We start from the raw sequence: 142,996 nt of genomic DNA on the forward strand, positions 1-142,996 counted from the left end.
ATTTCGCAAAAAAAAATTATGGGAAATATTTCAAGCCCATTTATTTCTGGTTTTGAAACGCATCCCTCTGAAACCCAAGGCCAAAGAAAGACTATTTCAAATCAACATCGAGGAGTGCAGGCAGGGAGAAGAGCTGTTTGTGCCAGCACTGTCCTCTGGCTCAAGAACAAATGAGCAAGAAGCCGGCCACAGATGCGCTTGTGCTGAAAGTCAGAAGATTCCTAACCACCACAAGGGACTGTCCCAAGGCAGGGGACAAACGGACACTAAATAATCCAAACTCAAACTGCTGCCAAGACAAAGCACAACTGCTTGCTGGAAGCAAAACAGCAGGCTGCCTGCGGTGAGCAGAGGTCTCACCTGCATTTATCAGACTCAACGAACACCACGAGAGGAGGAGGGAGCTTCCTGAGCAGGATGTTCATGTATCTTTATCTCTGCTGCTGTCAAAGGGCAATAGCTGAGATTGCAGGCTGTCAGAAAGCCTCCCTGCAGGCTATCTCCCGAGGACATCAACAAGCCCGGACAATCACCTTCACTTTCTTGATAAAGGTTTCCAAGCAAGTGAACGCCCAGGGAGCTGTCACCTTCACCAGTTATAAATCATAGAGCCACAGAATCACAGAATGGTTGGTTTGGAAGGGACTTCAAAGCCCATCCAGTCCCATCCCCTGCCATGGGCTGGCTGCCCCCCACCAGATCAGACTGTCCAGGGCCCATCTGTGGCCTTGTGCACCCCCAGGGATGGGGAATCCACAGCTTCTTTGGGCATCAGCTTGCCTGGGGCTGGCTCAATCCCCAGGTACAGCCTGAAGATGCAAAGCCTGCAGCCCCTGTTGGAGTTAATTACATTTTAGATGTAACCTACTGTCCCAGCCTGCAGAAACAAGGCAGACAAGTAGGGGTGACGGGACAGTTACACACTTACTGCCAAATCACTGTCCAAGGACAAGAGCACTTGGGCAAGTCCAAGTTTCATCCAACAAAGAAAACACCCCTCATTTCAATCTCTGTCCCTTCCTGCCCTATGGAAGCCAGTAGAACATGCCATCAAGAGCACTCACGAGTCTTCAGTCTCTACTTCTTTGATCTCCACTTTGGAAAAGCCACTGCACAACAACGCTGGCAGTGCCACAGCAATGCAAGAGGCACCATTCAACTCCCTGTTCGTTCTGGCGAGCAGTTGCTTCTATGAGCACCATGTCCCTGCAGGACATTTAGGTCTTAGTTTGCATCCATACAAACATTCCACTGGAGCAGAACAAAGCCAGGCTGTGTTTGGAGCCAGCCTCCCTGAGGAGGACACACAGAACCATTGGGGGTTGGAGCTCAGTGATCTTTAAGGTCCCCTCCAACTTGATCCATTCTACGCTTCTGCATTGATGCTACTCAGGCTGATAAACTCATTCTGACGAAAGAATCCAGCAGATCAGGCAGTGGTGAGAAGGGATCCTTCTCCCTATCATGAGCTGGGATATCTCCTCCCTGACTGTCTGCAGGGATGGCAGTGAGGCAGAATGTCTGCCCGTCCTGCCCGCCAGCTGGGCTGCCCCGCAAAGCAGTTCCATGTTTGTCTTGGACGACCTCCTGCTGGACCAGTGCTTTCCACTGCGTGGCTCTCCTGCGCTGTCAGAGAGCGGATTTCCTGCTGTTTGATCTATTTTTGCTGCTCGTTGTGCCGAGTGCCTCCTCGTTTCCTCCATCAGGACCAATCTTTCCGCTGTCTCAGTCTGGGTCTTGCTGTGGGAAGAGGGCTAGAGGTCAGGGAGCTGCTCCATCCCTCAATGACCCTGGAGAGGCCACATCCTAGCCCACAGGGACGGCATGTGGACACAGGGTGCCCTCTGCTGCTGCAGCCTCCGATGAAGATGTGGAACAAAGCAACATGCAGCTTTGTAAACCTCAGGACAGGCTGCCAAGTGAGCCTGCTGGCACACTGCTGCTAACCACAGCTCCTGGGGAGCGGGCTGGCAGGGGAAGCCCTAGTGGACATGTCACACCTGGAGGGACACCTCCGTGGTCCCTTAGCAGCCCACACCACAGGAAGGAGCACAGAGCATGGCAGAAATGGGCTGTTTTTCCTGAAACAGTGCAGGGAAGCAGCTGCACAGGGAGGCCTGGTTGCAGGCCAGTACTCCTCACAAGCAGATGGGGTGCAAAATGGACGCCTCGCCCTTCCCAGGCCACCAGCCAGCAGCTGTTCTTGCTGCAGAGGGCCCGCTAGGAGCACAGAGACAGATATTAGTTAACTAAAGGCACGAACAGGTTCTGCACAACACTTTGCAGGCTTGGATGCAGCCTCTGGAGGTTGGTGGGTGCTCATCTTGCTCCCAGAGCACTGCCTGCTCTGCTTTCCTCACAAACCCTCCCATTTCATTTAGGCACAAAGATCCTCAAGGCAGGTTTCAAGAGCACACCACAGGCGTCAAAGTTCATTCCCTGTTAACGAGACTCTCTCTTTCAGAGATAAGGCCTATTGACACCAGAGACCGATGGGGATTTATAGCATTAGCAGCACTCCGTCCCCCAGCAGGGTTACGTGGCACAGGCAACGTCCAGGAGATAGTCATCACCTGCTGTGAGCTGACACTGGCCTCTTCCTGGCTGCACAGCCTGCACGTTCCCTACCTCTGCTACAAGGGAAGGGCTCTGCCAGCCTGAAGTCCAGCTCCTGGCTCCACAAGGGACCACCCAAAATTCAGACTGTATGTCTGAGAGCACTGTCCAGGTGTTTCTTTGCCACGCTTTTATCTCTAGATCTCTCAGCAGGCCCCCACCATTCCCAGTGACCACATCCCTCAGTGTCACATCTCCACAGTTCTGTAACACCTCCAGAGATGGTGACTCCTCCACCACCCTGGGCAGCCTGTGCCAATGCCTCACCACTCTTTCTGAGGATAAATTTTTCCTCCTCCACCCAAATTTCCCCCTTGAGAGAGACCCCTTTCCAACTTCTCAGACATTCCTGCTGCAAAGCCTTCCCTGCTGGGACGTTCCCCCTGGGTGCAAAGCACAGCATTTGGGGCTGGACCCCTTCCCACCTCCATGACCCACACATCCTTTTGCTGACCCTACCTCTATCCCCAGCGTGCTGAGAGTGCACAGCCACTATCTCTGTGTTGTGCTGATCAGGAGACGCCTGGCCAAGAGGAGTGCCCCACTGTGTCTTGTAGTTATCTCACTGTGCTGTAAAGTGCTGGCAACTGAAACGCTGAATCAGGAGTGCACAGCTGGAAGAAACACCTTTGGGTTTCAGCACCAGCATGGACTTGTGCCAATTTGAAGCCTTTGATCAGGGAGCAGAGGACAACCCAGGTAAACGTGACTCAGTGTCCATCTCCTCAGGAATACCTTGACCCCAAACATGCTGCAGTCAGCCAATGGGGAGGCCAAGGGGACCAGCAGCACAGCAGCCAGCAACCCAAAAATAATTTTCTAACACTACCTGGCTTCTTCATCACAATGCCCATGGTGAGATATAGCAGCCAACAGCACTGGCACCCAAAATCTCCCACACTACCGATGTTGTTGTTATCCTAAGGAGTCAGCAGAACTCCTCAGGAGCCTGCCCCAACCACAAGCAGCTCCTGTTTCCCTGAGCTCAGCAGCCCTGCCTGATAAAAGATGCAGTAGAGCAGCTTGGAGAGAAGGAGGAAAAGTGGCTCCAGCATTGGCTCACATCCCATCAGATAGGGCACACAGCCGCACAAAGTCCTGGGGTACAGCCCATGGTGCCCTGTGGCCCCTCTGGGGGACATGAGGTGGGGACAGCAGCTTCATGGTTCCCATTCCCAGGCACATTCCCAGTTTCAGTTTCCCCAGCTGTCCCTATCCACCTGACAGGATGGATTTTTGGGGCATGGCAGGTGAAATGCTGGCAGAAACAGGGTACTCCTGCTCATCCCCACACTCACCGTGCTGCCTGCACGAAGGAGCCAGAGCCACGGAACATCCCTGCAGGCCAGCATCCAGCACTGCCTGAGGCTCTGTGCCGCCTACCGAGGGGGTGACATTGACCCTGTCCCCAGCACTACCAGCAGCACTCGCTAGGCGACAATGCCACCTGCTGCCCGCTGCCGGCCAGGACACCCTGCCACGCAGCCCCGCAGGGGACTGTCTCCATCCCGCATCAGACTCTGTCCCATCCAATCCCCTCCGTGCTGATTTTGAGCCAAATCGATGCCCTGAACTGCCTTAGGGCAAGCCCGTGGCAATCCCAGTGATTCACCCACCGAGTGCCACCAGCCACCTCTAAATCCCTGCCTGGATTTAATCATCTGGAAACAACACGATGCTATTTTTTTAACTAGGAGCCATACCATGAGACACTGATGTATTTTAACCTTTCAAGCACTTACACATTGTTTCTACAGCTTAAGATAAAAGATGTTACCAAAGGGAGGAGAACAGCGATAATTATCTGCAGTTCATAAGTTTAACCTTTAGAGAAGGAATTGGGTTTCCAGCCCTGTTTGTTAAATGCTTTTAAGCTGCACTTTTCTAAGTGGCTGTACACATAATTATAAGCATATTATACTGATAGCTGGCATCCACAAGCACAACCTGAGGCTGATGGTAGCCCCAGAACTCAGGAGTGACAATACCACAGAAGGTCACATCGGAACAGATTGATGAGGTCCCTACAGCCAGACACCAGAGGGATGTGGGTTCTTATTCCCAGCTGCTTACCTGGTGGCAGAGACTGTCCCCAAAGTCAGGCTGAAAGTCAGGGTGACAGGCTTCTGCATGGATCTAGATGGCTTCTTTCCCATCATGGCAGACTATTTCTGAAGGAAACAGCATGGTGATGTTACATCTAGCATTAATTGCTGGAGAATGGTGGGGAGAATGAGTACCAGCCGGATGATGCAAGAGGGGAAGGTGCACAGCAGGAAAGGAAGAACCCCACCATTCAGGGTCATTCAGGGACCACAAAAAGAGCAGCCATCACAAAGAACCAAATGTCTTATCCACGTGCTGCAGGGATGAGGATTTCAGCCCACATTCACTTCCCTTCGAAGCTCCCTGGGGCTCTGTGTCCTGGCTGCTTGCCCTATTCCCTGCCTTACAGCAGAGCAATGCCTCTTCGTCACACTGACAGGCAAAGTCAGTCTCGTTGGCTGTCTGTAATACATCAGGCTGCTGCACCCTGAAGGCATCGCTAGGTGCTGATCCTCCCCTGACAGCCATTCAAATTCATATTTACCCATATGGAGTTGCCACTTGGCATCACAGCCTCCTGAACTGATGAATATGGGTGGGGAGAAGGGGGGGAAGCATCTGATGTGCTGGTTCTGGATGTGATTCTTTTTGTGTTAATTTCAGAAAATACTGTAGTTTGCAGCCAGCAATACCTGCAAAGGAAGCATATTTTAAGTGAGCATTGCAGGAGAGCCATGCAAAACAGATTTCAGCTTCACCCTTGCACACAACTGAGTTAGACTCCCTTGGGGAGAGAACAGAAAAATGCTGCGAGGCCATGCGTCGCCTTCACCACCCCACAAACCACAAGCTGGCAAGAGCAACCCAGTCCACAACTGGGACTGGGATTGACCTCAAGACAGCTGCAATTGGTCAAGAAAAAAAGAAGAGGCATAGAAGCAAAAAAAAAAAAAAAACCAAACAACCCAGCATTGTCGCACCAGCAGAACAACAGCCATGCACAGAGATACCTGACTGGTATTCTATAGATTATGTCAGATGGTTTTGCTGCAAGGTTGTAAACTGTAAGATACAGCTCTGAGATTTTGTGGCATCTTCTTAAATCACTGTTTTCTTGCCCAGGATGCAGGGCTTTGAGGTTGTTTTTTGTTTTTTATAATGTAGATGGCATATTACAAGGCTTTTTTTTTCCCTTGGCTGCATCTTCAGCATAGATCTCTGCTGCAGTTAGAAATCACTCCACAGCATGTTGTTCACAGATCTGAGCAGGGAGGGCAGGTTGCTGCATTTTTCCTTAACTGCAAGTTTATCCCTTATTTCAAAGGCACTAAAGGGAAGGAACCCTCATAAAAATTACCTTTTACAATGCCTAGAGCTCTCCCCAGCCTGACACCCTCCCCGGTGCTGGCAGGACCTAGCTCCCAGCTGGGTGACAGCACTGCCAGAGGACACGTTTTGCAGTCCCCTGCCTCGATGGCACCAACTACAGCCTGGAGACAGCAAAGGAGATGGGCTCCAATCCAGCCCTACATGGGACTTTCTGATGTGCATGGAGAGGGCCAACCGCTGTCCATAGAGATGAAAAAGGGAAAAGCAGTGTTGCTCCACACTGAGAAGCGGTGCTCACCTGCCCTCCTCCCACATCTCCTGCCTTACAGCAGCGTAGGAGCTTTCCTCCAGCACGAGCTCCCAGAGCTGCTTCACATGGCGCAGGGCAGAGCCCGCGGAGCTGCTGGCAAAGCTGCAAAGAGAATGAGTGAAAATATAAGCAAAGCATCAGTCCTCATTCGTTCTGCTGGTGGCACGCTGGGCACTTTCCTGCTGAGCCTGTGGGGCAACTTTCCCACCAGTGCTGTCACAGCTCCCGCATGTCCTCGCTGCTTTCTCATCCTCTTGCTATTTTTATTTCTCTGGAAATGCTCTGGGCAGCCAGGTGACCTTTATTAAGATTGGGGCTTTTTATACTGCATGATTCTGCAATAATACAAAGCTTTTTTTCTTTGCTGAGCCATCCTGGAGAGGCTTCTGCTGCTCACCTGGCATTGCAACATGCGAGTCAAGATGAGAAACAACCACTGGACTTGAAACCTGGCAGAGCATCAGGACCTCTGGAATTAATGATAGTGGCTCTTGCCACCATGTGCTTTGCATGGGGTGGGGAGAACCCTGACTACTAGGTTTAAATCCCACACTGGAATAGGTGTGGAAAACCACATTGAAACCTCCTCTCTCTCTGCTGCCACTAAGCAGTGCTTTGAACAGCTCTCTCACCTACAGCACACCAGGTCCAGTAATTACAAGCAAAATATTTGCACTCTTCACTCTCCTCCTGGGACAGCCCCTTCCCAAAGCACTGAGTGTTTTCACATCAATAAGCTCCTCTCTCAGGCCAAGAACAGGGAGCAGAGGGTTGGAGAAAATGGCTTTTCTCAAGTACCTGGTAGCTGAGGCAATTAAAAGAAAATTAAACTGACATTTCTAACTTGCAGCATAAAAGAGATGTGCAATGGTGAAATAATTAAAAGTTACTGCTGGGAACATCCTGTTCTCACCAGCTTGCTGAGAAGAACAAAAAGGCAAGAAGCAATTTTGGTGCTTCTTCTTTTGATTTATTTATTCCTTCTGTTTTGATAATTAATTATTAGTTATTGCTGTCTCCTCAAAAGCTGGAACCCAAGGGTTTTCCACAGGATAGCAAAGAGACATACTGGTCAATACCTGGTTTACCCAGTCTCACTAGTGACAAAAGCAGCTTTTTGCCAGCTAGGTCCCCTGCCCACAAAGGGCTCCAGAGCCCCATTTTCAGGTTTGCAGCACCTGCCTGCAAGATCTTTCCAGCAACCTGGGAGCAGATCCACAATGGAACTGCAGCCCATCCCATGCTGTCTCTCACCATCCAGCATCACTTACTTCCCAAGTCAGCTGCACCTGGGTATCTTGGGCACAGAAAGAGAACCTCTGGTTGGAAACCAGCTTTGGAGCATCCGTACTTGCTCCTCCACAGAGCTCAGCTGGCCACATACAACAGCGTAAGAAAATTCTTGATGTTTTTCAAGCCAGAACATCCCAGGATTTTAGTCTCGTGCACTCCAAGACTGACTATACCCAGGGTTTAACACTGACCTTCTGGAAGTAAAATATTCACTGTGGTTTTAGAATGAGCATCTCCTTGCCCTACACATAAGCAAGATGAAGATACTTCTGCAGTGTCTGCATGACTCTGCTTCAGCCTGTCCAACCCCCTGCATACAAGTGCTTCTGGGAGGGACCTGGGAATAGTCTGGAAGAATAAGGAAAGCAAATGCTCAAATCACTGCTGGGGGTTGTGGTCATGTTTTATACGTCTGTACCCACTCATCCAGCAAATCTTTACAACACATGACAGAGAAGTCACTATAAACTCTTCCTCAATGGTGCTTCGTGGTGAGAGAAGCAAAAATGCAATTATAGCAATCTGTGTATTTAAAAGGAAGTCAGGTGAAAAGACAGGCAAGCGCACAATGTACCCCAAATTTGCTTCTCCTTCTATGAGTGTGAGCAAAACAAATCAGGCCAGGCTTTTCCTTGCTCAGAGCTGGCTGTCTTCTGTCTCAACAGGGGCAAGAAAGCACATCAGTCTGTGGAGGCATACCCAAAGTGAGAGATGCCCTTGTTTCCAGTCTGCTTCCACTTGACTTAGCAGGTCAGGCCTCAACAACATTGCTGCCAGCATCACACACCCTCTGAGGCCACATCCCAGATTTTTTGCTCTTCTTCGGAGCGGTAAGAAAACCTGCTGCAGAGGTTAGCCGTGGTCCCACCTGGCTGTGCTACAACATTGCAGACACATAAATATATCTGTAAACAACATACAAACGTGCTTGTATTGTGATATTATCATAGCTGCTAAGGACTGGCCAGGCAGGGGGAAGCCTAGCTTTATTTTTCACTCTTGCAGTAATTACTGTGCAACCATTACAAAGTGGATGCCATGTAACACTTGTAGAACTGAGAAGAAAATGATGTACTTAAAATTGAGGATATTATTTGTGTTTACACAGACTCCTCAATCCCCGAGCTATTTTAAAACTGTTGTTGTATCTCAAGTGAATACACTGGGAATAAATACTCTGTCTACAGACCTACTCATGTATGCCATGAGCAGTTTAAAAGAAAGTCTCTTGTGCTTTTAACTCACATGCACTGCAGTGGTGTTGAGCAAGCATTTGTACAGACACACAGCATACAACAGGTGTGCACCTGCATGCATCCAGAAGTGAGAAGGACCTGAGGTCTTGCATCTGTGCTGGCAGCTTGAACAGAAGCAGGCCTGCTTGGGAAGAATCACAATAAAAACACAGTTCTCCTTTCTATTTCCAGTGTGTCATGCTCCACTTCGTATTTCTACATTCCACTGCTCACCAACACCATCAGGTGATGAGAAGAGCCTGCAATTCACTGAGAGAGGGTCAGATGACTTCCAAACCCTTGTATTAAAGCTTGGAAGAAATGATGATCTCCGGGCTAAATTAAGTTGCAATGGATTTCCTGCAGCTTGTGCAGGAGTTTGTGGAAGTTTCTTTGCAGAGGGTTCAACAGGTTTTTCCCAGAAATCATCACACATTTTAATTACTCCCTTCACACATCCGAGCACTCGATATCCAAGTCAACCTTCCAGGCAAGTATCTTTTTAATAAGCTTTCAGTTAAGCCTAGCAGTTTCCATTTCACCAGCCATTTACTTTCCCCATTAAACGGGCCTTTGTTCAAAACACTTTCACCATTATGCTTTTACAGGTACAAATTGCACCGGCTGCTAACCCCAACGAGCAGAATAACTGGATGTTCCTAATTACCACAACTGCCTAAGCAGAACAGTCAAACAGCATAAAGCTGTGCATACTGGTGCAGTTTAATTAGATACCAAACCCCCCTACAGCAAGAGCACAGCATACCAAGGGAAAGCAAGATGCTGAAAAAGGGGAGACTGTGGCTGACAACTCAATATGGGTTTAGAGGAGGGTGTATACTTAATGTGTGACAGCTCCCGGGATGGCTTTGCTCCTTGCTGTCCTCCACCCCTCTGGGTCACTTCAGACTACAACGCAGTCCCTACACAACAGCACCTCTCTCAGCAGGTTATTTACCCACTGTTTCCTTCTAGCCAGAACTCTTTCCATTTGAAGACCTTTCCTTACAGAGATGAAGCAGCCCTCAGATGAGGTCTGTCTCTGAAAAGCCTTTCAGTATTGGCACTCCCTGCAGGGGTAGCTTGGAGAAGTCTCATTCACCGCTTTAGTAAATGTACATGGTACGGAGGGCCTTGGCACAGGTATCTGCATTACATCATTTCAGAGACAGCACAACACATTCCTAAGAACAGGAATGCAGATCTGATCCCTGATCCAGAAACTCCTTTGATGAATCAAATCAAAGCAATCCACTAGTGAGACTGGGAGAATTAGTCTCCTTTCTGCAGTCAAGCTGAAGTGCTGCTGAGGACAGTGGTTCAGCTTGATCTGAGCCAAGGACCTCACATCAAACACTGTACCAAGCATGAATGCAGCACACCTGCTGAGCAGCCATCACCCCAGGAACAGCATCACATTCAGCCCAAGCTCTTACACACAGAGTCTTGGGACTTCACATCTGCACAGAAACACAGGAGAATACAAGCTATTTTTACCTGCAAAAGATGCAGGCGAATGGCACAACCACTACTTTACATTAAATAGTCTGGTAGTAAATGCAAAGGTACATTACCCTGAAGTTTTACTTTCACTCTGCTGCACAGCCTCCTGCTGAAAAGGCAGAATGCATTAGACAGAAACTAGTGAATTCACAGCAGCTGGCAGGGAAAGGAAGCAAAGCTTTCTGACAGAAAGGAAATCTGAGCTGGCACTTAAGGGCAAACTGGATGCTTCTACCACAGTAGTTAACAAGAGGCTATTGTAAGCATCATGATTATGCTTCAAAGTTAAAACCCCATTACCATAACAATGGCAATACATACCTCTTCCAAAGTCACACTCCCATAGAATTTGGCAACATCTACCTGAACATGCAGTCACAGTAGACAGTTTTCTTCACTGATCACCTGCACCTAGATGAAAGTGAAGAGTCTAGCAGCCACTCTGAGTAGCACACAGACATGTCACAGAGCAAAAAACTTGGTTTAGTTTGGAGAAGCTTCCTTAATTCCCAAAAGGTTTAAATGAAGGAGGCTCCCATGCAACAAGCAGCAAAGGTGGCTTAAGCTGGGTGTTTCTCCTGCCCTCTGCATTTTGTGTTCTCCAACATTTGCTACCGCAGTACTCAGTTGGACAGATTTTGAGTGCACGGTTCCATCATAAACATGAATGTATTTAAATTCCTCACCTCAGGAATGTGCACCATCACAGCAAAAACAAAGCTCTTACTAACAGTCCATTAACAAATAACATAATGATGTGTAAGGAACTGGTGCTCCTTTAGATAGAAACATTTATGCAATACAGCTGACAACTGTTGCGTTTATTAAGGAATTGTTTTGTGGGTGGGTTGTTTTTTTGTTTTGTTTTTAAATAACAAACATGATACTTCTCTTCCAAATAAAAATACATAATGGAAAGAAAACCTCAGCAGAATGTAAGAACAGATACACGGATGACTATGGACTGTTCTGACTTAAAGACCTGCAACAACAGATCTCCAAAGCCACTGCCAACCAGTCATCACACTCCAGAGGGCAGAGCCAATTTGTCCAGCGACTAGGACTGCAGAGAAAATTCTCACAGCCCATGCATCCCTGCAAAAAGCTCAAGCAGATGCACCTCCCATTCACACTAGTGACACAATGCTAGCACATGTGAGCTATTTCAGTCTTCACAAGTCTCACGTTTCGTTACTCAGTGGTAATTCAGTAAATTATTCACACAAAGGCAGTTTAAAACCAGCAAAGTGCAAGCTCTACCAGCACAAGTTCCTGTGCTTCCCGCTGCTGGGATGTGAATCTGGGCTGGCTGTAGTGCATGCAGTGGAGTGCTTTTCTCAAGCTTCTTCAGGTAAGAACCTGAGAGCCTACAATCACAAAGAGTTAAGATTTGTCCAACTTGTGCGTGCGCTCGTGCCTCCGTAGGGTACCTGACTCGGTGAAGGAATGCCCACAGTAATCACAAGAGTAGGGCTTCTCTCCGGTGTGGATGCGCTGGTGGCGCTGGAGCGAGGCCAGCCTTGTGAACGTCCCTCCGCACTCCTCACAATAGAAGGGACGCACCCCAGAGTGAGTCTGCTGGTGTCTTTTCAGCCTGAGCAGCTGGACAAACGCCATGCCACATTCCTGACACTTATAGGGCTTCTCCTGCCGGTGGATCACTTTGTGTTTGGAAAGCAGGTTTGGCTTATCGAAACCTTTGCCGCACGTTGGGCAGGCGTAAGGCTTACAGTCTTCTTCCTCAGCCTTGTGGTTGTCTGCACAAGGCTGATCGGTGTACTCAACAGTGTGCTGGTTACGGTGCACTATTGACCATGGGTTCCTAGCCATGCCGTTGCCTAAGATCACCATGGAGCGCTCTATCTTGTGCACATTGCGGAGGTGCCTCCAGACATCAGCCGTGCGAATGAAACCCTTGTCACACTCTGGACACTTGTGTGGCCTGTCACTGTTATGAATGAGCTTGTGCATGCGTAAGTTTGCTGCACGGAAGAACTCTTTGGCACAGACAGGACAGCGGTACGAGTTTTCCACGAGGTGAGTCCTCTTATGCTGCTGCAGCTCACTCGGCCCCTGGAAAGAGGCACCGCACTTCTTGCACCGATAGGACAAAGCCTTCCCAGATGCAGGCTCTGCATCAAACACACCACCAAGAAGGGCATTTTCATTATCACCACGTGCTCTTCTCCGTGATCTCTTGGAGTGTTCAGAGGAACCACGCTGCGAGGTTTTATCTTCGCGCTGCAGGTCCAAGTTGGTACTGGAGGGGACAAATATCCCAGCTGTACTCTCACCTTGTTTCTGGTAATAGGTCTGATAGATTTCTTTGTCTTCACGCTGCAACTCTGTAGAAAGTTCCTGTTTATCTGATGGTCTTGCAGAGTTGCGACAAGGACTGAGCGTCTGTGAGTAATTCATGCCCACCTCCTCCTGGAGGCAAGACTTGTAGCCCACCTCCTTAGTGCTCTTTCTGGAATCATTTGACAGCTCCTCACCTGTATCACAAGTGCTATTTTCAGAGTCCCAGTCCACCTCCGCATCCATCCTCTGATGTGCGTGCTGTGTTTATCAGCAGCTCATTGATGATGTAGATACCGAGAGCGCCATGACTTTTGTGGTAAACCCATCTCATCCTCAGCTCACTTTACAAGCCCTTCCTACAAAATAAAACACGTATTTCATCAGTGATTTTCTGATATTTACAGAAGATAATATTAACACAGTGAAGTTGTTTTAATTATTATTAAAATAAAGGGACAGGCCATTATTTAATGCAGAAGGAGAAAAAAAGTCATCTACGTCGTAGATGCAGATTATATATTCAACATTTAGAATACACACAAACTATGTTGAAAAAGGTTAAATCTTCTGTAGCCTCCTAACTGTAAGCTGTTTAATAACATACATTTTAAACTCACTTAAAGACAAGAAACCTTCAGAGCTCCAAGGTGCAAACAAACACGTTAGACAACATCCTGCATGTATCTCCCCACAAGTCTTCATCCAAAGACTCACAATCATTTTTACCTTGCTAAATCAGAACCAGTTACAAGGTACTGCCTTTCAGTAAGTGGTTAAGGAATGCAACAAGATCAAGGGATGGTGTCAAACTGCCAAACTTGGCAGCAATAGAAGGAAGTACTGGAAGGCCTATGGAAGGAACACACCTGTGCGAAAGGTGGGTTTGGGAAGTTCTGGAACACTTTTGGTCTACCATCCTATCACAGCATTCTCACAATCATCCTGAGGATATCTGGGATACTATCAGCTGGTATCATGCAGAAAAGACAGCATATGGAGCAGCAGCACAGAGAGAAAGGCCTAACAGAGCTGTCCAGAAAGCTTACTAATCATCTTCCTGGCCTTCAGAGCACCACAAGAATCCTCCAGAACTGCAATCTGCAGCAGCTTCAAATTCTCTGGGTAAACAGCCCTTGCTGGTAGAAAACACAAGCAATGGTAACTGGCCTGAAACACTTGTTTGAGTCACAGATTTTCTTCTGAGGAAGCTGCTTTCATTTATGCCATACCAAGGTGTGGATTTGCAAAGGATTTCTAGGTTTGTCCCAGTGGCCTCTGCTGACAGCAGCTCCACAGGGAGCTTTCAATCACCTTGTTTAAAAACACACTGAATTGCTAATCTAACCTCAGAAAGTACATTTTCCCCCATCTCTTGTGTGCTCCTCATACCCCTACTTTCTCCTTAACATCCATTTTTCACATTCCCTTTACTCCCCCTGTTTCTTCAGCTCCTCATGGCTGCTTTTGTCTGGGTAAGACTTCTCTGAATATAAGCACATGTATATCCACTCAAATGCATGTAAGCATGTAAATACAGAATTATTTATGCACATACATGTAAATATAATGCTCATCTATTTAGTTTATGTTTAAGTAGTTATAAAGGCAGTATAGCTACACGCTTTAAATGAAAGGCCCCATTCACATCTCTGAAAGGCCAGTTTCATTTGAAACACAAACTGTGCTTTCTTCTGCTACAAACACAGAAAACAAGCCTGAATTGATCTTTAATCACTGCCTGGAACAGAATGGCTCAAGTCACCCATCAGCATCAACTGTTCTTGCTAGCTTAGTAATGCCTGCATGAAAACAAGACTTACTCCTCACCTCCAGCAAGGCATGAGCACCACCAGCAGCACACCTGCAGCAAATCTGAAATCAGGAGTGAGTGGGGCATTTCACAAGAGCACTATTTCCATCATTGTAATGGCAGCCCTTTGGTACATTGTAAAATTCCATTTGTCTTCTTAAAAGTCACAGGAGGATAGCAGTCTGCAGGCATTTCCAAGCTCCTTTCCTCCATCCCTTACAGCCCATTCACAAGCCACCAATGTGAAGCAAGAACTTTCACCACTTGCCTATCATCATGTTTTAATTTTTTGGAGGCTCTGCAGCCCTCCCTCCTGTCTGTATTCCATGTCAGAACATTTTACTCCCACTGGCCCATTCTTACGATCAGCATCATTACTGTACTATCCAACATGAGGAGTCCAAACTCCAGACCCATGAAGCCCCGCCACAAACCTCCCAAAAGCTTCTCTTCCACAGCCAGCAGCAGTTCCTGACCCAGCTCCCTTAGCTATTATGCATTCATCCCCTACTTACTGTACTGACCAGCACCGTGCTCCCTGCAGTCATAATCACTCTCCAGCATCACCAGGTAATCTTGCAGAGATCACTGCTGCTTTCAATGTTATTCTGCACTCTGGTCAGCCATCTCGTTGTATTTTCTTAACTGAGCTCACAGGTTTCCAAAATGGGTATCTACAATTAACAACAGATACAGAACTCAAAAACAACCAAGAATGTACATTATATGCCATATTTGCATGCTAGTAAGTTTTGCCATCTAGAAAAATCTCATGAAACCAGAAACTATTCTTCTAGGATGCAGGGGCAAGGATAAGAAATCTAACCACTTCCCTCACATTCAAAAAGTCATCTACTTTTGTACACGCAAGTGACAGTTTTATTTCTTTAGGCTAGGCACTTCAAAAAAAAAAAAATAGGCAACTTCCCCTTAATAATGGTTCTTGAATCCATGACAAAGTCACATGCTGCATAACATGGAGAAACTTGCAGAGAAACTGCTGCCATTCCAACTCCTGCAACTAGGAAGACGCTCGTTTTTTCTGAACTTGAAGTCTTAAACATGTCTTACTGTAATGCAGTAGCTGGGCAGCAAAGGCTTTCTTCTACCTAGGCCCAGGAACACAAACTCCCACACCTCCTCCCCATCTCCAAGACAAGCACACAACCCTCGTCTCTGCTCATCAGCGCTCATTTCAACTGGACAAAGGACTTCCCAACTGACATTCATGAGGTTTCACTAGTCAGTGGATCGCCTTGTGTTTGGAAAACAGGTTAATAGGCTTACAAAAACCTTTGTCACATGTTGGACAGATGTATGGCTTACACTTTTTTTTCAGGTTTACGGTCATCTAAGCAGTGCTGATAAACGTTGTTCTCACTGTACTGTGTGCTTGAGACTATGGATTCCTAGCCTAAAATCTTTAACACTCTACCTTATGCATATTTCACAAGTGTCTCCAGGTATCAGCCGTGTAAATGAAACCCATGTAACACTCTGGATGGCTGCATGGCCTGTCACTAGAATTAATTCACAGATTTGCCACGTGAAAGAACTCTTTGACCCAGGCAAGACATCAACGTGGGTTTTCCACAAGGTGAGTTTGCTTGTGTTTCCACAAATGACTTGCATCCTGCAAACAGACATCACACCTATTGGTTCTGTAAGTCAAAGCATCTCCACCTTCCAGGCCCTACTACAAAGAAGTAGAATGCTTTGATTAAAAAGAATGACCACCCTCGCTTACCCCTCCTTGAGGTTCTTCAGAGTAACAGCACCCTAAATGTTCATATTCACAACGCAGGTCTGAAGGTGACAAAATCCCCAGGAGTGGCTGAATCACACTTCCAGTTGTAGGTTTCTAAGGTCAACTCCATCAGTTCTATGAGAATTTCTTCTCAACCTGAAGGTGCAGCAGGAAAGCACCTAGGAGCAGATAGCAGTCCATAATCTCTGATATTTGTTTGGAATTATTCAAGTATTCCTCACCTGGTTTCTATTAATGACAGTTCTCAAACAAGTCCATCTCCAACTTATGGTATCACATAGCACTTACTTGTTAGTAATTGTGGAAACAGGCAGTACGAATTCTCCTCAGATCCTTCATAGTTGGTTTCTTTCACATCAGCTTCCTTAGAAAAGAAACAAGAATTCCATTAAGATGCTAATTTAATTAAAAATACTTTTGAAGCGTTATGACATAGGTATTACTACTAATCATAACGAATAGGTTAGGCTGAAGACCCAGAACAACACTATAAAGTAGACTCTTTTTCCTGCTGTTAGACTGAGATAAGACAGAAGAGGACTTCTGCTTCAGGTAACGCAACCAGCACGTACACACCTCAACACTTACACCCACAGAAATATCAATATGCTCAAACAATTTATGAGCACAATCCTCATACTAGCCTCTTGTTTTCCGTAATGAAGAACAGGCCTATCTGCTAATGTTTCCCTTTAAATCTAAAGCAAAAAGAACAACATGAAAAATGAAATTCAGAGGTCTTATCACATGCATACTGGTCTTCAGACTAATATGCTTGGCTCTACCAAGTTCTTATTTTTATATTTTACTCCTAATAATGAGGTATTTTAAAACACAGCTTGCCTCCTACTTCATATGCGCTATTTATGAGCACACGATTTCATTAAATTCTACATTCCAAGCATTTTCCATCAGCCTTGATATTATTCCAGCACAAATAAATAAGCCCTAATCAAGGGGAAGGAGGCAGATCTCCTACCAAAGCTGATTATAACACATGCAACATGCTCCAACCACAGAAAGGGACAGAGGGCAGTACAAAGTTCTGCAGCACAGTTCAAAGAAGGTTCATGAGGTGATGCTATCCTCTCTCAAATCCCAGGCACCACTCCACTACCTAAAGCCTGCTATTACAAGATGCTTTTCCACAAAGCTCTCTCTTCAGGATCTTCCAGGTCTTTGGGTCCCACTCAGATGGCATCTCACAAACAAGACACCCAGATGAGAAGAGCACACGGAGAAAACAAGCCCTAAGCACAGCCAGTGTGAGGTACTGTTATCAGACCATAGAACGGCTTAGGTTGGAAGGACCTTAATGATCCCCCCACGGGCTGGGGACCAGCTCAGGCTGCCCAGGGCCAATCCACGGCCTGGGGCACCTCCAGGGATGCAACTCTCGCATTATTAGGGCGACTCAGGAACGCCTTTGATAACAGACTCAGACCTACACTGAGCACGAAGGCTTTTCTCTGCGCAGTCCCATAAACCACACGCAGGACGCTTCGAGCCGTGCCCCAGGAAAGTACGCACTCTGCAACTTTGGTGGGTTTGTCGGTCTATTTTTAATATACATACATATTTTACTTTAAAAGAGACCTGCAGGCGCATCCCTGCCCTCAGCTGCTCCACCCGAGCCCAGCTCCCAGGCAGCCTGCAGCCCTTTGTTCCCCGCTGCCCGCCCTCTCCCCCGGCCAGCATGGCCACGCACAGCCGGGGTGCTCTCCCCGCCCTCTGCTCGGCCCGCACACCCCTCCGCCCTCAGCATCCCCTCACCGTGCGCGGACGGCCGGGCCGGGCGCTGTCCCCGGCGGCCTCGGCCCCGCGGGCGGAACGAGGGTAGCGGCACTCAATGTCCGGCCCGGCCGGCGGCCGCCATGTTGTGCCGGGACCATCGGCGGCGAGTGGGCAACGGCCCGCCGTCGCTGTGTGAGCGCCGATGTCCCGCCCTTTTTCTGACGGACCAATCGCCGGGCGCAGATCGCTTGACTGGCAGCGATAGCCACCAATCGCTGCGCAAAGGGGTGGGGGCCGGTCGCTCCTCTTACCACTGTGACTGACACGGCGCTGTCACACCTCCGGAGTGACTGATACTGCCAAAAACAGCCCCCTCACACCTCCTGCGTGACCGACACAACCACAGACCGCCCCGTGACACCCTCATGGGACGGCCACTGACAGGGATCAGCCTCTGTCCCAACCTCAGTGTGAATGGCACAGTCACAGACCAGCCCGTCATCTCCAAAGCGTGACTGAAATCCTGAGATCGATCTCTGTTACTCCCCCAGAGCGGCTGATACAGCCCCAACGTGACTGACACTGCAGGGACCGCCCCTCAGTGTGATTGATCCAGGCATGGACCACCCCCATCACACCCTTCAGTGAGACTGACACAGGCAGAGACCACCCCCAGTGTCACTGAGGCAGGCAGGACCCACCCCATCACCCCCAGTGTGACAGACACAGGCAGAGCCCACCCCATCACACCCCCAGTGTGACAGACACAGGCAGAGCCCACCCCCATCACACCCCCAGTGTGACAGACACAGGCAGAGCCCACCCCATCACACCCCCAGTGTGACTGACACAGGCAGAGACCACCCCCAGTGTCACTGAGGCAGGCAGAGCCCACCCCATCACACCCCCAGTGTGACTGACACAGGCAGAGCCCACCCCATCACACCCCCAGTGTGACTGACACAGGCAGAGACCACCCCCAGTGTGACTGACACAGGCAGAGCCCACCCCCATCACACCCCCAGTGTGACTGACACAGGCAGGGACCAGCCTTGTTCCTCTCTGAGCATCACTGAGCCCTTTAGACAGGTGCCCATCACACACACCTGTCAGGTGCAACAGCCAGAGACCAGCCTCTGCTCCAGTCAGCAGCGTGACTGACACAGCGACCACCCTCGCCCCCAGACCCATCTCACTGCCATGTATCTGACAGAGACGAGCCCTGTACAACCCCTCCAGGCTCACTGACAGTGCTCTTTATCACTCCTGCAAGGCCAGAGAGACCAGCTCTGCATGCAGCCCTTCAGAGTGAATGACACGCAGCTGCAGCTAAACTGCCACCCAGGACAACCATCCCACTGGCACACCAGCCCAAACCTGATGGCAGAAGCACCCCCACCTCTGCCCAACAGGGATCAGGCAACTGTCACAGCCTTTTATAGCCACAATGTCCCCTTCTGAAAAAGCTGGTGGCACAGTCGCTCGGTCAGCCCATGGCCCTCATCACAGCCAAGAAAGCTAGAGAACAGCTGGGGTCACACCAGGCATCAAAAAGCACAACAGGGGATGGCACCACCACGCTCACAGAAAGAGCAGAGTGCTCTTTAACACACATGTAATAACCTAGGATGGCTGGATGCACCATGGACACTCACCACCAGCAACCCCAGAAGCAGTTCCCTCCAACAGGGTCAGCCACGTGCCACGATTTGTGCACAACCACCTGCACTACCCACAGAATGGAGAAATGACGCTGTGAGAGCACTGTGTGTATATGAGCAATCCCTTAAATATACTGGCTGAATGGGAGAAGCCTCCAGATCCAGGACTTTTTGCTAAATCAAATCAGGGGTATGATGCCTGTGCTATGCAGATGAGCTGTCATATTGTCTCCCACACAAGACCGTCTCCAAAGGAACCTACACCTACTGCAAATATCCTGCAGCATATGGACATTTATAGGTCAACCTGGAAAAAGTGAGAATAATGGCTGTCCAAAAAAAGCAGGAGCCCAAATAATTTTCCAGTGTTATTTTGGAAAATGCAGATGAGGAACAGGGTGAATTATGCATACCTGAGAGCCATTAGAAAATGTCAGATTGCCTCTAAAACACATTAGAAGGAAAAATGACTCCAGCTTTCTCGTGCAATAAAGGAATGCAGTAAGTAAATAAGATTCCCTAAGAAAAATCAGTACTGGAGTGGCTTTGAAAATATACTTTAACCATCTGTTGTGGTGCGGATGGAGTCTGAGGCCTCACCCTAGAAGCCAGGAGCACCACAGAGCTGAAACTCAGACACCTTCACTGTAGGAACAACCATGATGTATAACCCAGGATCTCCTTTCATAACAATTTCCGAGCAAACCCAGAATGTTTGTTACCCTTCTCTATATGGAGCTAGAAAAAAAGAATAACTTCTGGTGCCAACTCTGTGAAAACAACACATGTGTCTTGACAGCATAGTGTTAGATGATTTAAAAATGAAGACTGATCAACAATGCAATATTCTGGGATATTCTGCAATACTGTGGGAAAAAGAGAGCTGGCAGCCCCCCAGGTCTGTTTGCATTTCCAAATTCCCCTCTAGTGCATACCTGCTACACGTCCCAGTTGTATGCACCATCCTCAGCCTATTTTTCCCCAGCTTCAGCCTCTGAAAAGAGCTGAACTTCCCGTTGACTAATGTGTCTGCTGGAGAGCCGAGATTTCTATAATTAGCAGCAGAGAGAATTCGGGGAGGAAGGTGGATTTTCTGGGGGGGTAAATTTGGATGTCGCACATTTAAAAACAAAACACTTTACTTAAACATCAGCACATCGGTTCATAATTGTGGAGCAGGGAAGAAGAGCACGTCAGCAGTTGGAGAAACACTGAATTTGCGGGGAAGCGACTGAAGCGTTTGCACAGAAGGGGGCAAATGGAGATAAGACAGGCTGTCTTCTGCTTGCATTCCGCTGTCAGGAAATTTGCACAGCAGAGATTTATCCTTTTTAAAGGAGCATGGAGGAGAAAAGGAAAGCTGTAGAAACACCTGCTTTCCCTTCTCTCCTGTCTGTAGGGTCACAGGTTCATTGGGCCTGATGGTTTACACCAGGATAATCCCACTGGAATCTGCACATCCACTTGCAGGAGTGTGCTGAGATCCATTCTTACAAAGGTTGCAGTGTTCAAGGGGGAGAATCCCTCTGCCTTACGCTGTGAGGATGACCAAGGTGCCCATGTTTGCACATTTTTATGAATGTCTTTCCCTAGAACCGTAGAATCATTAAGGCTGGAAAGACTAAAATCATCTAGTCCAACCACCAACTCGCCACCCTGCCACTAAATCATGTCACTCGATGTGACACCTACTATTCTATGAACACCTCCAGCAGTGGTGACTACACCACTACCCTGTGCAGCCTGTTCCAATGCCTCACCAAAAGTGAGTCAAGATATACCAACTCCTCGGCCAGCTGTTGAGCCAAAAGTGGATGTTTTTTAAACTCCTGCTGTCTGCCATCTTCCATAAAAGAGAAATTTGAAGTTGTAAGGGTCTAGGCACACTTGGGGCAGTAGAGAATCTTCTTCACAATACACTGCCTCCACTGAGCGAGAGGTGAATCTGTGCTGTCTCATGTGTACAAGATGGGCATGGAAGTACTGGCAAGCTTTGTGCAGCATCACAGCTTTCCAGGCTGGATTGCTCCAGCGTAATGCCCTCATACTGCCCACAGCATGCTATCAACAGGACAAAGAGGACACCCAGCTATGTGTGAAATGCACAAGTGTCACAGCAAAACCCTTCTTACCCGTGAAGGGCTGAAGGTCTGGTTTGGTTTGTACTTGGCTGCCATCCCAACTTCAGGTAGAACAAACTCAGCACATCTCCTTATACCTGGGAGGCAGCACAAAACATCCAAAGTAAAGGCATCAATTCTCCATGTGGTGGGGAAGCAAGCCTAGCTTTTAAAACTGTCTGCAAGATGGGAGCAAATGAAATCCTGAATGAGTGCACAAGGGAACAGAACATAATAAAAACGAGACAGGTAATCGCTGACAGATTATCTGGAGACACAGCCTAATACAAAACAAACCAGGAGAGATTGCTTAAAAATATCTGATAAGTGAAGCACTGCTCTGGTGCTGAGTGCAACAGTGTTCTTGATATCTTCATATTTGCTAACTGGAAACTTGCAATTATTCAGATTAAAAAAGCATCACTTACATGAATCTAAGTAGCATTCTTTGCATTATTTTATGCATCTGTCCTATACAGATGCCTCTGTGACTTTGCATGGAAAGAAAACCTTACTTGATGTAAAATAATCCACTTGCCGAGTAAAATTCAAGTTATCCAACATACTTTAGAGCTTTTTTCCTTTTCAGGGAACTGAAACACAAGGTAATGAATCAGAAAACATCTAGAAAAGAGGTCAAAATGGTCAATCTTGCTCAGATGAAGAATCCACTGGTTATCTGCCCTAGATTTAATTAGTGAAAACCACAAGGACTGCCTAGCTCAGCGCAAAGTTTCTGACCTGAGCCAATTTCGTATTTGACAGAATGAAATACCACTTACTTAGAAGAACAAGCTACATAACATCTACTAAGCATGCATGAGCCATCAGAGGGGCAATGGCTGCGCAAAACCAGCCGCATTTGGACGAAATATATTTGAGAGATCCAACCAGCAGGGCACAGCCTGCAGGCACATCGCTTTCAGATACCAGGGCTTCCCCAGAGCACAGTTCTGCCTGCTGCGTCCTTTGGGGTGACTTTGAAACCAAAGGATCACGGGTAACGCAAAGCAGCCAACATAATCAAAGCCACTGTCATATGTAATAAGTTCCAGATTCCCAAACTGCTTATAAATACATGGTAGCCACATAAAAATTAATGACCCATTGATTGCAAACAGCAAACTACAAGGCAGAAACAGCTTTGTTGATGTATCTATTTGCCATTCTCTGCCCATCTTCACACTAAAAATGTTTCTGGTTACGGTTACTGTTAATTGCTTTTTATCTCAGCAGCAGAGCTAAGAGGTTTCAGCTGAGATGGAGTTTCACTCTCTTAGGCAATTACACAACCATCCAGATGCACAGAAAATCCCTGCTTTGTAATCCTGGCAAGGCAGAGTGCAGCAAGGTGTCTCAGGCCTGAAGAGAGGCTTCTGATGTAGAAAAAACACATCTGGTTGACCGAGGAAGCATCCAGGGAGGAAAAAACTGAATTACTCCTCCTCATGCTTCATCTGCCACAGCTCGTAGGTCAAGAACCCAGCCACGATTGCCTGAATTTTAGCTCATCAACAGCAAGACACATGGTATTTTCAGACACACCACGTCTTCCAAAGACGTTCCTCCTAAGGAGGCTTCCTCGTGCGGTGTCATTATCTCCGACAGATTTGCTTTGGAAATTTCCTCTCGAGGCTCCTCCAAGCTGACAAGTGAATTCTCTGCATCGGAAATATTTGTTCAGAGGCTGCCAGGCTCATCAGTCACTTCCCGGAGGAGGAGGCAGTCCAGGGGGGATTCTGCTCTTCCTTCTCCTATTGCCCCTGTAAAATGGCTTCATTGAGTCAACCATGTGCCTGGGCCACTTGTCTCCCCTGCCAGCAGCCACCCACTGACACAAGGAAGGTTATTTTAGTCCTATTTGGGCAGAAGGGAAGAACAAAGGACCTCCCAGCATAGGATGGCTCGACACACACCTTTGGCCTGATGGTAATTCTTCATGAACCGTAGACGTGATTTACGACATCTCCGTAGAGCATCACAGGTGGACAAGGAGAGGATGACCCAATCTCAGGAGGGTGGGTGGCCAAAGGCCTCTGACAGCTCCTGATCTACTTAACGAAAAGCTCCTTCTTACAGTTCTGATTGCTTCCTCATCAGTCATTGTTAACGAAGCACTCAGGTACCTTATCTCTGAATGGCAAGATTCCTCGTGTACCCATAAATCAGCCTCTCTCCAGCAAGAAAGCTCCATTTTCACCTTACTAGCTCTTTCTGAAGGCAAAGGCTCCTCCACATGAAAGAAAAAAAACCCGTCCCATTTTCCTTCTCAGACATGCCATGCTACTCTCTTCCCTTTTATATGTTATTTGTTATTTTTCATACCGCGTTCGCCAATTATTAAAGTGATTTTGCTTAGACAGAGACAAGCAGAGCACAGTGTAGCTTCTTCCTCTTGCTTTTTCATCTCTTGTGTTTTTGTCATATGAGTGGAAATTTCATTTGTTCTCTTTGAAAGATGGCTGAGGACTCATTTGTCATGATTATTCCACTTTTAAGCTTGTGCTGCTCTGCTACACAGCTGAAACCAAGCAAACCAGTGGTGAACATAACAGGTTATGAGAAAAACGGTTGTCAGCTCTTCCTGCCACCAAAGGTACCGTGCTGGATTTTCAGCCTTGCCACTGCTGCTGCGTCTATGGTTTCTAAAGCCAAAAAGATGAAGATTCATTAATTAACAAAAGAAGCTGGCAGATAATTTCATGATTAAGGCACTGGAGTGGGACCTGGGAAAAGTGGGTTGATTTCCCAGTCCTGGGTTGGTTGCTATGTGATCTTATTCAAATCAGCGCGTGGAGATAAATGCTCAACGTTGGCATTGCCTGCTTCCCATTGGCTCCAAGTGCTGTGGGTAGGGGCTGCTGCACATGATTTTTCTCATTATTAACAGCTGAAGTCTCTCCGTTCCACTGGGAGACAAATGGAAATAACCCCCAAACTCTCCTTGCATTTCTTATTACTCAACCGGCCTTCCTTCAAGGTTGTCATTTTTTCCAGAATCTCCTGTGATTGACTAAATAACTGCTTTTAATGTGTTGGGTTTTTTTTTTTTTTCTTTTTTTCCCCTTTCTTCTGTTTCCTAGTGAATGCCTTTACCTTCTGTCTGTTGCAAATGTGAACGGTTTTAATTAGGTGCTGTTGAAATGTCTTTTGCAGCTTGGCATCCTGTTCAATTTCGCTCCTCTCGTTCTCTTTGCAGTTCTGTTCCTTCCCACATTGCTTATGTTTTCTTGTTTGTGGACTCTTCTTTACATGCATAACTCAATCGTGCTGCACTTCAGTTTCATCTCTAATAAGCATAAATAGGGAAGAGGACAGATAAAGCCCATCTCTCCAGATGCTCCTCAAATATTCCTCTTTTCCTATGGCATATCCTTCTAATGTTTGAGGGCTTCCAGTGGGACTCAAGCACAAAACACCTCAGCCACTCAGCTCAATGGATTTGTTGTGCTTTCAATTATCTTCTTAAATGACATCTTTTTTTTTCCCTACAGCTTCACAGAACGTACTAAGCCTTTGAGTAAGGTCCTTAAAAACAGGGAATTTCTCAACTAACTTGTCAAAGAACCATTAAAGCCATTCCTTCATCCCTTCCCATTGCTGTTCTAGAGTTGATGAGCCCTGGAATTCTTGTTTTGCCAACCATTAAATGAGGTCTGGGAGGGTGGATCCTGGCTCCATACCTTCTGGTCACTCAGACGCATTGCACACACGTGAGCTCCCCACGTTGGCCCTGCCTTCCCACCAGGTGCTCAATCACTGCTTCAGGCCATGACTTAGTGTTTCTGCTACATCTACTTACATTCAGGTTGTCTGGGGAAGTCAGTAATTTCTACTAGGCTGTACTCTGCATTCACTTCCAGTTTATAAGAGAAGACAGAGTTTCACTTTTTTACTTCCTGACCTCCAGCAGCAATACTGCAAAAAACATAAGAAGCAGGGATGGAGTGAAGTGTGACAATCTGGCAGCTCACCTCTCCAGCACTAGGACACAGTCAACTCCACGCCAACCCACCCCAGATGGAGGTGCTCCACACAAAAACCTTTTGGAGCCTCTCACACAAGCTGTTCTAGAGTGTATGCTAAACCTTTCGTGACCACGTTTCCTTTCCTCACCCCATTGTGTTCCTACTGCATATGCTCTGCTATCATGCAAGCCTACAGCATCTTCTCCCACCCAAAGCACGTGCAGCGGATGTGAATTTAAAAGCATGCATTCTGCTACCAGATCTCCCTGCTTACAGTCATATTCTCCTCTACGATTGCTGGCTTCAGTCAATCCTTTTAGCAGAGAAGCAGCAGGAAACATGCCCTCTGAGCAGCCTATGTTGGGGCTGAATTCAGCTCCCCCAAGAAAAAGACATCTGAAGAGCCAGGATTAGCAAGCTCCAGACTGTAAGAAAAGGCATGGTAAGATGAATTTTATGATAAGTGATAAACACAGAGCCAATCTTGAACACACTTTGTCCTAATGTTGGCACTGGTCAAAAGACAAAGAACACTGCTTGGCTTTAGAGTGTCCACACCACCCTTGGAGGTGCTCTGAGGAGGGTTTATCCTGTCCTTGGGAAGCACACATATCTTCATGGAAGCCCCAGCATAGCTGGCCAGTGAGAGTTTCTGTTCTAATGCTTCCCAGCACAGGCGAGTCTGTCTTTTCTACTTTGTCTCATCAAAGGAAATGAGGACACACAGCATCCCCAGTGAATGGCACCTCATTCCTCCAGTGCTCCCAGCTCCCTCCCCAGGGGATGCCTGTTGGATTTCATTCCCTTCAGCTCTTAAGCACTTATTGGAAAAGCAGCAGCCAAGCACTGCAAGCTTAGAGATCCGTCCTAGGCTGACTGTAAAAAGGAAATGGGGTAACAAGTGATATTTTAGCTGCAGCAATGAAATCCATGTCCTAAAATTCAATTCTTTTGGCTGTATTTCTTAGGAGGATAGAAAGTCTCAATCTGACCTGTGGCTTGGGTCCTTATTTCACATGTCCTTTCTGCTGCAGGTGCCAAGGCACCAGATGTGGCTCGGGGGATGTGGTAGTTCAGGCAGGAGCAGAAGGCTTTGTGAAACACCTCTCAGCACAGCTTCCTGCTCAATTTTTCAAGCACAGCATTGAGGTGACCTCCAGCATCACCAGGCACATTGTTTACCTGGAGCCACCTCTGACACATTGCAGGTTGCTCATGCTTAAATGAAATAAGAGAAGCCCTGGATAACTTGGTTCTGACAGGTGCCATGACATTTTCTTTCTACTAGAGGAAACCTCAAAGACGTTCATGCTTGATGAGGTCTGACTGCTTCCATGGTTCACGTTTACAAAGGAAATAGGTAAAAATACCCACAACTGGAGGGGAAGAAAAGGAAGCCTTTGTTCTGCAAGTAGTGGAAACCCTTGCTTCAAGAATTAAGGCAGTTAGAATTAGTGGTTGCTTTTCCAAGTCCTAGCCAAACAGCTGCTGTTTGACATTTGTGAGCAAAGTCACCGTACAAAGAGGATGTGTTTGGAAGCAGAGTAGAGCTGCATGCAGGAGGAGAAAACACATGGCTCCTTCCAGCCCGGATTGTGTCACGTACTGCATGTCTGGGTGGTAGAGCTGAAAGCATCACATCTGACATGCTCGCTGGCTGTGGGAAGGCAGCTGGGGCAAGGCAGGTCATAGACTCAGAATCATTAAGGTTGAACGAGATCACTGAGATCATCAAGTCCAACCATCAGCCCATCCCCACCACGCCTACCTAGCATGCCTCTCAGTGCCTCAACCACACAGTCCTTAAACACCTCCAGGGATGGTGTTGTAGAGAGCTGCCAGAAAAATTGGTTGTGTTAATGCCGGCAGCAGGCTCAGCCTGAGCAATTTTGTGGTCAACTCCTGCAAAGGAAAGCTCAAAAGAGGATGCTGGGCAATGTGCACTTAGTTTTCCCTGATCCTAGGTCAAATCAAAAGCTTGTGGTAGATCTGCACAGCATCACTGTTCCGTTTGCATCAGTGGAGATGCAAAGAGCGAATTCTGATCTGTTGAAATGACAAGCTGCCTAGAGAAGTTGTGGGTGCCCCATCTCTGGATGTATTCAAGGCCAGGTCAGATGGTGCTCTGGACAGTGTCATCTGGTGGGTGATCTAGTGGGTGGCAACCCTGTCCAAGGCAGGGGGTTGGAACTGGGTGATCTTTGAGGTCCCTTCCAACCAAAGCTGTTCTATGATTCTAAGGAAGTCAGCCCCAACAGGAGAAGGCAGTTAGCTGTGCCAACATAATGGCAGGGAATCCTTATGGGTGAAGATGACTTGGAGAGATTAATCCAGGGTGGTGCTGGAGATTAAGTGCATGCCACTCAGCTAATGAAAGCTCAGCCTGTGTTTCCAGAGGGGCTTTCAGCAGCATCAGCAATCAGTGCCCCTGCTAAGATGGTGAGAATAATGGGGCAGCTGGAAAATAAGATGCCAGCAAGCAAGAAATGCTCAGCAATGAAGACAGATGACTGCAGGAGAGTCTTAAAATAACACTGACATGCTGGAGAAGAAAGAGATGGAGACGAAGGCAGAAAACCAACCTGTTGGATCAGGTCCCTTCCCCATCACAAGGTAATGTCCCAAGTTGTTTAGCTACAATGAAACGAGCTTGATAGCAGCTTAATTAGAGTAAAAAGTTGGGGAAAATAAATAAATAAAAGATGTAACTTCTTATGCAAATGGAGAGCAAGTAGGTCCTCAAAAATCTTCCCTGGTGAGCAAACAGAGCCTGCTGATCCAGCAAGAAGGAAAGCAAGGAGGAAGGAGTGCCAGGAGCTCCCAACACAACATGGGTTGGACTCCTCTTGGACCACCCACAGTCCATGCATGGTAGCCTCACGCTCCTTCCCCACGCAGCATGCCCAGCTGGCAGTGAGGAACCAGACACCGCCAGCTCCTCGGCTTCATCAATATTTCAATGGATATTGGTTTTTACTGTAAGAGACATCACTTCTTGTTAATTTGAGTGCTAGAATGGCACTGGCAGGCAGAATACTTTGGCTCCAAACAAACCCCGAGGGAAAAAGGGAAATATATTCCTAAGAACAACAATTGGAAAGAATCTAATTCAATAATAGATTTGGTTTGGTATCGTTCTGGCACCAGCAGTCGTCTTCCTGTTATTTTTAGGTTCTGATGACGCCAACAGGTTTGATTTTTTAATTTTTTTAAAAATTGTTGCTGTTAAGCAAAAAAAAAAAAAAAAAAAAAAAAAAATTCCATAGTTTAATCACATTGAATGAAACCGTAATTATTTTTAGAATTTAAGGCTTTGTACATCTAGATCTTTGGCAAAACATGCAGAGGTTTGCCTGAGCCCAGAGAGAAGGATAAGGCTGCTTCTTTGGCTTTTGGAGACGAGGACAGAAAACAAATATGTTTTTCTAGCAAGAGACTAAAAGGGTTTTAGATGAAGCATATTACACAGCCCAAGAGGCAGAATTTATGTTTATAAACACAGAACAAACATCAAAATCATCTCTTTTCATGTGACAGCTCCTTTCATTGTGTTTTATCCTTCCAAGGAATTAGTCACAGAGGTATTTATTTGGGATATTAGCTGCAATAGCTACACAAATAGGCACCAAACATTACGAATGCTTGGCCCCATATTGTTTGTGACTTCCACTAGGTCGTGAAATACTTGATCTGTGAAAAAAAAAGCCTGTTTTGAAGAGAGTTTCCCCATGACTTCCTTTGCTTTGTGCATCACGAAGGCATTGTTTGTGCACTGTGCAGCAGAGCAGGGACTGCAAATCCAAACTAAGCCAGGAGGGCTCCCAGGAGAGACAGGGTAAGGGAAGTACATCAGCATCAGCCCCACTCTTGGAGTGCAGCAATGGAGAAGAGCTGTTCCTCTTGTACCCCAAACCAACCTCAAGCGCAGCCAATAGATGAGGCCTGATGAAGGGTTGCTCACCAAAGGGATACTCACCTCGCTCCAGGTCCAACCCAGCTGATGTCTACGGTTCCCAGAAAGAGGCCAGAGATTTCTTATTCATCAATGGAAATGCCTTCTCTCGTGTTCCATTTCACTCCTATTTTGGGAAAGGGATGAGAACAATCCCATTATTGGTCTTAATGATAAACTTGAGAGGAAGATCGACCGAAAAAACAATGCCAAAACAGAGTGAAGAGCAAACGAGCAAAAGAGCAAAGGGTGGGATCTCTTTGAATGCATCCATCTCTCCCCAGGATACGTTGGCCAAGGGAAGAACAGTGAAGAAACAAACCCATCAACTCCTGAGAGCTCCGTGCCCTCATTCAGTGATGACAACCTCCAGACCAAAAAAGGACTATCATCCAGAGCCACCCAAATTGACAGTGAAACTCTCCCAAAAACCATTTGTGTTGCTGTAGGCTTGGTCATACCCATCATCCTGCGAAGGCTCATGGATACAACGACAGAGGCACACCAAACCCCCACAAATAAAGTAATTTGTACTTTGGGTCAGCACGCTCTGAATCTGCTTGTGGGATTTACTGCCAGGCTTGAGGCATTTTCTGTTCTTGCTCGAGCACTTGGTATGAAGAGACATTGGTTACAAATCTGCTTGCCTATGAGGAATGAGATGCAAACCATAAACTCCTGTTTTGAAGAGTTTGTTCAGCTAAGATGTCACTTCTAGGCTCTGAGTTATACAAGATCTCATTTTTCAAAGGTTAAAAAGAAAGGACTCCTGAACTCTTTCCAGTCTCTTCTTCTTTTTTCCTGTTTTTCTCTCTTTAAAAACAAAAAAATTACAATTACAAAAGGTATTTGCAAAACATATTTTTTTTTCCCGGATAGCTTCTGGCTGCTTTCATGCTGAAATTTGGCAGTCAGCATGCATTTCTTATTCAAGAACAGACATAGATTCTGCACTTTAAAACTTGAGGTGGTTACAGACCCAAGAGATTTTTTTCCCTTTTCAAACCTGCATTAAAAATTGTGCACAACCCTTTTTTTTTCCTCCTCGTTGTTGTTTTTAAAGAAAAAGCTACAAGGACGTGTATTAGCAACAGCCAATTAGCCCCACATTGCCCGGGCAGCTCCTGCAGAAAGTGTTTTTTAATCAATAATAAAATCCTGGGAGATGATGAATTTCTACAGCAGGACATTTTAATAGCGAGGAATGAAATGGCTTCAGATGTAGGATGGGCTTCATACATCTGTTGGGCACCTGATCAAGGACAGCCCTACCTGGGGCTGCACTGTGTGCTTAGGCGCTGGTGATGGTGCTGTAGGGTGAAGGAACTGGGAGAGGGAACAGAGAGCTCCTGGTCTGATCCTGCTTTCACATCTATCCATCGCCTTTCTCCCTGGAGCTACAGGGAGGCACACGCATCTAATTTTACACTTGAAGTGGTAGAAATGGTGGCTGCTCTTTCCGTTTCCCCACAACAAACATCTCTGCAGATTGTAAATCCTACTCCCCCCAGTAGCTGGTTTGATATGCACAGCTTCTTAGTTCTTGCTCGGACCGGTGCCTTTGGGTAGCTTTGAAAAATATGAGAAATTAACATTTGAAAAGGTATTCCCACACACTCTTTGAGCAGGAAACGTGGCTTCCTTCTCCACCCACTTTATCGCTAAGCAGCTTGGAGATGCATAATGGAGACTTTCACGGCTGCTGTGGTTTAAAACCATCAGCCAGGCTGCGATAATCTCTTGAGCGTGTCTTTGCTGAGGGAGAAAACTGGATGGGGAACAGCACCTAGATACCCATGGATTGTCTCTGCCACTGCTGAGGGCTTTCTATAGACCTGTGCTTCATACATCCTTGAGTCCATGTGTGTAACCAAGCTATGGGCAGTTTGAAGCTGCCTCCTGAACAGGCCAGTTTGCTTCCCATTGCTGCCCCTTAGGGCATTATCACATTAACATGCCTGGTTTGGGTCTAGAACCCATGTTAACCCTTGTGCTGACAGGCAGCTTGATTGGAGCTAAGCTGGGGTAGCACAGGGAAGGGACCAGCGAGATCTTGAGACAAAAAGTCCAGGAAAGGGCTGTTATCGAATCATAGGAACTTTAAGGTTGGAAAAGATCACTAAAATCATTACATACAACCATCAATCCATCACCATCAAAGCTTTATGGGCAAAAAGCCAGCAAGTGTTTTAGATGTTCTACCACGCTGAACACAGATGCAAAATTTCAACTATTAGAGCACAAAATCTGTGAGCCAAACCTCTACTGAAGGACACATTTCAATGCAGATATAACCTGGTACCTTCCTGAGAGAAAAAAAACAACAAGAAAAACAGCCCCAGTTTGCCATCCAGGCCTCAGTGTTTCCTTGCCCATTTTCTCATGTGCACCAATCTGCCAAGCCAGATGTACAAATGTTTTGTGTGGGCAAACAGGCACTTGTATGGGCAAACATTGCCCTGATGCGTGCGTTCTCATGGGCATGAAATCAGGCGGCGCACAGAGGCAACAAGCAGCAATGGGGCTGGGGGGGACACGTCACAACCTTGTGTTCCCAGCAAGTTGAACCTTGCTGGCATTGCCACACAGTTGATTAGGAGAAATGCCTTCTCTGAAAGAGCAGAGGTGCACTGGCACAGGCTGCCCAGGGAGGTGATGGGGTCACTGTACCTGGAGGTGTTACAGAACCGTGGGGATGTGGCACTGAGGGACGTTGTTATTGGGCATGGTGGGGGTGGGTTGGGGTAGGACTTGGGGATCCGAGATGTCCTCTCCAACCTTAGTCATTCTATGCTCTCCATAAAAGCCATGCATCGCATCCATGTGGCCTGGTGGTGGAAAAGATGCTCTGCTCATCCAGGTCGTGAATTCCTGCCCTCCCCAGCCTAGGGAAGGGCACAGCCAAGCACCAAAGTGCTATAGCACCCTAATATGACACACATAACGGCTTATCTTCCACCATCTATGAATAACCTTGTACAAGCCATTAAAAACAGGTGTGAAGTAACGCATTTGCTATGCTTTCACAAGCTAATTGGGAGTATTACAACAAATGACTAGGTAATTAACCAGTGTTTCAACTCCAGTAATCACATATTGTAATTCTAGCAGAGCCACAAAGGCTCTAATATCAACTTGGTTTGGGAAGAAAGCAACATTAAGTTACATTCTGAATGACTGTTCTTAAGACAAATACCATTGCCCCAGGAAGAGCAGCGGGAAGGGAGTGCTTTCCATGCTTGGAAGGACCTAGCAATCCCCACATTTCAGCCCTACCACCTACACTGGAGCAGCCCAAGTGTGAGCAGCGTTCAGCTTGGGCTCATCTCAGCCTCCTTTCCCACCAGCAGGGCAGGACTGAGGGATGCCAGCACAGGGATACCTCTGCCAAGGCAGCTGAAGCAGCTCCCCGTGCCCAATCCAAATCTCATCCATCCTTCACTGGTCTCTGTTCTCTCCTTCTTTCCCAAGCAGCGAAGCAAAAGGGAAAACAGGGGCTCTGCTACAAGCAGCACCTGTTTCCATAGAGATTTGCTTAGAAAACATGCGAGGCAGAGATGGAGGTTAGAGAGGAAGGCACCATGGCTTGTCCTTGTGTATCACAGACTCTCGCTCGCTGGCTATCCCACTGCTCCAGTGTGTAAAGATGGAGATGAAGAGTTTCCTTGGCCCTGCAGAAAGCAGGGTTTTCTGATTCTGCCAGCAAACATCGGTGCCTCGGGAGGAGATAAAAGCACGGATGCAATTAGAGTCTCTCCTATTTGCCTTTAATCAGCTCTCCAAAGAAACAGAGGTTTCTTAGAAAATCATTGCAAACTCTTGATTGCTTCCACAGCCTTCCAGAAGAAGGAAAGAATAACCAAGACAAGCAGGGCAGAAAGAAGAGATGGTGGGAAAGGGCAGAGGATGCTGGCCTGGTTTCCATCACCAGTGTGCCACACTGGCTTGAAGTGACCATCCTCAGGGGAGTACATCAGGAGGTGCCATCAAGACACAAAATAGAAAAGAGGGTTTTTTTAAACTATGGGATGGCACCTTGAGAGAAGACAAGGCAGGTCAGGCTGGGAGCTCCTGGACATGAGCAAAGTGGCCACATTGCCACTGACACCACATCTGGGGAGAGAAGTGTCACCCAGGAACCATGGCCATTGGGCTCCTTGTTTGATGGAGCTATTCCTGCCTCTGTGAAATAGGATTTGCTTTCCCCATGCCAAGCTGACTTGCTTTGAGAAACAATTGCCCAGCTGCCCCCCGGCAGCCGTGTCTTTGCAGTCTGGTTGCAGGCTGCTTGGTGTGAAGGAGCAGCTGCCAGGCAGTCATTCCCTCTGACTTTCTCTAGGAGCTGCTCAGCCTTGCTTCCCATTTCTTAGGACAATCTACACAGGCATTTGCAGCCCCGCTGCTCTCCCCACTCCATGCATTTTAACGCAAGGTGAAATCTAAGCCTGCAACGCAGCCTATTGAACCAAAGAAACCAAGCCAGGCTGAGCTTCAAATTAATGGAACAAAACCACTACAAAAATGCAGCCAGCTGGTCCAGCCCCCAGCTCCCCAATCCACTGGTTGGAGCCAGGACAGCTATCATGCTGCCAACCAACAGATTGCCCCAGTGGGTTGGCGGCTCACGGCCATTTAGCGCATCCACTGCTGAGCGCACTGCAAGGCGTGAGTTCCTGCCAGAGCCCTGGAAATGCAAATTAAAGCATGGCACTTCCAGGGAGGTTTCACCACTCCCTGGCTATGGTCCGAGCTGCTTCTCACATCTGTCCCCATGCACTGCAGGAACGTGGTCAAAGGGTTCTTGTGATCAACAGAGGCAGAAGCACAGAGAAACAGGAGCTTGTGGAAAAACACAAATGCCAAACAAGCTCCTCAAGCCCCTGCTTTATATTCAGGCTTTATATATATATCCAGCCATCCATTTGTCAGGAATGGAGGGTGCAGCGTTCTCCATCTGCAACGTCTCCTTATGGCAGCGCTGGCAAAAATCAAATGCTCGTTCTGTTCACAGCTGTGCACATCAACCTGAGAAGTCTGTCCAGCCCTCCCTGCCTCTCATTTCCCAGGTGAAGTCAGACTGTGCTGCTAAGAGAAGGGCCAGAGCCCCGTGATCACTCCTGCTTGCAGGGCGGCCTCCTCCCAGCCACAGCACCCACTGTGCCTCTGCCCTCATTGCAGTTAAGAGGAATGATTGCAGACCATCACTTCTCCACTTCCTTCCCAGGCTGAAACCTGACCCACTCCTACAGCCAGTAATAACATCTCAAAGTTAATTCACTGGAGTTGTACTCATTTGCGGCCAAAAATAGTGCTTAATACTCTTCCCTCAGCACAGAGGCTGGTCTGAGTGGTCAGCCCCACAGGCACAGCACCAACAGCCAGCTAAGCAAGGCAATGAATTGCTTTGTGCAAGGGAAAGCATTAGGGAGCACAGCAACAGCTGACACCCAGCAGAACACCACCCACCCACCCCCAGGAAATGCAGCTTCATTCCCATAACCCCCATGCCTCAGTTTTCCCACCTGTGAGCAGGAACAGCAATGCCACACATCCATCCAAAGAAAACAACCCCACACCTACTCCTTCTCCAGGGAAAAACAGGGAGAGCTGCTCAGGGCTGTTTAAGAGGCTCATGCCATACACCTGCAGTGTATGCTCATCCTGTGCAGCTGGGAGCAGGCACCAAGCCGGGGGCCAGCACTGAGAACCTCTGTATGGGTGGCAGCTCCTTCTCCAGCACAGAAAGGAGACAAAATGCAGAAAGCCTGAGAGCAGCATGCTGTTTTCTCCTGGAAATGTTCTTCTTCTGCAATATCAACACTTTGCAACCCAACCAGCTCTAGGTCTGTGCCCTTTGCATGGCACCCCATTGCACCCCTCTGCTCTCACTCCTGCTGTGAGGTGCAAGACGCTGCTCCCCAAGGGTGAAGAAGGGGGGGTTGCTGATTGGCAGTGCCTCTGCACAGCTCCTGCTGACTTCCAGACGTGCTGCAAGCTGTGAAAGGAGGTGAGATGTGCTGCTGGGGTGTAACATCACATGCCAGAGGAGCTCAAGCTGGGACAGGCTCTCCAAAAATTACATCTGTGTCCATGAAACTCATCCTCTGAAAAAGTATTTTAAACAGTGTGATGGCACTGTGTTTCAAGCTTCTTTTATACCTGAAGTAAATTATCAGGCCGTGTGCAAGGCCACTCTGACACTTCTGCAGCCCAGGCACCAGGCTCTGCCTGCAGCGCTGAGCAGAGGGCTGAACTCCACCAGGAGGTAAAGCCCTTGGATTATTTCCTTCCTCTACTCCTCCCATTTTGGAAAGGCAAAAAAAAACACATCATTCACTATGCTCGTGAAGCAGATCTGTGAAAATCAATCTGCAAATCGCATCATCTATGGCAGATTGCTCCATAAATTGACTGACTGGGTCCCGGGGGGGGGAAGAAACGTGGGAGGGAGCACTCATACAAAGCATCTGGATCAGGTCTGGCTCCAGCAAATTGCTGCACATCCACCACTCTTCTGCTATCCCAGTGGTACCAGTACCTCTGCTGGCAGCATTTTGTCCAAGCCCTCAGTGCAGCTCAGCCAGGAGGATGCCAGCTGGGAAGGGGAGCAATTAATGTGTTATGCATTCATTTATAAGGATTTTGTCACTTCACTGAGGCAATGCAAGCCCATAGGAGAGGTGGCTCCCATCCTCCCTCTCTTCCACTGCCACCTATAATACCCAACTGACCCAAAAAGGGGCTCCCAAAGTGTTTCCTGCAGGCACTGGGTACCAGAGACCAATTCCCAGGTAGCCTGTCGTATTTTGCCTGCTCACGTGGGATCTGGCATAAATACATCAAACGAATGAAAAAAGAGAGGCGCTGAACCAGGTTGGGCAATTCAAAGGAGGAGCAGCAATTGCATGTGCTCGTTGTGGAGGATGCTTACACATGGGTGGGATGCTCACCCACGGAGGCGGGTGCCTGCCCATGAAGGGGGATGCTCACCCACGGAAGAATGCTCACCCAAGGAGCCACCAGCACTGCCATCCTGCTATGCCACGTGGCTCTCAGCATGAGTAAGCGCAGCCCCACTTCAAATCCCACACACATCCTCAACACCCGAAGAGTACGCTTGTAAGTGCCATCGGAGGAACAAAAAGGGAAGGGGGAGACGAGAACCACCCCCGGCATCTCCCCTCCAAGCTGCTTGGGAAAAGCTCACTGCAGCTCACAAAGCACCAGCAACCAGGGCAGTCAGGGACAGGCATGCCATGATGCTCAGAGACATCCCTGCCAGCAGGACAGGGCTTTGGTGCACTGAGAGGTGTACCCTGCTCTTTCCTTTGGCTTTGCAGGGTGGAGGACAGCACCCAGAGGTCACATTTCATTTCCAGTAGTATCTGTGTCCCCACATCCCTGCAAGCAGTAGCACTCCCCAGTTTCCCCACCAGTTCCCAATTTATCCCCTGTCTCCTGAAGCTATTCTCAGCAGGTACAATCTGCATTGCCATTGTTATTCAGATGATGTACAGATAATTTTAACCTTTCTGTTCCATTTGTCAAGGTTTTTTTTTAGCCTCCATGCCTGCCAGGCAGAGCATTGCCTCCCTAGCAGCAGAGGCTCCTGCTTTGCAGCACCAGGTTCCCTTGCTACGGCTGAGCTCGTCTTCCCCTCATTGCTTCGGTTGGGGTAGGCTCACGTTGAGGTGGCCCAGGTGAGCACAGCAGTTGCCCCAATCCTTCCCTGAGCCCTTCTTGGTGCAGCACCCACAATAAAACAAGAGCCCTGCTGCAAAGCCACGCAGCACAGCCATCACCCACAACTAGCCTGCAGCCTGCCGCAGGCTGCTGGCAGCCTGGAAACTTGCTGCGCTCCCAACAGCTCTGTGCAGGAGAAGCACAAGCCCTGACTTCAGCTTCTTCCCTTGACAACTCACCCGGAGGCTTTGGACCAGGCAACAGCACCTGCATGAGAAAGAGCCAAAGCGGGGGGGGGGGGTTCTTTACAACAAGGTTTTATTTTTCTTTCTTTTTGACAAAAAACATGGAAGTTGTACACGGCCGCCCGTCGGCTCGGCTCCACGGTGGGTCTGAGCGAGCACACTGCAGTACAGCATCCCGCCCCCTCCCCCTGCCTCAGCCTGCCCAACACCTTTTTGGGGGGAACCTCCTGTCTCCCCTCCTATGCTCACAACAAACACTGATGGCAGATCTTGAGTCTTGGAGGAGAAAGGAACGTCCAAAAAGCCAGGGAAGAGAGACATTGTGTGGCAGCAACATGAGTCCAGTGACTTCAGAAGAGGGATGCTGCAGTGGTGCATGGGGGCTGTTCCTCACCCCCTTGGTGCAGTCCTTCCCGCAGCCCTGCCAGAATTGGTTTTGATTTTGCAGCCTCTATGGCCCTGCAGTCCCTGTCTGCTGTGGGAGCTGCTATGGGAAAGGCCAGATAGGGGCATTTTTGTGCTGCCCCCTAAAAAAGAAAACCAGGCTGCTTTGCTCATACAAAAGTATCCCACGTGTCAGTAGAACAGGGGTCCTAGGCAGCAAAGCTTGAGTTCAGCCCATCAACGTCTCAGCACCCATTGGTGTGATGCCATGTCCTCGTCCTCTTCTTCTTGGCTCTGCCACCAGCAGTCACAGCAGCACGCACCCCCACCCCCGACCCCAAAAGCTCTGGGTTGCAAAAGCCTGCCTTGTTTAACATGGTTTGCTAGCAAACACTGCAAAGCATCACTATGCATCGACCCCATTCTGGGTCCGAGAAATGCGAATGCCCAAATCCCCAAATCCATCCTTTCACCCAATGAAGACACAAGGAGCTGCCACCTCCCCAGCCCTGGGGCTGCTCCTGGGACACCCTGCTGCATGTGGGAGGAGACAATGCCGGTGCCTAAATTTAGAGGACATACAGCAGCTGCAGCTGTCTGCTCAGAAGGCAAGAGGCTTGCATGGGGCCAGCAGGACTGGTTGGAGGTTTGGTTCCATCAGTGGAACCTATTTCTATGGGCAAGCATTAGCCATTAGAAAAAGGGTTTTGGTTCACAACAGAGCCTGACCTTTTGGAACTGGCAGGATTTGCTCTGGGGGAGCTCTATGAGCAGTCGGGCAGGGGCTGATCTGCACATGCAGGAGCGGGGCTGCGTGTGCCCAAAGCATCTGTCAGTGGGGAGCAGTAGGTTACCGGGTTGCCAGGCCACCACTAAGGCAGAAAATGCGATTCCCACTGCTGTGAATGCCTTGGGGGCATGGGGATGTCCCTGCTTCTCTATTGCATCCAGTGAACCCCGCTGGGGCTTGGTCAGATGACTAAAACAAATCCATGTATGTGTATATCTTTATATATACAGCATATAAATATATATACACACACATACCGTATATACACACACAGGCACACCTAGAGTTCTCCTTATAGAAATACAGCTATATCAATGCGAGGCGGGGTACATTGGCAGCACTGAGCCCCCCCTCCCCCGCTGCTTCCACCCACCCCAGTACAAACCAGTTGGCTTTGGCTTGGCCCCCTGGGAAGGCAGAGCTGCTGCTATCTGCGCTGTGCCCCCAGACCCCACACCTCACCCCTTCCCTGGGCCAGCATGAGACCCTTAGGGAGGGAAACTCAAAGCCAGGGCAGCACAAACCCAAGCGCAGAACCCCCGTGCTGGGATGCTCTGGCCATGGGGAGCACAAAAGCAGCATCACGAGCGCTGCCAGGTCCTGCTCGGGCATCCCCGAGTGCCTCTCACTACAGCTGGGTGCTCTCATTGCCCCCAGCCAGGCCTCTCCACCTCTGGCCAAATACTTCTCTGTGCAGAAAAAAAAAGTGATCGTAATAAATGAAAGTCGACAGGTTTTAATTTTTTTTTTTTTTTTTTTTTTTTTTGCACAAAGACTTTTTTGTTTGTTTGTTTCCCCATTCTGGTCAGTTGGGTTTTCTTCTTCTTCTTCTTCTTCTTCTTCTTCTTTTTTTTGTCGTGTTTTTTGTGTTCATGGTTTTTTTGTTTGTTTGTTTCGTTTTTGTTGTGTTTTTTTTTTTTTTAACTTCCCCCTTTGCGTTTGGTTTTGGTTTCATTTCATTCCCAGGCGTGGCGAAGAGCATGCATTGGAGAGGGCAGGGCGGCGGGGCGGCAGCGGCGGGGACACAGCCTCTAGCACTTGTCATCTTCCTCGGTGTCGCTGAGCACATCTATGCTGGCCCCGCACATCACACCCTGCCCAGCCCCTCGCCTCCGCCTCCGGTAGTGCCCGTTGGGCATCTGCCAGCTGTGCCGCAGTGGTGGGGCTGAGCCAATGGTGTTGGAACGACCCAGGCTGGTGGCCACGGCCGCCTCGAAGGTGAGCGTCTCCTCCTCGCCGCAGTCCGAGGCGTGCGAGTCGTCGTGCAGGGCCAGGTAGGGCTCCGAGATGTAACGCTGCGGGGTGGATGGCCGGCTCGGCTTCCCCGCTGGGGAGCTGGAAGACTCGGTCAGGCCGGCGGCGTTGGGCTCCTTGGAGAGGAGCGGGGACCCCCCTTCGGTCTCGTCGGGAGGTGGTGAGGCGTCTCCGGCGGCGTGCCGCAGCATGGAGGCGTAGGAGAGGAGGGGACGTGGTTTTGGGGGCACCGGTGGGAGCTGGCGGCGGCCTCGCCGGGGTGTGCTGGTGTCCGAGATGGAGGGGATGGAGCTTTCACTCAGGGAGCCCGTTCCCTGCAAAGAGACACGGGGTCTGAGCTCTGCTTGTGGTGGCAACACGCAGAAAGCTTTTTGTGTAACGTGACCAACCAGAGCAGGGCATTGCAAGCTTGCAGTGGGAAGAGCTAAGTGCTCTTTAGCTGCTGTTCTCTTCACTAGTAGCATATCTTTGAGCTACCAGCAACTTTGAGTATCTCCAGCTTGTGTAGCTGGGACTCCTCAGCTTTGGCAGAGAGCAGGTGCTGGTGAAACCAGCTCCAGAGGCACCAGAACCTACTTGGTGACTTCCCCTCTCTTCAAAGACACTGTGAGGCACACCAGGCACTATCAAGCCGCCAATACTATTCTCATTCTCACAGGGGACAAGAGATGCCACCTGTATGGGAACTCTGAGTCAGGGCCTGAACCTCTGATTGATCACCTGAGGCAAGCACTGAGTCATCTGTGGGAGCAAAGGTGAAGGCAATTCAGCTGTGTGACTGGAAGGAGTGAAGCGTGGCTCCATCTCTCCTAGACCCCATTTAAGGGCTGACTGCCACTTGGGAAGGATCTCTGAAGATTGTTCCTTTTGGAATTTTCTACTGCAAGCCTAGGACACGGGTGAGCATTTCATTTATCTTTGATTATCGCTTTCCACCACGATAATCTTTCTAATTAAACAACCTGTAAAATACCATCTTAACCACGCCACTCTGCTAACTGCACATTTGTTGACTATACGCACCACTGGGAGAAGAGCCATTACAAAGCCCCTAGCACGGAATCATAGAACCGTTACGGTTGGAAAAGACCTCTAAGATCACCAAGTCCAACCCCAGCCCACCCCCACCAGTGACCACGTCCCTCAGTGCCACATCTCCACGGTTCTGTAACACCTCCAGGGACAGTGATTCCACCATCAGTGCCCTGCTGGTCTTTCTGAAAATAACCTTTTCTTCGTATTCGACTTGAACCTCCCCTGGCACAACTTGAGGCCATTACTAAGCATCCCTTTGCACTTAAGAAAGATTTTTCCACCCACCTGCCTGTTGGGCGTTTGTGACCTGCCCTCGCTGGGGGACCGGGACTCGCGCCGCCGCTCTGGAGACTCATCGTGTGCCTGGGGACTCCTCTCCTCTGAGTTGCAGCGGGAGATGTCAGGGGACAGCAAGTGCTTGCGCTCTTTGGATCGGCCCCGCTCCCTGCCACCCGAGCGGTGCCCCTCGGACCTGTGGCCTGCAGCAAAGCCCATTGGTCCCTTGCTCCACGTCCCCGTGGTGGCGACAAGGAAGGACAACACCGAGTTGATTTTTAGAGACGGAAGGGGTTCTCATTCACCTGAGTCAGCGTTGAGGCGCCGGGCAGAGAGCTGGAGCGAGGAGTGGTAGCTGCGCCGGCGGGACTTGTAGGTGTTGTCGCTGCTGCGCTCCATGGAGAACTCATCCAGCCAGGAGGTGTTGGTGCGTTTGTCCCGGATGGTGGAAAATGACCGCCGCATCGAGCTGGTGTCCGTCACCACCTGCAACGACCCAGCCAGACGATGATGGGATGCTCCGGCCACAGCTCCACCGCTGCTCCCACCATGAGCTGCTTAGCACCATGAGGTTTAGGAGTGGTCAACCTGGGCACACCCCCCTAAATGATCTCGCCACAAATCAGGGGCAGAAAGAAAGTGAGTCTGGCTGAAGAGCGCTGCTAGCAAAGTACCCAAGCTTAGCTCAAAGCTCTGGGAGCCAGAGGGGGAGCAGCTGCATCCTGCCCATGGTACGGTGATAGTGTGGATACCGAACCACGGCCCCAAGCTGCCACAGCATCCCTCCCACCTTGGGAATGAGACCTGCAGAGCAAATGGGGGCACTGCAGGAAAAATCATGATGAGAGAGCAGTCTCATCCATCTCTCCAGTGCTCCTCACTCAGTGGTTATTTTCTCAGCACTTTCAGACCCCTTGCCTGTCCTCTTTTATCCTCATGTCCCCTTTTCCCTGCACTCAGTCCCTCTCTCCCTGCTCACGCTGCCATTTTATCACTCCTCTTCCTCACTCCTCCTTCTTACCTTCTCCATTCCTTCCAGATTGTGATCTCAAATGCTTTTTGGAAAACATCATCCCCTTGATAGAATCACTGAATGGTTGGGTTGGAAGGGACCTTAAAGCCCTGCCAGCTCCCCCCTGCCATGGGCTGGCTTCCCCCAGCTCAGGCTGCCCAGGGCCCATCCATGGCCTGGGGCACCTCCAGGGATGGGGCACCCACAGCTCTGGGCAGCAGTGCCGGCACCTCCCCACTCTGAGTGAAGAATTTCCTCCTAACATCCCACCTAAATCTCCCCTCTTTTAGTTTAAAGCAATTCCCCCTTGTCCTATCACTATCAGACCATGTAGGAACTCAGTCCCCTTCTGCTTATAAGCTTCCTTCAAGTACTGGAAGACCACAGTGAGGTCTCCCTGGAGCCTTATCATCTCCAGGCTGAACAAGCCCAGCTCCCTCAGCTTAGGAGAGGTCCTCCGGACCTCTGACCATCTTATGAATTTCCTTCCACTTTGCTTTAGCAGCTTTTTGCTTCTCCAGCCTCAGGTCCTTCTCCCGTCTCCTCCCCTCCCTTATTCCCAACCATCTCCCGAACAGTTGAATTCCACGAGGCAAAGCTTCCCTGTGCCAGGCTGTACCAACACCCCTTTGAAGAACCAGACCTGGAGACTTCACAGGGATGCATTGTGAAATCAAACCCCAGAAAACCTTGTGTGTCTCAGTTGAGGCTGAATACAAGACAGAACAACAGAGAAACCAGCCAGACAAACGAGGTGAAATGTGGCCTGTGCTCACCCGGACAGACTGTCCGCAGACACATGCAGACAAGCACGTGTGATGGGACAAGGGGACACAAGGAGAAGGTGTTTCATTCTCTGGGACACATCACTTCGCATCCGAGCAGGGACTCTTTACATCTCAGCCAGTGTCTGAGATGGAGGAAAGGAGGTTGTCCCATCATATCGGTTCCCTGCGGTGTCCCAGCATGATCCTGCTCCAAGAGCAAGTGAGCAATTCCTTTGGCTGCTCTGCACTGCTGGTTCCCATCACACATGGGACAGCAGCTCTCCTCCTTGTGGAGCACCCCAATGGTGCTCTGGGGAGCTGTGGGGCTCAGAAGATTTTATCACCAGTGTTACCTGGTAGGCTTTGCTTGGACCCGGCACCCATGGGAGCTTTGCTTGGTTTTACCTGGGGATCCACAGTGAGACGAGGCATGGAGGAGGCCCTCCCAGAGACAGCGTGGTCCTGAGTGTCCACGGGAAGGTAGCTGCCACGGTTAGAGGGCTGCACTCTTTGAAACTCCCTAACCTCTGGCTCCTGGAAACAAACACACAGCCACGCTCTTGGGATGGGGTCAGGGCACAGTTGGGCACTGCTCCTCATAGAAGACAGGCAGCCTGAGGTGGGTTTTAAGAGGGCCAACAGGGAAGTCTGGGAGAAATCACAGCCTTGTAGCCACTCAAATTGACGTCCATTTTCCAAAGCAGGTGAGCTCAGGTATGGGACTTCAGGCTCACCTCATGTCCAAGTCCACCTCACACCTCATTCCTTCAGTGCTGGCAGTGCAAACATTGCTTGGATCAGCCCAGCCACCTAGGCTTGACTTCCTTTCCCAATCTCTGATTTAGGGGAACAGGGCACAGGACCCCTAAATGTCAGATTTAGGGAGGGTTGGCAGAAGGGACAGGGACTGCACATGTGCGTGGTACACAGCTCACGGAGTGTGACAGAGCACAGGGACACAGACCGGGCTGGAGATGCACAGTGGTACCCAACAGGCACTGTGGCATTGCGTGGCTGCACACACACAGACACGGAGAAAGAAATACGTGTATAGATGCACACACACACACGGACACTACTGCTGGCATGTGTGCAAGGCTGAAGGGGTGCACCCTGTGGTGATGGTTTGGGTCGGGGACACCAGCACTGACAATAACATGGACACGAATCCAAAAACATCAGATACCATCACTCAGCACGGGGTAACCCACTGAAATGAGCGCTCAGGGGGAAAAAAAAGAGCAGCCTGCAAAAAGAAGGATGTTTTACTGCAGAGCATTGGACCGTGCTCGCAGTCCTGTCTGCAAGAGCTGAGGGGCCAGATTCAAACACAACGATGGTCCCACACCTCCCCGCACCCACCAGCATCCTTCTGGGAGCACAGGCAGTGCCCAGCAGGCAGCGTGTGGCTTTACCAGAGACTGGTGCTCCTGGAACTGCCCCTGGGCTGGATCCATGCACGCCAGCTGGAAGATCTCCTGTGGTGAGAGCGGGCTCAGCGAGGGGAACCCGCTCCGGCTGCTCCTGCAATAATGGTCTGGCTTCAGGGTGGGTGGGCACAAATCAGGTGTTGCTGTCACTTGCAACATCCATGGGTCCCCATGCTCAGCCCCGATACAGAGATCCCCAATACAACCACCATGCTCCTTGGAGAGCTAAGGCAGTGCCCATTCCCCCTTCCAGAAACAGAGAAGCTGCAGGAAAACTTCACCACTTGCTGAGGCAATACTCACAGCCCTGTGAGAGTGTCCTGCTGGAGGTAAGGCAGAGCCTTTGCATTGGAGATGATTTCCTGTGGCAAAGAGGATGGCTCCATGCGCTGGAACATGGGTGCGTTTTTCTGAGGGGAAAAAATGAAGAAGCTGAGGCTGCATGAAACACAGTCCAGCTCTTTAACTAGAAAGCATGGGAAGGTGAGGGTACGCTCGTATTCACTGTCAGAGGCTGAGGATGCACGTCTGTAGCCAACAAAACCCAATATGCACCAAGGGATGGGCAGCACCTGTTGAAAGCCAGTGCCTCACGAGCCAAGAGCCCCATGGACATTCTCATTTTGGCTCCCCAGCCAGCTGGGGGCTGGACAGGTGTCAGGTCAGGGTGTGATATGAAGCACGCTGTCTCTGTGAGGTGCTCCAAAAAAACCCATCCTGAGCACCACATGCCCTCCCTGACCCTCACCTGCTCCTCCAGCTGCTGCCTCTGTTTCTTCGCCTTGCTCTGCTTGTAGTAATCCATAATCATCATGGCTGCATATATTTTGCCAACAGTCAGGTCAGAGGCTGAGGGCATGAGAAGAGAAGGAAGAAGGGATGCTTTTGTGTCAATAGAAATAGCAGATCTGAAGGCATCAGCACTGATCTCAGGAAGAGCCCAGCTGTGGGATGCCCTGATCACCCACAAACTTCTCACCACTGAGGCAGTGAAAGAGTTGAACATTTAGATACATGAGAGGAGATGAAATGGATGGAGGTGGCAGGAACCATAACAAACCACAAAAATGCATATCCTCATCACATCAACAGACTAATTGTGCCTGAGAGCAATGAGTTTGGACCAGGTGACCTCCAGAGGTCCTTTCCAACCTCAACCGTTCTGTGATTCTGTGATTCACAATGCTCAGCTTGCCGCTCCTGTATGCTCCAGAATGACTTACAGGAGACCTCCTCTGTGAACTGGGTGTTTCCCCAAAGGGCTCCCATGAGCAAGCCTTATAGCAGCACAAATTCTCTTTCCAGCTCTTCCCCATCCGGGGTATTCCGACTGGTCCCCATCTCCCAGCAGGAAGACGCTGCTGTAGGTGCAATGAGAATTTGGCAGTGGTCATGATCCATACAGACACTCACTTTTTGGCATGGGTACCAACAGGTCGAGCATCTTCTGGGACAGGTGAGGCCAAATGGTCAGGATCTCCTTTTGAAGCTCAGAGTCTAACTGCTGCCAATCTGCACCACCTTGAACAGCAAGGAAAAAAGCAGCCCATGTACATCAAGACTTGGCATCCATCTAATGGCACCACTTCAGTGAGGTTCACTCATAGAGATGAGCAGCGCCCAGCTCTCGGGGCTGGGAGAGCCACGTTCCATCGTGCAGCCTGCTCTCCTGCTCTTGCAGGAAACTTTCCCACCATTCCTTCCATATGTGCCACCATCTCCCATCCCCTGCCCTCCCACTCAAAGCTGCCATCTTCGAGCTCGCCTTGGGTCCGTCTCTGCCGCTCCAATCCTACTCCAGCCCACACACACCTGCTGCTGCCCCACTTTCTTTTTGCTGGGGAGCAGATCATGTGCTGGTGAAAGAGCAGCTCTGCTTGGCTGAAGTCCTTAAAGCAGAGCAGAGCTCTTTGGCCAGCAGTGAAGGGATCCGCTGAGAACCAGACTCAAAGTAAGCCATTAACACACGCCAAACAGAGCCTTGGGTGCCTCTGGGCAAGGGAATTTGGCCAGCTTCAAATCTCTGCTTTATCCAGAAAGGGCTCAAACCTGATGTTTCATGATGCAGGCAGTGCCGGGCTCCTGCTGATCTTGCCTGGGTTGGGCTTTCTGAACTCTTCCCAGGGGACAATTTGAAAGTGGCATGTTTCCGCAGAAAGCTTTTGATCTGATGAATCAGAGTGTTTCCAGCAACAACAACAAAAAAAAAAAACGTTTTTTCTGCTCTGAACATGTTGTGCTCACTGCGAGATAGATTTCTGCTCCTCAGTCTTTGGAGCCAGGCACACGTGATGTGTCTCCCTCCTTGGTTTGTCTTTCTACTTGAGGAGAAATGGGAATTCTCCTTCTCTTTCACACAGTGGATGTCAAGCAGGTTTTGCTCTAGGAGCAGCTTCTAGTGGAAAACTGGCCACCTCTTCCCTACATAAATGCAATCCTGCTCCTTACGAGCGGCAGAAATTTGCTTGCTTGGATCAATCACTTCCATCCACACGCCAGACTCAACCCCAGTTTGGCCATGATGCCAACAGGACTGCTCCAAAACCTGCTCTGCCCATTCCCAACCCCAGTGCCATTACCTTTGGCAATTTTGATGTCCAGGGCGGTGCGTATCAGCGCCATCAGGGTGGAGGTGAAATGGACAGTCATGTCCTCAGCCACGGGCATGTTCATCAGCACCAGTCTCTGCGCAAGAGAGAGAAGAAAACAGCGGACGGAAAACAATATCGAAAAACACATCGACCAGGCTGGAGGAAAATAAATTAAATGTTAAATAAAAGGAAAAAAAATAAATTAAATTAAATTGAAATGAAATAATATAAAAAGCAACAAAGAGTGTCAAAACAGCACAGCCAAAAAAGAAGGGCAAGGATCACCCCCGCCACCCACCCCCCCGGCTCCTTCCACCCCAGGACACCGGCTCACTGCCTTCCAGGGCTCCTCCTGCACCCTAGGAACGGCCCCTGGGCCCCCTCCCCAAAAAAGAGTCTGACAATGGGCCACCTCCCAGCACTTTGTGAATGTCTGACCTGTCAAGGGAACAGCAGGTGCTGGGGAGGGGGAGAGGGGGCTCAAGTCTCCGTTCCTGGGTGGTTTGACTTTCCAACTCTCAACCCTTCCCACCTGGGGAGGGGAGAGGAGGGTCCCTAACCTTCAGGGACTTCGGATTGGCTCAATTCCTCTAGCATGCTACATCCTGGCGCCCCTTTTTGCGTCTTTCAGAGATGAAGTTTGCCAGCACATGCACAGGGTCCGAATTATCCAAGGGTGGGGAAGGGAAGGAGGGGGAGAAAAAAGTGCAGAAGGAAAGAGAGGAGGGCAACCAAGGCAGGTTAGACACGCCATGCTCCTTCCCCACCCTGGGCAGGCGGGGTGCAAACCAAAGTGACCAGATCCACTTTCCAGAGAGTATATTTTGCTTTGCAAACTCCTGGGCTCATCCCTTCCCTGCCAGTCTCTTCCCCCCCAGCCTCTCATGTCTTCTCCCTGCCTTCAACCCTATGGTGGGCATATGCATGTGAAAGCACATAACAAGCGCTGCAGTGTGCTTGCAAGCACACAGACCCCCTCCTTATTTCTGCCAGTGCTGCTGAAAGGACAGCAACCGGCTACCAAGGGAAGGCCCAGCTCTCTCCAGTCTGGGCAGTGCATTGCTTCAGGTCTCATCCTAGCTGTTCCCAACCAACATCCTTCAGGGCTCCCTGGGCATCCTGTAAAGCTCACAGCTGCCTATTGGAGGCACCTGGGTATCCCCATAGCACGAGATGTCCCTGCGATGTCTCAAGCCAATGTGCTGCAGAGATGCTCCTGCAAGATGCACCCTTGCTGCCAACCTGCTTCCCATCTCTGTGAGGTTTAGTTGGCTAGGACAAGGGTGGCTGCAAGCCCAGGGGTTAAACTCCTGGGCTAGATGTCTTAGAGACATGCCACCCTCCTGAAAGTGCTATAGACCCACTCCTCACCTTGTCTCCAGCCCTCCCACCTCCACACTTGCCCTACCGCTGCCCGTCTCCTTGCTTTCCCTCAGGGGTCTTCCACCCCAGAGCTCTCCACGTTTGCAAGTGACAAGGGCAGCAGAGAACCTGCCAGTGTGGCTAGCACCCTTTTGGGCACACCATGGGTTGGAAGCCTCCAGCAAACCCCAGGTCCCCCAGCCCCACCGCCCACCAGCTCCTGCTCGGCTCTAAGCCCCCAGAGAAGGAAGGGTTGATCTACCTTATAGGCCACTTTGGAAGGACATCTCTTGCCGAGGCCTAGCGGTGGTGACATAAGAGTCAGCATTTCATACATCTCAGTGTAATGGATTCGGCCACTGCTCATGGAGGGGGAAGGGGAGGGAGGGAGATGCAGAGAGAGAGGAGGCATTCCCAGAGAGCGGAAAAAACGTACAAACAAAATAGTACAGGAAACAGGAGAGAAAAAACAAACGGACAAACAGGAAAAGAACAGGAAACCCGTTAATCAAGGCAGATCATACACGAGAGACTGTCCTGATGTGGATTTATAGCACTGCTCACACAGACCCAGGAATGCTGGCAGAAAAGCGACTCACCCCGCTCTGCTGCTGGCCTCAAATGCCCACCTCGCCAGCAGCCCGGGAGTCCTCCTCCTGCCTCACCCCCATCCCTATGGCCCTCCAGGAGCCCCCGCCTTGTCCCACAAGGTTCCAGGGCTGTGTGCGAGTGGTATAAATCAGATACACGGCACTCAAGCCATGGGTTATTGGAGGTCGGGTGGTTTGCACCACGGCGACTCAATGTGCTCAGTGGCCTGCGTCGTGTTCTTCCCTCCCGGGGGCCTGTGGGTTGCTTTGTGTGGCCACCTAACCCATAGCCAGAAGGCTGTGTATCCCCATCTCATAAGGTCTATGCAATTGGGAGGCAGCGTCTTGCATAGAAGGCAGTGGGCCAGGGTCACTTGTCAAAGGAAGATGCCCAGTTGCTTCCGTCTGGCTCTGCGGATGGACCGCCTTCCCACCATGCACCAGTGCAAAAGGCATGCTGAATCGGCTGAAAAAATAAAATCAGGAGGAAAAAGTTGTGCATGCCATGCTCCCGCCCTGGCTCTCTCCCGCATGCGGCTGCAAGTTCCACCAGGTTGGAGTTTAAAGAGTCTCAGCAGAGGCAGCTGTTTGGGCCTTCCAACATTGGGGTTCGTTTGGGTTTCCCATGGGGGGCAGCTAGGACAGGCCCCACCTCTCGCTTCTCCTCTTTACCAGGGCCAGTCGAGGGTCACTGTCACCAGAAATTCCCTGTGCCAGGCTCTGCACACCCAGGAGGATGTCTACGTGCATTTCTCAGAGATGATGGGCTTGGCCACCTCTTCTTCCCCTCATGCCAAGCCGTTGACCTGCTCCACTGGGGCGTGGCTGATGGAGAAGAGCAACAGTAGCATGGAGGCCATCACGGCAAGGACAGGAGGAGGATGGAGAGGAACGCAGCTCAGACAGGTGGCTGGGGAGAGAAGGATGCCACTGGGATGCTGGCTGTTTCCCAACCCCAGTGGTGAGAGGAAAAGTGAGGAGGTATCTCCTCTTCTCAAGGGCATCAGCCACTGTGGAAACAGCCCCAGGCCACAGAAGTCCCTGCTAGGTTAGTTCTGATGTTTTTGATATGACCACCTGCAGTGGGCTGCCAGTGGGACAAGCTGTCCTTTTGCGGAACAGACGTATCTAAAAGGCCAGGAGAGAGGATGATAATAATGCAGGGATGAGATGGGCAAGCGAAAATACCCAGATCCAGCAGTCCATAAGCAGCGCCATGGCAGAGCTGGCTGTACACTGACTTGAGGTGCCTGAAGGTGAGATGTCGACTTCAGAATTCACATGCTCAAAAGCTCTGTGCAACAAGGAAGCAAGATAGTGACCTTGAACCCATCCTTCCTGGCAGAGTGGATTTTAGCACTCCCAGCATATGTCACACTTCACCTTTTGTACTGAGAGGAATGGACTCCCATGAAAGCAAGAGTCTGCATCAAAAGCCAGATATTGCACAAGAACTGTGCTGCTCTTACAGACAGGCTGCATACATCGCATCTGCTCAGAGCAGAGATCTTATATCATTTTGCTCAGCACAACTGTGCCCAGAAGCATATCCCCATGAAGCCGAGCACAGGAAGGCATGTAAAATGCTATCCATCTGGACAGGATGGCTCCCAGAGCTGTTTCCAGCATGGGTTGCCAGAAGTAGAAGGAGACGAAGAAAGGCATAGGGAGCAAAGCTGACTGTCAGGGTGCATTCCCAGTGAGGTGCAGTTACAAGACCCGCTCTCCCCAGCACAAGGACAGAGCTTGCTGGATTTCCATGGGAAGGCTTTTTGCATCTTGTGAGCTCACCTATAGATGGCCCAGCAGATAAGCTTCCCTACCATACCATGCTGCACCCCTACACAGCATCTTGAAGTTGCTGGACCACCGTGTCCATAGCATCCTGTCTCCCACTCCATAAACTTCTTTGCCATGTTTCTGCAAGTATTTGTTGTCAAATTGCCTGGTGACGAAAGGCTGCAGGCTTGCTCTCATATATCACCTTTGAAAATGATGACTCTGGATGCCTCCAGGAAGGCGAACCTGTGCACTGTGATGTGTTGGGCAGAATCCCTAAGCTGCAAGATGGTTGACATTTGGGGATCCGGACCATGGCAGCAAAACACAATGACCACGAGGAGTTTCTTTCTTTACCAGTTGTCTTCTTGGAACTGTTCCAGGCCAGCAGGAACCTCAGGAAATCTCTCATGTCCTTGAAATGCCCCGTACACAGGGAGGAGACAATGGTGCACAATGAAGAGAAGGCCAGAAGGATATCTACCCACCACCCCCACTGCTCTGTGCATCCCGCAGAGCCAGCAGAAAGCCCGACAGCTACAAATCTCCCTCCTACAAGGGGTCACGACAGGTACCCCTGCAAGCACCAGATGCTCTGGCTTAGGAGAGCAGAATTTCCCAGGGAAGCCCTGTAGCCAACTGAGAAAGGCCAGAATTTCATCTGCAGGTGCCTTTTGTTTGCAGGACCAAAGCATTTTGCCAGGAATGCAACAGAGAAGTGTGCAAAGACTGTGGACTGTCTCCTTGAAGGGATGAGCTGTCTGAGATTCTTGCAAGAAAACCCTCAACCACATCTTCATAAATGAGCTGACTGAGTGCCTGAGGCTTGTCTAGCTTCCTCTTCTTTGCTTCTGGTCTTAGCCTTCCAGATGTGTGCATCATCCCTATGGGCATCTGCAGAGGGTGACAAAACCACTTCAGGGATGCTGGAGGAAACACAGCAGAGAGGATGCGGAGGAATCTCTTCCCTTGCAGGATAAAGCCTGGGGAGTGCACCTCAGATGCTGTGAGGGATGAGGAGGGAAGACAGAGCTCTGTGATTCATTCTCTTCTTCCACAGACACAGACATGGGTGTTGTGGCACTTCGGAGAAGGCAGCGGTGTGAGGATATGCTCAGTTGCCATTCAGAATCAACCTAAAAGAAGGTGCACAGGTGCACAAGAAAGTCATATTGCTCCTTTGGGCTTACAGCTGAGAAGCTGCCTGGAGCAGAGGGATGGCTGAGCTGCAGGAACCAGGAATGAGCACGGGTGGCTGCTGTCTTTGTGGGCACAGCAGGCTGGGGTGGCCACCACAGAGCCAGCCTGGCCCCAGAAGATCCCTGATGCCACCTTCTTCTGGCAGCTCCAGCAAACAAAGGGCAAGATGAGCACAGCTCCTCCGATCACTGAGATCTGAACTGCATCCTCTGAACATCACGCTTATAGCATGGTGTGTCATGCTCAGCACCATGTCCCCAGGTGTCCTACAGGGAGCGAGGTCACTCTGGTCTCCCAATCCTCCCTCTCCAAAGCAACTGAGCCCCTGACACCCTTCTGCCTTCACCCATCTCTCCATTCCCAGCAGTAAACCACACCTGAGCCCCCAACAGGGGAGAGAAAAAGCCCTGCTCCCACGGATGCTACCTGGAGGAGCCAAGTGGGGGACAGTGGCACATGTCCACTGAGCTGAGGCTCTGAGCTGATGGGGCAAGGGGGATTGGCACAATTTGTCAAAACCCACCCCGGGAGGCTCTGGGCTCCCCGGAGGGGACAGCTGCTGGCTCTGGGAGGCCATGGACCTCTTTAAACTCAAAGGAAAGCAACGTGAGGGTTCCCTTGGGAGGCGCGGTGGTGGCGGAGCGGGGGGAAGGAGGGTGGATGGTGCGTCCCGTGGCCAGGTTGTGGCGGAGGACTGGGAGGCAAACCTTGCACGCCACCCTGTAGGGGCAGTTCTCTCCTAGGCCCAGAGGAGGCGAGATCACCCGTACTAATTTGTACATATCCTTATACGAGATCCTGCCGCTGCAAAGGAAGCACAGGTGGGTTAATAGGACACTGAAAGGGTGGAGAGCTTCACCAGGGGGCTAGGACCAGCTGTGGGGTAAGACCCCCAGGGGTGCATGGCTCTTCTCCTTCTGGCTCTGTCAGACCCAGAGAGGGGGAGCTTGAGCTCCAGCTGCTGCCCTCTCTGTCGTGAGTCAGCTCACACCTCCTCGCCCTGACCCACACTGACCCTGGGTGTCAGTGCTTCTGCACTACTGCACCTACGGTGTAGGCAGTGGGCACCACCCCATCACCCTTCCTCATTGCCATCCTGGCTATCTATAGTTGGTGGGAGAGAGCTGGGGTTTTAGAAGGGAGATATTGGTCGGGTTCTAGCAACCGCAAGCCCTTCTGGTGGAGCTGCATCTCCCACATCAGAACCCTCTGGTCCTTCCCAGAGAGGTTGGCAGCTGAGTCAATTGCATCTCCAGTATCTGGGGAACATGAGACAGGGAGAGATAATGTGACCAGCTGGTGGCCAGTGGCTCTGGCACTGGCACCTAGGTCTCTGGTGGTATGTTCCTGTGCTCTGATCACCAGACCACGCTCTGCCAAGGGTACACATTATTAGAAGCAAACCCTCCCACACACACCCCCCCTTCTTCCCTAAACACAGACCCAGCAGTAGCAGTGGCAGGATACAGCCCATATCCCTCCATCACTGCTGAAATAAGGAAGCAGTCGAGGTGGGGATCTGGCAGGACCGAGAGCAGGGATGCTGAGCTCTTCACCCCGCTTCAGCTCAGAGCCCTTTGGGAAGCAGGACTGTGGGGTGGATGTGCTGAGGTGCAGCGTGCTGCAGCCTCCTGGGCATCCTTAGACAAGCTTGGAGGGAAACCATACAGGGAGGCAAAGAGCAGCATTACCACCTTACCCTGTGCCTTTGCCTCAGGTTTCTCCTTCTCTTGTCCCCATCACTGGCCAGAGCTAAGCCAACCATGTGGGCAAAACCAGTCCCTGAGCCTCCCTAGTGTAAGACTTGTACAGTCTCCCCTGAGACCCTTCCTGAAACATCCCCAGTGTCAGGGTGCAGAGCTGTGCCCCACGCAGGTGGTGGGACCCACTGGGATGTACTCACCTGTTCTTCACCCCACAGTGAGGGTCAGGGCTGCCCCAGTGGGCCCAACACCACCATCTGCTCACAGCCCCTACCCGCCAGCTACATGTCATGACAAAGAGCCTGCTTTGCTCAGAAATCAGAGAGTGGTTTTTGCAGCAACTGCCCTTGGAACCCAAACACCAACATGGGGGTGAGAGTGGCTGGCGTGAAGAAATCCTTTCCCATATCCACAGGCAAGGAACACCACAACAACCAGAGGATGTTTCATCTCATATCTCCTCTGGGTATCTACCCATGCTCACCTTCCCAAAGGCACAACCACCTGCTCACAAGCCAACTCACCTGCCTATGCAATAGCACTGGGCACTGGTGAGAGGCCACGTGGGAGGAACCTGTCCAGCTCTGAATTGAACGGGGCTGGAGACAAATGGTGCAGGAAACTGTGCCAGGAGGTGATATTAGGCTTATAAAACCTCCTGGATTCCCAAGAGATAGATTAGCAGAAGAGGTGATGCTTCCTTAAGGAGCACGTGCATCAGCCAAGGGTCCTGATTTAAGAGCACCCAGGCACAGTGTTGGGACATGGCTCCAAAAAGGGTGTCCCTAGGCTGAGGGAAGAAGGGGCCACACAAGACACCTTCATAGTGTTCTCTGCTCTGCTGAGGGCTGCACGCAGCTCTTGAGATGCTCCACACCATCATGGGAGGAGCAGCACAGAGGTGCTCCAAAGCCAAAGCCTGACCAACCAGTGTGACTCATCCCATTGCCGAGAACAGGGTGCTGCCTACAAACAGGAGCCTTGCTCACTGGGGTTCTCATCAGCAAAGCTATAAGTGCAGGAAAAAAAGTGCATCCATCTCCTGTAGGGTGGGTGCATAAGAGCGAGCCTGTCCCCAGCCTACACAACTCCCTGGTGACCTAGCAGGACCCCAGAAGACATTCAGCATCTCTCCAGGCTGGGGACAAGCCACCCTCCACTCCAACTTGATGGGAGCTGTGGGTGCCGGGGACCAGGCTCTAGAGCCTGACTTGTTCAGAGACCCAGAAGGATGCAGAGAGGGACCTGCCTGTGGCATGGTAGAGGAGGAGAGGGACAGCAGGAACCATGGGTAAACACCATGGCCAACCATGAACATCTTCAGGATATCCCCTAAGGTGCCTGTGCCACCAGGCACCGTAGGAACCAGCTGCTGCCCATGTAATTGTCTGTGAACGAGAGCAGTCCTGCCGGGACCACCCCAGGCATCCCAGCCAGGTGGTTTCCAACAGCAGAAAGCAGAGACACCTACTTAAAACCAGATTGGAGAGAGCTGCTTGGGAGAGTAGGAGCTGGCTACATACCACGCTGCTCTGTCATACTCTGCCCAGATCCGGACAAATTCATCTAGATGGTGAGGTCCCAGGATGGAGGAATCTCGTGTCAGGTACTCAAAATTGTCCATGATGACTGCCACGAACAGGTTGAGCATCTAAGTGAAAAGGAGAAAAGCAGAGAGAAAGGGAAGTGGGGTAAAGGGAGCACAAAAGGAAGTCATGTGAAGATGGAATTAAAGAAGGAATTGAGACAAACAGCAGGTGCTGTTTTAGAGAAGCAGGTGCTCCAAGATTGAAGCTATCTTGGTTATAATGGGATGCAGGGCACAGTGCGCTCTACGTGCTAACCCCAAAGCCTTAGGGAAGGTGCTGGGTGGCTGCGGGGCTGCACCCCAGGGAAGGTGGGATGAAGGCATCCAGGGTGACCCTGTGTCCAGGTGAAGGAACTCACCAGGAACGAGCAGAAGAAGATGAAGGAGACAAAATAGACGTAGGCCAAGTCGGTGCCACAGCGCTCGTTCTCATTCTGCCCGGATGTCGCCGTCGTGTCTGGCTCACAGCCCTTGCCTTCCAGGCAGGAGAGCATGATCTCCTGCCATGCCTCACCGGTGGCACTCCTGCACCAACAAAGCCACGCTCAGCAGCAGGGAAGGATGCAGCGGGGAAGGATGTAGAGCCCTGAACCCCCCAACCTGTAGCTTCTTACCTGAAGAGGAGCATGAGGGAGCCCAGGAAGCTGCGGAAGTTGTTGTGCCGGTTAATGTGGCTTTCCTCATCTAGTTTGATGTTGCCAAAAACCTACAGGGGGGAAAAAGGGTTCAGGCAACACCAGTCCTGCCCCAGACCAGAAAGTCTCCAGGGCCACGAGAGGTGACAAAGCCCCGAATCCAGGCAACATCCTACTAACAACCCACCTCCAAGGCCACGATAGGACGCGGCGAACGTTTGCAAAGTGCCTTAAATTGGAAAAATGTGCTGTTATTACTGTTAAATATTTATTCCACTTTTCCTGAGCCTAAAAATACTCTAACTGCAAGAGTATTTCTTCCCCTGTACGGGTTTTTTGGAATGCGTAATTGTGGAATATTTTCTGCCTCCAGCTATTTTGCTCAAATAACGCCCACAGACTTTACTGCTTGGGGATTTGTTCACAATGATGTTAAAAAAAAAATAATAATAATAAATCCAATACTACCACACGGCAGGGAGGGGGGCTGACTCAGATGGCAGTTGCTTAGCATGGAGAACACCTGGAGCCGGTGCTGAGATGTGTGGGATGGAGAGGCCAAAACCAGCCCAGAAAATCTTGGGGAAGGATGAGACCATACAGCAGTGCTGCCAAGCAGCGAGCGATGCGCTACCTGCTCTGAAATTCTGCTTCACCCCCCTCCCTAACAGCAAGCAGCAGGAGATTGCTTTTGTTATCACAGAGGCTTGCTCATCGGGCAAGCTGAAGATCCTGAGTGCTAATAGAGATGCTTTGTGAGATCCTCAGCACGGGTGTTAGTCACTGTGCTGCTGAGCCAGTGCTGTGAGCACGTGTTGGAGTGAGAGCTGTGCTCATGTGCCTGTGCTGGAGCCTGGGAAGCCCACGTCTCCCCATGCTGTGCAGAACCTCTGCTCTGCTAAGGGTTGCAGGTCCCTGAGCTCGAGATCCCAACCAGTGTGGCCACCACTGTGTGCAAGAATGGGCTGCAGGGGACCGTGTGGCGATGCATCTGTTGGGATGGGAAGCAATGCTCACCACATCCTTCCTACCAGGGAGACAGGGATTGGGTATGATTTTGAAAACCCGTGGAATGAAGAGGGAGAGATTGGGAAGCAGCTGCTGCACATGCTGCCCAGCTGAGTCCCCACATCCCCACACGGGTACAAGCAGGAAGGAAGCAGGGAGCTCAGGGCATGCAGTGATGTGACTCCTAAACAAGCTTTGCTGCACTTGGGACCTTCCTGGGCACCCAGAGCGGTGAAGCAGTGACAGGCTGGCTGCTGTGCAGGGTTGTAACGCTGAGGATGTGTCTCTCCAGCTTCTCTGTGCCCAAGGAAGCATGCTGAGCTGTCTGTGCTCACCTGCATCCCAATGATGGCATAGATGAAGAAAAGCATCGCGATTAGGAGGCAGACATAGGGCAGAGCCTGCAAGAGAAGCACGAGTCATCTCCTTACACAGCTTCAGCTCCAGGGGCATACACCTCTCCAGGCCCATTCACCTCTCCTACGAGCCAAGGAGCAGCATGCCAACACTGAGGCCCAAGAGGAGCCCTGTGTGTGTAGTCCTCACCTTGAAGGACTGCACAAATGTCCACAGCAGGATGCGGATGGTGTAACCCTGGCGCAGCAGCTTGATGAGCCGAGCCGCCCGGAAGAGCTTCAGGAAACTCATGTTGAAGCTGCTGGTGTTCACCAGCTGAGAGGAAAAAGAGGTGAGGGTCAGGGGGGAGGCAGCAGCACCCCGGCCCCCACACCAGGGGCACATGGCACCCAATCTGCCCAGTCACCTTGGTGTCCGTCAGGATGATCTCTGTGATGCTGCCAATGACAGTGATGAAGTCAAAGATATTCCAGGTGTCCCGGAAATAATTCTGTGGGAGGAAGGAGAGGGTTTGAGGCTGGGACAGCGAGTCTTGATTGGTGCTGGGATGCACATAGACCCCTCCAGGCTGGCCTGGCACCAAGAAGCCCAGCCTGACCATGGTCCAGGGTGCTGAGCTTTGACTGCAAGCTGGACTGATCTCTATGGACACACACTCCATGTCCAACAGCAGTGGTGGCAGCTGGCTTGGGAAGCTCAGAAGGTCTCTCTTGACCTTCCAGACAAGATCCAAAGGAGCAATTCCAACCACCAGCTTGCAAGCAGCTCTCAGGATGGGACCCAGAATAGATAGCATTGATCTCACATTATTAACACCTTCCCTCTCTGAATCAGAGAGCTGAAACGTGCTGTCAAAGTCCAAATTAACACCTTTGCTGAGAATGGGATCAGATACTTACCAGAAAGCCAAAAGCAATGATCTTAAGGACACACTCCAAAGAGAACACCATGGTGAAAGCGATGTTCAGGTACTTCAGGGCCAGCTCATAGGTGTATGGAGCAGAGTAGTACTAATGGAGACAGAGAGACATTGCCCTTGGCTGATGTCTGTCCCTGGGAGGACCTGTGATGGCCATGATCCTTGCCCCCGATGCCTCAAGATCACCTCATAGAATCACAGAATGGCTTAGGTTGGAGGGGATCTTAAAGATCTCCTAGTTCCAACCCCCCTGCCATAGGCAGGGTTACCAGACACCACACCTGTCTACCCAGGACCCCATCCAACCTGTCCTTGAATGCCTCCAGAGACAGGGCACCCACAATCTCTGTGGGCAAACTCTTCCAGCGCCTCACCACCCTCTGAGTAAAAAACTTCTGCCTAATATCTAATCTAACACCTCCTTATTCTCTTTCTTCCCCTCTCCACCCCTCTCCCAGGACAGCAGGTCCTGCTTCTGAGGAAGAAGCATCTCACAGAAATAACCCAAATACCCTCTGGTCTCATCCTAACTGATGCTTCTACTCCTCGCCACCCTAACCAAGCCCACCCTGACGTGCTCACCTTCATCATTAGCACCACAGTGTTCAAAGCAATCATGGCCATGATGGTATACTCAAAGGATGGGGAGACCACAAAGTGCCAGACCCGGTACTGGAAGGTGTGCCGGTTCTGGGGCATGTAGCGTGTGAGGGGCTTGGCACTGATGGCAAAGTCAATACAGGCCCTCTGGAAGACAAAAAAGTTACCTGGCTGATGGTAACATAGGGACAGTGGCCAGACTTCTTAACATCTGGGGAGCTCCAGGCTCCCGAACTCCATCTGGTAATGTAGCAATCCCATAGAAACATCCTTCTTCCTCCCTAGACTGTACCTCATTCTTCTCCAGACTGCACTCCTCCATCATTTTGTCTCCCTGCTCTTGGAATGTGATGATGATGAGAGCCACAAAAATGTTGACGAAGAAGAAAGGGAAGACCACAAAATAGACAACGTAAAAAATGGACATCTCCATGCGGTTACTGCGGCTGGGCCCACGGTCCTCCTCCGTCACGTCCACCGAATGCTGCAGCACCCTGTGGGCAGATAGGTGGAGGAAAGCAACGGGAAGTGTGTCCATCAGGACTGCCATCACCCAGCACTTCTCATGGGACCTCCCTTGCATGTCCATCTCCATCCATCCACACTCAATAAGATAAAACTGCTTTAACCAGCTTCACAAGGACAACCCTTCCAAGTGGCTTCAGCTTGTTTCACAGTGCTTTACCCATGTCCTTGATGGAAAATGGATTTTTCAGTGCTTCACACAGAGAAAAAGGTTTCCCAGTCTCTCATGAGCATGGAGAGAGCGCTAGCCCTGTAGTCATTTCTAAAAATGACCTAAAATGAATGTACCTCCATGAGGGAGCAGGGATAATCCATCATTCAATTTCGGATGAAGAAGTTAACCACAGCCATGTCCCCAGTCTCATCTAGGGAATAAAGCTCTTTTGTCCTGACCTAATTTCTCAGCCTTCCTCTCCTTCCCACTGTGCAGCAGTTTCTCTCTCCATCCAGCTGGGATATAGCCAGTTATTAACCCAACTAAGGCAATGGGGTCATGCCCAACCCATCCAAGGGAAGAGGATGAAGCAAATACTCACTGGGGCCAGCCCTCGCCAGTGGAGACTGTGAACAAGGTGAGCAACGCCCAGATTATATTGTCATAGTGAAACTCATGTCGTTTCCACTCCCGGCACTTCACCTCCATCTTGTTCTTCTCATGGTCCACGTAGTTCCCTCTGCAAGGTTGGAAGAGAGCAGTACCTTTGCTAGTGTCAGGCTACAGGAGGGTTGTTCTATACCTGGGGGAGTGCATGTGCTGCAGGGGGGACACCTCTGCTCCTGTGGGGCTGAAGAAATGAGGAGAGGCTCGATGACAGATAGGGGGAGCAGAGACATGGAGAGAGGAGAAAAGAAAGAGTAAGAAGAAAATACTGGGCTCTACATCATTGCACGGGCTGATACAAAGCAATGAGATAGGACTCAGCCCAAGCTGTCCATCCTCAGAAACTACATCCAAGAGCAAGTCATGACCAAGGGCTGTACTGGGAACCCAAAGGCAACATTGCCCAGCACCCTGCCTTTCCCAGAGCTGTCAGCAACACTGGACCCACGGGGCACATACATGCAGTCCTTCTCTGTGTCCTTAGAGCTGTCAGTGCAGTAGAAAAACTTCCCCTTGAAGAGCTGGACAGCAATGACAGCAAAGATGAACATGAAGAGCTTGTAGACAATGAGGATGTTGAAAACGTTCTTGAGGGATGTCACAACGCAGTCGAAGACAGCCTGCAGGAGAGGGCATAGCTCACCATGGGGAACAACAGGGCAGAACCAGAACTTCCTCAATACTACTGCGTGGATGCTTCCCACTCCTGGTAGGGAAATGAGGAAAGAGCTTATCTCTGTCCCAAGCAAAGGGACGTCTGGAAAAAGACACCCAATGTACCCACAGTGATGGATATTTATATCCTCCAATACTTTCTGCAACCAGAGCAGCAGACAGGGACTGTCCCAAAGATGCCATTAGCGCTCAAGACTAATTAGTCAATACTCCTTTTTCAGCATCATCCCAGACAATGAGGCAGACTGAATACCCCTGTCTGCAATAGCAGCAGTTTCCGAAGCCTCAGAAGCTGCGCTCACAGGCCTGTGCTTTGTGGCACAGGGTGTCCAGAAATGAACTAAAGTAAGCCAGTGTCCAACCACTGGTCAGGAGAAAAGGATGAGATGAGAACCTGTGTATCTGGGGTGCCATCCTGGGCTTTATCCATAAGTCAAATACCTCCTTGTGAGGATGGCTCGGGGCTTCCTTGGTCTCTTAGTCCTTTCCAGCTCCATAACCCATAGGCTAAAGCAGGGAAATGCATGATTCTACCTCCACTACACAAATAATCCCTCTATTCAGCTGGGAAATCCCCTTCTGCTGTAACACGAGGACAGTACAACACACAAAAATGGAGTTGTTTGCAAGCTGCTCTGGTGGGAAAGATAATGAACTTTGGATAGAGATCTGAGCTCTCCCAAAGCCAGAGCCATGTACTTTATCAGGAGAGCTGGGCTTTGCAGCCTGGTTCCACACCAGCCCCAGTATCTCTAGCAGAGGAATCAGCTCAGATCTATCCACAGCTGGGCTTGCTTTGAATAACTCTGCACACCCCAATGTGCAGCAGTCTGAAAGGAGCCGTGTTTGAAAACAGGGCTCCTAAAATGCAGCAAGTGCTTGGAAAGCGACTTGTTTATCGCTTGGGAGCAAATTGATGCTAATGCTGGAGGAGGCAGACGTCAAGCCCATGTAGTGTAGTTACCTTGAGCTTCGGCAGCCGCTTGATGGTTTTCAGGGGCCTCAAGACCCGCAGCACACGGAGAGACTTGATGGTCTTGATATCCCGACCCTTGTTGGTCCTGCCACGTGGGAGGGAGGCACAGGCACCCAAAGATGAAACAGAGAGACAATAACATTCCAGCTCCGGGGCTGGATGTTACACCCCCAGCATGAGGAGGAGAACACGGGGCCATGCTCTGCGGTGAGGGCCAACTCTGTGACTCTAATTTATTGAATGTGGTGATCAGTCCCACCCACAATGTGTTTTTTTTTTCTCGACTTCTAACCAAAGCCCATGGGCTGGAGCGCAAGGTAGTGCAGAACAATCCTGGTGAAGTTGGCACAGCTTAAAAACCATCAAAGAAACATCTTACAACAGCAGATACCCTGAACCACACAGCTCTTTTGCAAGGGTTAATGCTACAGGAAGCACATTAATGCGCTTAACCATTAAAAGATGTAAACAAAGCCACTAATTAATACTCTAGAAAGTGACTGTACTAACAGCCCTAGGACTTCCACTTTTAACACGCAGAGCAGCAAGCTCAGATCCCAGGAACTGTGGTTGGGAACACAGCTAAGGGTCAGCACAGATGTCAGACAGACAGACAGACACCTGCCCTCCTCCCATTCCCCCCCATGGACACTCAGACAGCATAGTTACCCCAAAGCATTCCTGTTGGTAATCCAGCCCAAGCCACCGAACAGCGTGAATAGAACAGAAAAGAGAGGAGAGAGAAAGAAAGTAAGGAAAGCATTTTGGGAGCCGTGTGGGATGGCAACAACTTCCAGCAGCACAGCCAGGGTGGGGACCTGAGGCAGGAGGACATCCATCACGTCCACCCATAGGCATGGCTTCTGTCCATGATGCAAGGAAAAGCACAGAGGAGGAGGAGGCAGCTCTGCAGGGTGCTTCTGCCCTTGCACACCAGGTGAGACAGACAGGGCCATGCTCTGAGCACCACTCAGCCTTCCCTCCCATTGCAAACCCACAAGCCAGGTCTTACCACAGCTCTCAGAGCTGCAAGCTAATGCCTCCTCTGAAGGTGCCACGGGAGGCAAAAGCGAGCAGGGTCTTTAGTTATGGTGCTGGTTATTCCAGCTAATTTAATTACAGCTCTTTGGAGATTTACAGTGGTATGTCAGGCTTTTTATTTAAGCTGCATTCGGGGTGATGTATTAGCTTTCCAAGCTGAGAGCTGAGGACTAGAGGCAGGCATAGGCGGCCTCTTACTTGGAAAGTGGGTGCAGTGAGTGGGCAGCAGACAAACAGCAACATCACCCGGAGATGTGGCTTTACAGGCAGACACGTGGGCATTGCTTTTTACTGTGGGATGGCACTGATGGCTGCAGGGTGAGAGGGCACCACAGACCAGCTCAGAGAGCTCCTGCCATGCCTGTGGGGAAACCCAAACCTCCATGGGGGTGCGAAAGAGAATTCAGTGGCCCCATGTCAAAGGGGATCTCTCTGTCCCCCGAGAGGCTGGGGGCAGGGAAAAGCCACAACGCTGACAATGCAGAGAATATGGGCACAACCCCTGCTGACCACATCCCTGTCTCCGCAGGGCTATGGGGTGATGTCCACCCTCAGAGCAGAGGGAAAGCCACCAGCTGGAGAGCACAACTTCCAGCACAGATGCATTCAGAGAGCAGCTCCACCACACAGAGTGCTGCCTTTGCTGGTTTAGTGCACCCTGGAGTGCATTGCAGGCGTACAACTCCAGCTCTGACACTCTTTGTTCTCATCTATCTAACAAGTCCCTGAAGCTGCACAGCTTTTGGCCATCAGAGTGCTAAGAAGCTATTCTCAGAGCACAAAATCACAGAGAACTTCCCCCTAGATTGTGGTCTTGCAGCTATAACACATGGTCACATCCTCCCCCCTCCCAGCCAAGCAGAGCCCACAAGGACAACAGCCACTCACGCCAAGGCGAAGGCCACCAGAGCTCCCACCACCACGATGAAATCTAAGATGTTCCAGAGATCTCGGAAGTAGGAGCCATCCTGCAGGATCAAGCCCTGATCGATCATCTGGGGGGATAAAAACAGGCAGGAGGGCAGCAGCTCGGCCACACAGCTAAAGCTGTCCAGCTACCCAGCCGGGGTAGGGTTGAGATCCAGAAGCATTGCATTTCAAGGGGGTCTGGATGCTGATGTAAGCAGTACTGAGTTCTCTCATCCTACTGCTAAGAACCAGGCTTTTAATTTTCCATCATCAAATTCAGGACCAGGGTGGAAAACCTGAGCTATTTCCCACGCAAGATGTTCGCTCCCCTCACCACCACCAGCACAGCCAGCTGTCTTACCTTGATAACCATCTCGAAGGTGAACACACCAGTGAAAACATAGTCAAAATACCTCAGCACCTGCAGAGAGAGGACATGGGTGCTTTGCAGCAGCTTCCCAGAAAAGAAGCTCACTGAGGCTCCTCCAGAGCAGCCACGAGACAAGCCCCATTTTGGAGGTATACAGAAAGGGGATTTGCAATCACTTTGTTACGGTCGGAGTTGGTGAGGACGGGATCCTCAGCCGCGAGGGCGATGCTGCTGGCGGCGATGACCAGCAGGATGCACATCTCGAAGTAGCGCAGGTTCACGATGTAGTGGCAGGCTCTGCGCACCCTACGGCGAGATAATCCCCATCTGCTACAGCCACCCCATGTGCCCCACGTGTGCAAAGGCCATGAACTGTTCCAGGCTTTCAGGCCTGGGCCATCCAGGTTGGGTATTAGGAAAAAAGTTCTTCTCAGGAACAGTGGTGTGCTTTGGCACTGTCTGCCCAGGGAGGTGGTGGGGCCACTGTCCCCGGAGGTATTACAGAACCATGGAGATGTGGCACTGAGGGATGTGGGCAGTGGACACGGTGGAGGTGGGCTGTACGAAAGCCAAAAATAAGAAAATCTCACGGGTTTGTGGTGCTGAAGATGAACATGGAGCTGTGTGGCACCATCGCTTTGCCTGTCTCGCTCTTCTCCTTCTTCCGCTTCTTCTTCTCCATCTCCTCCTCATCCTCTTTGCTCTCAGCCTCCTTCAAGGGGCTGGCTTCTCCATCGGTCTTGTTGCTAACTGCAGAGAAATGAGAGCCTTTGCCTGCAGCCAAGTGGGGTGAGGGGCAGCTTCTGCCCCAGACCTGCCCCACTCCCTGCTGTGGGGACACCGGGAGGGATGACATGGGATGATGGGATGGACACCCCCACCCACCCCATGGATATGGATGGGGAAAGCCACATGAGCAGCCTTCAGCTCCCCCCTGCGTGTGCTCAGGAAAGAGAGAGTGGTCCTCACTCTGTACCACAGTGGAGTCTTGGACATCAATCATGATGGTGGTGCTCTCAGTGGCCTTTTCAGTGTTGGCGGTGACGGAGGACAGGTCAGGCTCGCTGTGGCTGACAGTGCGGCTGGCCCCCAGTGCTGCCCCCCCAAGCAGGGCCTGCTCACTGGTGTCTGGGCTGCTGCAGTCCTGCTCACCCAGGCTGCCCTCCATCCCCCGAGGGGGCTCAGGGGCTGATGCTGGGAGGCTTCCCTCCTCGTTTGGAGCCCCATTGGTCCTTTGGGGCAAAAAAAAGAGAAAATAAGTGGAAGGCAATGACACAAGAAGTCACAAGGACTGCAAAATGTCCCCCAGCGACCAACCTGGTGGGGTCCCCACTCGCATCCGACTCGCCCTGAATCAGGTCCAGTGCTGCAGCAGCATCCCCACGCCGCTCCCCATCCTGCATCCCCTCTGCGGGGCAGGGCTCCTCCAGCCCCATCTCCTGGCTACCTGCTCGGCTCTCCAGGGCTCCAGTCGGCTCCTTCCCCTCCATCCTGGCTTTTCGATGCCGGCTGCGCCGCTGGCTTTGCCTCATCCGCGCCCTCTCCTCGATGCCACCTCCTGCCCCTTCCTCACCCGGCTCGCAGTTCCCATGGCACGTTTTGTGTTGCCACATCTCCTTGTCCCTCCTGGCACGGGGCGATGGGCTCCTCCTGTCCTCCCCACCTCCTGGGTTGGTTCCCGGGGCCGGCTGCTCGGGACCCTCAGCTGGCGGCCTCTCTCCCTTGCCACCTTGCTCCTCATCGCACTTCTCCAAGGCAACGCCGTCCCCTGGTTTCTTGCGGCGGAAGATGCTGGCATGTGGGTTGATGAGGGGTGGCTCATCCTTATTGATGCCCTCCTGGCTAGACATCTGCATGTGCCGGCGCAACTGGCTGGTGCGCTGCTCCCACACCGACATGTGGTGCCTCCGGCGCCGCTCCCGCCTGCAGCAGGGACAATCATGTCACCAATGTCCCCGCCAGCGCTGGCATGTCACCCCATCCCATCCCTTCTGCATGCACCCACAGCCCCCGTGACAAGACATGGGGGTGCACACAAGTCACCAGACACGGAGTTTGGGGATACAAACACCTGCCCAGCCCCCAAGACTTAGTTCCCAGCCTTTGGGCATCCTTCTGGTGCAGGCAGGGGCTGGCAATTTGGCTGAGCCTGACCACCTGCTCCTTCAAAAGACTACAGGACTGCAGGATGATGGACCCACATCTGCCCCATGCCAACTAGGTGGTGACCAACCACAGTCGTCTTGCTTGCCTGACAACACCACTTTCAACCATAGAACCATAGAATGGTCTGGGTCGGAAAGGACCTCAAAGCCCATTTAGTTCCACCCCTCTCTCCCAAGGGAAAGGGACACCACCCAGCAGCTCAGGCTGCCCAGGGCCCATCCATGGCTTGCGGCATCTCCAGGGATGAGGCACCCAGAGCTCTGGGCAGCAATGCCAGCACCTCCCCACTCTGAGTGAACAATTTCCTCCTAACATCTCATCTAAGTCTCCCCTCTTTTAGTTTAAAGCCATTCCCTCTCATTCTATCACTGTCACCATGTAAAAAGTGAGTCTCCATCCCTTTTTTATAATTTCTCTTTAAGCACTGAAAGGTTACAATGAGGTCTCTTCAAAGAAACAGGGACAAAGTCCTGTTGCTGCAGCACTGGGAGTGCCCTTGCTTCTCCAGCTCCTTAGAGCCAGGCTCCTTCTGGAAGCAACACTACCCTAGTGATGATCATGCTTGTGTGGCAATGCTGATAGGATGGAGATGGAGAGCAAAAAGGGATAAGATGTCAGGTCCAAGAGCAGCCTTTCTCTATGAGAGATGGCCCTTGCAGCTGAGATGTGCGATGGAGCACATCACAGGGTACAGGAACCCTTCCCTGCCTGCACAGCTGGGCTGACACATGCCATGGGAGGACTACATGGAGGATTTGAGGCTGCAGCTGTTGGCTTCCTGCATAACCAGAGCTCCTCTGTATTCTGCCTTCTAGGATCCCTGACACCTCCCTAAACACAAACACCCTGCGGAGGACAAATGTTCCCCTTCCCGACACACCGAGGCACACAGAAACACACACGTGCATGCGCGTACACCGCTCTCCCCCGGAGCACACGCTGCACACACCCACAGGTACACCGACACACAGATGCACAGAGCCACGAACGCACGCAGGGACACGGGTGCAGGGGAGCACCCCAAGCACCCCACACACGGGCAGGAGCTGCCCCAACAGCACAGGAGCCATAGACGACACGCGACCCACGTACAGGTGGCTGCTGCGTGGCTCCCACATCGACATGTGGTGTCTCCTGCGCCTGTCTCTTCTGGGGAGGAAAAACAAACCCGTTCAATCCCCACCAGCCCTCCTCCATCACTGCAGGCTGTGCACAGAGGTGCCCCAGGGCGCACGGATGCTGGAGCAAGGAGCTACCAGCAAACTGCTGCCTGTCCATGCTTGCACACCAGCAACAAGGTCGGTATGTGCTCACACACCTGTGCCCCATTTGGACATCCCACCAGGACACATGGACTGCTCGCCAAGGGGATACACGCTGCAGTGCCTGTGCTAGGGCTGCAGAGCTGGGCTGGGGAGAAAGGAAGATGTGACCAAACAAGCTGCCTCGAAGTCCTGGTCCTTGGATACTCCAAGCGGAAAGAGCTATTCACTTCTAGTAACACGCAGCATTTTTACAGAGGAGGTGATGTGTCGGGCTGGCCCTGTGATGCTCAGAGCATCACCATGTGTTAATGCAGCCATGTGTGCTACCGTGTGACCACAGAGTGGGACACGCAGCTGATATATGCAAATATGCATACACTGATTTACATTCTTTGCTTTTTGCAAATGCCGTATATGTGTAAGAACGCACAACCAAACTCACCCTCAGGTGCATGCAGAGCTCATGTCTGTAAGGTTCTGTGCATCACAGAATTATAGATTACAAAGGAAGATCATCCGTACTGTGGGCAAGGTTGCCAACTGCTAGATCAAGCACTAGATCAGGTTGCCCAGAGCCCCACCAAAGCTGGCCTTGGGCATTTCCAGAGACAGGCCATCCACAGCTCTCTAGGCAGCTGCTTTCACCAGGGGCACTGACACCTTCAGCCCCCAATACAGTCCCATTGCCATGCCAGGGCCACATCACAGCCCCACACACAAGAACAGCCCAGTTCCACGCTCAGGGCACACGGCTCAGCTACGGCTGTTGTTCCCTCAGCAAGTGGCCGCGCAGCGCTCTGGGCACCTGCACATTGCAGCACCCGCATGCGTCTGTCCGTCAGGCCTCCCACTCACCGAGCAGCCCGAGCCATCTGCACCGCGGGCGCCCGTGTGCACACACACAATGCTCCAATCTGCACCGCAGCCACCCACACCAGCATGGCCACGTGGGAGCACTCCTCCCAACCACAGTCGGACCTCGCTGCCGGCACCAATGCGCGCAACCCAACCTGCCCGCACCGCGTACCCACGTAGGAATTGAGCCATCTGTGTCTGCGCGCGCCCAAACGCCGAGAGCACTTCTGCTGCACTGCTGTGGCCCTTTGGCACCAGCTCTGCTCTTGCATGCCCCTTCCTGCTATTTCCCCACCATGTCCCCCCGCCGGCTGCTGGCATCAGTGGGACATCCAAATTGATCCTGGAAAATGTCACGCTTGCACCACTGCAACCCTTGAAACTATCCATCCCAGGCAGGGGGAGGAACAGGGAAAAAGACCTGCAAATATCCATATCTCCCATTTAAATGCCAGTGGAACAACAACATTAAAGTTAAGAAAATCTGCTTTCCTAACCAGCTATATTTGGCAACAGCTGTAAGACTAGCAAGGATGTACAGAGGGGACAAATCCTTTGGTGTCCCCACACATTCCATCTCTCACCTCTTCCTCTCCATTCTCCATCTCTCTCCATCCTCTATTTTTCTCCATTCTCCAGCCCAAATTTCTGTCTTCTCTCACTTTAGCATTCAGGTGGGCAGCTAAAACTCATCACAACACACGAGCTCTGCCATCTTGCCCATAAACCCCCAAATCCTGCTTGTATGGATTTCTCAATTACGATGAATATCCCTTCATCCTCAGGCATGTCTTACAGGTACATGACCTCAAAACCAGCAGGCACGCATTCAGGACAGGGAATCATCACATCCCACTGCTGCAAATCCAAGGAGCCAGGGATCTTGGACAGATCCCAAATGGCTAAGATGAATCTCGCTACTTCCTCCAACACTGTGCATTGGAGCTTGCCTAGATTTCTCTCAGCAGATTTGCTGGAGACTCTGCCGTGTGCGAACCTGGCTTGTTTTCAAAGCATGATGAAACCTAAAATTCCCTGGGAAGGGATTCTATTAAAAAAAAATAAAATTAAAAAATGAATCCCTTCAGCCTTACTGAAATGTACTGTTTTGGGAAACAAATCAAAACGCCTCGTTCCAATGTTGACTTTGAAAGTTTTATATGATTTAGACCATATGACACGGCAAATAAAGGGAAAAAAAAGGCATCTAGGAAGGAAAAACAACTTTCATCTGCTGAAATGCAGAGGCAGGGCTCTTTAACATTGTGTTGGGAGTTTTATGCGGTTTTGGGCTTTTTCCTTCCCAAATGACATTTCTGCACAATGAAACGTGATTTTGCAAACCTGCTCCATCTCATGTAACTGCATTACAGCCAGGAAAGGAGCCCAGGGAGGTTTGGATCTACTCTGAGGGAATGATCACCACCAATCTCCTCCTCTCTGACTTCATTTCTTACCCTTAGCTGCAACTTCAAGTATCCAGGCTTTATGTTTTGGGGCAGAAAGCCACTCTGGGGAGATTTCTGCCATGTGAGCCTCTGCTTGGGGGCAGCCCAGGGCCTCTTGGTGAGCTGGTCTCTGCTCCATGGGGAGCACATATCCATCTCCATCCATCCCAAGGGATGGGCTTGGGAAGCAAAGGGAGGCTCAGGGTGAATGGGGTCACTCACTCAATAGCAGGCATATTGGGGGCAGACATGGGGCTGACTTCCTTGGCTTTCTGAAGGGCATGCTTCTGGTTAAAGGCCTCCTCTTCCTCCTGCTCATCCTACAAAGGAAACAGAGGGGTTGCTCAGTGCGAGGCCAGCAGTTCAAGGGAATGTGCACCAATTAGAGGGGCCAAGAGAAAGGGGGAGCATGCAGAAATGTCCTGTCTCATATTATGGGGACACAGCTTTGCCACCACACCAGTTCTTGGTGATAGTCCAAGCTGCCATCATCATCTGCTCCCATGGGAGGACAGGGACAATGGGACAGTGGGGGACCCCGGGCTCTGCCATCCCATTTCATTCACTGGGAATGGGCTAGATTTACATCTACATGGAGGCTGCTCAGGGAGCCTACATAAGCTGAGGAATAGGCATGAGCTCTGCAAAAGCAGGCAGCATGGGGTAGCTGGTCACGTTTGAAGAGCAGCAATGACCCCCGCAGCTCTCGCTTCCTTGCCTTTGCCCAAAAGGTGCCCCAACATTTAGCCTTTCTCAAATATTTCCCAGCATGGTCTTAAAAGCAGTCAAGCCCAATAAGTTTCTCAAGAGCCATCCTAAATTGCATTCTAAATCACTCCACTGCCCTGCAGGCAGATGTGGAGTAAATAGTGACATCGCTGGAAAGCGCTTCCCTGCCACATCTCCAGCAAATAACAACCCACACCAGATAGATGAGAGTTATCTCAGTGTGACTGCGGGCAAACAAAGCTGGGGAACTTATGTGGAGAAATGGTTAGGCCACACTTGATGTGAAGTGTGAGTGTTCAGGAGAGCCACAAGAGCAGCAGGTTCCCAACCAAGGTCCCCAAACCAAGGTCCAGTGATAGGGTTTGGTATCTCACAGGGAACTCTCCTGTGAGCTCTCCTAGAGGAAGAAACCCACACCCACTTTGAGACGACCTCTTTGCAAGTTGAGCTGAGCTAAGGGGCAAAGTGGTCACAGGTACTGCTCCTGGTGCCATCCCCTCTCACCCACCCTTTCCACCAGTAAGAAGAAAAATAAGCAACTGGAATTTACCTTGGTGAGCTCCTGAGCATTAGCCAGGTTGTCCACTGCAATGGCCAAGAAGACATTCAGCAGAGTATCTGTGAGCAGCTAAGGATGCATAAGCCACGTGTTAAGGACATGGGCATCTGCAGCCACCAAGGGAGGTTGGCCCTGATGGCTCCTCACAGCTTAGTGAGGAGCAACCACAAGGACAAATGCCTCACCCATCCCATTTGAACCACCCACAGTGCATCTCCAGACAGCTCCTTATCTGTGTTTGGGACATCCGAGAATGCCCCACGTGTGATGGGTCTCCCTCAATGGGTAAAAGAGGAAGGAGCAGTGGTGGGGAGAGTGGATGCCCCACAGAGGGAGATGAGATGGGTTTATTTCTGCAAAAAGCACAGTGGCCAAGTGGATACAGTTCCCAAACAAGGTGAGGACGATGAAATAGATGGAGGACCACATGCCCGAGCGAACGCCTCCCTGGGAGCGGATGCCGTTGTACATCACCTCGTTCCAATCCTCACCCGTCAAGATCTGCAGAAAGAAAGCCAGCAGATCTGTCACCAGCCACCTTCTCACCACCTGGACAGTCCCATCAACCCATTCCAGACAGGGCAAGAGCTGAGTATGAAGACCTGCTCTACAGGCACAGTCTTGAGGGAGTGAATATCAGACTGCTGAGGGACTAGGTCTCCTGAGAAGTGTTTTGAAACTCTTCCATCGTGTATAATGACAAAGAGAGCCATCTGCAAGTTATGTCCTAGCAGATGATGGAGGGAGACCTGCTTGGTTTAGAACCCTGTCCAATCAGGGTGCAGTGAGCAGATGGCCCCAAACCCATCCGGCTTTTTCCCCTTGCAGCCCAGCTCCTACCTGGAACACCGTCATGATGGCTGCAGGGAAAGTGTCAAAGTTGGCCGATGGTGTCCCATCGATGAAATTAAACCTGGAAGTGGAACCAGAAGGATATGAGCAAGCTCAAGTAAAGAGGTCGTCAAAACATAGGCTGCTTATTCATACTTAGAAGGACTTTCACCCACTCTAGGGAAGATCTGCTGGTCACGTATTGCCAAAACACAGAATAAATATATCGTGGCCAGAAGGCTTCCCATAGCCCTAAGGCACTTCACAAGCAGGGACTTTTGTGTGGGAAACTTGCCACTGGTAGCAACAGGCTGAGGAGCACGGCTGCAGAATTCCTGGCACCCACAAGGATATAATATCTTAGCTTCTAAATCACCCAGCAAAGCTCAGTTTCCCCAAGACCTGCAACAACCTACCCCCCTCCAAACAGCTGCATTCCCAGCAGGGCAAAGACTACAATAAAGAGGAAGAGCAAGAAGAGCAGGCTGATAATAGACTTCATGGAGCTCATCAGTGAGACCACCAAATTCCTCAAGGATGCCCAGTACCTAGAAAACAGAGACAGTGCTGAGCACCTGCAGCAACGCCAGCAGGAGTGACTGGACTTGGGCTGCAGCCACAGCCCAAGCTGCAGGGTGACAGGCACAAATGGTTGGTACACACTTGGTTATTTTAAATATTCGCAGGAGACGAAGGGCTCGTAGGACACTGATCCCAAAAGAGGTCCCCGGTCGGAAGATGGCCCAAACCACTTCAAAGATGCTTCCCACTGTGACCTGAGAAACAGACATGGCCCAGATGAGCTCAGGACAGGCTGCTGCAGGAAGCTTTGCCATTCTTGAGAGCAAAGCACCCACCTCCCTGCCCCAAAACCTGGTGTTTCAGTTTGGTTGTCCTGGCCCCTTCAAGGACTGTGTCCTCATCGGTCCCTTGCTCTGTAGACAACCCTAAATATATTCCCTGGCCTGCAGCATCCCTGGAGCCACCTACCCCACAGTCAAAGCAGTTGAATGAAGAATGGAAGTACAGGCGTGGCCCCATCCCATACATCTTCAAGGACATCTCCAGGAGAAAGAGCCCAAGAAACAGGAACTCTGCATAGTCTGAAAGCAAAAACCCAGATGTGCTACCCTTGGGGCACAAAGCAGCGTACATGCACCCACCGTAGCCCACATAGCAACATCACGGAGGTGGGACGAGTCAAGGAGCACGCTGCCTCCCCAAGGTATGGAATTCAGAAACAAGTATGCAAGGAGCTAAATGTAAATAACAGAGGAGCTAAATGTAAATAACAGAGGAGCTAAATGTAAATAACAGAGCACCAGCCCCACAGTGTTAATTGTTCAGGGCAGATGCATTGGTGCCCCAGGGGGCACTGAGGACAAGTAAAGGCTATCATGGAGCAAAGCAGTTCCTTAACATCATATGACAATTGTTGGAGCATCCTCCAAGATGTTAACCACACTGCCCTGTAGGGGAATATTAGCAGTTTGGATCTAAATCATTGCACAACTGGAACTTGGCCAGGGTAACTAAGCCAAATAGCCACAAGCCAATAAAAAGCTTCTCAAGCTATTTCACAAACATTAGCAGGCAACGGTCTGGCTCTTCACCTTGTCCAAAAGATGCTTCTCACCATGACCAGCTGCCACACCACACTGTGTCGTGCTGGGATCCCAGCAGGCCTGAGCATACTAATGCAGACTGGGCAAGCCTGGGGCTTGCTGGGGACGTTTTCAAGGTGAGTAAGAGTAACATGGATGAGAAAGCAGCACTGTCCCTTCTGCAACAGCTTGGAAGTAACACATGACTTTCGTGGGGTTGACCACACTGCTCTGCTGGTTGCACCACGCCAGAATGAGCATACATGTACTGCCACTGAGACCCTTTGTACCACAGCCCACAGCAGACTGGGGGATGCCCCAGTCACTGTCATTGGGATCCCCAGTGTCATTGGGATCTGAACCAAAACTTCAGCTGGAAAGTTCTTTCATGACCATTGTTCAGCCTCATCCACGCACACTCACACCTTCCCAGCTCAGACCCTGCAACTGTAGGCATTCAAAAAGGGCTCCAGTAAGATTCCCATTCACCATTGCTCACAATTTCAGGATAAACACAACCCCTGCACCAAACCCAGGGACTCACAGAGGAAGTGTGTGAGCCAGGCCGGCTGGTTGTGATGGACGATGGCCACACAGGCAGTGTTAAGAGCCACCAGGCTCAAGACAATCCAGTAGAAGACCTGGGATTTCACCATGTGGCGAACGGAGATACGCAGGAGCCGCTCCTTGTGCCGTAAATAAGAGGCTCCATCCACTCCTTTGAGACCAGAGCGACTCAGAGGGTTACCTGAGGGAAAAGAAGGGGTGCCAAGGTGAGAAGAGGAGCTGGGATCTCCAGCCTTCATTGCAACATGGAGGTGAGTCAACTGACTCCCAACACAATGGCAAAAGTATGTCCGACCGTGCTGTATGCAACCACCACAACTCAATGTGCTGTCAGATGTTTGGGGGAGGAAAGCTTCGAACTGCACTGACCCAAGGTGGGATGGAGAGGCCTCCTCTGTGCCAGCCTCCGCTCGCCCACGGAGGAGATATCAACACAGTGCTCATCGCTGGAGTCACGGTTCATAGCATCTGTCCGGTTCCTCTTGATGGTGGCTCGCCTGAGCACTGGAAAGAAGAACAGGGTTGGACCATGGTGGGCCAGCTCTGCCAGCAACCTGATCATAGGACCATGATCAGTACTTGGTGAATTCAGGTCTGGGCATGGGATGGAGATATGATCGCACTCAATCGACCCCAGGCCAGAGATACTCCTCTGCAGGAGCAGCCATCTCCTGGCCTCAGGAGCCATCCATCTCCCCCCATCCCTCCACTGGGCTGCAGACCCCAATGGAGCATCTGTAGGCCCTTCTCCACTCACAGAGGAGGGTTTAAGGCACAAGGAAGGGCAGTAGGTGCTTTTGCAGGATGTTCTCTTACCTTCTAAGGCTGAGGTCCCAGCATTTTTGTTCTCTTCAGCCAGCATGACTTCCTCTATGCAAAACACACAGCTCAGCATCAGGAGACAAGCCACCATTGGCTGAGCACATCAGACTTAAGCACTTTGCCTGGCCTGGAAGTGGTTGCTAGAGGGTGCAAACTCTCATCAGCTATAGAGTAAGCATCCAAAAGCAAATTCTCAGGGGTGACAAGGAGCAGCTGCCACATTTCACATCAGAATGAGAAATGACTTCTGATCAACCCTACTAAATAATAACTAAATAATAACTAAATAAGCTGAATACTGTAGATAGAAAATCTTGTTTCTGAGTCATACTTTCAGAATAAACCCCTCTACGTATCCCTGCAAGATTTCTGAAGGGCTCCTTGCCCTCTGCTAACTCCTTCTCCTGCTGATCACAACATCTCTTCTCCGCTCACTCACAAGTTAGACTTGCCATCATGTGTGCCGGGGCTGAGCTCACCCACATGCCCATTGTGAGCACCAGGACCACCTTGGGGCTGCAAGGAGAGCACTCTCCATCCCAACCACTCTGCATTCCCACCGCCCCCTGGGATCCCAGCCCTTTACCCGCTTTGTCTATCCAGGCCCGGTAGCCGTTGAGCTCCCGCTCGATCTGCTGCTGTCGCCGCAGCTTCATGAAGGCCCGGCGGTTCTCCACACGCTCACGTTCTTTGGCAAACTCACTGCAATAGCACAGAGTGGTGATGAGAGCACACACAGGGGTCCCATGGACATCCCATCCACAGCACACACCCCTCACCTCGCTGCCTCCAGTCACAGCTGTTTCTGCTGTTGTCACCCAACCGATGGCCAAAGCCAGCATGCCAAGAGTTGGGTTGGCTGAATCAGAAGGAACAGTCCTTGGATAGTGGATTCACTCTTGAGAAGCATTGGATGAGCAAAGAGGGCAGAGAAACAGCACTGGGAAGCTCTCAGCTCTTTGTACACAGGAAGCACACAGTGCACAGGGAAGAAGGCGGATGATGCTCCATCCAAGGTTCATCTGCTTCTCCAGCAACAGTTGCCAAACACTTCCTTTGCTCCAAGTTCCACACCAGTTGGCAAATTTGCTCTGGGTTCCCTCTCAATCTCCAGCAAGCCACAATGAAGTGGGATTTTTATAGAATCATAGAGTTGTTTGGGTTGGAAGGGACACTTAAAGGCCATCTAGTCCAATTCCCTGCAATGAACAGGGACACCTACAGCTCCATCAGGTGCTCAGAGCCCCATCCAGCCTGACCTTGAATGTCTCTAAGGATGGGGCATCCATCACCTCTCTGGCCTCTCTCCTGCAATACCATTCACTAGGGCACATGCTTTTAGGCTCTGACTGGGGATCTTCCTTTCTCTCTCCAGCCTCTCTGTGGAGGGTCTTCTCATGATTCACCCTAAGGACCTCAGAGCTAACACCATGCCCACTGCTCACACAGCTTCCAACGTGCATGGATATAGCAGCATTCATGTGCTTACATCCACTCCTAAACACATCCAAACGTTCTAGATACCATACCCATCGTTGACACACACCAAGCACCTGGGGCATATCCATTCACACGTTACAACTCCAGCAAGGAGCAGGTTGGCACACAGGGAGCACCCCCTGCCCCAGACATCCCCCAGCACACCCTTTCTCATCATCGGGATGGAATTTGCTGGCTGATGTTCCCAAGTCTCACAGGACTTGGATTGCACACCAGGAGGAATACGATTGTGGAGAACAAGCTACAAGACAAACATCTCTCTCCCTGGAGCCCAGCAGCAATCTCCAATCTTAGAATATTCCAAATAACTGAAAGAATTGGTCTGTCTGCTGCAGGGGGAGTTCAAGTGCATCACCCCAGCTGAGCTATTACACCCTTAATGCTGTGTGGGCTTTTGCATGTGTGTGAGCGCGTGTTTGTGTGAAAAGCCCTGAAATGTTCCCTGCATCTCTTGTTTAAGATCCGCAGACAATTCAAGCATTTTTAATTCCACCCCAGGAAGGTGAAGTTTCCTGCCGCTCCGGCATTGAGCATCAAATGACTCTCTCCTTCCAGCTCCAGCTTTCAGCCCAAAATGAGACTTTCTTCCTGGGGCAGGGAAGGGGGAGAGAACAAAAGGAAAGGAAGAGAAAAGCAGCCTAAGTGGAGGGAAGGAGGGCGGGGAGCACCTCCCACAGCCGGCGGGGAAAGGCACTCGCTTTGGGCACGGCATGTGGAACAGCTCCTTGCCTTGCGCGGGGGAAAGGCAGGATGGTGCCGGCTGCGCTTCATCCCCCACGCCAGCTTCTGTGCGCTGCTAACATGGAGATGCCAAGGAGAGAGAAGACGCCATCGGCAGCCAGAGCCAGCGGGGACCGTGCCTTTACCCCACTGATGCTGTGCCCTGGTGTGACCCGTGTCGTTGTAGTATCTTCTCCAGCAATCTCATTGAGCCTGGCTTGGCTGGGCATGGTTTGCACACGAAAGCCCCCAGCCCCCTGCAGCCAAGAGAGATGAAAGCCAAAGCGCCATCTCCCCATGGCCAAGCATTGCCTTGCAGAACCCTGACTGCAAGAAGCTGGTGCCACACGCACACACACCCAGGGACACAACGGTCCTTTCTGCTGTGGCAGCAGCTCCGAGGGAGATGCTTCCCACACTCCTGCTCCCTAATGGAGCCTAATTGCTTTTGTCCATTAGAGGAGGAAGGGGGGGAGGGAAAAGTTAAACTCAACTTAATGAATTATTACATTTCAGTGAGACACGTTACCGAGCAGGGCAGCAGCGGGGGCTGGTGACATCTGAGAGTGGGTAGGCGATGCTGACAGATCAAGGATTGCTCAGAGCCAATTTGCAGCAGCGGGTAGAGATAGTGCTGTGCAGTGAGCGCAGGGCTGGCCGTGCTGACTGACAGCCGCCTGGGAACGCTCCAAGCACGGGGCTGGCTGCCATGAAGGATGCTGCTCTCTATGGTGTTAGGTTGTGCCCCGTGAAACAGCACTGTTTGGCTTTGCAAAGAGATCCGGCATCACTCCCCAGTCCTATGGAAGTCCCCAGATCTGCACAGGCACATTCAAGCCTCCAGCATGGAAAAATTCCCTTGCCATAGTGAAACCCACCTTGTGCCAAATGTGGGGCTGTGTAGGACCCAGTGTCACCACAGCCTTGGGAATACCAATGGCAGGCACTGAGAGATGGATGGAAGGGCTAGAAATTGTGGTGGGAGCTCAGTGCCATCTGTTCTCACACCAGTGAGGCAGCATCCAGACCCCATGCCCAGCCTGCCAAGGCCATAGGAGCAGATGGTTTGCTCTTCCCATGCCTGCAAATCGTTCTTCGTTCCCACTCCTGTGCCCAGCAGGAGATCTTGGGGCAGCCTTCCTTCTCCAGGCTGCTGCTGCAGCTGTGCATTCATAGAAGCATAGAACTGCTTGGGTTAGAAGGATCCTTAAAGACCATCCGCTTCCACCCTTATGCTATGAGCAGGGTTGCCAACCACTAGATTCCTCTTCTTCATTGGTGTTTTTGGCTCAAAGCACTGCAGGGCCAAGGTCAAGTTTTAATAGGAGAAGAAACCATGTGAAAGCATCCGCAGAGCAGCCTCATTTGGGGGAAAAAAAAATGAAAATAAGGCTAAGAGAAAAACTATCACAGATGCTGCAACCCACTTGTATTACACCAGGAGCATCTTGGAGTCCAGAGGGGATATATAGAATCATTGAGGTTGGAAAAAAAACACTAAGATCATCACGTCCAACACCACCCCCATCCCATGCCCACTGCCCACATCCCTCAGTGCTACATCTCCATGGTTCTGTAACACCTCCAGGGATGGTGACCCCACCACCTCCCTGGGCAGCCTGTGCCAGTACTTCACTACCCTTATCTATAGCACAGGTCGCACCAACACTGTGGTTTCCATGCTTTCAAAGAAGCCAACCACCTCCACAGAATCACCTTTCACCACCAGTAAGCACACCGCCAGCAAACCAGCTACCAAAATGGTCATAAAATGACACACAGCAGCAGATGGGGTGGGAAGAGGCTCACATGCTGAAGCTGAGGCAGCAGTAGCGTGCTGCTGTAAGAAAGCCAGTTGTAGTGGGCCGTGTAGCAAGAGATGCCATCTGTAAGGCACCAGGTAATGCTTCTGCTTTGCTCAGCGCGAGGGAGGCTCACGGCTCCTGTTTTGAGCATCACAGCTTGAGGAAAAACACTTTCACCTCCAGAAAGGTTAAGGGACAGAGCTGGCACCTAGAGATCTGGAGAGGATAGATGAGACAGGTGCAGAGCAGGAGGATCAGCTGGTATCTACCTAAGAGGTGTAAAGGAACTAAAACAAGAGCAGCGAGTGCTCCCTGTAAGCTGGTGCTGGAGCTTAAACAGAAGGTGCAAGCAAGCAGCAGGGCTGGCACTGCCAGCCAGAGGGTCTGGGCGCTGCGCTGCTGAGGTCGTGCCTTACATCAGAGATCCATTTAGCAGAGGCAGATGCTGATGATTACCCTCTACCTTGGGAGAAGCTTGTGATTTAAAAGAGGTTTTCTAATGGGTACCACTGGAAGCCCTCTGCCAGGTCCTACAGGGGCTTGTGTTAGACAGGGCTGACAGCGAGCAGCGTGAATGATTCACACAGAGCACGTCACGCTGATTTGCATTGACACCATGCGCCAAGAGGAGAAGGGTTTTCTGTGAACGAAAACAGAGGCAGAAGGGGAAAGCAATGCCCACGTGAAAGCACAGGGAAAAGGCAGTGCAAACAGGCAACTGTCCCCAACAGTGAACAGGGAATTGAGTGGCTCCAGTGAGGAACCACCAAAATTCCCATCCCCAGAGGTTCTTTTATAAGCTGGTTCCTCCAAGAGGTGCAGATGTGTGGCCCCATGTAGGGCCCAAAGGCAGTGGAGACAGGGCTACCAGTGGCCAGCTATTTCATAGGACACTGCTCCTCCCAAGGAGTGACACTCTGGGATCTGAGGGGAAACGCACACACGGAGGTTTGCTGCATGTTTGGCTCAGCCCTGCTGTTCCCTGCACTGCTACCTTTAAATGCAGCTGAGTTTCCCAGGACACAGGCTGGGCTCAGAGCAGCCACGAGCCGGCAGAGCTTATTGTTTTGAAGTAGAGAAAAACAAAGGTCAAAGAGGGTAAATATCAAATGTTAAGCCGCTGACATCCAGCTGCAGAGCCTCAGCTTCAACATGTGTCTCAATGTGACAAGGTGGGGTTTGCATCTGTGCTTCCACTGTTCCAAGGACATGCTGCTCCTCCCATCCTCTCCTGGGCTCTGCATTTCATCCTCTGTAAACAAGGCAGGTTTTGTCCCTCTTTGCTGTCGCTTGCAATCTGCAGATGGGAGGTGTGGGGCCAGTACTGATACAGCATGAAAAATCACCATTTTTCAGTATTTCATCACGTTATCATCCCAGCAACTTTCAAGCTCTCTAATTGATGGCTTCAAAACGCAAATACAATGGATTCAGAACCAACCATCAAGTGCAAAACCCACAACAACTGCTAGATATGTCATTGCCACTGCAAAACAAACAAACAGCCGCCTACAGCGTACAGAGGACTGATAATGTGCAGTGATTCATTTGGGAGATCCTGCCCAACCCACCCAGCAAAGGTGTAAAGCACCTCTTTCAGAGAATCACAGTATGATTGGGTTGGAAGGGGCCTCAAAACCCCCCAGTCCCCTCTGCTGTGGGCTCGCTGTCCCCCCAGCTCAGCTGTCCAGGGCCCATCCATGGCCTGGGGAACCTCCAGGGATGGGGCACCCACAGCTCTGGGCAGCAGTGCCAGCACTTCACCACTCTGAGTGAAGAATTTCCTCCTCACATCTAACCTACATTTTCCTAAATTAACCTATCCTTATCATGGCCACTACAAGGAGCTGGGCATTGCCAAAGCTGTCGAATCATCTGTGTTGGAGAAGACCTTCAGCCCAGCCATCAGGCTGATCCACCAGTCTAGGAGATCTACCCAGTCAAGGAGTTCATGGATGCTATTGCTAACTGAAATAGGGAAGAACTGGAACAAACAGCTCCAAAAGCAATCTCCAAAAGAAAGAGCTCGCTGCTGAGTGCTTTCTGAAGAGCATCAAAGCGAGCCCCTCACCAGCAGCCTGCAGGCCACGGGGAGTCCGCAGAACACATCTGCAAGAGAAACAGCAAACACGGAGCGGCTGAGCTGTGCCAGCAAATAATTCCCAAGGAGAAATCAAAGGGGAGAACCTTGCACTGCCTCGTGGCTGTGGGTTTTTCTCTCTGGTCCCGCTGGCTGCAGGAGAAGACGACGCTCCCAGTGACATGGGGGACGTGGCAGTCCTGACATGCTCCTCTTGTCAGGCAGCGTGTTCACATGGGGCCTGGGGCCTCGGGGACAGGTGGCACAAGCAGGCGAGGCGGAGAGGTGCTCAATGAATATGGATGCCCACCTGGCTGCTGAATATAGATGAGCATCGCTCCTTTGCATCAGCCACAGAAGGTGCTCAAGTGCTATGTTGGTGAGATGAGAGCTTCTCCAGAGCACAGCAACAAGTGCAGCCCAAATCTACATCCCCATTACAGCTCAGAAGAGCAAATTCCCAAACACAGTGGGCACAGACATCCTGCCCTCCTCTAAACCACTCCTCAAGATGCCACTACTGCCGAAGAAAACACAATGTAAGCTTCCAGCGCAATATTTCCTGGGCACATTTGTTGGCATCTTGCTGTCATTCATGACGTCCCCACAAGACTTCTCCACAAGCACCTCCAAGGCATTAATCATAGAACCGTTTGAGTTGGAGGGGACCTTTAAAGGCCATCTGGTCCCACTGCCCTGCCCTGAGCAGGGACACCTACAGCTCCATCAGTGCTCAGAGCCCCTCCAGCCTGACATGTCTGTCTGTAGGGATGGGGCACCCACCCCACATCCACCTCTGGCTTCAAACCACCTGATCCAGCTCAAACGTGGGCCAGCAGAAACCCCTGCTTCCATTGACAATGTGCACTTGCGCCTTTGTGCCTTTGACGCCCCGATCACTAATTGTTAAAACTTAATCTTATTCATCATTTGTTATGCCTCAAAATCGGGTAGGGAAAAAAAAAAAATCCAAATGAAGCGAAGTGAAAAGATTTCAGAGATGGTACAGAAGGCTCCTGGAGGAGCTGAAGAATACTCTCAGGAGACTGGGAACGCAGTGCTAACCCAACCTGAAAGAAAGAAGATCTTAAGACAAAGAAATCTTGCCAAATTGATCCTTTAATTATAACATTAGTCGTTTCTTTCAAAGGCTTAGTGCAAGAGCTGAAGGTGGGGGGCAGAAAAGACTCAAAGGGAGAAAAGACTTAACATCACCAGGATGAGTGGAAGCAATTAGGAGGATTTAAATTACTCTCTTGTTTGGTACAAGGCAGATAGATTTCATTTCTCTTGCCATCACTGCTCAACTTCTTGCTTTGGCATCGCCCTGGTTTACACCAGCCCTAGGACACACGACGTATCGAGTCGTGCTCCTGAGCTCCCCGCCCCACAGCACTGCAGTGGCTGCTCCTTCCCTGCTCTCTCTGATGCTCCTGCCAGGGTTATTTCAGGAGCTTGTGGAGCTTTAAAAGCTGAGCAGTCACATCTCCTTGGGCTTTATACCTGCGAAATGTGCACAAAGAGGAACGGGGCCAATTTTTTTTTTTCCCTTTCCTGCTTTCAGTTGGAATTAATTGATCTGTAATTGCACCCATAGAGGGGAAAAAGTTAATAGACGCAGTAATAAATGCCAAAGCCCCAGAAGATCTGGCTCTCCAAGCCCCTGCCTGGAGCTACTCCATCTCTGCTAATAGCAGTGCATGCAATTCCAGCGCATGTGTGTGTGTTAGTATTTAGAGAGCAAACCGAGAGGCCTCGGCATGATGGAAATCATTGCTTTTTCTCTCCCACATACTTAGTGCTCAGGAGCAGATGGATCCAGGCTGTTTACATCACGGAGGTCATGGCTCAGCCTAACAGTTGGGGAACTGACTGTTGGGAGAGATGCGCATCGCAACCAGAAGATTGCTAAATCTGGGCTCAGGCAAACTTCTAATGGTGGCAAATGAAACAAATGTCCTCCTGCAGCCTCTTGGCATTCATGACCTGCCTTGGGTGGCTGGTTGGCTCCCCAGTGAGAACAGCTGCTGAGCTGTAGCCGGGAAGGCAAGAGGCCAGACCACATCCCAGTGCAACCACCCCCTCCCTGCTCAGCCCAGCGCAGGGGGATGCAGAGTAGAAAAGCCAGCCTTTGCCTCCCAGAGCAAAGCCCAGTGCTCTCTTTCAGCACAACAGAATGGTGAGAAATGTTAAAACCAACAAAACCTTTGCAAGCAAAGTAAGGAAGGCAGCCCTTGCGTGCCTCCATTCTGAGGACACCACATTTCACAGTCCTCCAACTGCCTCATCACGAGGACAGCCAGCCTCAACCAGGTCCTGCACCCAGAGAGGCTGTGGCCTCACTGGTGGCCATGCACAGCCCATCTGGCTGCCTCCATCACCTTGCCCAGCCCTCCAGGAGCTGAGCAGTCAAGCTTTTCCTTAGGTAGCTGGCACACCACAAGAGCATCTCCATTGCCAATTAGGCCACCCACCCACTTGCATCCTTCCCCAGTACAAACCCTATCAGCAATAAACAAACATTGGAAATGCCAGCCAGCGCCTGGGAAAAGCCTGAGGTGCCTGCATCCAATTCAGTGGATGCAGGAAGGGTTGCCCCACACAGTCCTGCTGTGGACAGACATCAAGAGAGGAACATGCCATTGCCATCACACCTGAACTCATGGGGATGTTTAAGACAGTGATGGAGATGGTCAGCTTCCACTTTGATCCCCGCATTCTGACATCACACAACACTCAAAACAAGGACCAAGGAATCATATGATGTACATGCAAAGAAGTCTTTTTTTTCCTCATTGTAGGCTGTCTCTGGCCATACAGCCATCCTGTGCCCAAAAAAGGCATCTTGGAACACCCTCAAGGTACTCCATGGGGTTGCTGATTGCACCCCAGCAGGAGCACCCCACCCACCATGCCCCACTGCCCTCACTCTGCACAGCCTACCACCAGCCGCCCTCCCCACGTGCCAACCTCTGCCAGTGCTGGGGATGTGCTAATGCAGCCGCAGTTCATTGTCATGGAAACAAGAAGCCTTTTTCTCTCCAAGGCCAGCCTGATGGCTTGGAGGAAAATCTCTGTTCCGCATGGAAGATCAGGAATAAGACAATCGTCTTTCCTCTGTGTCCCCCTCCATGTGCAAGTGATGCTGGGGATCCCCAGCCAACAGCTCCCAAACCCATCCCATGCCCACCACGCTCCATCAGCTGTCGAATGTGCACCTGGCTACAGACACAATCCAAACTCATAGGCATTTCTATATCTCTTCCTCTCCCTCTTCCCTCCCAGTCACAGTCAACAACTTCTTGCACATCAAAACACCAAAATCTTCAGCCCCTTGTTGTGAGACAGGCATGGAGGGGAGTAGCAAGGTTTTGGGATGTGGCAGCACCAGGGCCAGGCACAGGGCTCAGGCACATGCCAGGAGGATGGTGACTTGCTTACCCTGACAGCACTCCCAGGACAAGGTTGAGGACAAAGAAGGATCCAATGATGATGAGGGGGATGAAGTATAGCCAGTTCCAGGTGGCTCCTAAGGCATCATTGGTCTGGAGGGGAAAGAAATCACAGGGGTGACGTTATGCACAGCACAAGCAGAAGGTACATTAATTCAGGTGCAGGAAGATTCTCCTTCTGTACTGACCACAACAAGCTCCTTGGGGTGACCAGCTCTTCGCCAACCCTGACAATAGGCTTCTGCCATCATCCCACTGTACTGTTCCATTCTGGCCGCATGAAGCAGTTTGCAGCTCCAGACAGTTATTCACCAAACAAAGCTTTTAATAAAAGCCATGCCCCCTCACCCCTCGCAGCCACTCCCTGGCCCCATTTGTCCCCTAGTGTAAGGCACTGTGCACATGATGCCAGGCTGGAGGGTGATGCGGCAGAACGTGACTGTCTGGGGGAGGTGGCATCAATCTTGTTGCAATGAAAGGCTCTTTCTCTTTTCTCTTTCTTCCTCCTCTCCCCGTGCTAATTAAGCCCTCATCTCCGTCTGAGTCATTGGCACCACGTCTCCCCATCGGCCAGCACAGGAACCTGCAAGTGGGGAGGTAGCCACCTCTGGTGACCACCACACAGGTACTGGGGCCACCAGTACATCTGGCTGTGGGCACCAACCAGCACACAGAAGGATGCTGCAGGGAGAGACACCAGTGCTGCATGCCAACCCCTACCCTGAGGTTGGTCTCCATTCCAGGAAATGCGAATGATGCACTGAAATCCCATACTCACTGTTGCTCTCCAGAGATACTTGGACTCACCCATGAGTCCCGGTGCCAGGCCACTGCTCTCCAACAGCAGCACTTCCCATGGCAATCAAGGCACTGTGAACCTCTTGGAACAAGCTCACACTGGACTCCACTCTGCTGTCCAGGTGCCATTGGGTATCTACCACCTGTGTTGGGATTACTCCCCACCAAGACCAAGCCTGAGAGCCAGGGGCTTTCCCCCAAGCTCCCAGCACAGGGGCTCCATTCCCACAGGTGAAGAAGGCATCTTCCCCCCCACACTGTTGTGCCCTGAAAGCGCAGCTAAATTTAGAGCAATGGGGACCAGCATCACCCTGCTCTAATTGCCAGCATTTTCTCTTTTGTTCCCTAAGAGCTCAGCATTTCTCACTGCTTCTCAAACCCATAGTAGACAGTGAGACTACCTCTCCACCTCAAAGCTGAGGAGTGCCTAACCCTGAAAAATGCACTGTTCCCACTGGAAATGGCAACCACTCTAATGGTTGTCCCTAAGTCTCAGCCTAAATTTATTTGTGGACAGTTGATATCCATTTGTAGTTTTGCCAACATTGACCTTTGGCTTACATAGCTCTTCTCTTCCCTGCTTCCCATCCTGAAGTATTTATAGATGGTGACTGTTGCCATTCCCAGGCTCTGCTCTGGTAGCTCAAGTAAGGTTCATCCAGTTTTCTCCCGCATGACTGCCTCTCCCTCTTCGTTCATCCAGCAGCCCCTCGTCTGCTCCAGTCCAGGCTCAGCTCATCATCCATGTACACAGGAGACCCAAGTGAGCAATGCTGACAGGTCCTGCTGCATCCATGCGTGATGCTGCTGAGACCTCACCATCCTGCCTAAAAGCTTCTCTTCTTTCCCCTCCATCTCCATCCTGGCACCTTCCAGTTACAAAGACTCAAGTTCTTGGGAGGTATATCCTCGTCATTCTCCAACACGCACACGACTCACCCTGAGAGCCCTAAACCAGCCCCACCTTGGTGCTGCTCCCTTCCCACTAGCTCTGCTCCACCAACCCTTCCCCTTAGGGAAAGCATTACTACGACAAGCGACTCTGCATGTTTCCTGCACTTAGAAAACCAGTCCTTGGATGCCAGGTTAGCCCGGCATGACCTACCTTTGGCAAACCCATGATTCATTTTCCTCTTTCGCCTCCAAAATCTGTTCCGAAATGGCATGCAATTGAGGTCAGGCTCGCAGCCCTATTCCTGCCTGCCTTACTTTTCCCTTCCTCCCCCCGCTTTTAAATATAGGCACTGCATTCACTCTTCCCCAGTCAGCTGGTGCCTCCCCCAGCACGCCAGAGCTGTTATAAATACGCAGGACCAGACCTGCCATCTATGTGCCAGCTCCCCCTAAATGCAGTGGGGGTGATGCTCATCGTCAAGCTGGTGGGCACAATGGGCTGTGGCCATGCTCGTGTTCTTGGTCACACTATGCATCCTTTTGTTGCCCTTGGGTTCATCAGAAGTTTGAGTGAAATGTCCATCTGGTGTGGGGGTCTGTGCCCAAACATCCCCTTATTCCAGGTTGGATATTAGGAAAAATTTCTTCTCTGAAAGAGGGGTGAGGTGTGGAATGGGCTGCCCAAGGAAGTGGTGGAGTCACTGTCTCTGGAAGTGTTCAAGAAAAGGGTAGATGTCGCCTTGAGTGATGTTTAGTGGGCATGGTGGGGATGGGCTGATGGTTGGACTTGGTGATCTCTTTGTTTTTTTCCAACCTCAACGGTTCCGTGATTGGCAGAGGTGAGAAACCACTTACTGCTCCTTTGAGCACTCTGCACGAGGTTCATGTTGCTTGAATTTTGGCACTTCCCAACTTCTTTGGCACAAGGAAATCATTTTCTTTAACAAGCAGCCCCTTTTCCTTTATATTTGGAGCATCATTCATTCCTAATACCCTTCCACAGACAGTAATTCACCACCTTGTGCCTTCCCATAGATTTTCCACTTGCTCAGGACCCAGCAGGACATCTCATGCAGGGTCCAGGGAGGCCAGACCCCGGGTAGTTCAATCCTCAGACCACACCAAAGCTGCAACTCCTTTAAATGAAGAAACTCCTTCCTGCCCCTGGCCTTGTGCTGGAGATGGGCCTGTTGCTCATACAAAGCCTTTGGGAAACTGAGGAACCACCTGATGTCTGGTCCTTCTTCACCTTTAAGGCAACAACCTTCTCATTACAGAATCACAGAGTCATTCAGGTTGGAAAGACTTTCAAGTTCACCAAGGCTATCCATCAAACTGAATCACTGAGTCCCACCACTAACTCATGCCCATTAGTGCCACATCCACACATTTCTTCAATACCTTGAGGGATGGAGACTCCACCACCTCCCTGACAGCCCACTGTGAATCACTCCATCCTAAAATACCACCAGCCACACTCTTCCTTGGCTGCCTGACCACAAAATGCGTTCACTACCACCTCCAGGAACGCGTGAGACACTGACATATACAAAGCATACAAATGACCCAAGCCACCTCACCGGCTCGGGCCACCGGGGTGATAGTGCTGGCACCATACCCACCACCAAGGCCACCACATGGACTGGCCCTGTTACTTTGGCAGCTTCTATATTTCCAAAGGGCAGGAAAAGGCATAGGGAGCTGCAAAAGCAGGTCTCACTCAGGGGCCAGAAGTCTAAAGAAGTCTAAATATATACTGCCGTCGAACGCAAAGCACAGGCTTGCAGCCCACACATACCCTCCCTCAGCATGAGAAACTTCAGGATTTTTTTGCTGTGCTGGGAAAAAATAATACAACAACCACAAACTCAGTTTTTTCTGCGTAAAAAATTAGCAAAAAGCACCTTCTGCCTTTGCAGGGCACCTCTGGATTCCCAGTGGTTTGATAGAAAGTGCAAGGGAAGGAAGGGTGATGCTGGACGGACAAGCAGATAAGCTTTGCTATTGAGAGAAACAGTCTCAGCGATGGTCCCTGCTCTGAGCAGCAGCACAGCCATGTCCCCTGTCCAAATCCATCTGCATCAGGAGAGCCTCTGCGATATCTGCTCTAATCCAAACCCAAATGGCACGTAATTAGATTGGGGTAATATTCAGATATTACCATAACCCACTTGCTTAGGGAATAAACACAGCTTGGGAGCAAAGCCCACAGGCAGATGTAGCAGGGCTGTGCACACCATCACCTCCCAGACCCCAGTACTGTGAGGTCTGAGGATCAGAGCCGGTACTGAGCCTCCCTGGCACAGATCAGTAGGAGCAGCATCACAGTCCAGCCAAAAGATAAAAAAAAAAAAAGAAATTAAAGAACTCTCCCAGCAGATTCCCTGACCTAACCAGCTCCCTCAAGACCTTGACACCCACTGCAGCTCCACAGCACAGTAACAGATCTCCTTCTTCCCTTTAATAGCTATAATTTGATATCCTGCGTGCAGGGCCATGCTTCACTCCCCGCCAGCTGTGCCTGGTATCTGTCAGCGACCCCAGTGCTGTACAAGATCTGAATGAAAATGCTTTTCTTCTCCAAATTAGGTTAATGAGGAAATTGCTGTATTTCCTTCACAGAGCAAAGGCTGGGCCGTATCCTATCCTGAGTGGGTGCCCAACGCTGTGCCCACAGCACTGTGCAGACCCCAGAGTACCAGGGCTCCCCACAGTGGGATTCTTGGTGAGGGCTGAACTGTGCGGGCACGCATCCTGCTGGGTAGGAATGGGGAGACAGGGAAGAGCTCCCGTGTATTTCATTTTTCCTGTTTTCTAAATGAAACATTTCAATTTCAGACTAAGAAAACAACGCATTGCTAAAAGCATTATGAAAAATTAAGTGTTTTGAAAGTGCTTGATACGGGTGTGGAGACTGACTTTGGTTCTGTTCTACTCTGATCTGCCGAGAAATCACACCCAGACCCCCCAGCACTGCATACCATGGGATGCCAATGAGACCCTCCATGGGTTGCCAGCAGGACCTTTCATGGGTTGCCAATGGAATCACAGCCCCTGGGCTTAACAAAGAGGGGCTGAAACCCTCTGTCCTTGTAGGGCAGTTCTAGAGCATCAGGTTCTGCTCTGTTCCTCTGGCTCAGGACAGAGCCGTTCCCTTGGCAAGCAGGAGGAGGGTGTAAGCAGGCAGCTCTCAGCGGAGCAAGCCTTCGAAGCTGCAGATCCAGCAGACACAGTTTGTTTCTTGCTGTGTCATTTCAGTGCGCACACATTAAAAAAAAAATAAAGAGGAAAAAAAAAAAAGGAACAGTTGGCAAGAAGGAGAGGGTATGGCTTTAAATGCTAGCAAACAGCTGAGCCAAGAGAGAGCAAAAACCAGCACCCTGCCCATGGCTGCTCGGGATGCATGCAGCAGCATCACTGGGCTCACCTGGCAGGGCTCAATGACCAGGAGCCATTTAGGGGAAAAACAGCACACTTAGTTAAAAGTTCGGATGGTGTTAAGCCCTTGGGGTGGCATTTCCTCAGCTCCTCTTCCCTAGAAAACCCAGCACTTGGCTCCCTCCACCTTCGCTCACCAGCGTCTCTCCCTCCTTGGGAATGCACAGGGATAAAGGCATGAGTGATGCTCAGGACCTCAGAGCCAAAGGCACAGCACTGTGACCCCCTGTATTTATCACCCCCAACCCACCCATCATGTCAACAAGGCGGATTTTGGGTTTACAGCAAGCAGCTGTGGCCCGTCAGCTCCCTTGATGCCTTGCCATGCATTTTTAATTAGCAGCACGGATGCTGCTGTAACATTTTGCCTGGGAGGCAAAATGTTTTTACCCATCGCTGCTAACAGCCGTGGCCCTGTGCACAAATCAGGGCTGTGCCAAGCCTCCTGCTTGCTCCCACCACCTTGATACCATCGGGGCTGCCCGTTTCCCACCCCAGCATCAAATCCCACAGTGACACCAAGCAGCTTTCTGCATGACATCTGGTCCCCATGCCACACAGCCAATGTCCCTGGCACACAGTGTGAGGAGGCCCATGCTCTCTGAAAAGGAATCAAAGCCCTCCAGGGATGGGCAAAGGGAAGGACTCCAGTTTGAGATATTTTTTACTGTTTTTTTCCCAATCACACTGTGATTTCTGCATAGCAAGGCGGCATCTCACGCAGGCAGGGTGAGGAAAACAAGGTGAGAGCTGAGCACATCCACAGAATAACACACGTGGAGAGCACCACGGGGCTGATTAGCTTTTTCATGATGCTTTCTACATATTTGGAGAGATGTGCTTCTAGACCGGGTAAAATTGTGGGAAAATGGCTCTTAAAATCACGATACAGGTACACGGGGGAATATTATAGTAAGCAATTTCTTTGAGAGATTGCTGAAGCATTTTGCCTGCCATCTCCTCTCTTCTGCAGAGCTCCTTGCTAACCCAAAAGGGCTCCATTTCTCACCACTGCACCCAATGGCCGAACCCCCAAACCTGCAGGCAGTGAGCATTTCCCAGAGGACCTCAGCCCATACACACGCTTGCTCACATGTCCTCATTTGCGGCATTTTTTCCCATAGGAAAAGAGTTCCAAAGCCCATTTTGCAGCCTAGAGCCAGGCATCCCCATGAGACAATGGAAGGACAAGAGGCAGCTGAGGGAGAAGTGAATCAGCAGTGATTTGCCACCAAGCCCCAAACCCTCATTCAATTAGCAGCCAAGAAGGTCCCTGATACTTCCATTAAAGGTAAGTAATAGCTGGAGCTGTGCGAGGAGCAGGAAAGGGAGGCAGTGGGCAGTCACAGCCATCAGGGATGTGATGACAGAGCACATCTGGACAGTGATGCCAGGAAGATCACTTGAATCCCAGACCACCAAGCATCCCTGAATATCCATCTCAGCTATGGGTCGCACCCAGCTGCCATGGGGATGGGAGGGCTTGGAATGGGGTTGTGGGGATACTCAGGAAAGGAATGGGCTTGCCCTGGTTCCCAGCCATCCCAAAGGCAGTTGTGCAGGGGAAAATCCCTTTTCATGCTGTACACATTTATCCTGCTAATATGCACTATGATTAAGTCTCTGAGCCCACTGATGTACCAGAAATGCTCTTATATTTTGATCTCCTAAGTCGTTCAGTTCTGCCCAGTTCCCCAACAAAGCAGCAAGATGAAGACACCAATAGCTCCTTTAGGATGAGGAGGAACAGAACCTCTGGGCAAGAATCATCATAGAATGATAGAACCACTAAGGTTGGAAAAGACCACTAAGATCTCCAAGTCCAACCATCAACCCCTCCCCACCATGCCCACTGCCCACGTCCCTCAGTGCCACATCTCTATGGTTACCAAACACCTCCAGGGATGGTGACCCCACCACCTCCCTGGGCAGCCTGTGCCAGTACATCACCACTTTTCAGAGAAGAAATGTTTCCTATCATCCAACCAGACCCTCCCCTGACATAGCTTGAAGTCATCACCCCTTGTAGGTGAAGCCCTGGCCAAGACTGCTCCCCCAGTCCAGGTTCTGGTGGTCCATCTGCCTCACAGATGCCAATCAGAACCCCCAGCATCACCAAAACAAACAGGGTCCCTAACGCTGGCAGCGCACAGCCTTCATCCAGCTTACAAAACAGCCTTCCTGCTTACAGCAAAGCAAATATTGAAGAACGTTTCTCCATTGCGATCCATCCAATCTGCCTCCTGCAGAGCAATGCCACTCTGTAAATCTCCAGGCGTTATGGGAACCAGTGTATAAAAACATTCCTGGTGCAATGACGCCGGAGGCGATGCTGAAATTAGGCTGGGAACAGAACTGGCACGGCTGCTTCCAGTCCATGAACTGAAACCCATCGCCCACAAAGATGCAACCATGCACCTCTCTTCCTGCTTCATGTTCTGCTCAGTGTCACTGCCCAGAGCCAGGGATGGGATGACCCCTTGGACCATGGAACATGTAGCACATGTCCCTTTATTTCCCACTTCCTCCCCAGATGGGATGCGCCAATCCCATCTCATAGAATCACAAAATCATTTCAATTAGAAGGGACCCTTCAAGGTTATGTGGTCCAACTTCCCTGCAACGAACGGGGACATCTACAGCTATTTCAAGAGCTCGGTCTCCACCAGTCAGGATCTCAAAAAATTTCCAGTCCAAGTAAATGCCACCTCTAGAACCCCCATATCCCCACACCCAGCTGTACCAAAAAGCCCCTGACTTACATTGTACAGAACTGTGGTCCACCCTTCCATGGTGATGCACTGGAAGACGGTCAGCACAGCGAAGAGGATGTTGTCGAACTGCGTGATCCCATCATTGGGACCAATCCACTCTCGGCACTCATAGCCCGGCGGACAACCCTGCACCCCGCAGGGGTGGGGAGGGTCCAGCTCCTCCAGCTCACCTGCGAGCACACAACATACCCAATGGAATGGAAGTGAGAGATGGGGAGAACCTGGAGGCAGATGGGCAATTGGGGGATGCAACTGCACGCAAGAGAGACTGCACTGAGGGATGCCCGCAGTGTATAATGCAAAATGCACGTCACAGCCCCTGGTGGTCAAGGAATCAGCATGTGGATGGCAGAGCATGGTGCCCAAGCCAGGATGCAGGGTGCCTCCCTCACCTGAATTGTTTGTGTAGCAGGCTCGGTGCAGTTTCCCACTGTAAAACTCCAGGCCAATGATGGCAAACATGAGAATAGCAAAAAAGAGCAGCAAGCCGATCTGGAGGAGAGGCACCATGGCCTTCATGATGGATTTCAGCACAATCTGAAGGCCTGGAAGAGAAAAGAGTGAGTACAGCTCAGCAGCCCCTACCCAGGATACATGCACCCTGTAGGTAGTGGGACAGCTCCTCGTGCATCCATCACCTCCTAACACAATATCCCAAGACAAGCACCCCAGTTCCCATCATGCCAACAGCCAGTAGGGCAGGGGAAGCTCCCCAGCACCATACAGACATCTTCTGGACTAATCCCCACCATCCAGCATGCACGCACCATGCCTCTTATGCTGCCTGAGCTACAAATCCCATACACCACATGTTGGGTGCCCAGGGAGGGGAGGGAAGCTCAGCCACAGTAGCAGCCTGGTTTCTTTATTTATCTCCATTCCTGCAGAGGAAATCTTGACAAAAAAGAAAGAAATATCCCCTGGAAGGATCCACCCACTACCTTCTGGTCATGGAGCTGAGCCCTACAGCAGGATGCACCCTTTGCATTTGGGTTGAAGGAGAGGACGCGCCACCAGGGAGCTTTTCCTCCCCTCCAATTTCCACACCACATCACCAAGGTGGCATGAGGTCTCCTTGCAACGTGAGGAAGATGGGAAGAAGAGGAGAACTGGGAGCACCCAACTTACTGGGAATGCCCGAGACGAGCTTCAGAGGCCTGAGCACACGCACGGCCCGCAGGGTGCGCAGGTCCACGTGCGTGTTGAAGTGTGTTCCAGCGGTGGCAAGGATGCTGCAGACAGACATGACGAGAGCATGGTTACAGCCCCATAGCGCAGGGCTGGGTGCTGAGAACCTAGTTTCCATCCAATGAAGCAGTCCCCACCAGCAGGGCCCGGTGTGGGTACTCTTGACACCTCCCCTAAGCCCATGTGCCATCAGGCTTCAGAAGATGGGGCCCATGGCCGAGTCTTGACCCCAAGTTCACGTGGGAACCATCAGCTGCATCAACTCCTTCAACATGTGGTGTTTCCTTAGGGAATGAGCCGAGAGCCTCGCACGCATTCAAAAAATATACAGTAATGAAAATTTGATGCCCTTGGAAAGCACAGGAAGGACTCCAGTATTTGCTTTTAAAACACAAAGATTTCTCAAGCTGATCTCGGGAAAACAAACTGGGACAGAGAGGAGCCAGTACACTGCGAGTCTGGCAGTGCCCAAGGTGCCCATAGTGAGAGGGGAGTGGGGGAACTGGTGACACTGAGAGCACAGAGCGTGTCACCAGGGCTGCTGGCCTGTCCCACGTGGGCTGAGTGAGGAAGAGGAGGACGAGGGCTGCATATGGTGGAACCAGGGATAGGGAGGAGAGGGGGACAGAGGGTGGCAGCAACCTCAGGGATGTTTGCAGCAATCCAAAAAACGAAGGGAAATTGGGTCATTGTTCCACTAATTCATCTAATTACAGGCCAGAGCGGCTCTCTGGCACACAGAGCAATTAGCACAAGTTCCCTGCCGTGCTCCCCGAGGTACGTAGGTCCCAGCCCCCCCAAAAGGTAGCTTGGTTTCCTAGGATACCCGGCACCACAATGCAAGCAGGTTGGTACCGCCCGCTTCCCAACCCTCCTCTTCCTCCTTGCTGGTTTACCAGGCTGCTTGCAGAAAGGATGGGCAGCAAACCTGTCCCAGCATCACTCTGACATCACCTACAGCCCCAGTGCACTGACCTGCTCATCCATGGTGCATCCCCATGGGGACCAGCTCTCACACCCTTGGTGGCATACAGCACCAAGCATCTCCCTGCTCCCAGCAGTGGTCAGACACCCCAGCTCTCTGGAAGCAGACCCAGTGAGGAGCCGTGCACCCAGGCTGCAAAGTCCTCTGCTAACCCAGATTCATCTGAAAGGCTCAGGAGCATTGGTGAGGAGCCTCCAGGCAAGGTTCACGCAATTTCAGGGCGAGCCTCCACCACGCTCCAAATTAGCTGCTAAGAATGGGACTCCTCTGTGGCAAGGTGACGTGCTCCTTGTCCTCACGGGGGGACAAGGGACATCACGAGCTGTGTCACGGAGGGGGTGGGTCAGAAAAATCACCAAGCACAGCAGTGCCACTGCTGATGCTTCTCTTGACTGAAGGTGTCTGTGCATCCTTCCTGCTCAGCATCCCAGGGCATCCACGCAGCCTAGAGCAGGGTCTCAGCAGCATGGGACTAAATTTAGATCATTTGAGGTGCTGGAAAAAGCAAGCAAGCGTGCAGGCACGCGAGCCTGGTTTCTGTCTGCTTTCTCCAAGCCCTTCAGTCTGTAATAAAAGACATCGCCTCTCCTTGATAGCTTCTCCTGTATACCCAAAACCTCCTGCTCTGGATGTCTCACTCAACATCTGTTAATTGCTCGTTAACCCTTACATGGGCCTTTTTGGTGGCATGACCCACATGGCACAGTGTGACCCACTTCTGCTCCACTTTGCTTTCACCACTTGCCGCTCACCTCCCCAGGCCAAATTGCTCAGACCTGGCTCTGAAACCACACAGGGAAGCCCGTGCCACGCTGGTTTTGCAGCCTTTCTTTCCCTTTTTAAAACTACCACCAGAACTTTAAAAGCTTCATCACCTACAATAAACCGAAGTGAAATTGGAAGCAAGAGTTAGAAGCCAAAAGGCAAAAAAAGCAAGGGAGAAAACCACGGCATCACCAAGCCTGCTGGGGAGCATCACCCCAGGGTTGGGCAGCAGCAACAACAAGCACATTGGCACACATTGAAAACCCCCTTGAGGATGGGATGGAGTTCAGTGTTTGTGCAGGACTGCAGATCTGCTATCTGCAGAACAATTCAAGCCCTCTCCAACACTTACAATATCCACGTCTGATGTACTAATAATTATTCTTTATTTTTAGGCAAGGACCCAAACTAAAATTACATCTCACCATCCAAGTTATCTGAAAAAAGCTGCCAGATTGGGCTATAAAAATCCCAATGATCTCATGCTTTTCATCATATGTACCAGAGAGAAAAAGGAAAAAAAAAGTGAAGGCGTTTTTATAGGTCACCTAGGCAAAGGGGCGAGCTCTGCTTCTTCGGAATAAAAGGGAGAAGAGAGACTTCAGGTGGAGAAAGGAGCAGAGAGGATCTATTGGAAGAATGCAAATGAGAGAGGAGGCAGGGTGGGAAATATATGCTAATCCGCAAAGTATAATTGAATAGTGAGCAATCAGCAGCAGACAAAAACACACTTTGGAGAAAAAAAAAATATATTAGAAAAGAAAATCCGATGCTCTGTGTTTGCAACCTGGGCGGTTATTTTGTTTTATTTATCTGCAGCCCCTGCAGCAAGAGATGAGACCCTGAGGCACTGTGCAGCAGTGGGGAAACCATCTCCAAGCTCAGCGGTGATCAATGTGATGTGCATTGGGTATGGCACAAGTCACGTCCCGTGGTCACACTCCCATAAAACCATTCTGATGCACCCGGCTCTGCATCATCACCCTAGCATGAACCTCAACACTGGGGACCACCGGGCCATGCCTTCCAGCAGGGAGCCCAAGCAAATGCTGACCTCTCAATATATTTGGATTCAGCTTCCCCCAATGGTTCCACGCAGGGGTGAGGTGGCAGAGAGCTGTCCCAGCAAGGGGATGAGGGAGCCACCGGTGCAGCCAGACAAATCCCAGCTCCGAATCTGGGCCAGGCAGGGTGCTGGCTGGCACACAAATTAATATTTATAATTAAGTGGAAAGGCCCCTCAAGGCCTGAACCGCCACCTGACTCTATGAGGGAGACGAGTGCATAATTAATAGACTGGTCAAACAGCTCACAGGAAGGGACCTGATGGATTTACCCCATTCTTCCCCTTTCTGGCTGGTGAACCAACCCCTCCTCTGCAGAGATTGCTGTGATTAGCACCGGTTACACCCAGACAGATGCACTCAGCAGCCCAGCCCTGGGGATGCTGTGCAACCTGAAAGCCTCTGTCCTTTTTTTCCACGCTCTTTCTAGGTTTTGGGGCCACGACACAAGTGGATTGTGAGGCTGCAGAGCTGCGGGTCCCATCTCAGATGGCACCAAAACAGTGCTTTGCTCCAGGAAACCCTGAGCTGAAAGCGATGGGAGCATTAGGGTGACCACTAGGGTTCCTCAGCTGGCCCTGCAGCAAAATGGGGGATGCCCGTGTTCCCAAACCCATAGCACAGCTCTGCCTACACAGGGCCCCCCCAAAGCCCTCCGGCTCTAACACATCCCTGACGCTTGCAGTCTGCCCTTTGTGCAAGGTGCCGGTGGAAGGCACGTCCTGTTGCCATGGCATATGGCCCATGAATCATTCACAGAGCTCAGGAATCAATTATTCATCCAAACGAAAGACCAAACACTTTACTAATTGTCCTGGAAGGGAAGAGCTGGGGACGGGAGACGGGGAATCACTGTGCTGGAGACTGGCTAAAGACTAAAGGAAAAAGGGAAGATGACCAAGGCGAGCAGCCCAAAATCCCATTCCCTGTGCAGACAGACGACATCTAAGCCATTCTGCTAGCCCATTCTTGTGGTGTTAGGGCTCCTTCCAGTCTGTTCCAGGCTGCGTTTTGATCATGGTTTTTTATTCCTGACACTAACAGCAGAACCACTCCATGTGCAGGGAGCTGATGCTCCATCACCAGTTCATCTAGCTCCATCACCAGTTCATCTAGCTCCAACCTCTCCCTCCCAGGGCTGCATGTAAAGAACTGACCACGGTCCACTTCAGGACCAGGACACACTGCACCAAGCAGGTTCCAAGCCCAGCTTCAAAGCATATGAGGTGAGCATCCCCAGGGTAACACGTGCCATCTCTATCTCAGTTCTGCTCCACAATGCATGAAGGTACCTTATGCACGTTTTCTGAGAAAAATATATTTGGCTGGGGGAGAACGGGCTGTTTTTCAGGCAGCTATGATGATTTAGAAGCCATAGGTTACAAATGGAGTGGGTTTACAAATGTGCCTATTAGTTCCCCAGTGGAAGCTTTAGCATTAGGGAGTTTGGGGTGGGCGTTGATTTCCACCGAGATGAGAAATCTGGGTTTATTGACATAAGAAGCAAACACCAGTTGAACCTGCACTGGTGCCATCTGCTCCCTCATGGGGTCCCAGGAGGCCACTCATGTTATCAGCCCCTCGTTAGGCTAATTTGTGCCTGCTGCCCACAGACACCCCAACACAGTGCCCGGGCCACAGTGCCACCTGCATAAAGCATCCCTCTGATTTACGAAGCTAAATGAATGCTAAAAGAAAGAGCACCCAATGTCATCTGCACAGGGACAGCGATGTTGGTCCATTGGGATGCACACCACTCCCACAGACACCCTCTGTGTTGCATCACCCTCCCAAATCACTCAGCGCATCCTGAGGACACTCACAACACCCCCTGCACCCCAGGCATCTCCGCGCATCCCAAAGACATCTGGCCAGACCTATCCATCAAGTTTTAGTCTGCAGAGGCGCTCACAAGGCCCGGTGCAGCACTCCAACGTTGCCACCCGCCCATCACAGCACGTGCCCCTCCCACGGTTGCCTGCGAGCCGCTTTGCAGCCCGGCATCGCTCGCTGCAGAAAGCCACCGATAACTCAGAACACCCAACGCACGCACTGGTTTATCTTGCAGGGAGGCAAGCTGTCACACGCACACCTCTCCGAGCGAGAGCTGCACAGGTGATTCTGGGAGGGGTTTCCATCTGCCTGAGCAAAAAGCAGGACGTAAGAGGACAAAGTGGTGAAGCTGACTGTCCGTGCCCCCATACGCGCGCTGGGGGACGGCACCTGTGGGCACAGCAGCAGCCTTGCACGGCCGCTTGGTCCATTGGCACTGGGCCCAGTGCAGGCAGGAGCTGGCGATGCCAGCGGGTGAGTAATTGCTGAGCGCTGACTCAGCACAGGCTGGGCTGCAGCCGGCTCACCCCAATCCGCCGGAGAGGTTCACAGTGGAGCTCCCAGCTCAAACATGGCATTTCCCCTTGGCTGAGCCCCAAAGAGTGCTCAGGCCAGCCGGCAGCCCATGGGCATTTCCAGCCAGCCTGGGCTCATTCCCCAGTCCCTGCATCACCCTAGAGATGCCACCAGGACAACCAATCCTTCCAACCAGGACATCTCCAACAAGCACACCCCTGAGACATGTCATGCCATGCCACTGTGGGCACACAACGCCCATAACCACGTCCCAAGCACCAGGCTCAGTGTCCACCTTCCTCCAACAAACCGGTGCCACATCCCACGTGGTGCCACTGTGCAGGAGCTTGCATACCAGGAGATGGGACTGCAGCCAACAGCTCTGCAAGGACCCCAGATACCTGAGGTTCCCATGCCTCATTTTCCCTGAGCCGCTTCTGCTCAAGCCACCATCAGTGAGTGCAAACCCAACAAACAATATCTGCTCTTTTTTTTTTTGTGTCACCAGCACAGCTCATCATATCTGAAGCAAGACTTGAATCTGGGCCACAATCCCAGCAGGTGACACAAGCAGTGACAACGAGCACCTGGCACAGTTCATACACTGCCACCCCCAGCACGGATCCCAAGTGCTGAGCCAGTGTCACCTGGAGCTGCAGCCCCACCAAGACCTTGGGTCTAACTAACACCTGTCCAACACCCACCTCACTCCATGACCAGGCCACCAGCTGAGAAAAGCTGGACGTGATGCCTTCAGAGCTTGCTCGACAGGGAACTACATCCCATTATGGGAATCCATCCTCCCTTCCCTCAATTTGGTAGAAAAACAGCACCACAAAATGGCAAAACATGGCTGCACCGTGTCCTGGAGTTCGGTGTCACCACCAGGACAAGCCCTGTGCCTGCGCTCCGATGTCCCCTGACTCACCCACTGAGGACCACGATGAAGTCCATGACGTTCCAGCCATTGCGCAGGTATGAGCCCTTGTGGAAAACAAAGCCCAGAGCCACGATCTTAATCCAGCCTCAAAGCAGAAAATCCCAATGAAGTATGGCTCCGTTTTCTCCTGCAGAGAGCAATCAGGGGCACAGTGAGAGGACACAGGGCACACATCACCAAGCATTTCACAACAGAGCAGCTTCACCTTGCATCAACCCCATTCCATGTCCCATCCCACCTTCCTCATCCGGGAGCTTCCCCAGCCCTTCCTCAGACATCATCAATTTGGAGGCCAGAAATGCAGAGCTGCGACTTACTTCAGTGCCACTTTTTAGGGTTTTTAAACCTTTCTGGACCCACCCATCACAAAGGCTGCTGGAGTTCCCTCCTGACCCACCACCCCAAAATGAGCAGAAATCATCTGTTGGGAAAGGGGCCCCGATAAGGATGCTCACCAGTCTCCGTGACATGGGTGTCTTGTCGTCCTCTGGGAGGTGCTGCTCCAGGGCCAGCACGATGCAGTTGGCAATGATGGTTGCCAGGATCATATACTCAAAGGGAGTGGGAGAAGTCAAGGAGAAGTAGAATGGAGCTGCCAGCCCCCCAAGCCTCCCCGTAGCTACCCCATTTTCCCCTATAGCTCTGTTGGGATGGTGCCTGCGGTGGGTGCCCAGGGGATGCATATGAGCATGGAGGTGGGTAGCTGTGATCAGGTTGGGCTTCATCTGAGAGAGAATTTGGGGTTGTGTGCTGTTGGAGTTGTGCACTGTTGGAGTTGTGCACTGTTGGAGTTGTGCACTGTAGAGCCAGGCATGACACCAAGCTGAGCACCTGCCATGGAAGCTCCCAACTTGGCCACCCATCAGAAAGGAAGGGAAGGGCAGAATCACCGCAGGGAAGCACCCAGACCAAATCCTTGTGGTTTCCAGCAGTGACCATCCACCAACCACCAAACACCTCCAGCACCTTGCCAAAACCCTGTGGCCACATCACTACTGTCATGGCACTGTCCAGGAGAGCTGCCAGGGGCAGGCAGCCCGGCTCACCGGAGCTGGGATGTGTTTAGGGATACGAGCCAGAGTGGCTTCAGCCAAAACATTTGAAAGGCCACTCAGGGAAATTAATGGTTGATAAGTTAAAAACACACCGGGAGAGATCTCTGCAGCATGCAGGTTCCACGCAGAAGATCCGGAGCATCTCCTCACATTCAGCCAGTGCTGGAAAACTTTCCCCTCAAGGCTTCCTACCAGCAAGGATTCTATTGCCTCCTTTCCCTGCTCCCTATCTACAAACTTTAGCTAACACAGAGGACACAGCACTCAACCACAAGCCGTCAGCCTATTTGGTGTCTGTTATTTCATTTTCCTGAAAGTGTGTGAGCAATTAGCACAGCTTCCAAGGAGCCAGCATACTGGAGGGGCAGCTGCACTGGGCACACGTGTCAAGATAAGAAGGCAGGCAACAGCGTGGTCAGACCTTAAGAGCACCCTGAGCTCCTCAACAAAGGCATTTACCACTGCTGCCTCCTCCCTCCTGCAGTGTCCTCACCTATGGGGGAAACACCTCACATTTTTCCACCCCACAACACTATGGGGTCCACTCTAAACATAGGGTCCACACTAACTGTGGGGTGTGAGGTGAGAAAAGCCTCCCCCCGGGGGCTGCAGAAACATCTGCCCAAGCGATGGGGACATTCATCCACACACATCCAAGTGTCCTCCCAGCTCAGGGCCAGGTGCTGCTCTCAGAGCCTTTCCTCTCTCATTAGGTGTCTAATTGCCAACCTCCCAGCCCCCCAGATCGCAGCACAGCGCTCGCCTCCCTGAGAGGCTGGTAATAAAAACCCATCTCTCTCCAGCCTTCTCCTCCTCCTTCGTCTGGCTTCTCCGGGCAGATCATTAGGGAGCCGATAAAAATAGGTTTTCTTATTGATTTATCTCCTTTCCCCATGCCCTCGCCCCTGAGCAACTGACTGGTTTCCTTAGCAAGTCTGCTAATCCCCAGGCACACTTTGCAGCCCAATTCCCATCCAGGTTGGAGAAGGGTCCCTGAGGCTACAGTATCCCCAGACAACGTCACCACAACCATCATCGTGAAGGCAGATGTGCAATGGTGATGGAGATGCCAAACTTGCCTCTCTTCCCCACCCAGGAGATATTGCTCATGAGGAGAGCATGAAGATGGATTTGCAATGCTAGTAGCCCAGCAGTGCGACCTTACCAGGTGGTTGGACCTCACCAAGTGTAAGGATGAATCCATCCCTGGGCCTGCGTGAGGTGTGGGAGCCGCAGGGAACCCTCCTCACCCCCTTGCCCAGCAGCAGCCTAGTGCTCACGCCTCACCCAGCTTTCAGGTAGGAAGGTGTGGAAGGAGCAGAAGAAAAAGATGGAAGCCACCTGGGCATCTCCAAAGGGCAGGAGTGGTTCCACCTTGCTCAGCCCCAACATCTCCTACAGTCTCCATTCTCCACCCATCCCCACGTCTCTCCCGGGACCTGCTGCAGTGCAGGCATTTCCATGCTCCCCATGTGTGAATGTGATGGATCTTCACCTCCTACACCGCTGGGCTTCGCCTTGCTGCTCCCAAGCCGCTGTCCACACACCAACACAGACCTTCTCCTGCCCCATGTGCCCATCTCTCAGCTCCACACCCAGCAGGAGGCACTCAAACAGAGCAAGCACCACAACTGCTCCTCATTCAGCACCGGGTTCCCCAGCCCTGCTGCCTTTGTGCCCAAGGACACAAGCCCCATCCAGAGCAGAGCTGCCCGCAGCGACGTGGGCGCAGGCACTGCCTACCACGTGCAAGCAGCACCAGGGAGAAGTGCTCTCCTGAAAACTGGAAACCAAATCTCTCTCTTTTTTTTTTTTTTCACCCCCTCCCTTTTTTTTTTTTTTTTTTTAAACAAAAAAGAACCGCATCATGTGATTCTCCTGCCTTAACATCAGTTTTTTAACTTTGGTTGCCACGGCAACAGGATGCAACTTGGCGTCACCATGACAACAGCTGCCTCTGTTTAAATTCACCATCTGACAGGCAGCCTCTCTTTCCCTGGCTGTCAGAAAGATGGACCTGCCATTACACCTACTCGCCCCTCCCCAAAGAAAACATTTTAAGAAATCCGATGAATGAAGGGCACAGAAAGCAGCCTCAGGTGATGGAGGGGAGATGCTCCTGGGTAGCACAGCGTGGTGATGCTCTTCCTGCAGGGTGCGAGCAAAGGGGACAAAGAGGCTGCGGTGTCCCCAGGTGACACTCATCGCCCAGCCGGGGACACCCACTCATCCCAAATCACTGCCACGTGGGGGTGCACCAAAGCATGGATCCCTTGTGGGATGAGGCAGCAATTGGCACTGGGATACGGTGACACAGCTGTCACCGGCTGCAGTGGAAAGCCATGGGCACAGGGAGGTCACCTGGGATGCAGGGGAGGCTTTGAGGACGGCGTGCTGGGGATGAGCCAGCAGCACCCCATGTCATCTGGTCCTTCTGGGGAGGGAGAAGGATCGTGTCAAATGCGATTAAGTGGATGAAGGACGGAGCAGATAGAGCAGAGCTGCAGCCCATCTTGTGCACTAACTGAATTGCAGCTTCCCAGGCAGTGAACAAATGAAATCAGGGCTCAAGACCTGGCCATCAGTGGGAGCAGCGGTTTCAGGAAGAAAGGAGAAGCAAAGGGAAGAGGAGATGTTCCTGCAGCCGAGCCAGAGGCTGCCTTCTGTTTGGAGCACCAGCACCCAAAAAGAGCAGCTCCAGAAGAGGTAGCAAAGCTCTCAGCGAAGGCTCTCCCCGTGGAGCCAAATCCTGAGCCCTGTTCCTTGTGTTTCTCCTCCTTCCCCTCCGTGCATCATCCCTATTTACACTGGGAAGCCAAACTGCAGAGGCTGCTGGTTATAATTATACAGTTACCCAGCAGATATCCAGGCCTGAATCACCCGTTATTTTTAGCCCTATTACCTAGTCAACTGGAGCTGGGTGAAGAAGAGCCTTCACCCTCCCCTCGCCCCATCCCAGCCCCCTCCGACCCATGAGCCCAGCACTCTCAAGTGCAACACTGGGTTGCAGGCTACAGCCAGGTGCTCACATCCCATGGCCCTGATGCACCAGTTTCAAGAGGAGAGCAACTTTCTTGGCCAGTGACACTGACAACAGCATGACCACACTGCTTCCACCCAAGGAGACCTCGCTATAAGGTTAGCACAGCCCAAAGCTACACTGATGCTAGCACGACATTTGGGGCATCGTGGTGTAGCACAAGTTGAGGTGGCATTGAGTCCTCTCCAGCGAATGAAGCTCAGCCTCATGCTTACAAGAGGTCATTCCACTTGACCCAGCATATACATCCAAAGGTCCCTCTTTTCCAGCCTATCACTCAGTGGGCACAAACTCATCACCAAAAAGCTTTGCCTGTAGCCAAGCCCTCAAAAGCTCAATACACAACAAGCCCCGAGGTGGGAGAATTTCCTGGAAAGAGATGGCAGCCACGTATGGCACGGCAACCAAGAGGCAGCTCCCACTCCACACACTCGCCTAAGGATGTGTCCTTTCTTTTGGGGGAAAAAAATTAAAATAAATCAATGAACGAGCCCATCTGCTTCCTGCAGTGCAAGTCTTAGGGAGGAATAACACCGTGGGGATGCTGCAGCACGGTGGCTGTGCACCAGCTGGTGGGTGAGCATGGCATTGGCATGGGACCCCGGCCCATAGCCCCGCTCAGAGCAACAGCCAAGCAGCGGGAGCCCTCCCACATCATGCTGGGAAAGCACATGAATAATTTGGCATATTCTGGAAAACAAGACCCGGCGGCCCAGCGAGCGCCCTGCAGTGCTCTGAGTACAGCTGCTGCCTTGCTGATGCTCTGCACCCAACGCTGGGCTGGGCATGGCATGGCAGGGATTCGGCAAAGCTGTCCCCATCCCACCATGCCTTGCACCCCTATGGCACAGCTGGACCCCCAACAGGCCCTGGGGGTGAACCCAGAGGTTGCAGTGCACCGATACACAGGGTTATACCCCCAGCAAGGCTTAGAGTGGGATAGTAGACCCATGGGTGTCCCCAGGGCACCTGTTGCACTGAGTCACCCTATATCTGCCGGACACCTCCATCTCACACCCAAGGAGCCAGCAAGTTACCCAACAAGTTGCAAGGAGAGGAAGCAACGGCGAGAGCTGCACATAATCACCACTGCAGAGAGCACTACAGGGAGGGTCCTGGAGCCAAAGCATGGCCACGGGGAAGTTTGTGGGTTTGGGAGGGGAGTGGGGTGCTGAGCAGAGGTGTGATGGAGAGGGGCGTGCAGCAGGGCTAGGTACCAAGCACAGTTCCCAGGACACCTGCAGGGAAGGTGGAAGGGGAGAGAAATGCATGGGGGTGCAAAAGGATGGGGGAGCAGGGGAAGAAGTGGGAGATTCATGCCCTCTGTCTGGTGTATTCCTGGGGTAATCCCTGGAGAGCTGCAGCAGGAGGCAGGCAAAGGGGGTCAGCACCTCTGTGCAGCACAGGGAGGGAGCATCCCACTTCCAGAGGGTGGGATGAAGCTGCAGGGTGATGGCAGCCGTGCTCGTGCCCAGCATGCCAGGTTGCACAGGGATCTGTCTCCAGGAGGATGGGGGCTCTGGGAAGTAGAACCCCCACCAGCCACACATGTACTAAAGCCAAAATGGATCAGAGAGCCCCTGGACAGCACAGGGGTGATCCAAAGCCTCAAGAGGCTGGGGCCAGCTGGGGGGGAAGGGAGGGAAGGGGCTCTGCTCCCTCTGTGTGATGGAGTGATGGGGGGGGGGGGGGGAGCAGCAATAGGGTGAGCAGAGCATCCCCAGGGACGGGGCCAGGGCACCCCTCTCCGCACGCCGAAGGAGAGCAGAAGGCAGGCGCTTACCTGCCAGCTGCTGCCACACACGTGTCCTGGGCAGCCACCAAGGCAAATCCGGGCACGGGGAGCAAGGGGGGGCTCGCAGGGGGTGCAGAAAGGATATGGCCAGTCGATGAGCTTCTTGGCGTATTTCCTGACTATGTTATCTTCCCCAAAGAGGAACAATGATCTGTTGACGGTGAAGCAGTTCTGCCGGACAGGGATGGGGTTGTACAGAGCCATAGTCCGGGCTCGCTGCGCTTTGGTTTGCTTGAAAGCTCCTGGAGACCCTCCTGCCGGAGCAGCAGCTCCTTGCCGGCTGCGGTTCTGCTCGGAGCCCCCATCCCCGGAGCCCAGCCTGCCAGCCACCGCCTCCCCGAAGCGAGCCATCCTGCAAGAAAGCACACAGGTGAGCCGAGTGGCACCGCCAAGGCAGCAGGAGGGGGAAACGGGGGGGGCTGCGGGGCTCCTTCCTCCTCCTTCCTCCTCCTCCTCTCCGGTGATGCTCATCCCCGTCGCTCCCGCATCCCTCCGGGAGAGCATCGTGAAGAGGGAGCGGCATAGCGGGGGGGATATCAGCCCCATCCTTTCTCCCCCTCCCCCCAAATCTAAACCTTTGGGACCCCCGAGCCCAACCCAGGGAGCTCGGAGCCCTTCCACCCGCCCCATCGCAACCCCACCGCCGTTCGGTACAGCACCCAGCGCAGCGCAGGGGAGGCCGGCGAACAGGTTGCAGCGCGATCCAGCCTAGTTGAAGCCAAGTGGCCAACTTCCTCCCGCCGCCTCCATCTTCGGCAGCCCCCCCGGGAGCCCCCGGCCCCGCTGCAGGCCCGGCTGCCACCGAGGGATGGACGTCAGCTTTCTGCAGGAACGGGGCCGCGGAACCCGAGGCTGCCGCGCCTCTGCAGCTCGGGGCTGGCTGTCTTTAATGAAGTCGGCTGCAACACACACGGGCGGGCGCGCACACACGCGCACGCACGCCCGGCTCGCTCGCTCGCTCCATCCAGTGCATTCTTTTGGCAAGCGACGAGCTGCTTGCTGCAAAGGGAAGGCAGCGGCGAGGGGAGGGTCTGCAGGGAACAAAGGCGACGCGAGAGCCCCCCCCCCCCGCAAGGAGAACTCCCTGCCTGCAAAGGGGTTTTCGGCACACGGGGGCTCCCGGATGAGTGGGGATGGAGGTAGGGGGACACTGGGGCTCTGCTTCCCCCCCCTTGTCTGTGGGATTGGTGCACAAGCACTGGGGCTGCCCCCCAGCTACCCCATCCCCTGGGGTCGAGGGGTGTCCCCATATCCACCTGAATTTGATAACCCCATATCCATTTGCCTCCAGCCTCACCACTTACAACCGTGCATCCTCCAAGGGATGCGCCCAGCATCACCAGTGGGTCTGTGGCTTCTCCATGCCCTTGGACCCCCTGTGTCCACAGGATCAGCACCCACACTGCAGCCCTGCAGTGCCCCACATCCCATCCATGCTCTTCCCCCAGCACCACTCAGCAGCAGGCACCTGGTTCATGCCCTGCAAGTTTCCCATGTGGCAACTTAGAGTAAGTCTTAATAAAACAAAATAAAATAAAACCCTTAATCAGGTAGGTCATTAACTCATCTGTGACAAGGGACGCTCCCCTTGTGCAGCCCCACAGCACCTTGCCATAGGTATCCCCTCCTCCAGCTATGGGGCTGGCTTTACGATCCAGGCTGCCACAGTGCATTGCTGGGGGGGGAAGGATCAGACCCTCCCCAGCAGGACGAGAGGAGCATTTAGCACAAAGGCCACAGGATGGCTGCCCCAACCTTAGTCAGACACCAGGAGACCCATCTGCTGCACCCATCCTCAGCTCTTCTCCACAGGCCATGTAACAGGTTGGGAGTGCCTGTGGGGGTCAGCCAGCCCCCAGCAATGTCACCAACACAGCACCCAGTGGGCACCCCCCCCTACCAACACAGAGAGCTTTAATTCATCAGCCACCCTAATTACAGTCCCAGGATCCACAAAGTGGTGAGGATCTGCAAGTCGTTCCCAATTGCCATCTCCCCGCTGCCACTGGAGCGGTGCTACTCATCCCACCTCTCAGCCACAGCTCATTAAGCTCAGGGTTAATCACTCCAACCTGGGTGACCCTGGGTTCCCAAGCATCCTCCCATCCCCATGAGGCATTCCCCAACACCCATCTCCAGCTGGCACCTAGGGGTGGGAGTGGGAATGGCCAGACACCAGCAGCACTGCCCAGCCCATATGCACCTCGCTGCTTTCCTCCTGGCCCCACAAGCAGCTGCACCCCTTACCTGGACACCCTGTACCCAGGCCTTGGTCTCCACTCTCCTCTGTATTTGCTGCAGCAGAACAGAGCACAGGAAGACCCAACTGGGAGACTCTCTCCTGTTCAGATGGTTCTAAAGGATGGGATATTTATGAGAAAGCAGCTCCTTAAGAGAAGATTGAAAGCAAAAAGTCCTGGCAGTGCCAAGAGCTGCAGGCTCCGCTTCCCAGGATGTTTATTGCCGCTCTCGGCTTGACCCTCACCCCAGCACGCTGGGATCTGTGAGTCAGGGAGAAGCAAGGCTCATGCCTACATGATTCAACACGGCACGGGGACTGGGAGCCAGCTCTGTGCTGGGCTGGCTTGAGTTGCAAACGAAGGAAAACCAACACAGGGCAACGGGGTGATGGGGTTGGGAAGGAGCGGGGCTCGCAGCTGTAGGGCAACAGCGAAATGCAAGCCTCCTCCCTGCTTTCACCCTCACATCAGCATCAGTAGGTGCGGGCAGCCCATTCCCCAGGCAGGGGCCGGAGCCCCCCAGGCTGCAGCGTGCGGTGAGATCTCGAAGCTCCGCTCCGGCATTGCCATCTAGCGGCTGCTGGCCGCTCCCCGCCCGCAGAGCGATGCGATACGAGCATGCGGTGCTCCGCCCGGCGTCGGGCTGCGGGAGGAAAGTTGTGTGGAACCGTAGAATCGTTACGGATGGCAAAGACCTCCGAGATCCCCAAGTCCAACCCCAGTCCACCCCACCGCTGACCAGCCCCGTCTGGGGGTCACATCCCTATTGCATACCGTCTGCTTCGGCAGTTCTCCCATTAGAAAGAGACTCCAGGCATCATGATTTCATTATATATCTTTTAAAATAAGGCTTAAACTGTGCACAGAGTGGGAAAAAAATAGGATCAAATGAGAAAGTCTCCATTGCTCTGGCCGAATTTCAAATTGGGAGTGGATAGCTCTGACTCAGAAGCATGTTTATAACCGTGCAGGGATGGAAGTTTTTTCCAGGAACAAATTAATTACCTGCAGGATTAGGAAGAGACATCTCTCCCTTTGCCAGAGCCTGCCCAGCCCTGCAGCCCTACAGCTGGACACAGCCCCAGGGTCTGGGCTGGCATCTCCTGGAGGACACTACTCACCCCACACCCCATCCCAGCACTCCATCACAGTGTGCCATCCTTACCACAAGCATTTCCCTAAGACCACCCAGCTCAGAGCATCCTCAGCCCTGTCTGTAAGAGCATCTGACAGGTGATGTGCAACATGCAGCATGAACACATTGCACTGGTACAGCTTAGCACTAGTCCTGCTTGAGTTGCCCAGGGTGCATGAATGCCCCCAAAACAAGCTCTTATTTACCTCTTGAAGTCACCAAAGGGTACAAATACAACACTGAGACTTAAGGACAACTGCTCCCCACGTGCTGTGGTGGGACTGGAGCATCCCATCCATTAGATCCACCAACAGAGGATGCTGCGTGTCCAACTACATGCTGAAAGAGTTAGAAGAGGTTTAAAGCCAACCAAAAAACCTCCGGTCCTGAGCATTTATGGGGATGCAGAAGCTGTGAGATGCTTTAGGGGTTTGGTCTCAGCCACCAGTAACATGCTGCCTTGGGTCACGAGGCTTCGCAGCTCAGCTGAAGAGCCCTGAAATAATTACTCATTAATAAATTGCCTGGAGTGTCCTGCTGCTTTATTTAGCCTGGCAAGTCGGGCTCTAATTGGCATTTATAGCTCTGGCTGCTCCAGGCAGGTGCACTGCAATCCCCACACCCAGAGAACCACTGCCCTTCCATCAGGTCTAAAGGAATTCCCAACCCATTTCCAGCCCCAAAATCCCCCGTGTGACTCCTCCCCTTGGACAAGGGCAGCCTTCACCAGCCAGCACTCAGCCGGTGAGCTTTGCAGCTGAGCCCTTCCCAGCTGGGTCCTGTTTAGGGCATCACATTTCCAGAGAAGCTGACTGAGAGGGAATCAGAGGGAAAAGAATATTAAGGAGATTGGGTATGTGGGAATGGCCGTACTGAGGGATGGGTGTGGGCAGCATGGGGAGGGGGAGCTGGGAGAAGGTGGGAGGGAAAGAACCTCCCCTTGCCCCCAAAAACATAGGTGTGCACCAGGTTCCTCGTGCCCAGGGAACATCCTTGGATCCCATCAGGCAAACATGAGTAGGATGGCTACAAATCATGGAATCGCAGGATATCCAAAGTTGGAAGGGATCATAGGGGTCACCGAGCCCAACTCCTAACTACACACAGCACCACCCAGAAATCAGACCATCAACAGCCCAGCCACACATGAAACTGGGCCGGAAAACCCAGCTCCATCCCTAACACAACAAAGCCAAACAGGGTGGCTTTGATAAAACCCCATTGTCTGGATAGGAGCCAGGAGAAGGCGGAGCTGCTGGCATCCTCCAGCAGCAAACACCTCCTGCCTTGGGAAGGATGAGCTGAAGGACTGCGACCCACACCAGAGAGCTGAACATGGACAGAAAGCAGAATGGCATTCACAGGCACGTGGAAGTGCAATTCCATGCAGGAACAGGAGAGGCTTCACAGAGCTGCCTGCACGCACTCCAACAGGGAATTCCTGCAGGGTGTGCCCAAAGCCAGGCTCTGAGCACTGCAGGAAGGATGCAGCAGCGTTGCCAGGACACAGGGTTCATCCCGGGTCAGAGAACAGCCCCCTGCCCTGCTGTGTGCCCACAGAGGCTGAGGGACACCCCTGGGAGATATGCAGAGCTCATCTGCTGCTGGAGACCGAATTACCATAACGAGAGCCATATGGCATTGCCCCAGGCAATGAGACAGCGCATCCACAGCTCATTCTGCTGCCTGCACTGCTGCTCTTGCAGGGCAGAACAGGCAGGGACAGCCATCCTGAAGCCATCCCAATGCACCTCAAGTCATCCTATGGCAGGAATGCTGTTGGTGCTCCAGGTGTGCCCGCACCCATCCATCACCGCAGGCAACGAACCCCAGGTGGTGCCAAACTGCAGCAAAGGGCCCTTTGTCTCCTTCAGCACCAAGGAAGAAAAAAAATGGGAGAAGAAGTAGACTTCGTTGGTAATTTGGGATGCAGAGTGCGCATCTCAGATTGTCAAGATGTAAAGAGCCACTGAGAGCTGCTAGCAACATCCTGCGTGTTTTCACAGTTTATTCTGTTCTATTTGTCCCAGGGAAAATGCACAAACCCAGAGCTGCAGCACGGTGAACCCTTCAGAGGTTCCACATTTGCTTACTTGAGACAAAACAGAGGGAAGAAGGGCAGAGCACCAGGCTGGGGCTCTGGAGAATGGGATTTGGTGACTGCCTTGGGCTCATATCCCTCGTGATAGAGCAAAAGGGACAGGAGCACCGTAAAACATAGACTCATAGCCTCACAGAATCATAGAACCATAGAATAGTAGGGTCAGAATGGACCCAAAGCCACCCAGCACCACTGTTGCTGTGGGCTGGCTGCCCCTCAGCTCAGGCTGCCCAGGGCCCATCCATGGCCTGGGGCAGCTCCAGGGATGGGGCACCCACAGCTCTGAGCAGCCATTTAAGCTTGGAAAGCACCACTAAGATCACCAAGTCCAACACCAATCCAACCCCATCACTGTCCCTCAGTGCCATGTCTCCACAGTTCTGTAACACCTCTGGGGATGGTGACTCCCCCCCCCGGTCCCTGGGCATCCTGTGCCACTGCATCACCACATTTTTAGAGAAGAAATTTTTCCTAATACCCAACCTGAGATGCTGAGCCAAATCTTGCAGATGACAGCCCCCAGAGCAACCCACTGCACACCCCACTGAAAATTAAATCTCAGGGAAAGGGCATCACTACAAACAGAATTACAGATAAGGAAGTTGATTTGATTTTCCTTCTCCCCTACGTGCCATACATCTAGTTTATCAGAGAGGAGCTGCAACAACTGGGCACATCCCCACGGTGGGGCCACGGATCCATGATCCCCAGAACCTTCTGCACGTTCCCATAGCACAGAACAAGGAGAGAACCCACCCCCAGGAGTCGGTGCGAGGGCAGTCCCTGTGCCGAAGGGCTCCGGGTTCCCCTCCCTACACAGTGATGGATCTGCAGCCATCCCCATCCAGGCGGTTAATTAGCGAGCAGCCGTTGCAGCAGCTCACGCCGCCAGCCGACAATTAACGAGGCCATCCCTCTGCTTCCTGCCTGCCCATGATTTATTCATCTGGCAGCTCCAGCAGGGCATGGGGGATAATGAGGCAGCGCTCTCACAGAGCCCATATGTCTGTGGGTCACCTCTGACACTGTCTGGACAAACAGTGCCAGTCCCAAGAGAGGGCACAGCTGGGCGTGAGCGGGGCAAAGTGCCACGCAGCAGCCACTCCTGTGGTTCTGCTGGGCAGACACAAATGAGGACCCCCTATGATTTCAGTGCAGCACCACAGTACCTCTCCATCTCCAAGAAACCACCCTAGAAGCCGAGCCCGGCGACACCGACTGCTCTTTGGAGTGACACCGCCGTGACCACTTCTCCCACCCTGACAGCCCCATTCCCTACTTACTCCCACTCCTTCCTCCTTGCCTGCGGCGTGCTCTGCATCTTGTGTGCCTCGTGTGCCTTGATGATGTCCCTCTGCTCAATCAGCCCTCCCCGACGACGCTTGATGACATCGGGGCTGATGGGGACGTAGGTGCCAAGCCCCAGGTCCAAGGCGCTGCCGCTGTCACCGTTGGCATCTCGGGGTTGGTAGAGGGCATCAAAGCTGGCTGCACGTGAGACCAGCACCTCGGCCAGGCTCTGGGGCTCCAGCAGGTTGCAGGACTGGGTGCTGTGCATCAGGGCGAGTCGATGCTCGCGCCACATCTCCTCTTCAGGTAGGGCCAGTGCGTAGTGGGGGGATGCGGCCGGCTCAGCCACCCTGCCCGGGGCGCTGACGGAGCATGTGCTGAGTCCGAGCATCCCGGGAGTGGGCACAGCTCATCACTCTGCAGGGCACAAAGACAACGGAGGCTTAGAAACATTCAACCCCACAATTCCCTCCTTTCCTCCCAGAGCATCCGTGCAAGTCCCGTTTCTCCTGGGCAAAAACACAGCAGGGTCACCAAATCTGGGTTGGGACCCAACTCCTAACCAACTTCAGGATGGATAGTAGAGAACAGTTCTTCTCCTGAAGAGTGGTGATGCAGTGGCACAGGCTGCCCAGGGAGGTGGTGGTGTCACCATCCCTGGAGGTGTCCAAGAACCATGGAGATGAGGCGCTGAGAGACATGGTCAGTGGTAAGGGCGGGCTGGGGTTGTGTTTGGGGATCCTAGAGGTCTTTTTCAGCCTTAATGATTTTATGATTCTCACACTGCTTTCCGCACTTGTGCTCCTAGTCCAGCTGCTCTGGTTTATCAGTGCTGCTCCACATCCCCACTTCATCCAGAGCATCTCTTTGGGTACTGGGAGGGCAGGTGGCTTTCTTGCACACAACAAAACAAGCCAGGGCTGCAGCACAGCCAGCCCTAAACGAGAGGGATATGAGCAGAGGCCCCATGCTTGCTTAATCCACGCACACAATGAGCTCAAGGGATGCGTTCTGTGCCCTGGCCGCTCCTGAGGCTTGGAGGCGAGTGAAAAAGATCAAGCAGAGCCATCAAATTAAACACCGAGGAAGTCGGAAGAAATAAATAGAAATAATTAGCTGCGCCTTCGCCTGGCAAACAGGGCTCACGCTGCCAGGGGAACGAGTCCCGTTCCCTTCGGAGAAGTGACAAGCAGAGACAGGAGGATGCCAGAACATTTTGTTAAGGCGAGCTGACGAGGCTGCACACTAACGAGGACGCGGCGCCGAGCATCTGACAGCTGGCACTCGCGGGAAGGTGGTCCCTGCTCCAGCCTGCAGTTCCCCCGAAACAAACCCACTTTATTTTGACGCAGAATCAGCTCATGGGAAAAGCAGTTTCTACTTTCTTTCACAGCTTCTACTGTGTCGCTGCAGCCCTGCCTCCCACCGACCCCAAGCCCATGGCAGGCCAACATGTGGCTGGCTCTGAAAAGGGGGAAATCCCCCAGCGACTTGCTATGGGTGGGTTAAAATGGGATGCAAACACCTGGGAGCCAAAGAGGGACCATCCCTGACCAAAGCACATAACAGGGGTCCCGCAGCAGGGGTGAACTAGCCGTGGTCCAAACAGCCCCAGGAGCAAATCAGTTAATGACTGTTAGTAATTAAAAAAGCCAAAGGAAACGGCGTGGGCAGAGAGATTATCAGCACTGCTTGGGGGAGCCATGTGTCAAGCTATTGCAATCAGTTCCCTGGGAGATTTGGGGAGAGGAAAGAAGAGAAATTAGAAGAGAAATTAACTGGCATTCCCAAAGATGAATGGCCCAGATCCTTTGTGCTCCCTGAATACCAGGCGCTCCTGCTGCCTAGCACGAGTCCTTATGTTCATGACATGTACCAATTACTAGAAAATCAAGATTAGAGCTAAGTTTGGGGGAAAGCAATGAGATTTAGAGGGTTTACTGCTTGCCACTAAAACAGAGGAGCCATCAAGGTAGAACCGTGGCCCTGGACACCCCGCTGAGTTACCTGCTGGCACCCAGCTGCGTGCCAGGGTCTTAGTGCATGGGGACACATGGGGACATGGATCAAGAGGAGAGGGCAGCAGGTCTGCACTGCACATGGAAAGCCAATGGAGATGCCAAACCCTCACGCAACTTGCTGCCATATGGCTTGACCCAATCATAGAATCATTAAGGTTCCCACTCAGACCCCCAGTCCAACCCCCAACCCACCCCACCATGCCCACCAACCACATCCCTCAGTGCCACATCTCCACCATTCTTGAACACCGCCAGGGACTGTGACTCCCAGCACCTCCCCTGGCAGCGTGTGCCACCGCATCACTGCTCCTCATTCAAGGTTTCACCCCAAACTTCTCAGCCAGACTAAAGCAGCAGCAGGGCACGCAGGCTCTGCAGGCTGTAAGCTCTCACACCACGCTTCACTATTCGTGACCAGTTAATTACACAACAGCAACAAGTTCCTAGCAGTGCTGATGACCTCTACTGAGGACATTCCTTTCTGGGGTATCTCAGTGCAAATGTTTGCACTGCAGTGGCAGCGATCAAACCTTCAGCCAAATAACTGCCTCTTACCTTAATAACTGCACTCAGTGCACAAGGAGCTCCATGAGTCCTTTGCAACCTTTCCCCATACATGTTCGTGTTTAAGCAGCAATGCTACCGTATCTCCCCTTTGAGAGACTTCCCATCCTGGGCAAGCAGAGGGAAGAGAGGATGACAGGAGGAGCGTGCAGCAGCACACAGCAGCCAGGAGACACCTCAGAAACCAGTGAGCCCACAGTGGGGTGCTGGCAGCCATGGGTGCTCCACCCTACAGCACCACTCCCAGGGACACCACTCAAATCACAACATGGAATCATCTCATCCTTCCTTTGTGGGCAGCTGTTCCATAACCCTGCTATTATGGATACAAGCATGAGTCAAGGCGAGCAGCTCCTGCAGAGGGAGGGGACGAGGGGACAGCAAGGTGTCCCGATGCACAGGAAAGAATTGCACAGGGATGAGCTACGGGGCACAGAGAGAAGAGCAGTGATCTGTGGGCAGCAGTGCTGGGTGCAGCGTGCACACAGCCAGAGAGCGTGCCCTGAGGAGTTTGCTTCCCAAAGAAGGGCACAGATGGGATTCCTCAGGATAACTTCCAGCTGCACACAGCGGGCCGGCATCCAGGAACACAAGAAGCAGAGAACGGGCTGCAGTCCCACCACCCCCTAGCTCCTTTTGCAATGAGGTTGACCGGGTGACCTGAGACCGTTTGTTTCAAGGCAAAGAGCTCCGTGTGACACCAGGGTCCCCACCAGCCTCCTCCTAACACAGGCAAGGGAGAGAAGAGCAGGAGCTGCCAGCACGAGTCAGAGTGCGTTCGGAGTTGCTGCGCAACAGGAAGGGAAGGATTTGGAAAATAAATAGAGCGGTCTCCCAGGAGCACTGCTGGCAGGGCACCGTTCCCTGCAGCACCTGGAGCAGATGGGAACATGGGCACAGAGAGTGCTTAAAGTAAATGGAGGGGAGAGCAAGGAGGCGTGAAGCCTGCACTCTACAGCTTCCCCAGTAAACTCTGGCTTACATAAAGCTATGCAATGGGGCTGGGCTGGATGGGTGCACAAACAAGGGGAGGAGAGGATTCCATGAGGAAGACCCCCCCTCCACTGCCAACTAACCCAACAACAGAAGTAACAAACAAGTGTTCAACTTGGCAAAACCAAGGAGGAGAAGTTCTCGCTTCCCGCGGCGCCTTCACCAAGGTGACTCACGCGCCACAATGTGTGTCACTGCTTAGTAGAGCCACAAAGGCAATTAAACCATCATGCAAACATCACATTCACGGCACATAGATTCACAGCACCCCTGAGAGGTTAAAACAATGGGATGTGTTAGAGGTGAGCAACGGGAGGTTTTATTCTTTGGCTTTTAGCCTTCTTATCATCACTGAAAAGGTCTCATCATTCGTGCACGGGGTCTTGCACCTATTCCATGGTGAGGAAGCAAAGGGGATGAAAGTGTGCCCAGCCCAGTGCCAGCACTGGTGGTTTGCTTCCATGGGAAACAAGCAATGCTGATTGCAGCAGCCTCCCTCTCCCTTTGCCCGCTCACTTCTTCCTAAATAGTTTATAAGCATTGATTTTCCCATGGTGGCTGCCTGCAGGGTTCAGCATGCTGCTTGTTTACAGCCAGGTGAGTAATTAGGCAACTCTTTCCCCAGTGCCTCGCTTAACCCTGCCCCAATAACCCCATGGAAGGCTGCTGTTCCAAGTTCTGAACACACCAGCAGTGTTCCTAGGCACATTGCCTCACTCTCCTCTCCACAGGAGGCCAAGGGGACAAGGGACTGCTCCATGCCCTCAAGCCATAGAGGTTGAGAGCATAGAGAGATGGGTGCTTAACCCATCTGTGTCTTGGCAGTGAGATGCTGAGGGGCCTCCAAGTCAAAAGTGCACAATCTCCAGCTGGGAATGCAAGCCTTGAGCCACCCCTACTTCACACAGGCTGTCGGGGCACCCACGCGCACCCACATCCTGCTGTCCTTTTTCACTTACAGCTGATTTCCACAGTATTTTGCAGACCAAAATGAAAACCCAAAACGCTCAGTTAGGAGCTCAGGGTGTGTACTCCACACCTTGGGAGTCTTCCCAGGGGAATAAAACAGGATGGCTCCGAAAAGCCCTGCAATGAGGACCGCGGTGTCTGTGCCGCCTGCTTGAAGCGGCTAACGGAGCGCATCCATCTCCAGCCTGCTACTTCCATCTGCCAGCAAAAAAACGTCCAACACCAGAGCAGCAGTGATAGATTTCTGAAGCTGCTGTAGCAAGAAATAAAAACCTGTAGTAGAAAAATCTTCGTGCCATCTCTCAAAAACTCCTCGCTCTGTGAATGCCAAATTATTAAATCAAAAGGAAGGAGGAGGAAAAAGACAAACACCCTTTCCATGGCAGATTGCTGCCGTGTTTCCTTTCAAAAGCACAACAGAATCTATGTTCCCAAAGAACAACACTGTATGTGTTCCCAAAGAACAACGTTCATGTTCTCAAAGAAGAGCACTGTATGCATTCATGGAATATCATGGAATATTGTGGAACAGCCTAGGTTGAAAAGGACCACAATGATCATCTAGTTTCAACCCCCCTGCCATGGGCAGAGTCACCAACCACCAGACCAGGCTGCCCAGAGCCACATCCAGCCTGGATGTTCCCAAAGAACACTACCCATGCTCCCAAAGTAGAGCACTATCCACGTTCCCAAGGAGCAACACTGTCCACTTTTCATGTGTCAGTGCTTCACATTTAGCACTCATTTAAGGTCTGGAGGAACACCAGCGCTTTGGGATGCAGGATCATAGGAGATCCCATCAGGTCCTGCACCAGTGCCCATCCCTTCTGGAGTGATGCACCAACCAAAACAGAGCCTGGGGTCCTCGAGGGGAAGCTGGAGGAACCTCAGCCCCCACAACAGGGCCACTCCCTATCAAAACAAGACAATATGAGTCCCTTCCTTCCCACCTCGTTCTCGTTCATTGGTCCCAAAAAGTTTCAGAAAGCAGAGGCAGATCTGAATGCAAGGAGTGCTGACATTTTCCAGCTCCTTTAAAAAAAAAAAAAAAAAAAAAAAAAATTCCTATAAACTGGTGAGATGCTTCCATCTCTTTAGCTGGAAGAGAGGTGGCATGCTTGGCAAAGAGTTCTATCTTTCCTTTTAAAGGATTCCTCTGGGGCTGAGACCAAAAAAAAGAAAGGGAGAAAAGGGGCCAAACCCCAGGCAAAGATACACACAAAGCAACGTGACTATTAGCAAGATCACAGGAGGGGGCAGTGACCATCCCTGCAGAGCGGCACCTGCATTTTCCAAGAACTCAGCACCACCTGGAGCAGAGCCACCTGACCTCAGCACCCACCCTGCAGCTCCAGGAACTGCATTTCCCTTATTCTGCTCTCCTCTAACCTCACAAAGACCCCAAACAGAGCTCAGTGCCATACCCACCCACCCCCCTCCAGCCCCTAGAGGGGCAGGGATGTCACCCACAGCTCCAGCACAAGCCGAGCACTACAGCTGACAAGAGCAGGAGAAAAGAGATATTGCATGCAGGAGAGCTCCGAAATTAAAAACGGAGAGAGCAGCCTACGGGGAAGAAGCCTGGATAATGAAAGCATTAATTCAGAGCTGTTTCTCCTCGAGCCACGCAGAAGTCCAAAGGACAGGTAGATGGCTGCAGGTCCACACCATCGCTGGGAGCGCCGTGGTGACAGCCAGCTCTCAGCACACCTCAGTAACTGCAGGGTCTGGGTGACAGCACCAAAGGCAGCAATCCCTCCCACCCAGCACATGCTGGGCATGCAGGGCGGTGGCAGACAGCGCTGGAAAGGCAGGGAGAAGAGGGAGACAGCACGCAGAGCAGGTGGGAGCGCCTGATCCCAGCCGGCAGACACGCTCCGCTTCAGTTTTGCTTTTTATGTCACATCCACCAGAGAAAAAACATGTCTTGCAGCCCCAAATCCTTCACACGTTCAGCTCGCTCCTTCAAAACGGTGTTGCTCCCCTCTCATCACACTGTGCAAAGCCCACCCTGCTGTGCACCAACAGACCTTTTTCCCTTGTGGATGCGGTGCCTGCAAACACTGTGCTGTACAGCTGCACCCCTCGGGGGGGGGTTTCTCCTTCCTCCCTCAGTTTGGCACCCACAGCATCGCTCAGATATAGGATGCTGAACACCCAACAAGGAGAAAGGGAAGGATTTACAAATCCATGTAGAGATGGGGATCCACATGAGCACAGCCTGGCACCGAGCCCTGGGGAACCTGCAGACCTGGGCTCTATAAATACCCCCGGTGCCAGCAGCACGCTGTGCGCACAGCCCACAGCATCGAGCTCAGCATCAGCAGGGATGTGTTTTGCAAATAGATCTATTTCTTTTCTTTTTAATGTTGCTTCATAAGGAGCTGATCAACCCACAAATACAGCTGTCTGATATGGCAGAAATGAAGCTGGGGGGAACCCAACAAGAGGAAAAATCCCTGTGTTGGAGGGGGACACCTCAGTGCTGCTGCTTCCCTATGTTCCAGCTCCAAAAAATCACACGGATGGAAAGAGGAGCCCCCCCCGGGACCTCCTATGCTGCTGGGTTGATCCAGCACACGGAGCAGAAGAGTCACCCAAACTGTTGCTCAGTTAATGACAGTAATTAGCCGCAGTCTTGAGTGACTCCCATTCATTCCAGCACGCTGTTCCCCAGCGCACGCGACTGCAATTAGAACTCACTGCATGCTGAAGCTGGACGTTGGCTGAGGACCCCCGGGGTGCTCACTGCTTGTAGGGCACAGCTCAAAGCAGAGCTCCCAGGCCTGCCCCACAAGCTTTGTAGAGCAAAGAGTTGCACGGAAGCCCCATTGCAACACGGAGCTGGGGGTCAGGCTGGGAATGCAAGAACGAGGCTGCTGATAGGGAGATGCTGCTCGTACCTCAGAGCTGGCTTGGTGCATACAGCAGGCATCAGCACTCAGAGAGTTGAGAATCCACATGGAATGCTTGAGATTTGGCTGGAAGGGGTATGCTCCAGGACAGGGGGCAGGAGAACTGGTCCCTCATGAGCCAACACAGTAACACAGGACAAAGCTCAAAGGGTTTCCTTTGACCACAATGCGTTGCTCCTTGCCCAGCCAGATGCAGCACTCAGAAACTTCTCCCTGTTTTGACATCCCTGAGATGCTCTGGCAGCAGGGAGCAGGAAGGAAGGAGAGGATGGCAGTGGGGAGCTGGCCCAGGAGAGAGGGAGGATCAGGAAGGGGGTTTGTGGGAGCACCAAGAAAAGCAGCATGCAAGGGATGCAGCACCAGGAAGCCTGTCGGGAAGCTTAATTAAAAAGCATCATCCCCAAGGTTCAAACAGCCGCCTCCGGTGCCGAGGGGCAGCATCCAGCAGGGCAGAAAAGAGCATTGAAGCCTCCACCCAGGATCACCATCTGCTACCAGAAGCACCAGGAGAGGAGCAGCCCAGCAGGGCCAGACTTCTCCTTTCTGCCAGCTGTTGTACCCTAGTGGGATGGGAAGTGAGAAGAGAACGAAGATGGGTTTCCAGCCCTCAGCTACATGGGTTACAAGCAGAGTGCAGCTGACCCTGCATGCATTACCCCAATCCCATCCATAACCCTCAGAGGATGGCACTTCTGTGTGCTCAGGAATGGCTCCAGCTCCAGCCTCTCACCTCAGGCTACAAGCATCCTTGCTGCCATCTGCACCCCAGCCTAAATGCAGTACACACAACACTCAGCCACTATCACCATGGTGCCCCTTGCTGAAGTTTTATGGGGTGATCGCATACAGTGGCATTGGTAGCAGTGCCGGGGCAGAGAAGGGATTGTTTTCTCCCTCCAGCTGTCACTAAAGCCATCAGCATGGTTGTGTGTGAGTGATTCACAGCCGTGTATGAACAGCCGGTGACTCAGTGCTGGATGCAGTGGGTGGGAGCATTGACTCAACGCGTCGCGGAGGGGTCCTGGGGGGGGGGTCGGGCAGCGCCGGCCAGGAGCTCCCCCACGTGCTCAGACCTCGGCATCCCCAGCAGCACCACTGGGTGGAGGTTCTGTCTGCGCCTCGGCTCCAGCACACACAAAATAAGTGGAGCCAGATGGGCAACACTCAGCATCTCAAACTGGAGGTGAGTTTACGCCACCCTGTGTGACGGCCTTGGTGCTCAGTGTGCATCCCAAAGTGCTGGGAACAAACTTAGTGGGAGTCCAGGGCTTGCAAGGAATGAGGAAGCTCAGGTAGGCAGATGCAGGGCTCAGTGCTATGGGACACCCCACGACCAGCTCCTGTACCTCCTAAACCCTGAGACACACAGCCAACAATCCACAGACACCCAGAAAGCCACGCTGCAGCAAGACTCTAAAGACGCCACATGAGGGACCCCAGCCCTTGGTTCCCCAGCAGCCCACAGCATGCCACACACGCTCTTCAAAGAGAGGGAGCTGAATGGACCTTCTGCATAAGACATTCCCATTAGGATGGCACTCAGTCTCCAAACACTCCATGGGGAGTGATGCTGCCCGGGCCCCGCCAAAGATGCCAGCAGCAGAGAATACTGCATGTGCACAGTTCACCCTGTTGCCAGCACCTTCCCTATCACCGTGCCTCATCTACCAAGCAGCATCAGGTAGGAGCATCACCGCATCCTACAGCATCGTGAGCCCAAAGCTCCCCATCCGTGGCACTGCCTGACAGCAGTCGGGATGAGATCTGCCACCAAAGGTCCAATGGGGGCATATAGAGATGGGAGGATGGGAGGTTAGATACAGCTGTCTGGGGTGTTCCTCCCAGCCAGGCAGAGAGCCCCAGCACCCGAACTCATCCTGTGCAACTCAGAGCATCCAGAGCTCTAAAGGAGCACGGCAATGCAGCACCTCACTTTTGGGGACCGCTGCTCAGCACTGCCACCAGCACCTCCTGGGAGGGGGGGGGCAATGAGAGACAGCAGGGCCTGCTGGGGAGATGAGCCCAGGGGCCACAGTGCGGGCTGCAGAGCCCACTTACAGAGAGGTACGGGGGTTGGATTTCTGCCCCATGCTGGTGTGTCCCCCACCAGGTGCAGGGTGGCCTCAGGCACACGGGGTCAAACGATGGAGCTGGGATCCCCACATCCATACCTGCTGCTCAGCACATAGCAGGCAGCCAGGACAAGGAGATATGGCAACACTGAGGCGGGGTGGGGGCACAGCAGCAAGCCCCATACGAGCCACCTTAAGCACACGGAGCGGCCTCCCCCCCATCCACACACACACACACGCAGGCTACTTTAACAAAAACTTTCACATAGCAGGGCTTCTCCCTGCAGGGAAACCCTCCAAACCCATCAAACCGCTCCAAAAAGAATACTTAGCCCTCACCCTCCCCCCCCCGCGCCTCCCACCCCGCGATCCCCCACGAGATTGGCCGTGCCGGGCGCTCCACGCGAGACCCCGCACCTGTCCCAGGCTCCGTCCCTTCGAAGCGTGGAAAAATCCCCCCGAGCCGCGAGCATCCCCGGCCGCCGGGCTGAGACAAAAGCCTCGGGAGAAATGAGGGAGGAAATGTCCACCCGGAGGAGGAGGAGGAGGAGGAAGGCGGCTCCCCGCGGGCAGCTGGTGGCTGTCCCCAACAGGTGGCAGAGGGAGTGGGGACAGAGCGGGGACAGCGTTGGGATGGGAGCGGGGAGCCGGCGGGGGCTCACCTGGGGCGGGAGGCATGGCTGGCTCCGGCTGCGTGCTATGCCCGAGGCATCGGCGGTGCGGAGGGAGAGAGGGAGGAGAGACGACGGAGAGGGGAAGGGAGGAAGGCGAGAGGGAAAGGGGGAGGGGGGAGAAAGCGAAATTTGAGGGGAAAAAAAAAAAAAAAAAGAGGAGAAAATAGAGACAGTTAAAATCTGTCTCCTGCCCACACAGTGGAAAAGAAAATTCTGACAATCGGAGAAAGAACTCGAGCGCACACACACAGCGGAGGGGGCAGACGGGGGATAACAAAGGAGGGAGGGAGCCCAGCTCCGCCAAAACACAGCCGGGGCTGCCCCGGCGCATTCCCTGCGCGCACACCTCCCCCCGTGTGCCCACTTCCTGCATACACACCAAGCACCAGACCCCCGCACCCCGGCTGCCCAGGTTCAATGGGACCCGTTCCTCCCCACGCCGGGCTGGGGAACCCGCAAGGCTCACCCCGGTGCTCTCCAAGCCATCCTTCTGTGCTCCCCCTGCCCTTCACCTCCAGCTGCCAGCGACCCCAGGCCCCATCTCAGCGTACAAAACGGAGAGGTGTATCATCCTCAGCACTTCCACCTAGGGTTCATTCTGCCCTCCCGAGGCAGGGCAACACCCACGGGCACCAGCACCCACTACTGCAAGCTGCAGGTGACACAGTCTTCCCATTGCCACCTTGTGACACCAGAACTGACGCATTGCATTTGGGTGTCCCGTACCCCAAACCCCACCCCCAGCACTCTGCAGGACACCCAGCAACACCATGCCGTGCCCCAGGGTGCTGCAGCAGAGCTGGCAGCTTGCAGCACCATCATGCTGTCCCCATCCTCACACTGAGCACAGACACAGCTGCAACCCCAGCACCTCACCATGTAGGCAGCACCTCCCTGGGGCCAATGCCACCCAAAACACAGGACATTTGGGGACGGTCACGTCACTCTGGTTGCATGGCACAACACGGCACAGCTCTGCAGGGATGGGGAGAAGTGGGATCAGGCACCCTGCAGCCCCTCAGTGGGGTACATGCCCAATCCTGGTGCTGCTGTCTCTTTAAAGCCTTCATCACTAAAACTGAATGAAGCCAAGGGAAGAAATTCTCAGAGAGGAGTGCTTCATTTGCAGCAGTGCTGAGGTTTATTCACTCTAAGCTGCTGAGCGCGTTCCTGCCCCAGCTCCATGGGGAGGCTGCACACACACCCATCCTTTTTGAGATGTGCAGAAATCCCCCAACTCACACCAAGAGCACCGACATCCCAAAAGCAACCCAAGCAAGACCACACGGGCAAGCACAGAGGAACATAGCACTGTCACCCCATAGGACTCCTGCACACCAAAAGCCCCCATCCCTCACCGCTTCTTCTGTCTTGTTGCTGCAAGATGGCACGGGGAGGGATGCAGCTGCACCTCATGGCACTGCACCCCACAGGTGTGCTCTGGGCACCCGCAGTGCCCCCCAGTGCTGCACAGCCCCCCACAGCCTTCTCCCTCTGCCTGGGGTCCTCCTTCCAACACATCCATGCTGTTCCTCGGGGCCTGGCGATGCCTCAGATTCGGATGTCTCCATGGTTACCTGCTGGAGCGGGGGGTGACGGAGCTCTCGGGGTTCACCGCTCAGCGCATCTCCCTCTGCCTGCCCTGGATGCCACTGGCACTAAGGCACAACGTTGGCAGGGCAGGAGCACAATGCTGGCCCTGAGAGCTCACTGTGTGCCAGCTCCACGGACGGCTGGGCACGAGCGGCGCGGCATCCCGAAAGGCAAGCCAAGCCTGAGCCGTGCAGACAAAACCCAGTGCCTCCTCCCACAGCCCCTCTAGATCCAGGCACAGAGACAGGATTTATGCTGTGGCATTCGTGCTGGTGGCATCCCTGGGGTATCCATCTGCTGGGAACCCCTCACCCGCAGGAGCATCCCTGGGTGTGCAAAGCAGAGCGGTGCAAGCAGGAAGAGCAGCCCGTGGTGCAGAGTCAGGCAAAGCTCTTTTTTCTTATTTATTAACATCCAGCAGCATCTGCTTTTGCCTGACCCCAAGCTTTGTGGGAGCACCCACAGAGACACCCTGTGTCCAAATGCAGCCCCATACAGCTCTGCCGGGCACTGCCTGGATTTTGTCTGTCCTCCCATAGAGCAGCACACAGCATTCTAACAGTGCACCACACACACATCTATCCAGCTTTCCTCCTCCTCCCTGCCTGCAGCCGCAGACACTTCAGTTGTGAACTAATTGGAAAGAGTTCAGAGGGCAGCCAAGAGCACGCAGAGGGCAGAACAACACAACCCGATGAGAAAAAAAAAAAAAAAAAAAAAAAAAAAGCCTGAGAATTGGGTTTGTCTGATTTGCAGCTCTGAAAGCTGGGAGAGACGTGATGCAGCTCGCAGTTATGCAAAGGTTGTGGGGTAAATTCTGCTCCGTCCCCACTGGGAACAGGACAAGAGGGAACTGGCTGTTAGCTGTACATCAGACGCTCCCCTGCACTGAGCAGCCTTGCTGCCCTCCACCTGCACGCAGCCCCAGCACACCGCTCTGTTTCTCTCCCCCTGTTTGCGTCGGAGCGCTTTGACTCAGCTCTGAGCTGCTTCCCAGGCTCTGTCTCACAGCCCAGTCAACACGGAACGCACCAGTGCCAAAAATCAGTTTCTTTCGGATCTGATTGTTTGTTTTCCTCCCTTTCCAGTTTGGGATTTTTGAAAGGGAGCCATGTGAAACCAACTGCTCATTGCTTACTGCAAAGCCGGCTGCATTGTAGCAGTTCCACTCGCAATCACCCCAAGGATCAGGTGGAAAGTTAACAAGCTCCACTTCACAGCACGGTGCTCAGGGGGCTCTCCAGTATCCGTGCGTGCTGCCCTGGGGGGCATCACCTGCATGGCAAGCCCAGAGCTCGGGCAGGAGGGCCACGGCCAAGTCGGAGGGGACCCTTAAAGGCCATCTGATCCAGCTCCCCTGTAACGAACAGGGACACCTACAGCTCCATCAGGTGCTCAGAGCCCCGTCCAGCCCTTCCTGTTACGTTATGCAGACCTCCAGGAGCATTTCTGTGTCTCATTGCTGAAGATATCATTAACTATAGCACAGCTCAGGCTGAGCTCTCGGTGATGCCTTTCCGCTGACAGCGACACTGAGCGGCTCCAACATCATCTTTCCCACTAAACTCTGTTGATATCACTCCTGCTCGAGTCAAACAACGCCTAAATCATTGCTTTTGCAAGTATTCCCTTTCATGATGTTATGAGCAACACCAAATGAGCTCATTATGACCCATTTTCCATAAAGCTCCTGCTGACTGGAGTGAATAACACCTCCCTTCAGCACACAGGGAGAAAGCCGCGCAGATCTGCCTCCATGCAGGGCTGATGCTGAGAGGTTGACATGACCCAGTCCTGTGGCACAGCCTGCCCCAAGCACTGCGGTCCAGCCTGCTCGTGGAGGTGCCCAAGGCCAGGTCAGATGATGCCCTGGGCAGCCTGAGCTGGTGCCTTGATGGTCTTTGAAGTCCATTTCAATCCAAGTCATTCATTTGGTGACCCATAGCAGCAGCCAGCCCATAGCAAGGAGCGTTTTCCAGAACCAGAGCAAGGCATAGGAAGCAGTGTGTCTCACAGCCCACCCTGTTTCCCCCATTTCCTCTTGTCCGGACCCCAGAAAAGCTCATACCTGCCCTGAACAGAGCTGGGGTGGGTGAGAATATGGGAACCTCGGCACACAGCCCACAGCGAGGCTGGCAGCCCCCAAACCCCAGGCTCCATGGCACAGCTCCAATGCGCAATAAGCAGCAATATTAGCAAAACAGCACACAAATAGATCCAAACAGGAGCCTCCTGCCAGCAAGCAGGGCGGGCAGCTCGCTGCAGGGGAGCACCAGAGATGTGTATGAGCAACAGGGAAATGGAGCACTGAACACTTTTTTGGCAACTCTCCCCTCCTGGTGCAGCTCATTTCCGTTCCAGGCACTGAGCAGTCTGCCCTCTGCATGAAAATGTTCTTTTCTCTCCCATCATACTGCCAGAAAGGTGGGAGAGCTCTGGTGGCAGCTCTCTGTATGTGGGTCTCACCCTATGTGTGGCTTGTCCAGGCGGCTGGGACCCACCAGCAGCATCACCATGGAATGGGGTGACAGCACGGATATGGGGCTCTGGGGCAGCAATGTGGCAAAGGAGCAGCAAACAGCCACGGGATACAGAGCTGTCAGAGCAGGGGAGAGTGGACGGCTTCGCTTTGGGGAAGGCAGGGAGCAGCTGTTGCTGGGAAACTGCTCGCAAACCCTGGCTCAGTGAGGCACCAAAAGCACGGGGCTGGTGGCACCTAAGCAGCACAGGTGACCATCAGTCTATCCAACCATCCATCTGTCCATCCATCCTCACACAGCTCACTCACCACATCACTGCCCACCCCCTGCAAGGACAGCCCCAGTGTCTGTGTCCCGCAGCCCACCCCCAGGTGGGCACACATCCCCAGCACGTCTCAGCTTCCCCACAATGATGATGCTCATTGCCCACTTGGGCTGCACTCATTGCAGCTGGGACCTCTACCCAGCTCAAATAAAAGGTGATCATTAGAGCTGGAGGGAGAATTAAAGGTATGAATCACTTCCTCCCCTGGCTCCCCCCATCCTGCTTGTCCCTCCCCCAGAGGAGCCCGAGGGGAACATCCATTTCCTCTCCTCTGCTCTGCAATGAGCACCGAGGGGACACGTTCGCACCTCATTTCCAATCAGCAGCAGCCACCAAACACCTCGACATGCACCAAGGCTGAGAGCCAATGCCATTTCTCTGCAGAATGAGCCATGTGGGGCTCCACCAGACTGGTGGTGACACAACACAGACGTGGGGCACACACAGCACTGGGCACCCCATGGGTGAGGCCATAGAGCTCAGACACAGCTCTGCAGGACATGGAGCTGTAGGACTGTGCCCTGTAGGTCAGGGGCAATGTCCCAGCTCCATGGGGAGCAGGTACACAGAGCTCAGCGCAGCTCTGCTCTCTGCATTGCAACAGCCAACAGACAGCAGCATTGAACTCGCTGCGAGGTTAGAACAATAGATCCGTTGTTTCAGGTACAATATGTAATTAACCTGCGGGACTCATCCCCACAGGGCTAATTGGGAGCGAGGGCTGCACGGAGCTGTGCACAGAATGGCCACACGCTGCCAGGAAGAGGCATCCCCATAGGCACAAGCTGAGGGCTGCTCCATCCAAACAGAAAAGCAAAGGAGCACTCAGGAAATGCCAAAGCCCAGCACAGGGCTCTCTCCCCACCAACACATGCTTAGGAACAAGGCAAGACCCTAGAGATGCTCCCTAGAACACTGCTCTCATATCACTGTCGCTTAAGAGCTCTCTAGGCTCTAGTTTTCCTTGAATTACCTGCTATGCTCTGAGCTCAGATTGTTTTCAATTTTTGTATTTTCATTTTTTTAAAGTACCCACAGCAACATCCCACACCATCAGCACATACCTGGACCCTGCTGCCTCACTGCTGCTCCTGGAGATCTCGAATTCTGCTAGCAGCCCAGAAGCCGAGGACTGGCAACCAGAGGGCTGGTGCTATGTCAGCAGGGATACCAGATGTTGACACAAGCTGCCATCAGTCCCTGGGAGAGGAGGTAGCAATCATACCATTTACAGGCAAGCAGTACAAAGCTGTATTGCTACAAGTGCAGAGAAATTACTTAACCACATACCCAAAGTGGGATTTAAACTACTGGGATCAAAAGGGAGAGGAGCACTTGGGCAGTACGCAGAGTGAGCTGCTCAGGAGCACTGATGGCACACTGATGGCACACTGATGGCACACAAGGACCCCCTCACTGATGCTGCAACAGGGACATCATTGCAGTGGGAGCCTCCTCCTACAGCTACAAGCATAGAGAAACCAACTCCCAACTCAACACAGCTAAGGGAGACTGGGTTGAGTTTAAATCCCCGTGGGAAACAAGGGTGGAAGCCCCAGGTGAGGCCACTCAGCTTTTCAACCAACTGGCCAGGTGTGCAGGTGAACTGATGGCTCCTCTCTGCTAGATGTAGAGAGAGAAATAGCCAAACAGCCTTTGTGTAAGCAGGTGGCCCAGGCTGGGGGAGCGTTGTTAAGTGACATCATGATACCAGGTGGTACATATCACTGTTGGCCACAGTGTGCATACACTGAGGGACATAGGGGCTGGATATCACCAGGTGATGGCAGGGCATGCTATGTGACACACAGTCACCCAGCACCTTGGAGCATCTCCTTCATTCTGTGCCTGCAGACCCCTCAGTGCAGCATGGCTGCGCAGGGGCAGCTCCTGGCTGACAAGCTTCTGCAGGCCTCCACGAGAGGGCTTTGCTGCACAAGGAAAGGAGGAGGTTGGCTGCTTACAGCCTACTTACAGACTGGCAGCTCTTTTGCTACATCTCAAAGCGAGCAGCAGGCAGCAGGAGGATTTTGGCACCGTGCTGCACCTGGAGGAGATGCTTGGAAGGAAGGATGACCCCTCCAAGGTGAACTTGGCCTTTTCCTCTCCTAGAGCGGATGCTGAGGCTCAGAGGGATGGCTGTCAGGGTCCCTGAGTTCCCTGGGGGCAGCTGGATGGATGCACCCTGCTCCCAGGCACAAGGCTAAGCACCCTGGAGATGCATCTGCTGCTGTTCTCCCAGAGGAAAGGGAAAAGGAGGAAGAAGGATGTGAGAGCCACGTGTCCATCTGTCAGTCTATGCTTCCCCAGGACATGGCTTTATGCCAAGGCCTCGGGTCAGGCACGGCCCTGGAGCCAGCAGGGTTGGGCATGTATTGGGTTCACAGCGCTGTCCTGGTTAAAACAAACAGGAGAAGGCGGCCCACTCAAAGGGAAGAGCAGATCTGCCACCCACTCTTGTCAGAGCCCGCTGGGGATTTCTGTCCCCTGTTGCTCTCACACCACTTCCTCCTGTGTGCTGCTGACAAAACCCCAGCCAGGGCCCAGCCTGGTGAGGATTGGAGGCCCTGCTGTGTGCTTGGGGACGGGGGCACAGCACCGGGGACTCCACACCGCTCCCCTCCTTCCTGCCCTCCCACCCTTCCTGCCTCTCCCAGCCACTCTCCGTGTCCTTCCTGCCTGTCCTCTGCACCATCCGCTCCTCCGTTTCCCTCCTCATTCCCTTTCCCCTCCTGCAGGTGGTTCCCAGCGAGCTCTGTGCCCTCAGTGCCAGGAAAAGCAGTGGGGGAGCATCTCCCAGGGAGTCACACTTCTTCCTGTGCCTACATGTGCAGAGCTCAGCTTGGGGCTGGATGTGCTTTGACCTGTCCTGGGCTGCCGTTGAGCCCCAGGGCCACAAGCTGAGGTCAGAGATGAGGAACAGGAGGAGGAGGAGAAGCGCCTTTTCCTAGGAAGAGGCACAGAGCAAGGGAACAGGACATGGGGTGACACACCAGAGCATCCTGCATCTGGGCCATGTGTGGCCAGCCCTGGCTCTCCAAACCAACACATTGCTCAGCTGGGATCCAGAGGGAGCTTTCCCCAGCAGCTCTGTGTTTCATTACTGCTCACACCGGGCAGCCCTCACCCAGCCAGGGGGGCCTGCAGGGTTTTCACATCAGCAGCAGCAAACAGAAGGAAGCTGTTAGTATTCATCCCCTACCCCTGCCTCAGGGACCCCAGCTGGCCTGGATTCGCCCTTCTCCATTCACCCGGCAGCCCCCCTCCGTGCCGTGCCCCCCATTCCCCAGCTGGGAGAGGCCCCAGCAGCACAGCCCCGAGGCGCTGGCCTCCCTCCCGGCCTCCCTCCTCCTCCCTCCCTCCTTCCCAGAAGCTCCCAGATTCCTGAGCGCTGACACAGCCCCGCAGGATGCTGCAGCCCACAGCCTGCCCCCCTCCTCCCCTGCCCTGGAGGGACGGACAGAGGCTGGGACAGGGTGCACCGGGATGGAGCACTCGTAGAGGACACTGGATAGGACCCCCAGGAGCCACCTCTACCCTCGTCCCTTCTCAGAGGGCTGAGCCATCCTAGGACATGTGGGTTCAGCCCTTTTATTTGAGCCTTGGGGTCCGCATCCAAGCCCAAAGCAGCCCCCTCAACTCCAGACCACATCGAGGAGTGGTTCCCCAACAGCCTCACTGCTGTCCCAGGAGGTAAGGACCTGCCATCTTGCCATTAGATCACATCTGTCCAGGCCCTTGCTTCCACAGGAGTTACCCTTTCTTCCAAGTGATGGAAGGTTTTATTTTTATCTGGCTTATTTTTGCACTTCTTCCATCAGCAGCACTGGCACGGAGGTGCGTTTGGGCTGCCAGCCCCTCCCCAGCCTACGGCTCTGTCCTTTCCCACCCCATCGACCTCACTTCTGAACACAGCACCGTGGGAAGGGAAACTCCGAGGACCCAAGCAGTGGAACAGAAGGAGGACAGCGTTGCTTATGTCAATGTTATTACAGGCACAAGAAAAGACCGCCGGAAAGGAGGAGGAAAGGCAGACCCTGGGACCTTCGAGCACCTCCTGAGAACAGCAGGCTGCTCCAGCTCTCCCGGAGAGCTTTCCTAAGCTCTGCTGCCAGTTATGCAAACTATCCCCGGAACAATTGGGACACGGCAGGGAGCTGCTGCCGCCCTTCCCTGCGGCCAGCGGGGTCACCGCAGCCCTGGGAGCGGCCGGCTGCTCCCCGCCGGTGCCACCCCCCCTCCCCACCACCCAGCTGCCGGCATTGAGCTGCAGGGTTTAACCCTTTAAATCTGAACGTGCTGCTTCTCCGGCCCCATTGCAAGCACGTGGCTGGAGTACGACAGCGGGGACGGCTCCAGCAGCTCACGGAGCCAGCTTGGGTCCTTCGGGGACACGGCGTGTCAGCTGATAAGCGAGAAGCCGGAGCTCGGCGGAGGTCACCCAGCCGGGAGGAGCCGCAGCAGCGTGGCATTTGCCAGCGGTCCGGCTGTTGCACAACGCCTGTGGAAGGTGGAGCGGTCCCGAAGTACCTCCTTCTCCCCATCTAACACCAAACGCAGTTTTTAAGAGAAATAACAGCATTCGCCTCCTGCTGCCCAGCTCTCCCATCTCAACGTTTGGGCTGCAGCTCCCAGGGCGCACACCAGGCTGCTTGAAGAGTCCTCAGTGGGAGAGATCGTTAATTAGGAGTAGAGGAGCCCCTGGGGAATCTCCCAGCGAGCAGAAAAAAAAAAAATTCCCCCACAATTCAATCTAATTACAACGCCCTGGGGCGCTCCGCAGTGGCTGTGAAGCACAGGCCAAGCTTTCCTCCCCACCCATGCGAGCAGGAACTTTAACCCAGTTCCAACCGATAGTAGAAAGGGAAGAAAAAAAAAAAAAAAAGCCTCAATGCTCATCGTAACCACTCCATAAGTAACAGCAAACAGGAGGCACGGAGAACGACCGCTGGCAGCACAAGCAGCCCCGAGCACAGCCTATGCCTGGCAGCGCCAGCTTACACGCCCCAAGCACAGGACTTTGAGCCACAGCCATCGACCGGGTGCCCAGAGCAGGTTGGCACACCGGGTCCTGAGCAGGACCCCGACGTAACCCCTTTCCTTCCCCACCCAATGCAATGTGGGGTGCCTGGCTGCCATCCCCCAGCCGTCCCCTGACCCACAGACACAGACTCTGCTGCTACAGTTGAAAATATTTAATACGTGTCACACACGTAGCATTACATTTTATACAAAAAACGAGATACATCACCGAAGAGAACACTGTACAAACCCCCCCACCCCCCCCCCACGGGAACCCCAAGCCTTTATACAACAAAGACCGGGGATCCCCGAGCCTAACAACCAGGCTCACGAGGACTTTCCGTCGGAGCGTCTGTAAACTTGTTTCTCTCAAATAAACACTTTTTAAAAGCACCGTGTAACAGTTCTGACCTAAACCTTTCCAAAATAAACACTTTATTTAATAAATTTAATACTTTCCAAGCTTAAAATATCCCCGCTGGGAGCGCCCCGGGCGGGGGACGGCCGGGAAGGGGAATTCCGGGCGGGTCGAGTCGGGCCGCTCCCAGGGCGGCTGCCGACGGTCGGGGCCCGGCGAAGGGGAAGTGCTGCTGCCCGCTGTTCTTCCGTGCGGGGCCGGGGGGGAGGAAGGAGGAGGAGGGGGGCAGCTCCGGGTCTGTCCGTGCCCCTCCTCGCGGTGCGCGGTCCGACGCGTCAGAAGGCCACGATGGCCGTGCTCCAGGGGTTGAGGGTCCGCAGCACGCGTTGGTCGCAACAGATCTGCCCCGGCTCCGCGGTCGACTCCTCGCTGCCGTCGCGGCTCGGCCGCCGGCGGCCCTGGGACTCCTTGCTGAGCAGTCCCGAGAAGCTGGAGCCGAAGATGCTGATGAGGCTGGCCACGTTGCCCGTCTCCATGTCCTCCTGCTCGCCCTGCGGGGGCGGCGACTCCTCCGCCTCTCGGCGCGGCTTTTTCAGCGGCGAGCCCTGCTGTTCCATCTCCGCGGCGCTCCGCTTCCGGGGGCAGAGCGGGGGCACAGCGCAGCGCCGCGCCTCGCCGGGCCCCTCAGCGTCCGGCCCGCAGCGGCAGCCGTCCCACGAGCAGCAGCGTTGGGAGCTCCCGCAGTCCGCGTCGGGCAATCGCCGGCCGAACCTCGGCGCCTCCGGCTCTGCGGGCGCCCAGGCGACGGGGCCGGCGGCGGGACAAGGAGGAGAGGGCTCCGCGGGCGGCCCGCAGACGGCGGGGGGCGGCTCGGGAGGGCAGCCCGGCTCGCTCAGGTAGACCTGGCGGGCGCTGCGCAGCACCAGCGACACCAGGAGGTTCTTGTGGAGCTTCAGGCCGCCGCGCTGGCCACGCGCGCTGTAAATCTTGCCCAGCGAGATGCTGACGATGCGGTGCGCTTCCAGCTTGAACTCCATGGGTGGACCGCTGACGGTTGCGCGAAGCCGGGGGGTGAGCTCGGGCCGCGCCGCTCCGCCTCGCTCCGCTGCCGTCGCTACGGACGCGCGCTCCGCTCGCTCTCGCCGCTGACTGAGGGGAGCCCCCGCGCCACGCGATCTTTTATACCACCCCCTCGCCGGCCAATCAGAGCGCTCCGCCGGCCGCTCCAACCGCCGGCGCGCCGGCCAATGGCGAGCCGGAGGAGCGCGTTCGAACGCTCGCCCCGCGGAGAGAGACCTTAAAGCGGCAACGGCGGCGCGCGGTTGGTGGGGCCCACATAGAGTGGAAGGCAAGCGGGGATAATGCGGTGTCTTCTTCGGCTACTAATTTCTGCCAAAACAGCACTTTGCGAAGCTTTCCTCCCGCGGCTCCACGCTTTCCATCCTACAGCACGAAAGGGACAGTTGTTTTTTATGGTTTTTTTTTTGTTTCCTTCTTTTTTACATTTTATTTTTATTGGGATTGGATTCACTTTTTCCAGAATGTGAATTTGGATTTCATTGATTTTCTGGAGGGAAAAAAAAATATTAAAAAGCAAGAATGATTCTTGCCTCTATGCCCCCCCCCCCCCATCCAAGCTCCAGGAGGCGGCAACCGCCTCCAATGGGGGCAACATGGCAAGGACAGAAGTGAAAGGACAGCCCAGCATGAAGGAAATGGAACCCCAAGTATGGCTTTCTGTCTGCTGGCTTCCTGTCAGGCATGTGACGCACGCTGCCTTCCCACTCCTCGCCTTCTCACCCAAAACAAAAGCCACACTTGGTGCTGAGGAGCAGGATGTGAGGTGCCCATCTCCATAGGGCCTCAAGCAGCCAGGGCACGCTGCCTCCTGTCAAAAGAACCCACCAGGGACCCGTGGTCTTGTCAGAAGGCTTCAGACCTGGGACAGGTCTGGTGATTTCCCTTGCTGCTGACGCAGTCTTCTGGAGGTGGAAAAGGGAACATCTGGGCACCCCAACACAGAGGGCAAAGGGAACACTTACAGGCCGAAAAAATGGACAGCATTGCTTCGCTGGAGTGGAGGGGAAAAAAAAAAAAAAGAGGACTTTTACATTCTGTAGGAGTTTCTCTGCTACTCCATCACGCCCTATGTTAGCCACAAGATGCAGGTGGCACAACAGAAGCCTTTCTCCCCAGAACCCCCAGCCCAGCACATTTCCCTCCTGCTGGAAACCCCCAAGGAATGCTCTCCAAACACAGCACACAGTGCACCAGCCTCTAGGCTGTGGAGAACACCCCCAGGCAGAGCAGGGCTTTCCCTCCCACCCTTCTGATGGGAACCAAGCACTGCTGTCCTCAGCATTCCCAACCTGCCCAACCTGCTCTGTGCTCAGGGCCAGCCCTCTGCTTAGCCCGACTGGCCAGGGCAGCTCTTTGGGACCGCAGTGGCAGCTCCTCACCCATGACTCTGTGACCATTCGCATGTGAAAACAACAGGGATTCTTTGTGGGTGCTGTGGGATTCCTTGCTGGCAGGGACAGGGCCCCTTTGTGCTCAGCAGATGACACCAGTGAGAATAAATCATGCCTTACACATCTCAGCCAGTGTGTTTCTGATGCCATCTGCCTGAGTCGATGCACAGCAGCGGTGCGGAGCCCAGGGAAAGCTCAGCATGGGCGGGCACGGCACAGCACGGGCGCTCTGCTGAGTAAAGATGAGTGCACGGAGGCTGACCAACCTGTTCTGCCGCTCTGCCTCATCCCAATGACACGAGACTTTCCCACCAGCCAACATAACCTGCCTGCCGGCCCCCCAGGGGCAATGGGATGCAGGGACAGCCACGCAGCCAGCACCAAAACGTGGTACTCCGTCCTCCGCAGTGCCCACAGAGGAGACAGCTCTGCAGAGGGCAAGCACGCGTGCCAAGCGGAATAGCTACAGCTGAGTACACCCGGACCCTGTTTCCACCCACAAACATGCGTGACCCCCGGGGCTCCGAGCACAGAAGCAGGGCTGCGGGTGGCTGCTTGCCCAGAGGGGAGCACGCAGCAGAAAGGCCGGCCCCGCTCAGCCCTTTTAAGCAGGGCAGTATTTTGGTGGCAGCGCTGCTTTTCCCTCCCAGGCTGATGTCATGCCTTAGTAAGTTTGAGGCAGCGTCACATGGCAGTTTCTGAGGTCAGCGCTCGCCTGGGGTGGCTTTGTTGTCTGTCTGTCTGTCTGTGCCTGTCTGCCTGTTGGGCCGCTGCTTCGCCCGTTCCCACGCGGGGAGGTGCCGCGTCCCCATGTGCGCGCCCAGCCGAGGGGCACTGCCCCAAGCCCGGCAGGAGACGGGCGGGCAGGGTGCGACCAGGCGCTCCTCTCTCCGCGTGTGATCTCGGCAGGCTGGCAGGGAGCTGACAAACAATTCGCAACCCTCCGGCTCAGCTGCCGTTTCCCGAAATAGCGGGGCAGGGGGAGGGCCGGCAGACAAAGGTGGCTCTGAGCGAGCAGGAAGCCCGGGGGGCCGAGCGGCGGGGAGCCCGCAGCCCCACCTGGAAAGGAAAACAATGCGAGATAAAAGAGACTCGGGACAGGAAGCAGCTTGCGGTACAATATAATAATCGCAGAGGCTGCGCACACGGCTGCTTTTTTATAGGCGTTTCAATCAGCTCCGGGAAGTTCGCTCGGGGGCCGGCGCAGCTGCCTCGTGGCGCGGGCTGCGCACGGCCCGATGGCCGATTCCGTCGGAGATGTCACCTCTCCGTCTGCCTCCCTCGCGCTGTCGGAAGCATCGAGGGCGAAGGTCCCTTTGTCACTTCCCGGCAGCGCCCGGGGTCCCCCTGCCATCAGAGCCGGGCTGGGCCGGGCCATCTGGCACGCAGCGCGGCCCCCGACCTGTCGCCGAGTGCGGATGTGGTTACCCAGATCCTGTTCCACGCTGGCGCCGACCCTCCGGCAGCCGGCCCTGCGGCTTGTCGCCAAATGTGAGCCGGGCTGGGGGGCCAGCTGCACCGAAGGAATGGGGAGCGCTCCCGGAGAGATCCAGCTGTCTTCCAAGCGTGGAATCTGCCTGTTCACCCCTTCTCCTGAAGCCTTCCCGGTGCATCGTCGCCCTTCTCTTGGTTCGGGGATTGGGCTCCTCCTGGGACACAGATGTCCACACCGGCAGCGGGGTAGGGACAAAAGCCTTGGTACTGAGTTTCCCCAGGTGAAAATGGACCTCGAGGACATCTCCAGGCTCTGCTGACAAAGCAAATATTTCCAAACAGATTCATTTTGTTCAGAGATAACAGATATCTAACACTGAGCCATTTGGAATCTCAGCATCGTTTGGGGTTCATTCTTCCCTCCTAGAAAAATCAACAATTGACACAGATGCAGTCAGCCTCCCGCAGTTGGGTATGGGCAGGTAATCCTCCGTGGTTCCCAACTGCTCTGGGTTATCTGTGTTTGAAGATAAGGTCAGAGAGCTTGGAAACATCCCAAAACTTTAACCACTCAGCACTGCCGGGTGACAACCGAACAAAACACGCAAGCAAAACAAAGAAATCAACACAGACCTAAAGCTGAAGGAGGGGAAGTGGCTCCCCCAGCTTCTGAGAGTGCTCTGTACCTGCGCTGGAAACCACAGCATCGTGTTCACACAGCACAACACTGTACTAGAAAGCAAAGGGGATTTTCCAGGGTTGAAACCCCTCTTCCATGAGGGTAGATCATAGAATCATAGAAAGGCTTAGGTTGGAAGGGACCTTAAAGATCAGTGAGCCCCAACCCTGCCATGGGCTGGCTGCTCCCCACCAGTCGGGCTGCCAAGGGCTCCATCTGTGACCTTGGGCACCTCCAGGGATGGGGCACCCGCATCTTCTGTGAGCATGGATAAAGGTGTAGATGCCCCAGTCTTGTCTGTCCTTCCCCAGACAAGCAACACTATTCTCTACACATCTTTTCTTTCACCGGTGACCAGGGATTTCCCCTTACCCTGCTGCACCAATGATTTAATGTTTCCCTTCCCTCCCTCTGAGGCAGTGACTTGGGATTTCCCCCTCCTCTCCTGAACACCCAGGGCCCAGACCCTGTGCCCACCACAAGATCCTGCTACCCCTCCAGCAACCTCTCCCACACCCAGCTATCAGCTTCTTCAGGCAGCCATTTCCCTTGGAAAAACGTGGCCCTGCAGCTTTCAGTGTTTTATGAAATTGGCTTTGGTTTCCTGGGGAAAGAATGCATTTATTTGTCCAGGGTTTCCTATCAGACAACCCTTCTATTGTAGTCCACCTTCCTGTATTTTTTTCCCTCTCTGATACACTTGCAGCGGGCCCTGTGCTGTTTCCAAAGAAGGACCATGTCCGTGGCTCTCTCCATCCCAGTCACGCAGATGGAGTTGCCTGGTGTCCAGGGGAAACCCAGGACAGCACTGCTGCTCATGTGCTGCCCATTGGGCTGTTTCCTCCATGCCCCGAGGGATGCACTCACTCTGTGCCAAACAGAAGGAGCCTGGGTTCACCTGCAGCCAGCACAGGGTTAAATCCACGCATCAGTTGGGTGAGCTCCGCACAGAGCCAGTCGAAGCTGCAGCCCGGCAGACTGTGGGGGTAGGCTGCCTGCCCGAAGGAGTCACAGTCTAATTATTTTCTCTCCCTGCATCTCAAAGTCACCTTCCTTTTAGCTGGCAGGCAAGTGCCAGCTGCAGCCCTGCGCACATCACGGAGCACAGATGTGTCCTCTGTCCCACAGCTTCCCGTTGGAGCGCGACGGGATGGCAATGACACTTGTGTCACACTGCCATGCTCCAAGCTAACAGCGAGGGATTGCATCCTCACATCCTCAGAGTGGCAATCAAGGGCAGAGCAGGTCACAGAATCATAAAATCATGGTACTGTAGAACCATGGAATCACATAGAATGGTTGGATTCAAAGGGACCTCAAAGCCCACCCAGTCCCAGCCCCTGCCATGGGCTGGTTGCTCCCCACCAGATCAGCCCCATTCAGCCCAGGGTCCTCTCTGTGTTGAATCCCTCTTTCCGAAATGAAGAGAATGTGGAAAAGAAAATGTCTGTGCCCCTTTCCTCTTGTAAGGACCTTCCTTTGCCACCTTGCTCTGTGTTGCAGGGCTGATTGTGTGACAAGGATGCTGGGTACAAAAGACACCCGTGGACACGGAGGTAATAAGGAACTGTGATGGGGTGAGGTGGCCAGAGAAAGTTCCTTTTAATTAATGCCTGGAATGGATTCTCTGGCCATGCACGTGGGTGCCCTAAACCTCCTCTTTGACCCATCACAACAGTGCAGCTCCCACTATCCACTCCATAGGTGGGGCCAGCCTGTCACCAATTCATTAAGTAACGAGGAGTCTCTCCACCTCATTACATAGGTAAATAATTACTTTTTAGCAGTAGGTAAGCCCTGAGCGTGGCTAGCATCCTGCATCTTACAGCCTTGGTGCTGTCTGCCCTTTCTCACTTCTCAGTTAAGTCACCACAGGTTTCCAAAAATGAGGCTCACAAAACCTATTTACAAACCACGACGTAAGGCCTTGCTGCCCACCACTGTGCTGACTGTTTAGCCACAGACTGATGCTTCCCATCCAGTTATCACTGGCTTAACCCTCCTCTCACAACCACCATTGAAAAATCTTCAGCAACTTTTACTAAAAATGCAAAGGAGGAGAAGAAAAAAAAAAAATCATATAGAAGCATCTGAAACCCATTTGTGCTTTATTGCTTCTTTTTTGAGCTGTAAAACCTTGTCTGGGTGGAAAAGAAACCAGCAACAAAATCAATCTCAATTCTTGCAAATTCAAACTCAAACCAATGTAGCTTTTCCCCCAAAAGAAGAGACATCTCTTGTATGTCAAATGCACCTTCTTAGCAGCAGGCTGCCAGCTAGCATGGGATCACACACAGCCCTGTGCATGTACGTACATGCCACAGGAATTCTCTTGATAAAGCATTCAGTGAGCCCTGTACTTTCTTGCAGTTTGGATTGTGATGAGCTGGAGCTTCCCAGCACAGTGTTTCATCAGATCCTCCCTGGCCAGTTCTGCAGCTGGCTGCCACTCACCAGTATGTGGAAAGCTGAAAGCCGCCTGGCCCTTCCAAGCCAAAAGTCTGAGCTTGACAGCAAGATGAGCCCACTCTGAAACAACAGCAGCTCAATCTGAGTGGTTTTCATGCAAAAAATGTTCATCGTTTCCAGCATCAAAGAAAAGGTTGCCTTTTTTGTTCCTGTGAAGTTCACGCCTTCCCTATGATGAGCCCAGCATACAGTACCTCATGCTGCGCTGCACCCAACCTGTGGTTTCTCTGGTATGGGGATGGCTGGAGCAGCAGGCAGCTGTCTTTCCTCACCCCACAGCCCCATAAACCAGTCCGACATGTGTCCTCACCCCTCACTCGTGAGTAAGCGTGCTGTGATTGCAAAAGCCACTCACCTGGTTCCCATGCTGAGGAGGCATCTGTGCTAATGGGTTTTCCACAAGCAAAGCAAGCATCGCCTTGGCTAGGGAAGCTGGGCAGCAGCTATGTGAGGGAAGTGCAGGTAGGGACAACGCCCTTCAGCCAGTGGGGAGAGGATTCAGGGGGGTTAGCATCCTGAGCACAGAGCCGTGCGGGGGTCTGGAGCAAGTGTGATGGGGAGCGGCTGAGGGGACAGCGTGGGGGGAGCCCAGGGGAGACCTTGCTGCTCTACAGCTCCTAAAAGGAGGCTGTGCTGAGCTGGGTCAGCCTCTGCTCCTGGTAACAGCGATGGGATGAGAGGTGATGGCATCAAGTTGTGCCAGGGGAGGCTCAGGTTGGGTGTGAGGAACGTTTCTCCTCCATGAGAGCAGCGATACAGTAGCACAGGCTGCCCACCGAGGTGCTGGGGTCATTGGAGGTGTTACAGAGCCGTGGAAATGAGGCAGCGAGCGACACAAACGGTGAGCACTGTGGAGTTGGTAGCTGCGGTAGCCCAGCCCAGCCGGCGCCCGCGCTGAGGGGAGGCGCTCACTCACAGTCCCGCCGCCATGGCGGGACGGGGCGGGCAGTGGGGAGCGGGCGGTCGCGCATGCGCGCAGGGCGGAGCGCTGGGCAGCCGGGGCGACTCGGCGGCGTCGGCGCCATCATGTCGATGGAGGACCCGTTCTTCGTGGTGAAGGGGTGAGGGATGGGTTTGGGTTTGTGAGAGGAAAGGTGAGGGTTGGGGCGGCGGAAGGGTCTGTGAGGGGGGAGGGAGAGGAGAGATTAGGGATGCGAGGTGGGGGGGGGAGGGGGAAGACGGCTGTGAGGAGGAGGATGAGTGCTGGGATAATAGGGAGGCCTTGAGGGGGAGGGAATGGGATGGGAAGGGGATGTGAGGAGGGGGGGTGAGGGTGAGGGCTGGGGGGTCTGTGGGGAGAAGAGTGAGGGGAGGGGGAGTTCTGAGAGAAAAGTGAAGTTGGGGGCGTGAGGGGATGGGGGAGGGTTGGGGCTGGGGGGTGGACTGAGGGATCATCAGGGATCTTGGGGAGGACTGAGGGATCAGCAGGGATCCGGAGGGGGCTGGGGGGTAAGCAGGGATCTGGGGGATCAGCAGGGATCTGGAAGGGGGCTGAGGGGGTCAGCAGAGATCTGAGGAATCAAAAAGGGTCTGGGGAGGGCTGAGGGGTCAGCAGGGATCTGGGAGAGAGATCTGTGAAGGCCTAGCAGGGATCTGGGGGTCTGTGAGAAGCCATTAGGAATCTTGAAAGTTCTGCAAGGGTCCATGTCCTGCTTTTATTCCCAAAGCCATTCCCACTCCCCCTGCGAGGTGTGTGCCGGAGATGCGCCCACACAAAGCCAATGTTCAGAGGGGCTCTGAGCAGCAGAAGGCCCTGCTGGAAGCTCTGCAGGGATGCTGTGAGCTGGAGATGTGCTTGCTGCAGGTGCAGCACCTGGAATGTTGGCATGGCTGCCCAGCTTGGGGGCAGCGTGCCCGGCTGTCCTTATCATCGATCAGCGGCACGTGGGATGTGAGGTTGCAAATGTCACTGTGCAATGGGCAGAGCGTGGCTGAATGCAAGCCACTCCTCATTGAGGGCATTCCCAGAGCACCAGAGCCTGGTCACCGTGCTGAGGGAGAGGATCAGGCACCAGGCTTAGGAAGAAACCTATGTGGATAGTGGCACTGAGGAAAGCCTGAACAAAGGCAAACACAAAACAAAGGCAGTTGAGGTCAGAGGAAAGGGAAACTGTAATTAATAGGGGGAAAGAAGATAGGCTTCCAAAATTCAGCGTGGAGCCACTTTCAGCTCCTGCTGTTGCTGTCCTGCTCCACGTGGCAGTGGCACAGTGCTCAGGAAGGGCGGTGGGAAAAGCCAGGTGTGCACAGGAGGTGTGGGAAAGGCTGCAGGGCAGCCAGCAGAAGGGGATCGCTGCCAGGCTAAGCCAGTGCTGGGGAGAACAAATGCTAATTGCTGTGGGTGGGGAGCAAACAGCCAGTCAGACTTTCCAGAGAGATTCCCACGCCACAAGGGGAAGGGGCTGGAAGGGGAGAGATATGTTGTGCTGTTCCTGGTGTTAATTATTAGCCAGCAGATTAAGGTGGAAGGAGTTGAGCCACATGGCATTCAGTTTGCTTTCCTTGCATTTGTAACTCCTCCTGCTAGGATGTCCAGCTTTGAATTCCTGCTGGTAGGTGCTTTTCCAAGTACATACAGGTGAAAAAAAATGAGCTTTTGCTTGCATGCAGCAAGAGGACAGAGCACAGCTGCTGAACTTAGGGCTCTAGACATGACAGATATAGAGCAATAGACATGGCTGCTGTCTTGTGCAGACATGGTTCATCCCTTCTGGACTTTCCCAACAGATAAACAGATTTCCTTTGCTGGAGATAAATCCCTGCATCTTACGTGGATCCTGACTTTCTGCTGGCTGTCACACCAGCAAAACATCGTCTGCATCTTTCATCCTGGCTCCTCTTGGACCTGGGTGATTTGTTCCCAGGCCAGGGCTGCAGTGTCTGTAGGTACAGAGAATTGCTACCTGCTGCTCGCCCCTAATCACAAATACAGCATTCAGTGCTGTCAGCAAAGTCTGTGTTCCCATGTTGTGAATGCACTCGTCTCCAAAAAGCTTAGAGCAGCAGAAAAGACTTCTGTCCCATAAGCCAGTGTAGTATAGCCGTGTAGTTTTTTAACGCTAACTTAAAATAAACAATGCTGCACTCAACAATTTGCCTAACTATTGCAGGGACAGTTCCTGTAAATGTTGTTTGTCCCTGGGGTATCTTGCTCAGGTAGTCTTCAGAGGAATGCAGAACATTAATTGCCACGAGGGCAGCCTTGTCCAGCCGCTCATGCTGCCCTGTCTCGCCTTCGTGTCACTCAGCAGAAACTACTCCTGCTGAAACTGGTCTTTTTGTTAGTTGTGGTAGCTGGCCTGTAAGTTGTTTCTTGTCACTTTGTGCTTCAACAGGAGAGGAGACTGGGTTGTCCAGTGGGTATGGCGAATCCTTATTGCACAAAGTAAACTAGAAGTGGTTGAAGGAAGGGCTCTTGCAGGGAGGCTGCAGTTCCAAGCTCTTCTGGGCATGGCGTGTCCCAGCACGACTGCTGCAGAACAGCTGATGCAGTCCCTTCACTTCTCTTTCTTCACCCCAACCGCAGGGAAGTGCAGAAAGCTGTGAACACTGCCCAGGGGCTCTTCCAGAGGTGGACAGAGCTCTTGCAGGATCCCTCCATTGCCACAAGAGAAGAAATCGACTGGACCACAAATGAGCTCAGGAACAATCTGCGGAGCATTGAGTGGGACCTGGAAGACTTGGATGAAACAATTAATATCCTTTCTGGAGTTCTTTGGAGGTTGGGGCATGCAGTTCCTAAGCTGTAAGAA

The 142,996-nt window shown here is 52.5% G+C and overlaps 4 protein-coding genes across 4 annotated transcripts in view; 1 reads left to right on the plus strand and 3 right to left on the minus strand.

The window, feature by feature from the left end:
• Positions 1-11,715: 11,715 nt before the first annotated feature.
• LOC306946510 (uncharacterized protein) lies at positions 11,716-12,876 on the minus strand (the record flags this gene model as incomplete). Its single annotated transcript, XM_079535556.1, has 1 exon — positions 11,716-12,876. One exon carries the CDS (start codon positions 12,874-12,876, stop codon positions 11,716-11,718), a length of 1,161 nt encoding a protein of 386 aa, XP_079391682.1.
• Positions 12,877-39,779: 26,903 nt separating this feature from the next.
• On the minus strand, positions 39,780-112,596 carry CACNA1E (calcium voltage-gated channel subunit alpha1 E; the record flags this gene model as incomplete). The annotated part of the gene is given in 50 exon segments (XM_079536318.1): positions 39,780-40,316; positions 41,323-41,516; positions 41,619-41,799; positions 43,498-43,626; positions 44,508-44,616; positions 44,826-44,932; positions 45,271-45,371; positions 45,936-46,043; positions 47,102-47,207; positions 52,752-52,848; positions 55,271-55,398; positions 55,695-55,860; positions 55,950-56,041; positions 57,314-57,379; positions 57,525-57,650; positions 57,742-57,825; positions 58,235-58,345; positions 58,837-59,001; positions 59,147-59,348; positions 59,916-60,053; positions 60,440-60,600; positions 61,620-61,716; positions 62,301-62,312; positions 63,561-63,667; positions 63,943-64,002; positions 64,128-64,257; positions 64,542-64,701; positions 64,921-65,183; positions 65,269-65,874; positions 67,210-67,266; positions 69,908-70,005; positions 70,965-71,032; positions 71,357-71,474; positions 71,814-71,886; positions 72,221-72,352; positions 72,468-72,580; positions 72,795-72,907; positions 73,953-74,156; positions 74,345-74,479; positions 74,792-74,845; positions 75,384-75,499; positions 84,344-84,447; positions 92,247-92,428; positions 92,651-92,803; positions 93,387-93,490; positions 99,538-99,628; positions 99,631-99,676; positions 100,005-100,110; positions 105,525-105,791; positions 112,199-112,596. Coding segments are annotated over 50 exon segments (7,275 nt in total).
• A 19,930-nt stretch (positions 112,597-132,526) lies between these two features.
• On the minus strand, positions 132,527-133,228 carry IER5 (immediate early response 5; the record flags this gene model as incomplete). Its single annotated transcript, XM_079536520.1, has 1 exon — positions 132,527-133,228. The coding sequence occupies one exon, from the start codon at positions 133,226-133,228 to the stop codon at positions 132,527-132,529; it is 702 nt and encodes a 233-aa protein (XP_079392646.1).
• A 7,042-nt stretch (positions 133,229-140,270) lies between these two features.
• Positions 140,271-142,996, plus strand: part of STX6 (syntaxin 6) — a gene marked incomplete at both ends in the record, with an annotated part of 12,193 nt that continues 9,467 nt past the window's right edge. The window contains 2 exons of the mRNA XM_079535720.1: positions 140,271-140,305; positions 142,771-142,951. Of these exons, the coding sequence (XP_079391846.1) occupies positions 140,271-140,305; positions 142,771-142,951 (216 nt within the window). The remainder of the gene's footprint in view (positions 140,306-142,770; positions 142,952-142,996) is intronic.

The sequence above is a fragment of the Tetrao urogallus genome (genome assembly GCF_951394365.1).
Source record: "Tetrao urogallus genome assembly, chromosome: 5".
Lineage (NCBI taxonomy): Eukaryota > Metazoa > Chordata > Aves > Galliformes > Phasianidae > Tetrao > Tetrao urogallus.